This window comes from Coenobita brevimanus, unplaced genomic scaffold, assembly GCF_032717465.1.
Source record: "Coenobita brevimanus isolate Jiangsu-jjx unplaced genomic scaffold, ASM3271746v2 jjx.HiC_scaffold_1233, whole genome shotgun sequence".
In the NCBI taxonomy this organism is placed as follows: Eukaryota; Metazoa; Arthropoda; class Malacostraca; order Decapoda; family Coenobitidae; genus Coenobita; species Coenobita brevimanus.
In genome coordinates, this window is record NW_027642049.1 from 85,330 (window position 1) to 229,508 (window position 144,179).

The 144,179-nt window shown below is 41.5% G+C and overlaps 1 protein-coding gene, 1 non-coding gene and 1 pseudogene across 2 annotated transcripts; 2 read left to right on the top strand and 1 right to left on the bottom strand.

Annotated features, from left to right (window-relative positions):
* The first annotated feature begins 32,238 nt into the window (after nt 1–32,238).
* LOC145389548 (5S ribosomal RNA) lies at nt 32,239–32,357 on the top strand. Its single transcript, XR_013895484.1, has one exon. It is a non-coding gene; the product is annotated as a 5S ribosomal RNA (ribosomal RNA).
* A 3,249-nt stretch (nt 32,358–35,606) lies between these two features.
* On the top strand, nt 35,607–46,775 carry LOC145389546 (zinc finger MYM-type protein 1-like). Its single transcript, XM_080264814.1, has 3 exons — nt 35,607–35,661; nt 44,482–44,598; nt 44,665–46,775. The coding sequence occupies exons 1-3, from the start codon at nt 35,607–35,609 to the stop codon at nt 46,773–46,775; spliced, it is 2,283 nt and encodes a 760-aa protein (XP_080120940.1).
* Nucleotides 46,776–58,367: 11,592 nt separating this feature from the next.
* Nucleotides 58,368–94,037, bottom strand: LOC145389547 (small ribosomal subunit protein uS10m-like; annotated as a pseudogene).
* Nucleotides 94,038–144,179: the final 50,142 nt, after the last annotated feature.

A 144,179-nucleotide genomic window follows, 5' to 3' on the forward strand; every position in this document is an offset into this window, starting at 1 on the left:
CAGATTGGATTATAAATCTTTTCCTGATAAGTTACTTGTCCTGTTAATAAATCCCTATTAATTTTATTCAGTTTTAACTTCCATCCTACAAGACTAAGCAGCACCTGAGAATGTGTTCTTGTAGCTTTTTTATGGTACAGCTTATATTTAACATGAACCTACCTTACATTAACATTCTTCTTTACTTTACATACCATATGAAAAGGGTACAGGTATACCCAGTTTAACGACGCAATTGGTAAAGTAAAAACCCATCGTTAGGCGAGGTATTGTATCTTGGGGTAGATTTAACATGCAAAGTATTGGGATGCATTTTTGAGCCTTGGGTTTTCCCCGTAACCAAGTCCTAAACCCACACAAATGAGTCCAAAAACAAGTTTAAGGCCAATCTAAATGGCCTAACAGCTGTAAAAGAAGCTAACCCAAGCTTAAAGTCTGTAATAACTCACTAAAAACAAAAAATAAAATATGAAAATCATAAATAATAAGTCTGGAAAAAATCAAGCTTAGTAAACTGTACCCCAAAATGACAATGTTCACCCCACCTATGGCTAAAACACATTAATCTAAGTCTAAAAACAGTTTATAAATCAACCTAAACACACAACTTTAGTCTAAGATATCATCAAAATCAGTAAAGATAATCAAAACCTATCGCTAAACCAGGGTTTGGCCATCATTAGGCGGGATATGGTGGTATTTCTACCCCATCACTAAGCTGGCGTATGGCATCTAAGGGTATCGTGTATCGAGGTATACCTGTATAATTATATACAGTATATATATATATATATATATATATATATATATATATATATAGATAGGCAAGGTATGTGGAAGGTATTAAGAATATAAGAATATATGGAGTGGAGGGGAAATTGTTGAGTGCTGTGAAGAGTATGTACGAAGGAGCTAGGGCTACGGTGAGAGTGGATGATGAGCTGAGTGAGTTCTTTGATCTCAATGTAGGACTGAAACAGGGTTGTGTGATGTCTCTATGGCTGTTTAATATATATATGGATGGGGTTGTAAAGGAGGTGCAAGGTAGGGCAGTGGATGTGGGGGTGGCCCTAATGAATGAGGGTGAGAGTTGGAAGATTCCGGTGTTGCTGTTTGCTGATGATACAGTATTGTTGAGTGAAGATGAATGGGAGTTGCAAGGTTTGGTGAATGAATTTGGGACAGTGTGTAGGAGGAGGAAGCTGAAAGTTAATGTAAACAAAAGTAAAATTATGGTGTTTGAGAGGAATGAAGTCACAGAATGTACAGTGAGGTTGGATGGTGAGGATATGGAGAATGTGAGTGCATTCAAGTACTTGGGTAGTGTGATGAGTAAGGCTGGAACTTTGGGGGATGAAGTGTGTGACAGGGTACAGCAGGGAAGGAAGGTTGTTGGTTCACTGAAAGCAGTGATGAGAAATAGAGAGGTGAGTATAGAAGTTAAGAAGTCACTGCATGATAGTATTGTGATCCCTACCCTGATGTATGGAAGTGAGGCGTGGACCTTGCAAGAGGAGAACAAGTCAAGAGTGAGAGCAGTGGAAATGAGTTACTTGAGAGGGGCATGTGGAGTGACATGGAGGGACAGGTTGACGAATGAAGAAGTGAAGGAACGTTGTGGAGTACATGTGGATGTGGTTGAGAAGATTAGGAGAAATACACTGAGGTGGTTTGGACATGTGGAGAGAATGGAGAATGAACGTGTATGTAGGTGAGGTGGAGGGAGGCAGAGGTAGGGGTAGACCGAGGATGAGGTGGAGGGATGGAGTTGAGAGGTATATGATCAATCCTTTCACACCTGACATTCTCTACATGCTCTCCCTGAAACATGACACCCATGAAATCAACATTATTTTTTGTCAACATCTGATGTCACTACATCTCTTATGCAGCCACTTATCACAAAACACTGCACAAGATGGAGTTACTTCCCACAATCTTGTGGCATGCCACACATGGCCACACTTGCTATGTGTTGACAGTACCACCACCAGCCCTAGATATCTTTTGTTTAACCGCATTTACTCTCAAACTCTTGTTCCCCATTCTGTCTCTCCATTTCTTAACTCTTCCTCTGTCTCCTTTTCATTCTCTGCAATCAGCACCAAGTCATCAGCATACAATCTCTCCCATGAGTCCGTCTCTGAAGTCATGTGATAGAGTCTCAAGCCATCCATCCATCATCCAATCCTACGTTGCCCCACAAGGAGTGTAGGAGCCCCGGGCTAGGCAAGTTGGTCCTGACATTTAAGATGAGAGCACCATGACAAATAATACAGGGCTTAAGACTGACCCTTGACGGATGCAAACATTCACGGAAAGCTCATCACTCAAATTTCCATTCACTCTCACCTGGGTGCTAGCACCCACATACTTAGTCATAACCACTGTAACCACCCACTTCTCGATACCAAGCTTTCTCATTGCCAACTTCGCCACACCACCTCTCTAGGAACCATGTCAATGGCTTTCTCCAAATGAAGAAAAACAAGGTACTGTACAGCTCCCTCTCCTCTCCTCAATATTTTCCCTGAAGCTGCTGGACAATAAATATGGCATCAGTGGTCTCACTGCCTGGTACAAACTGAAGCTGCATCTCATCAATATTCACTCTTTCCCTAATCATACCTTTTAGGACTCTCTGAATTACCTTCATTATCTGGTCCAAAAGTTTTATCCATCCATCCATCATTCAATCGCATGTCGCCCCATGAGGAGCATAGGAACCTGGGGCTAGGCAAATTGGTCCTGACATTTAACCCGTTAACTGCTCTATACATCCTAAGTTGTTCCGAGTGCAATTGCTCAATACAGCCCTGGCTGCGCAGGTGAATTTCGAATATAGTGCCATGGTGACCAAGGCCGACCCATGCAAGCACGTCTGAGCCTTCAAAACTGAAATCAAAACCGAAAAAGAAAACGAAAACCATACATTCCAACAGGGAATCAGACACTTCAATGTTCATCCATGGCTTTACCAAGGTAAATATTGAGCTAATATTTCGTTACTATATACTTTGGCATGTGTTTTCTCAATTCCTAACACAAAACTTCGCCTTTGGGAAATTTCATTTTTACCCCTATGTCTGTGCACCACGGACACCTCCAAAAAACTGCCATGAGCAGTTAACGGGTTAAGATGAGAGTGACCAGCCTCACTCATCCCTACGTGGCATTACATGAACAATAAACCCTAACCACCCTTTGGTTATAAACCTACACACATTCAATCTGACTGGGGCACCTTAATTACCCACTAAACCACCAGATGCCATAATTTGGTTATATGATTACCACCCAACGTAGTAAATGGTTTCCTGGCGTACAGGAAACCATTTGGCTTGTCACTCAGTGTAGAGTCACCCAAAGGCAGAAGTAAGAGGAAAGAATGACAGAAGAGGAAGGAAAGAAGATAGAAAAGGGCAGACACCCAAAGCAGCACCACACTGACTGAGTGGATGGTATGCCTTTATAATTTCCATTTTCCCCTCACAGACATATACAATCACACTCTCCAGCCAGTCATCTGCAACAACACACTCATATATGATCATATTTATCAAATCAGCAACTAAACCCACTCCTATCTCTCCCGAGGTCTTCAGCGTTTCACCAGTCATCCCAGACATACCCGCCACCTTCCCCAACTGCATGCTGTGTATTGCCATGCTCACGGTAGCAGCAGCAATCAAAGACCAAGGACCAAACACTGGATCCACTGACTCCAACCCTTCCTTGTTGCAGTCAAACTCCTTCTTCAGCAACCAGTTATAAATACTCTCTCCAGGCATCTTTTTAATATCCTCACTGTCCACCACTACCTGTCCTTCATCATTCTTCACACACTGCCAACCTACGATATCCCTGTTTTCCCTCTTCATCTGATTTGCCACCTTAAATACCATATTCCTCCTTCCAACCCTGATTTGGTTATCCAGTAAAAGTCTCTGAGACTCAGAGTTTGCACTGTACACACCCCCTTTCTGGCCCAATGCTTGGCAGCCAAGTATTCCTCTCTGTTATCATCCCTTTTTCCATTCCTGGAAAAGTCTTCATTTCTCCTTAACTGCGGCTTGTACACCCTCGTCCCACCATCGTGTAACCCTGTATCTTGGTGAGCTCCTTGTCCATCCACACACCGAATCAGAAACTCTCAAGAGACTGTTCTTGAGAGCTCTATACTGCTAATTTACACTTCTGTCTACAGCTCTGTTTGGTCATCACTCATCTCGCTATAGGAGGCATCCCTTACTGTTATGCAGCCGAAGATCCTTTTCTTCACTATGTGCTCCTTTAATACCATGTCACATACCAGTAATTTGTGTTGCTGCACACACTCTTTGCTCCCTATAACTTTACCATCCTTCAATAACCTTCCATTAGCTCTCCTGACCAGAAAATAGCCAGTCTGGCTGCTACTACTGTTCCCAGACTCATAAGCAATCAGTCTACTCTCTTTTCCTAAAATGCATGTTGCACACAATCATGATTATTGCCTCCCAGAATTCCAATATTCTTTCCTCTTCCACATTCCTCGTATCTTATACACATCTCCCATGCACCCTGTCTTATCCTCGAGATGCTCTACCCACATGACCATATAAATCCACATCCACAGTACAACCTAATCATTCCCAGTACCATCAAGAACATGTACCAAATCATCCCAGAATCCACCCTCTTCTTCCTCATCCAAGCCAACCTGTGAAGTGTTTGCTAATTCTACCGTGATCAGGAGCTCTTCAAACAACATTTTCAATGCTATAATCACTCTTAACACATACATAAGCACACTCTACCCACTCCCCTTCTGGAGGCATGCCCACACCACCATATCTGTCCACACCTGCCTCCCAAAGTATCTTACACCTACCATCTTTCCCAAAATTCATCCTTGCTGACTCCCCCTATACCTAACCTCCTATACGCAGCATCAACCTGCCTTCTGTTTAGGGCCTGCACCACTTATCCCTTTCTACCCTTCAAGCTATAAACATTCCAAGATGCCCTTCTGAACTCCTTGGGTGATTTGGTGTCCTCAGGCTTGCTTTTTACAGTGCTTAGTTTCGAAGTCATGTCAGTAGTTAAAGGAGGAGACAGATCACAAGCCCCACCACACACAACCCCAGGTCCAAGCAGAGGATCAGGGATCCATAGCCCACCAGCCATGGCCAGTGGCTGTGACAGTGGCCTCGGGGACCCAGCCAGGACAGCTACAGGAATACCCTACAGGCACCCCTTGACACTAACTGCTCCGTCATTATACTTTCATTGATAAGGTAGCCTCCTGGGTGGCTACTTCCAGGTTTAAGCCCCTCTCTACTGAGCAGAAGCAGCAGCCTAGGAACCACAATGCTCGGTACCCTCTGGCGGGGCCAGATCAGAGCCCTATACCATCCCAGTCTCAAATGTGTGCTGACGAAGCCTGTGCTATGCCTCTCCCCTCAAGTCTGCCACTAGGTAATGGGAACAAAGTTTTCTGGTTGCATGCCCTTGCTGGTGTCAACCCCTGTGATGTAGTAGGGTATGGTGTGTAGTATGGAAAGTGTGTGTAGTGTAGCGTATAAGACAGTCAAAGAAAGTTTTTGCAATTAAAAACTCACCAGCACCCCCTCCTTCTCTTCATTCACCATCCGTTTTCTGGTACGGTTGAAGTTTTCAAACTGAAATATCCTGGCATAGTCTTCTGGAAGGTTCTCATCAGGGTTCCATGGGGAAGTGCGGAAGCTCTGGAGGCCACGAAACTTTTGAAGGCGAACCTGAGCCGGAATGGTTTTTGGTGTATCCATTTCATCAGGAAACATGGCATCCTCTCGAGCCACTGTGAATGTAATTGCTCATATTAGCAATGCCCCATGAAAATGAATGTTGTGTCCCAGTTTAGTATGAAGACTATAAATCTCTTGTAAAATATAAGGGCTTTGTCACACCTAATTATTGGCATTTTGCAAACCTAAAAACCTTCTGGCTTTTACTATACTCCATTTCACCGAGTTTGGCACCATCTCTGATACCTGAATGCCTGTAGTGTTCATGTAAATCCTCTGTACTAGGTAAACCTCTATGTATTACCTTGAGAACCAATATATAAAGGATATATAAAGGCAATACAAAAAGGTACATCCAGTACGGAGGACCTTTATCAGTGCTACAGGCGTTGACAACATCACTGATGGTGCCAGACTCGGTGAAATGAAGTACAATGTCGTTGTTGATGTAGTAATAACCTGGTAGTGACATATGTATTACTGTTGCTAAAAAGTAATGATCTACCCACAGATTTAGTGCTCTCTAGAAATTAGTACCATTTTAAAAATATTAATTTATGATTCAAATGCACTGGCCTATTGATATCTGTACTGTATTTACCTATTTACCTATTTGTAGTATACAGGAATTGAGCTAAGCTCGTGTTGTCCTGTCTCCATATCTACATTTATCCAATCTAGTTTTAAACACATGAATGTTTTTTGCCTGCACCACCTCCCCGTCTAAGTCATTCCAAATACTTATGCTTCTATTCGGGAAACTGAACCTTTTAAGATTATTAAGACATCTACTTTTCCTCAACTTGAAGTCATGACCTCTTGTTCTTCCATCATCCAACCCAAAAAGATCCTCTCTATCCACCCTTTCCAATTCTCTTACATTTCTAAATATCGTGATCAAGTCACCTCTTTCTTTTCTCTCACGCAGCGTTGGTAACTTCAGTTTTTCCAGTCTCTCCTCGTAAGTGAGTTCCCTTAAACATGGCATCATCCTTGTTGCCATCCGTTGAACCCTCTCTAGTTTACTAATATGCTTCTTCAAATGAGGTGACCATACCACAGCCGCATACTCTAGCCTTGGTCTTATCATGGTCACTATCAACTCCCTCAGCATTTCCTCGTCCACATAATTAAAAGCCACTCTCATATTGGTCAGTAATCCATAAGTTCCTCCAGTGATCTTGTTTATATGTTTTTCTAGTGACAAATCATCCTGAATAGTCACTCCCAAGTTTTTCTCATCTGTTCTCTTACAAATTATCTCACTGCCCATTTTATATGTCCAGTGTGGTCTTTTTTCACTCATTCCCATTTCTAATACATGACACTTCTTGGCAAGTCTGGCTCCAGCTGTGGAATTTGTCCAAGTCCTCTTGCAGTTTTTTACAACTATCAGTGCCTTTAATATGTTTCATGATTTTAGCATCATCTGCGAACATACTCATGTAACTATTTAAACACTCTGGTAAATCATTTACATAAATCAGAAACATTACTGGGGCTAAGATAGAGCCCTGGGGTACTCCATTAGTCACGTTTCTCCACTGTGAAGCCCTGTCGCTTATAACTGTTCTCATCTGCCTTCCTATCAAATAATCTTCCATCCACTTTAATAGTTTCCCATGCACCCCTCCAAAGGTCTTCAACTTCCACAGCAGTCTCCTATAGGGAACCCTGTCAAAAAGGTCAAGATAGACGCAATCTGCCCATCCCTCTCTCTCTTGTATGACATCTATTACCCTGCTGTAGAAACTTAATAGGTTAGTAACACATGATCGTCCTTCCCTAAAACCAAATTGTCTTGGTGCTATCACTTCATTTTCTTCTAAATACTTTATCCATCTTTTTCTAATAATTTTCTGGCAGATTTTACAAACAATACTAGTAAGTGATACAGGTCTATAACTGAGTGGATCTTTCCTATCTCCTCCCTTGAAGATTGGCACAATACTTGCTCTTTTCCAATCTTTAGGTAACTGTCCATTTTCCAGTGATGTCTTGATGACAAACAGGCCACACTAACTGGTCTGCACATTCCTTCAGGATCCATCCAGACACACCATCTGGTCCCATTGCTTTTCTTACATCCAAATCCCTCATCAACTGCAGCACCTCATTCACATCCACTGTAACTTCTGCCATTCCCGTCACCCTGGGTTCTATTTCAGGTTCCCTAAATTCCTCTTCCAGCACATAGACTGACTGCAGTTTGTTGTTCATTATTTCACACAATTCTTCTTCTCTTTCACAGGTTTCATCTCCATCCCTCAATCGTATTATACTGTCCTTAACTTTCATTTTACCATTCACAAACCTATAAAATAATTTTGGCTCCTTTTTACATTTAGTTACAATATCTTTTTCATATTTCCTTTCTTCTTCTCTCCGTACCCATATATATTCATTTCTTACCTGCTTGTACTCCTCCCAAGCCCTTTCACTATATTGTACCTTCTTTTCACTTTATTCTATGCTCTTTTTCTTGCTTCATGTGCCACTCTACATCTGTTGTTAAACCATTCTTTCTTCCTTTCCATAACTGCGGAAAATATTGGGACATTTACTAACTCCTGTTATATACACTTCTATCAGAAACTCATATTTCTCGTCAACATTTGTGATCATTAATCCAGTCTACATTTTGGAAAAAGTTCCTCAGGGAAGGAAAGTCTGCCTTCCCGTAATTGCATCTATTCTTCCTGTGTTTTTCATCCCTTTCTCCTTCCCTTACTCCCACCACTTCCATCTCAACAACCAGATGATCACTTTTACCAAAGGGGCATTGGTAGGTTATGTTCCTCACATCAGTTACCCTCGAGGACTCTGCCCCCTCCTCCCCAACTTCATTCTGATGATGAAGTTTTCAATCATGCTATCTGTGGACATATGAGGCCCCTAATAACATAGTGTACTGAGCGCCACTGCAAGCGAAACCAAGTTAAGTATACCAGTATGTAGCCCAAACCCTCTTTGATCTGGAAAGCAACCACGAGGTACAGAAAGCAAATGGCATTAGGGTCCTAATTCCCCTTCTGTAACACAGTCTCACTGCCCGCTTCACCTCAGTGGATTGACAAGCCTTCATGCTGGTCACAGAATGTACCAAGTGCCTCCCAGCAAGGTGTTGTCTGGTGTTATCAGATACAGTACTAGCATTATTTTATGCTCACAGTCATGCAGTTTTTTTTTATGGCATTATTAATTTTTGTACCTCATTCTAACATAATGGAATATTTTAGCATAAAATTGCATGATTTTAAGGGTAAGTTAGCCATAATGTACAGAAAATGGAAAAGGCAGAGAGCTCAGCAAGATATTGGCAACTGTGATCTGGGAATCTGTTGCCATGTGATGCAGTTTTTTGTTTACCAGCCGGCCTAGAACACTGCAAGGATTAACTGGCTATTTTCAGAGCTGTTTTGGTGTTTTTTCTCATTGTCTCGAGAACATGAGTGACTCTAGTAGTGAGCAAAAAGCTGCTGGTCCTTCTCATAACAGAAAAAGAGTGAGGAGGCCACAGATGTGGGCACAAAACATTAGTAAGAAGCTCAGGAACACTTCATGCTAAAAAAAAAAAAAAAAAAGCACTAAAAAATATTCACTAGTTCTAAAGTTACGGCATTTTGAAAGTAATGCAACTTTAACTGCGTTTTTCTCCATTTTCAACATGTGGCGTTCGGTACACTATGTTATTAGGGGCCTCATATGTCATAGGGCCATCCACCCCCCCCCCCATTTAGGTCCAGGACTCTGCAATGGTCTCCTCTTCTGACTCCTGCCTCCGATCCATTGACAGCACTTTCTTTCCAATCTATATAATATTACCTGCTGGATACTTCCCTCTCTGACATCTTAGACCAATTATGGCCACAGCTGAAAGACTATGGATGTTCTCCATGGCTGTCATCCCAATTAGTTTCACTGTTGCTCTCTGGAATGTTTCAAGCTTCCTACCTGCTAATATTGTTGTGATTAGTTCACCAGACCACTGCATGGATCTTGGCCACTTCTGACTAGCTGATGGCGTGCATTAAATGTGGACTTCCAAACTACCATAACATAGGGCCATGGTGTCTGTCAAATCTCTTCAAACCAACAAGACTGAATTTCTATGACTATAACAAAACACTCAACCATACTTTACAAGCAGTAAATTTCATGAAACCATTTACTACGCTGGGTGGTAACCATATAACCAAATTTTGGTGCCTGGTGGTTTAGTGGGTAATTATGCGCTCCAATTGGATTGAGCCGGTGAATGTTTATATCCAAGGGGTGGTTAGGGTTGACTGCTCATGTAATGCCACTCTGGAATGAGTGAGGCTGGTCACTCTCATCTTAAATGTCGGGACCAACTGCCTAGCCCCGGGCTCCTACGCTCCTCATGGGGCAATGTAGGACTGGATGATAGATAGACAGAAATTTCATGAAGGAAGATAAATACATTTTATGACTATGAGCAGTGCATCTGACAGAGGAAGTATGGATGCTAGTAGGGATGCACTGGAATGTCATTTTGCATGCATTTTGCCTAGAGAAAGGGGGAAGGGCACTGTTACATGAAAAAAAAGTTATGAGATATAGTGTATACATTTAAAGAAATCCAGAAGTCTTCATGCAGTTACTGACTCACCACCAGTGCTAATAACTGCCACTATGTTGTTGTTCTTGCTGCTCCAAGCTCATTTAAATATAAACCTGGTGGAATGCAGGCTGAAACTGTCCTTCTCCTTAAGTCCAACATCCTTCTTTTGGGGTATAACGGGGAAATTGGGGGATGACTTTTTACTGCTGCATGAAGGCATCTCTCTCCATTATCTCTCCACTGCCAAATGTCAGTTATGATAAATGGAGGCTCATGCCATGTTTGCCATTACTGTGCTGTTTGTACCAACTCTCTTTTGATTTTTCTTGTGCAATTCATGTATACAGTAGTGCAAAGATTGTGTGATTAGGTTCTGTACCTTCTTTACTTCATCAAAGAGCACCAGACCTAGCTATGGTATTTACAGTTACAAATAAGCTCCTCAAAATGTGGGTCCCCCAAAAAAACATCTATCAGCAGAGCATTTTCAGGCAACAGATTAAATAAAATGCTAACTTAGCTCCATATGTACCAACAATCACTTAGGTATTCTATCTTGATTACTGTAGATGATTTTCTTTGGTGTAGAAATGACAACTACCAATCAAAGGTAATTAAAACACATCTACTTGAACAAAGTTATGCTAAAAAGTAAGGGGGGGGGGTCAAGAATAATCCTATGGATATCCTGACACCTTAGTTTCATGTGGAAGGGTTCATGACACTAATCTCAAAGTATCTGGAGTCACTGGAGAAAGAACTTCATACTGTACCTTTTTCTTTTTCTTTTTTTTTTTAAGACATTTGAGACGCTAAGTTTATGACTAATGTTTGGGAGGGAATGGGATACTACCCTACCATCAGCAAATATCAGCAAGCTCATTTTCACCTTCCTGTCTCTGCTAAACAGAATTTTCCAAGATGGCAAGCACCGATCAAAGCAGAGCAATCATATCCACATGAAAGATCAACCCATATTGTACCCTTACTATGGCTCAGCCATTGATATTCTATCTATCTATCTATCTATAGCCCGACGCCCTAATCCCGCAAAGGGTGGCCGCAGACAAAACGCCTCCAAGTCACTCTGTCACCCACCATTTGACTCCCCTCCCCCCAACTCACCCCCCCTCCCTCATATACCTCTCAACTCCATCCCTCCACCTCATCCTCGGTCTACCTCTCCCTCTCCCTCCCTCCACCTCACCTACATACACCCTCTTAGTCAGTCTTTCATTCTCCATTCTCTCCACATGTCCAAACCACCTCAGTGTATTTCTCCTAATCTTTTCAACCACATCCACATCTACCCCACAACGTTCCTTCACTTCTTCATTCGTCAACCTGTCCCTCCACGTCACTCCACATGCTCCTCTCAAGTAACTCATTGATATTCAAGTTAGTAAAAAAAAAATACAATTTCTACCTTATGACTGACCACTTCAAGTTATGAGTTTTTTAAAATCTCACATCCAACACATTCATTCAGGCAACAATTTGTTGCTTTCTTCTTCAAAAGATGTTGATGACAGTCACAAAGTTATTGCATTTTGTCCACAGTGTCATAGAATGGAAAATGTTGGGAACAACTGCTATACAAGGGTTTTGCAATTAGGGCCTTATTCTAAATGGTTGTCATGATTCTGTAACATATTAATGATTAGCCATGATGATGACTGAAGCTGCCATGGCTCAGTGGGTTAGAGCGTTCTGAACGAAAAGTCAGAGATTCGAATCCACCCAAGGGTCACTGGTAGATGTCAGGAAGGGCATCCGGTCATACAGTGCTACACACTCCAAAAACCTAAGTCCCCTACCCAGGGGCAACACCTTAGCCCTTATTGACAAAAAGGGACACAGCGTAAAACTAAAAAAATCAATAAATCTATCTATCTATTGCTAGACGCCTCAATCCCGTTTGGGGTGGCCACAAACAAATCGCCTCCAAGTCGCCCTGTCCCCTGCCATTTCACTGCCCTGCTCCCAACTCACACCCCCCTCTCTCATATACCTCTCCACCCCATCCCTCCATCTCATCCTCGGCCTCCCCCTCCCTCTTCCCCCTCCACCTCACTCACATACACTCTCTTCGTCAGTCTTTCACCCTCCATCCTCTCCACATGGCCAAACCACCTCAGTGTGTTCCTCATAACGCTTCCTATCACATCCACATCCACACCACAACGCTCCTTTATATCCTCATTCGTCAGCCTGTCTCTCCATGTGACTCCACAGGCTCCTCTTAAATAACTCATTTCAACTGCTCTCACTCTTGACTTGTGTCCTTCCAACAACGTCCAAGCTTCACTTCCATACGTTAGAGTTGGTATCACAATACTGTCATGTAGTAACTTTTTCACTTCCATGCTCACTTCCCTGTTTCTTATCACTGCTTTCAAAGAACCAGCAACCTTTCTTACCTGCTGTACCCTTTCAAGCACTTCACCCTCCAAACCTCCATCCTTACTCATCACACTGCCCAAGTACAGGTAAGCCCTTAATTCACGCGAGGGTTAGGTTCCCAGACCCTTCGCGTATGTGGTAAATTCGCGTATATGTTCTGCCCTTGTGTGCACATAATTACGCATGTCTATTAAGTATATTACATCTGAATAATACTGTTTATGCACTACATACACCTTATAAACTAGCATAAAATATGAAAAACAACAAAAATGTAAGAAATTTAACACTGAAACCTGACAAGCACAGGCGTAGGTGGAGACACTTCAGCAGCCTGGTGCACAAGCCCTCACTGCCTCCCATATGCTACATTCTGCCTTCTTTATTGTATGAACAGTTGACTCATTCACCCCAAACATGCGGTTCCAAGACAATTCACAGGCGTAGGTGGAGACACTTTAGCAGTCTGGTGCACTAGCCCTCACTGTCTCCCTTATGCTGTTCTCCTTCTTTACTGTATGAACAGTTGACTCACCCCAAACATACGGTTCTGAGACATTTCACCATCAAGTCAATTCACCGTCAAAACATGGACAATTCCCCATCATTCTATTAATATACTTATTATTGATTAATTAATACTTTAATAACTAATTTTCAGGGGGATTTTATAACTCATATAAGTAAAAAACTAATGTACTGTACTTGCTAAATAAACTGGTATGTAAATAAATGACGGGGAATCGTCCTGATGGAGAATTGTCGCCGACATTCCTCCCTGAAGTTTGCCCAACACTTTAACTTTCTCTGTCAGCAACATCACTTTACTAGTCCGTTTTGGTGTGTTACCACATGCATCACTAGCACTATGCTTAGGCCCCATGTTGGCAGACAAGGCAAGCAATCACTGGAAGGCAGAAAAATAAGCCACAAATAACGATTGGCCAGTCATGCATGGTTCGACCGTCGGATTCAAACTGACTGTGGTGGGTGGTAGGTAGACCGACCTCCCACACACACACACACACACACACACACACATACACACACACACACACATACACACACACACACACATACACACACACACACACATACACACACACACACACATGTATGCACACGGGCAGCAGGTAGGCATTTTTATATTTTGTTTATTTCTCTTGTATATTAAAATTATTTATTTGAATACTATAATTTTGTTTTAATTATTGTACGAAAAATTCGTGGATAACCGAAATCGTGTGAAAAAAGTTCGCGTGAATTAAGGGCTTACCTGTATTTCATAAGTGGTACCTACGAAGCCAAACCATATCATTACATGAACTGTCTTCACTGATCCGAGACTTACCTCTTAACTTTTCCAAGGCATCCATCTCAGCCCCATAGTCCATTTTATCATCATAGTTAACTCCCTCGGCATCTGTCATTGTCATTGTCTAGTATTCCTCCTCATCTTCATCTTCCTCACAGGCATTTTGAGAACCATCTTGAGAGAGGATGTCAACAGCAGCCAATTCATTATCACCTTCCATGATGGCACTATCATCATCTCCATCACCCTCAATACTTTTCTCTTCTGTCAAGAAAAACATAGAATGAAAGCTATTAGTAATGGAATTTCAAATAATGCAGCTTAAAACAATGTATGCATCATCATCATCATCATCATCTAGACCTCCTTTCAGGCAGGTGAGGAGTAGTTGCATCCACATTACCAAAATTTGCCCAATTCAAAGGGCCACGCTTCCATTCACTCATCACTCAAGCCCACGGAATCCTGGCTCCATCTGATAGGCCACAAGGTTTCCACCACGTACTGTAGCTTCACATATACAGTACCTATCCGATCGAGTCAGTCCAAATGCTGTCACTTTAAAATGGGGTGCCAAATTCCTGTCCATACGCTTCTCTCCACAAAATTCATCCAGCCAGCTTGATCGCTTGTCAGTCCCTTAGTCATACCAAATTCCATACCTCTCTTCCTCCCATGCTCATTCACCATATCTCTCCACCTTCTTCTTGGCCTACTTCACCTCCTCCCTCCTTCATATTTGCTCAGATATTTTTTCAACACTCAATTGTCATCCATTCTCTCCACATGACCATACCATCTCAGTACACCTGTACACTCTCTTTGATTCTTGTGTCTACAGACTTCCTCACTCAGCATCTTTCATGAATAATATTATTCTGTATCCTATCCACTCTCTGTACTCCACATACATTCCTCTTCAGTCTCATCTCCACTGCACTTTTCATTATCATGCCACACCATAGTCTCACACACCCGTATGTTAAAGCTGGCACTAACACTCCTTCATGTAAGCCTACAAATTACTGTAACTGTGTTACAAGGAAGTCTTCATGTAACTGAACTTGCTAGAAGCTTAGACATTCTGAAATGATAATGGATATTATTAATATTCCATGCATGGCTTCACTGTACAAAAATGCATGCGAGCAGGTACAAATGCATGTAACTAGTTGTGCAGCACGACATGCTAAGGTGAAGCGGCTGGAGGTAAACAAAGCTTTTGAAACTTTGATGGTCAGCTGATAACTTAGTGAAAAGTGAAAATACTGATGTCCTGCCAACAAATTTTACTTCTCCTCTGACTGACAATGTGATGATCCATGATAATGATGCATTTGATGATGATGATGTGATGACAATGAGATGATGAGAGATGAAAAGATAATGCACTGGGATAGGATAATGTGTGAAAGGTTGATTTCGGAGAGAGTGCAGCAAAGTGTGCATGAGATACCTAGCAGCCAGAAGCAGAAACTTTTGTGGTGCAATATTTTAAATTCAATCAGCAGAAAGAATCCCATCCAGAAAAAAAAAGAAAGAAAGAAAAAAAAAAGCAATCAAATTCACAAACAAAATTCCTGAAAAAAATAAGGGATTAGTGTAGTTTTTCAAGTTCTTGTGTTTCCTCAACATCATTCCTCACTATCACACATATTACACTAGTTTACACTATCTTTTTCTTGGCTTCTGATGCCTGCTCTAACCCATAAACCCTTACGTGCAGCTGCTGTTGTGATCCCATGCTCAACTGAACATGAACCCAGTGAACTGCAGGCTAAGGTTGCCCTTCTAATGCAGTCTACCTTCCTACTGCTAGAGTTAGGATGGGAGATGAAAGATGTTTGTATACCTGGCCAACAGAGCCACCTGATTATATCAGTGCCATCTCATGAATGCATCCTTCTCCAGCGCCTATAATGTCTACGGTAAAGTCCTCATTATGTGCCTCGTCATTATGTGCCTCCCTTTTTTTTTTCTTTTTTTGCAATTAGGGAAAAAAATCATCATCATCTAATCCTGTGTTGCCCCGTGAGGAGCATAGGAGCTCGGGGCTAGGCAAGTTGGTCCTGACATTTAAAATGAGAGTGACCAGCCTCACTCATCCCTGAGTGGCATTACATGACCTATAAATCCCAACCACCCCTTGGATATATACCTGCCCAGGCTCAATCCGACTGGAGTGCCTTAATTACTCACTAAACCACCAGGCGTCATAATTTGGTTATGTGGTAACCACCCAGCGTAGTAAATGGTTTCCTGGTGTACAGGAAACCCTTGTCACTCAGTGCAGAGTCACCTGTAGACAGAAGGAAGAGGAAAGAATGAAGGAAAGAAAGACAGAAGGGGAAGGAAGGAAAGAAGGAAGGAAGAGAAGAATGGGCAGTGGGCCAAGAGCAGCACTACATCGGGGGCGGGAAGCCTATTAAAAGCACATTTGCTACCTATAAATCAGATTTACCACTTTCACCTAATGCACAGCTGTATGAAAAAAGTATTGATATTCTGTAACACACCACTGATATACTGTATACACTTCCATCATCCTTGTCAAGTCAAATTATATCTAAACAGTATTTGTGAAAATATTAAGAGGGTGCAGTATCTATAAACTGTTAACTGTATTTCTGATAACCAAGAGATGTGGCTATTCATAATATACTAAAGACTGACATAAATCAGTACCCATACAATGTATCAATAATACTATACACTACAGAAGTCAACACACCTCTCCAGTGAGAATATTATACCAGTCAACCCTTTTCAGTTGAGGGAGCTTAGACTTACCAGAGTGATTAATCAATAAATCATATTTCTGTGTCACCTTACCATCATCACTGTCAATAATCCATGCTGCCTGGTACTCTGAAGTGCCCCGAGGAACACGTTTGGTGCGGGTCTTGGCTGTGGCGAGAGCAGCTGCCATGACATCTTCAGCCTCAGCAATCTCATCATCACTTGGATAAGTTTGCTCTCTCTCCAATGGATTAACCTGACAAACAAAACAACTGTAGTATGAAACAGGGGCGCAGCCAGAAATATAATTTGGGGCGGGGGGCCACAATGACTAACCATGAGAAATATAAAAACACAATGCACTTCACACACAACGCACTGCACTGTACATATTCCGTAGTTAAGAGTTCCGCTAAGTTGCCTGTAGCTATTCATGCTGAAATATTTCACTGAGAAATATACTTTTTATAATCATGAAAGGCTTTGTCCACCTCTTGCATCGTAAAAGGTACAGTTCCTGCTAATAAGACAGGTCCACCAATGATTGATATACTGCTGAAAATCATCATCAGTATACATTGTATCATCACAAACTGGCCAGTTGCATTTCTCAGTTCCTCTCCTTTCCAAAAATTTCATTGTACAGCTCTTTTTCCCTACTTTTAACATTATACCAATATATTCTTTTTTGCCATAATTCATATCACAGTATTTTCTCTCTTTAGGCATGTATGCAACCTGAAAATGAGAAATATCTACTTGTTGACAACCAAAACCACCAAAAATACTGCAAACTACAAAATATAGTACTGTAGTATATAATGCATGAAAAATAGGTTTTTCCTTCTGAAAATCACAAATGAAATTGTTGTCCCAGCTCACCCTGGGTAAAAAAAAAAAAAAAAAAAATGGTGGGCGAGTCGGGACAACTGTCTATTAATCCTTCAGCTCTGCTCTGCTGTAAAAATGCATTTTCTGGAGAGAGAGAGAGAGAGAGAGAGAGAAAAAAAAAAAACAAAGATTTCACCCACCAAAAAGTAGACCTTTATCTCTAAAACTGACTGTAGGAGAGGAAAATTGGCAAAATATGTATTTTCAAACATGAAATTCTACAAAGGTCAAAATGCTACCCTTTCACATTTGCACACTTTTCATGCATTATTCATGGTTCTGTAGAAAACTAGTATTAACAACATTTGTAAAGCTGGGGCAGGGATGTTGAACGGGCACCATAAAATGGAAATGTCTTGGCATCTGGCATTGCAGTGCCCACTGTTCCAACTCATCCCGCGTCCTGAACTGTCCCAACTCACCACACTCAACGCTAATGTCTATGAAAATCCATCGTCTGTTAAATACTTCACTTAGTTCAGTGAGGATTAGTTTACTTCAGTGATGGTTGCCACACAAGGCACAGGTAGCTAAAGCCTGAAACATATCACACAAAAGATCTTAAATCAATCATTGGCTTCCACTTTCTGTGTGCACCTACACTTATATCCCATTGGAGCCCAGTGTCCTCAATATGGGACAGAACTGGGAATTTTCAAATGTTAAAAAAGTAGGGAACCCCCGGGTAGGGACCTATTAGCTTCGTGACTACGAGTCGACAGGCGGAGGGCAGTACGCTTAGTACCCTGTTTTAAAGGTTGTGTGGGTGTAATGCTGGAGTGATTTTCATTGCACCCTACACTGTTTTCAATTAATTACTGGTACTTCACTTGCTTATCCTTGACTGTTGTGTTAAGTTACCGGCATTGTGTGAAAATAAGGTATTGTATAGAATGCCCAGGTATTCGACAGCATGTCTAGCATTTTTTGGCAAGGTATGAAATAAGCTTATTTCATTCTGACTTCATACATTTTACCTAGGGATTTTATTAGAATGCTAGGTATTCTGTAGAATGTCTAGCATTTTTATGGCAAAGTATAATAAACAACAGGGGGTTAGGCTGGGATAATCTAGGTTAAGTTTAAGTTAGGTTAGGCTAGGTTAGGTTAGGCTAATTTAGAAGAGTGCTGTGTTAGGCATTTACCTAAATTAACCTAACCTAACCTACCTATATCGAATTTGAACGTAGCTTAGACTATCCCAGCCGAACCTAACCGCAGTCTAAATTAGCCTAACATACTGAAATAACTGATTTCACATTTGCCGGTTTGCTATAGTTTGGTCGTTCCTCACTTTGCCTAAAACAAACACGGTAATCTACAGAATACCAAGGAAATGTGTACAGGTGATTTTCTTAGACCTTGTCTTGAAATTTTAGCATTACATAGTTTACCTAGGCATTATATGTGACGGGTTTCCCCACATTGCCAGTAACATAAACACTCACTCTCGCCTCTCATCTCCAGCTGATTCTTAAAGCTCTGTCACTGCCCCAGTGTTTCTGTGTTCTGACGTCTGACTGGTCAGAAGAGTCTCAGCTGACGCACGAGATTTACCCCAAAACATTCACTACAGTTAAGGCTAGCCTTAGCTAAAGCCAATGCACGAAACTTAAGTCACCCTTCAGACAAGGCAAGGGGTCGTCGTGCATGGGCCTTAGAGGCAGCCGTAGGGCCGCCTTTAATATTTCATTTAAGGCCAGCCTTAAGGCTGCCATCCGACGGAGTTCTGTGCATCCCTGCCCTGTTCTGTAACCACTCTAGCTACTGCTTCCTCTTTTCCTTCACTGGTTTCTTAACCTTTTCATCCCACCATGCCGTACCTTTCATCTTTGTTGTTACTCTTGTCACACCATGTAGTGCCCGGAAATGATAATGAGTCGTATCCAGTTTATTTTACGACCAAAAGGTCGGCTAAGTGAGAGTGTGTGGCCAGGGTGTAGCTGTTTCCATGAGAACGTGATCAGAATGTAGATTAAGTTACCTATTTGCTAAGTCTTTTTTTTTTTCTACTGTAATTTATTAGTATTCAGTCTCTTTATAATAAAATCTCAAGTGGGAAGGAATATATTCCTACGGTCACACAATCTACCATCATGTACACATGCACAAGTGGTGTGAGACATGATGATTTTCATTGTTTTTTCGATGCAAGTGTACTGAGAGAGGTTGTGATGAATGATTATTGTAACTAGGGAATGTCATTTTTTGGGGGTAATCAATTGTAAGGGGAAAAGCATAACACTGAGTCTATCATGAGTCTATAGTAATGTCACTCTCATCTTAAATGCCAGGACCAACTTTCCTAGCCCCGGGCTCCTACGCTCCTCATGGGGCTATGTAGGATTAGATGTTGGATGGATGGATGTGAGCTGTCATCCCCCCCCCCCCTCTTTCCACCACGCACGATTGACGTGTTGGTCGCACACCGGCTGTGAGGCGTGGAAGATGGTCAGTGTGGTCATCTTTGTTTCACACAATGCCATCACAGCATTTCTCGCACTCTTGAACACGTAAACTACTTCCACCCTCTTGTTCTCCTCATTCACACCTCTCTCATTCCACATGGCCATGTGGTACATGCCTCATTAACATCATAAAAACAATTGACGGCAGCTAGCAGCTTACCGTCTACACCGTAAATGCGCAAAACCTTCCGCAACCCTTCTCTGTCTACTTTGTCGTATGCCTTTTCCAAATCCACAAATCACATAAACACCTTATAGTCATTCACACAAGCCTTCCCCACTATCTGTCTCACGGCAAAATATTTGATCCACGTATCCTCTGCCACTCCTAAAGCCACCTTTATCATCACTCACTAGTTCTGATATCTCTCTTTCTTTTTCTATTATAATTTTCATACATCTTCCCTTTCACACTCAATAAACTTACGCTACGATAATTCTTGCACTCACTTCGCTCACCTTTATTTCTGTACGGGGGTACAATCACAGCCTTTTTCCACTCTGCTGGCGGAGTTTCACTCATCCAAGCCTTCTTACATGTTTCCAACAAGCACTTCAATCTGCTCTCTCCATTACACTTAAATCATCTCTGCATACACCTCATCAACCCCAGCTGCTTTCCCATTTTTCAGCTGCTTCACAGCGTTTTTCAACTGTGCAAGAGTCACGTTTCCTGGTATTGTATTCCTTCTCTGCACGCCTCCAAAACCAATCATGTTTACAGCTGCTCTGCTCTCTCTTTTCCCATTCATCAGCTTTCAAAATATTCTTTTTATCTGGTCCTTACTTTATCTTTATAGGTTAATATTCTACCACTTACATCCTTCACACTTTCGCATTTCTCTCCGCTGTCACTTCTACATTTCCGCACCTCTTTCCAGAATAACGTCCAATTTTCAGAGTACGTAATTTGCATTCATTTTCTTCCTAGATCATCATTTACCTCCTCCTTCCTTTTCACTAGTCTCTTTACATGCTTCTTGCTCTCAAAATATTCCATTCTTATTTCAACAAAACCCCTGTTCTGTAACAACTCTAAGCACTTCTTCCTCTTTTCCTCCACTGCTCTCTTAACCTCTCCATCCCACCACGTCGTAACTTTCTTCTTTGCTGTTACTCTTGCCATGCCATACACCGCTTTAGCATCCCTAACTAAGCAATCCCTATATGCATTCCACACGCTGTCCAGATCCATTTCAATCCAATTCACTGATTCCAACTCCTCCCCTACCTTCGTCCTGTATTCATCTGCCATTTCTTTGATCCTCAGCTTCTCGACTTGCAGTCTTTCTCCCTGACTGCTCCTCTGTCTTCTGGTCCACCTCACTCCTCTCAGCTTGATCTTGCATACCAAAGTCATATGATCTGACAGATCTCTACATCACCCTCTAGCGGCCCTCATATCAGCAACCCTTCTCAGCATTGAGCATGTAATCAATTGGGCTCCTTTCAACACGATCCCCGTTCCCTATATACCATGTACAGTTTATTTATGTGCATCTTTGTGTTCGAAATATGAGTCACAAATGCACAACCTCCTTTCCTGACACACATCCTTCAGCCGCTTCCCAGTATCATTTTCTCCTGGTACTCTATTACAACCCATTATGTCATCCTCAGGACCAATGTCTACTCTTCCATTCATATCGCCCATTACAATCACTTTATAGCTCCCGGGCATTTCTTCCACTGCTTTATCCAGCTCATCCGAAAGCCTGTCTTTCTTCCTCTCATTCCTGTCAACACACGGTGCATACGCAACAATCACTGCCACTTTCACCTTCTCAAACTTGAACTTGACATTCATACATCTCGAGCTGACACAACTGTAATCTTTCATTCCACTCTGCCAAACCTGATTCATCAACAAAACAACTTCTTCCTTGCATCTTCCTCGCCCATTCATGCCAAAACATTTCACACCCTTCCACACCTCCACTTCACATCTTTTAATCTTTGTTTCACACAATGCCGTCACGACATATCTTGCACACTTGAACTTATTCACCACTTCCACCCTCTTGCCTTCCTCATTCACACCTCTCACATTCCATATGGCAATGTAAATCTGCTCATTTGGGTGGGCCCTGGGCAGGTATTGGGCCCTACGAAAAATTTGCCATGACTAAATGATTTTTAGATGGGGAATCTGGGGGACACTTAACCCGGCCATAAACCCCAGTTATGTGGTTAACACCCAGCGTAGTAAATGGATTCCTGGGTACAGAAAACCATTTGTCTTGTCACTCAGTTTCCTGTACCCTGGGAACCATTTACTAAGCTGGGTGGAAACCATATAACCAGGGTTTTTGGCCTGGTTAAATGTCCCCCAGATTCCCCAATTTAAAAATCAATTAGTCATGGCAAACGTTTTGGAGAGCCTTGGAGGGCCCAATACCTGCCCAGGGCCCCAACCAAATGGGCAGATTCACATGGTCATGTGCAATGCAAGAGGTGTGAATTAATGTCAAAAATTTTCACGTCTCCAGTAATGTACACCCTTACACTAGAGCACGTTCATCTCATGCCCCTAATTTTCACAATGCATACACTCCTTCAAACCAACTGCAACAAAGGATTTATAGGAACAACATGCTGAAGTGAGCTGTTTTCTTATAATCCAATAGGTTTGCATCCAGATGAGCCTGGGGCAACAACAGCAACAAAAACAGTAACATACCTCCTCCACAAATTCAACATGCTCTGCCATCATATGAGGCCTGTGATCACGAAAGAAGATTGGCCGTTGCCGCTGCTGTCCAATTTGTCGCAGAACTAGCAGTGCTTCCTGAGGCCGAGTGATGCTCATGACACGACCAGGCCCAGGAAATCGCACCTCTATCTCCCGCGCTAGTCGTTGCCTTCCCTGCTGCTGTCTCTAGAGGCCAAACAGTAAAAATTACAGTTTTCTACTTATTTATTCATTGCAGACATTGGCTGAAAATACACAGATCTTTTATCTACTATCCTAACCTAAGGGAGTCAACAGGTTACAATATTGCAATAAGGCATGAAAGGAAGATGTTCAATTGCAGTTTGTACTCTTTATATACTGCTTTATCTTTATATATGATTCTTGGCAATGATGTCCACTGCAAATTACAAAAGCACTGCCCATTAAAGCTCCAATGCAGCCTTTACAAACAATTTAATGTCCCACCAACCCCCCATTTAAAAAAACAGTTTTATAATCAAGTGGTCATAATATTTTGGCATATTTCTGATATATACTGAGGACTGACTGCATATGGATCATTTTGCTCTCTTAAGAGTATTGAAAACATTAAATGTCTACATCAATACACAAATATATACCTATGAAATACAAAAGGTAGTGCTGTAACTCCATATAAACACAAACAGTTTTCTACACTCAGTAACTAAAAGACTGTACCATGAAGTCTCCAGATACAGTAATAATATCACACCGGCAAACACATTAATATACTTCCAACTTCACAGTACTTTTAATACACAGGTATACAAAAAACATTCCCAAGCTTCAAAATGGTGTACAGAATGTCCTACTATCTGCCTTATCCACCAGTAGTACAGCAATTACTTGCTGATTCACATAAACACTACAGCAAAAGTTCTCATACCTTACTTCCTAGATTGCCAGGTCTAAATCCAACTGAAACGAAGGATGACAAGTCTCAACTGTTAAATTTTATTATATGTCCTTGATAGCATGTTAGACATTCCTGCTGTTGATTAATAACTACATCATAGAGGTAAAGCCAGGGCTCCAAGAGGTAAAGGGGCGAAACTGCCAAAGTGATGTTTTGAGTAAATTGCAATCAAAGTTTAGCTATCGGTACCACACAAAGTTTATGAGATGTCATGTACATGTTTATACTCATTATACTCAGAGTTTAGTGGATTTCAAATATCAGGAAAAAAATTAATGTTGTGTAGGCATTTTTTTTTTCATGATTTTGCATACCCCCATTTGCCTAATGGTAAGTAAATAATAAAAAAGATAAAAAAAACATTTGGACATCCTTACAATCTTCAGTGTATAACAGAACTACTGTATGAACCATTTCCTTCACAACTCAAAAACATATATATATTTTAATTTTTAAAATATTCTTGTATCCTGTATATGGTAAGCTGCTAGGTGCCGTCAAGAGTTTTTATGATGGTAATGAAACATGAGAAAGTTTTAATGGGCATCTAAGTGAATGGTTCACGATTGGTGTGGGCATGCGACAAGGTTGTGTGATGTCCCCATGGCTGTTCAATATATATATGGATGGGGTGATGTGAGATGTAAAAACACAAGTAATGGAGAGGGGGATGGCATTGGTAATGAATGGAATATCTCAAATTTGTTGTATGCTAATGATGCAGTACTGCTTGCAAATATCGAACAAGAACTTGGTAGACTAGTGTAGAGTTTTCTTGATGTCTGTGAGTGTCGTGCCTCGAGAGTAAACATAGAAAACAATAAAGTGATGGTTACTGAGAAAGTGATTCCTAGTGTGATGCTACAGTGACTGGAGAGAGACTGGAATTGGTGAGGGAGTTCAAATACCTGTGTACAGTGATAGAAAAGAGAAGAAAATGTGCAAGAACTGGAAAGTCGAGTGACACAAGGAACGAAAGTAGCTGGTGCAATGAAGGCCTTGATAAGAAACAGAGGCTTGAGTGTTGCAGCTGTGTGAGGCTTACATGAAGGAGTGTTAGTGCCAACTTTAACATATGGATGTGAGACTATGGTGTGGCATCAAAATGAAGTCATGAGTGACAGCAGTGGAGATAAACTGCTGCGGAATGTCTGTGGAGTACAGTGGGTGGACAGGATACGAAATAATGTGATTCGTGAAAAGGCGTGAGTGATGAAGTTGGTGGACACCAGAATTGAAGAGAGTGTACTGAGAAGGTATGGTCATGTGGAGAGAATGGATAACAACAGAGTGGTGAAAAAGGTAAATCTGAGTGAATTTGAAGGAGGGAGGAGGCGAGGTAGGCAAAGGAGAAGGTGGAGAGATATGGTGGATGAGTGTGTGAGGAAGAGAGGTTTGGAAGTCAGTGAGGCTAGGGAATTGATGAGAGATCGAGCTGGCTGGATGAATGTTATGAGGAGAAGTGCATGATCAGGAAATTTGGCACCCCTTTTAACGTGGCAGAGTCCGGATTGACTCAATCGGATACGTTTATGTGAAGCTACAGAACGTGGTGATGGTTTTTGGCAAATCCAATAGAGCCAAGATTCCGGGGGCATGAATGATGAGTGAATGGAAGCATGGCCCATTGGACTGGGCAAATTTGGGCTGTCTGGACATTGCTACTCCTCACCCTGCCCTTGGGTGGGAAAGAAGGTCCGGATGATGATGATGATCGTTTCGTTTTGTTTTGTTTTTAAAGGCTCCAACATGCTTGCATGCGTTGGCCTTGGTCACCTAATGGCGGTTCTCCATGCTGCATGATCCATTGCACCCTCCCTGTTCAGTCCCTTAACCCTGAGGTCACTCTTAATGACCTCGTCCCATGTCTTTCTCAGTCTACTCCTCGTAACCCCACCCCCAATATTAACACTTCTAACCTTCCTCACCCAATTATCATCCCCCATCCTCTTCACATGTCCCAATCATCTCAGTCTACCTCTCCTCATCACAACACCAATACACTCCAGTCCCATCCTACCTCTCAACTCTTCCATCGTAAACCCAGACCCCCCAGACCTTGAACGCAGGGACGCACTACACATCCACCTGATCACTGTCATTTCTGTACATCTGAGCCGGCGAATATCCTCCTCCTTCACTGTACTCTTCCCTACATTCACCTTTACTGTAGATTCCGTTTCTTACACACTCTCCCAAACTGATCCACCAAGCCTTGCAGCTCCCCTTCGTCTTCATTTAACAACACAGTATCATCTGCAAACAACAGTACAGGGAGTTTCCAAACGCTACACTCTCTCACCAGGGCCACTCCAACATCCACTACCCTACCTTGTACCTCTTTTATTACCCCATCCATGTACAGATTGAACAACCATGGAGACATGACACATCCCTGTTTCAATCCAATATTCAAAGAGAAAAATTCACTTAGTTCACCATCCACATGCACTGCAGCCTTAGCACCATCATACATACTCTTCACAGCATTCAACAACTTCCCATCTACTCCAAATATTCTTAATACTTTCCACAATCCTTGTCTATCCACCCTGTCATATGCTTTCTCCAAATCCATGAAAGCCGCATACAACTTCTTTCTCTTCTCTAGAAACTTTTCCACTAAAGATCTACGAATGAGTATCTGATCTACACAACCTCTTCCCTTCCTAAAGCCTCCCTGTTCTTCTCCAACTAATTTCTCTGTTCTTTCTCTAACTCTGTCAATAAGTATCCTACCATACACTTTTCCTATTATACTAAGAAGACAAATGCCCCTATGATTACCACACACTTCTTTTTCCCTTTTCCCTTTGTACAAGGGAATAATTATACCTGACTTCTAATCCTCCGGGACTCTACCTTCCTCCCAGGCCAATCTGCACATCTTCCACATCCATTCTACTACTATCTCTCCCCCATGCTTCAGCATTTCACCACACACTCCACCAATTCCTGGGGCTTTCCCCAATTTAACTTTCTTCATTGCTTCCACAACTTCTATCCTACTGATTTCTTCCTGTCTTCTCACCTCCCTCCTTTTCCCAGCCATTCCCCAGCCACTTATACTCGCATTACTTCCATCCTGTATGTTCAACAATTCCTTACAGTGTTCTCTCCATCTGCTCACTTTTTCTCCCTTCTCCACTAGTAATTTACCATTTTTATCTTTCACTCCCCTGCTAACCTCACTTCCACCCTGTCTTACTCTCTTCACCTCTTACCAGAAAATTTTCTTAACAGTCCCTCCACTTTACACTCAAATTCCTCATCCACTCTCTTCTTACTCTCTCTTACTAATCTTTTCACTTCTCTCTTTCTTTCTACATATAACTCTCTCTTCCGCCTCTCAACTTCTTCCACGCCCCTATTTCTCATCCATTCATTGTATCCTTTCTTCTTTTGTGCCACAGCCTGTCTCACCTCTTCAGTCCACCACACTGTTCCTTACACCCCCCTCCGTTTTCTCTTCCCAATTCATATATGCCCAATCGTTCTTCCACTTCTCTCTTATACTCTGTCTTTTTCTCGTCCTCTTGTAACCTTTCCACTCTCCTTGCAACTACTCCTTCCTCTCGTCTTTCCCTTCTTCTATTTCTCCATCTTACTTGGATCCTAATTCTGGCCACCAAGTAGTGGTCAGAAAGTCCACTCCCCCAACCTCTATAAGCTCTTGCATCCATTACACATCTTGGCATCCTTTCATCCACACACACATAATCAATCATTGCCTACCTTTCATGCAGTTCACCATATATATATATATATATATATATATATATATATATATATATGCTTCAATGAATGCCAGAAAGGTCTCCCTGGAGCTGAATAAAATTCCCTGGAGTAAGGCAGAATTATATACAACATTATATACTATACACTGACAGCAATAATATGATTCAAAAATGCATCACACTGAATGCAACGATTAAAGTGAACAACCCAGCACTTGATGCATCAGTGCCATGACCTGTGGTGTTTCACATATACTGTATAGCCTGTGGGATGGAGCTGAGAATTTCCCAGGACTCAATTATGACTACATAATAGCTATCTGAGTGAGGGAGAAATGGCATAGACTCAATTCTGTATGGAGGAAAAAGAAAGAAGAGTGAGTGAAGGAACAACACACAGAGGCAGTAAAGGCAATTGGACAAGACACCTGGAGGAGTAACAAGGAGTGTGAAAAAGCCAGGAGGAGTACCAAGCATCGGGAAAAAGTTACTCCAATGTACACCAATTTAGGACATACAACTTAGGGTTAAGGCAAAGCTTTCACAGCCCAGAACATTTAACCTTCAAACTGATGATGTATTTTGTATTGTTTTTGTGATGGACAGTAATGCAGCTTTTACCAACCCCATCACTGCTACACAACTACCCAAAGCTGCATGAAATTGTCCAATACTAACATACCCTGTAAAACACATATAACACTGGTTTCAAGGATTAATATTAAGATAGTGACCTGCTGCCTTGCCACAGTTTTACATGATGGAGAGAGAGAGAGAGAGAGAGAGAGAGAGAAGGGGCGAGGGGGGCCTGTCCCATTTCCACCTTCAGATCACAGGGGTGTGATATTCTGCAACCTTATTCTTGATCATTCAAGGGTAGGGAGACAGACCAATGTCCCTGGCAACATCTGTATAGAACTACCCCTTGACATCCATGAAGTCATGTGTCGATGTATGTTTCTTAGCAATGCGATACACTGCTATAATGATAAACAATAAGTCAGACACATATTTGGGATAACGACGGCAAAATGGTCACAAACTCGCCAGAACGATGACTCCCAGTAAGGTGACTGAGCCAAGATGGTTGCCCATTTGCTGTGGTCATCTGCCTTTCATTCAATTTTGTGTGTGTATGGCCAATGAAATGCCACTGCTATCACAATATAGCAGTGCAAGTAACAAATGGTGCAGTGTGCAATTTTAAACACTGTATACTATTTTTGTTTGACATACTGAAACTTGGGATTTGGAATCATGTGTGGCAACGACAACGCCACTGGTGGAAAGGGTGGTGCTACTCAGGGGTGCCAAGGGCAAACGGAATGTTTTTATAGATTTTTTATTTGACAGTCAAGGGCACCCTCCCTAACCACAATGAACCCATTCTATCGACCTTGGTACATGATAAATCGTTGTGATAGGTTTTCACCTGACATAATCCCATTGTACAGAGAGACATGAGTGTACAGGATTCAAACCTGCCTTTACAGCATCACTGTTACCCTGAACCAAGAACTCTACCACCAGATCATCAAGAGTCATACAAAAAGGAAAAGGTCATGTAACCAAGTTTAAGAGATAATGCCCACACACCATACAAACAGAGTATTATATGGTACCTTGAAGGAAGTACTGGACTGGTGTGATGTCAAGGTGGTTTGTGATGATGCAGTGTTGACGGCAGCAGTTTGATACTCTCATTCATGGCTCTTACACCTGGTAAATCCACACCAGTCACCTGGTGTCAACTGCCTCTAACCCAAACACGATTCTTCATCTCTTGTACCATGTCTGTCTTGGTCATCACATGGTCCTCTGTACTCATCTCCCTCACACTGAAAGAAAAGTGTACAATTATAACACTACACACCAACTTTTTCTCTTTTAGCACCAACAGGGTACTTAGCTATCAATTAAAATTCCTGTACAGAAAACTCCAAAACCATATAAACACAATTTTCAAATACATTTCAATTACTAGGGAACTGTGCAGCTGAAAACAAACTTCATTACTACCCTGATAATTCTCAGCTGATGAAAAGGTGAGGTAAACAACTCAGACCGCGATACAACCCCACCACACCAGAGGGGGGGGGGGTTGGCTGTCGACAGCCGTGGTTTAGGGGTTAATATCTGGGCCAAGTTAAGGTGAAATGATTATAGAAACAGGGTTACTGGATACAAGGCATGACATACCAGATTGTTTATGACATGAATGACGTGCAGTACATACACAATACAGTATCATCCTGCTGATATTGCTAATGATGTAATGATGTTTTAAGCCTAGGTTATGAGGTTAATGTGTGTGTGTGTGTGTGTGTGTGTGTGTGTGTGTGTGTGTGTGTGTGTATTTTTTTTTAATGCTTGGAAGAAGGAACTAAAGGCCAGGAGCCTGCAAACCGTAAAAAAAAAAAAAAGCGAGCCAAATTCAAGATCCGACCATTTCAAGATGCGTGGACACACTGCGTTTGAAAGACTAGAGATCATAGCTAGCAGGAAATACAGAGGGAGACAGTTCCAGAGTTGACCTGTTGCATGAGGGACTGGGAGTAACGGTTAACTCTTGCACCGTAAACAACTAATTAAAAAAAATCCTATCTACACTATAAATTATAACTAGGAATAAATTCCCATCTCTCCCTACAACTAAAAATAAATGAACAACAGAATATGATGCTAGTCATTCCATACCTTACTAGGTAAGACTGTACTGGAGGATTATGTACAGCCTTCACTAACCTCATACCAGGGGACTGATGCTGGAGTAGGGAACCTTCAAATGGTGGCACTGATGTAATGGGGTGGCTCAAATACCATGTTATACAAATATCTATCAGCTACTACCGTAAAAAAGGCAGCAGGACTCGCAAATAATTTATTGAAGTCCACCCTCTGTTGTGACTGAGATTTTAGGTTGACTTTGTTCAAATCCCACATCAGACCTATCCTGGAGTTTGCCTCCACTGTATGGAATACAGGCTACCATGGAGACCTGAGGCTCCTGGAGTCTGTACAGCGCAGATGGACTAAGCAAATCAATGGCCTGTCTGAACTCAGTTATGCTGACCGTCTGAAAACCTGGGTCTGTATTCTGTGAAAGGGAGACTGATCAGAGCTGACCTCATTAAATGCTGGAGAATCTTCCATCGCCAGTCCCCAGTTGCACCGCCAGAGCTTTTTTCTCTTCCTTCATTAACTCACACCAGGGGCCATAGATTCAAGGTGGCCAAGCCCCGCACTTCAGCCGAGTGTAGACACAGGTTTTTCAGTATCAGATGTATAGACCTCTGGAACTCTGTCAGATGATACTGTTCGTGCTGACTCAGTTGCATCATTTAAAAAGTCCCTCCACTCACAGCTAGGTCACATCTTGTTCGATTATATTGAATAACTACGAATCATAATTCGAAGTCCTTCAAGTAGTGCAACTACCGTGCCTATGCCACAAAACTCAGCCTACCTAACCTATTTAACAAAATGAATCTAACCTAATTTACCCTGATGGTCCTTTCTGACTCATCCGACATGCTATCGCAACCTAACCTAACCCAAGATCCTCGAAATTACAAATATTAATAGAAAATAGAAATATTAATTTGCACACGAAAACACACATACACTAAATGACAGCAAAAATCCACTTGGTATGTTAAGATCGCCCGTTAAAGACGCGAAAAAAAATAAATAAATACCTTGAATTATGAGCATCCCATTTCCGTATTTCGTCAATAATCTGTCTCTGAAATATTATGATAATTCGCTGCATATTACGTGGCTATCTTTTGATGCCCCTAATATATAATGGAAATGTTTTTACGGATAGTGTAAGCAAATTTAACTGTGCACATTTGTCACCTGGCCACACCTTACAGTTCCTGGGCCGACTACACACGGACGAATTTCCTCACATTATCTGTAAAATCATTTTCACTATACATCAGAAAAACCACAAGATACCTACCTAATAGGGAGTCAATCATCGCTATGTTTGTGACACAGATTATTAGCGATACATGGTAATTACACCGCACCTACTGTAATGAAGCCTACCTCCATCGTCAACAACCACCTGGTTCCAATAATGGTGCAACATTGCATATTACATACAAGCATTTCTTGTACCTGTAAGTTTAATTAAAACTTTGGCAAGAAGTTATATATATATTTTCTAATGCAATGATCTTTTCTACGGCTGTAAATACGTTCATTAACGGCCGAAATCTTCAAGTGTCTGTATGAGTCGAAGGATTTGCATTTGTCAGAGGAGTTATGGGCAGGCGGGAAACCTTTGAATTTTGGGAAAACTTGAATAATACAATACTCAGGCTCTACACTCCTCCCACAGTTCTTTGTGACTAGCACCAAATTCTGCAGATTAAGTTTTTGCTATAGTATTCAAGATGGCAATTTAACGCCTAGCTAAACTGGTTATACTTTAATGCAGCTAATGCCAAAATAATTCAGTTCCCATTAGGCCATAGGAACATAACTATTAACACAGGCCAATATGACAGATCATGAGAGGGTTAAGATGACTATTAACTATCTGACTTATGTAATACTTTTTTTTTATTTTAACCCTACTGAGCTATTGACTATATGAATTTACCTCTGTGCAGTCTATCAGTCAGCCCATCTGTCTGCCTATTAATCTATCTTTGTCTTTATAATGTGCCTGTCTATTTATATCAGGCGCCAACGGCCATACCACGTTGAGTACACCGCTTCCCGTTCGATCAGCGAAGTTAAGCAATGCTGGGTCTGGTTAGTACTTGGATGGGTGACCGCCTGGGAACACCAGATGCTGTTGGCATCCCTACGTCAAGTGGGGTTGGTGGAGGATTAGTGCCCCTCCCTGTAAAACAATTAACTCTCAGCCCTTGGCCACCCTGTCTGGGATACATGGCGTCTGGCAATGAATGAATGAATGAATGAACCTTAATGGAGGGATGGAGTGGTCTATGAGAGAGGGGGTGTGAGCTGGGAGCAGGGCAAGATGGCAGGGGACAAGGCAACATGAAGGCGATTTGTTTGTGGTCACCCCTTACAGGTTTAAGGTGTTTGGCAATAGATAGATAGATCGACCTTTATCAATGATGGGTTTGTTATGAACAAATCACCATGTCATCCTGTCCCCTGCCATCATGCTGCCCTCCCTCCACTACTTAAATTTCAACAACTCACCTCTCAATGACTCCCTTCATCCTTTCTCTTCACCAGTGGTCGGTTTACGCCTTAACAAAAAATTTCTAGGAGCAACCAGACAGATGACCGCTTTATGGCACTCACTGCATTCATGCCCTGATGAGCCTAGGGTTACAGCAAGTCTGGCACATACAACCTACAGTAGCTACCTACAAACCCTCAACCACTCATCTGTACTCAAGGTGCCACAGACTTCACAGTGAATTTTCCTTAATTATCATTCACATTATACTACAAACAGAAATTGTGTTATTAAAACTATATACAGTTTTTATTGTCAAGTAACCATAATTTGAAATGTCAAATGGACCCATCACCTGCAGACCAGCAATCGTCCCTGCAGGGCCATCCCTTTACTGGATGGATGTTGCATCTGTCGCCCCACACAGTTAGCAGTGGCACCTTATCAGGCTCCACATAACCTTGCCAGAGGGAGAAGCCTTCTTGTGGTGGCACTGATATAACAAGGCAGCTGTTCTACCCCTCACCTCCCTCCCTATCCCCTGAAAAATGGACTACAAGCAGGAAACATGTCATATGTGACATGTGATTCCACCCATTCCAAATCTATGCTGACAGCTGAAGTGATGTCCTGATATAAGCTTAGGATGTGATGATGTTTGGCAGTGGTGGTGTTAATGAGGGTGGTGCTGATGTTCATCAAGCACAGTACTAAATACTTGAAGTATGCTATGTCAAAAATACAGCAATATAGCTCAGTGATACATTCAAGTTCAATAACATTAAAAATTTACTATTCTTAATGATCTGTGTACACAGATGAATACGCAGGAGGCACAGACAGGACCAGATATGTGGAAAATGAACAAAATAATTAACTCTGGTATGAACACTGTTTACACCTCTGATATAACTTAGCTATTTGAGCACTTAATGTTTGTGTAATGTTAGCCACAACTCACTCCCTGTCCTCCAAAAGAGGTTAGTTTCAGCCTCCAGTCCATTGGGTTCATGTCCAAATGAGCTTAGGGGATGCACCAGCACTGTCTGGCAATTGCTTGGCAATATTAGTTGTCAGTGGGGAACCTTTCAAGGTCTGAGTTATGAAACTATCTTGAATTTACTCTTGAATCTTGAGGGACATCTTATGTATCTTACTTTGGCCCATGTCAAAACTTTTACTCACCACTGGGAACCTCCAGAGGTCTACAGGCTAATTTTTCACTGAAGTAAGCTTCAAATGTTGAATATTCCAGTGAAGATTATCATACTTCCATATTCTGATACTGTCAGCTGTGAGGGAGGTGAGAGAGAGAGGGAGACGACCAACAAAATAACATTAACACTGACCAACACAAGCCAAGTTCTTCTGAGTACACATCCCAGGCATGATGTGAACAATTCTGAGTGACCAATTTGTCCATCCATCCATCCATCATCCAATCCTATGTTGCCCCATGAGGAGCGTAGAAGCCCGGGGCTAGGCAGTTGGTCCTGACGTTTAAGATGAGACCAATTCGTATGGTAAAATATTCTGAACTCGTGCGGTGCAGACACACACACTAACCCTGTGCTTCATTACCTCTGCCAAAGAGGTTATATTTTTGGCTCTCTTTGTCTGTGTCTGTCTGTCTGTCTAACTGTTAGCAACATTATAGAAAAATGTGAATGGAACTGCACCAAATAATGATTACTGACTGAGGACCAGCAAAGGAACAAATGATTAAATTTTGGAAACAAACAGATCAAAGGTCAAGGTCAAAAAGGGTGGTGGTGCTACCTGGGCAGAAGTATGCACTCCCTGAGTGCTGTTGTTTCACCATGTCAATTACATACTTCAGGCAAGTGTGTCAGCGGCCTTATGTGTACAATCAACATGACGTTACCTAGGCCCATGTGGCTCATGATTTTGTAGACAGGTGAAGTGTATATGAGTGGTCCAGGTTGGTGGAGCCTATGGGTGTGTCTAGTGAGGGAGAGAGTGAGTTACCCGAGCACCACAGTGATACACCACACACCTGCCATACATAGACAAAAAAATCTGTGCTAGACTCTACCCCATAAAAAAACAAAAAAAGGATACTTTGGTATAACTCCACTTTTTAAAAGCTACAAATATTTTGGTACCCTTTGGCAATTTATACACAACTTGAGCATACTGTGAAAAATGATCTGGTGCTAAATAATTCTTTGCCAATGCTGCCAGAATATATCTTGATACATATTTTCACTGCTTGTTCTATCCCAAACATCTTTGCTTTCCCTGCCTTTCTCCTGCCCTACTCTACCCTAACCTACTCACCTTTTCATCGTGCAGTCCTGATGCAACCATATAGGCGTCTCCAATGATCTCCATCTTGTACACTTCGCAGAGTTCGATACGAGAGACGAACATCTTGTAAGGTGCATTGAGGAGCGAGATGACCTGTTGATATACAAGCAGGGAGAGAGTTGGTGTTGGTGTTGTTCATCAACCTGTCTGCCTGGCTGAGCTGGCAAGTGGTCTGGGAGAGTTTGTGAAAACTATGAGAAGGATTTAATTGATGTACTTTATTATCTTGTGGTAGGTGGTGGTGACCATCATCCACTCACTTGATGTAGTGCTGCCTACTTACTCCTTCACCTTTATCATTCTTTCTCTGTGTCTGCCTGCCTCACCTTCCCATTTCCCTCATTTTTCCTGTCATTTTTTATTCCTCCTCTTTCCTTAACAGAAGGCTTTACATTGCATGACAAGCCTAATGGCTGCCTGTAAGCCAGGAAACCACTTACAAAGCTGGGTGGTAACCATATAACCAACCCACACGTGTTACCTACGTGTCCACAAGTGGTTTGGCGGAGAGTTAGTGCACCTCCCCGTAAACAACTAACTCAAATAGCCACCCCTTACGGGATCATGGCGTCTGGCTTTAGGTGGATAGACAGTGATGCAGAAATGAACAGTATGCAATGTGAGCTGAAAGAGATGGTATCGTATCATGTTAATATCATCTAACTGGTTTTCTTTTATGTAGCTAATGTATTACGAGAGATGGCATTTGTGTTAAGACTGGTGAAGGAGAGTAAGAAGAAAGTGGATGAAGAGTTTGGGAGGAATCTGAGTGTGAAATGGAGGGAGAGTAAGAAATTGTTTTGAAAGGAGGTAAAGAAAGTAAGGCAGTGTGAAAGGGGAAACAGCAGGGGAGTGAAAGATAGGAATAATGGATTGTTGGTGGAGAAGAGAGAGAAATTGAGGAGATGGAAGGAGTACTTTGAGGAATTGTTGAATGTAGAAAGTGAGAGCAGTGTGAGTATAAGTGGTTGGAGAATGGCTGGGAGAAGAAGAGATGAGAAGAGGGAGGAAGATATCAGGAGGGCGGAAGAAGTGGAAGCGATGAAGATCAAATTGGGAAAGGCCCCAGGAATTGATGGAGTGTGTGGTGAAATGCTGAGGTGTGGGGATGAGATTGTTGTGGAGTGGATATGGAAGTTGTGTAGATTGGCTTGGGAAGAGGGAAGGGTTCCAGAGGACTGGAAATCAGGTATAATTGTTCCTTTATACAAAGGAAAAGGGGAGAGAGAAGTATGTGGTAACCATAGGGAAATTTGCCTTCTTAGTGTGACTGGTAAAATATATGGTAGAATACTCATTGACAGGGTTAGGCATATGACAGAGGAGCTAGTTGGAGAAGAAAAAGGGGGATTTAGGAAGGAAAAAGGGTGTGTAGATCAGATATTTGTTCTAAGATGTTTAGTGGAGAAGTATCTAGAGAAGGGAAAGAAAGTGTATGCTGCCTTCATGGACTTGGAGAAAGCTTATGACAGAATAGATAGGCAGGGTATGTGGAAGGTATTAAGAATATATGGAGTGGAGGGGAAACTGTTGAGTGCTGTGAAGAGTATGTACGAAGGAGCTAGGGCTATGGTGAGAGTGGATGGTGAGCTGAGTGAGTTCTTTGATCTCAATGTAGGACTGAAACAGGGTTGTGTGATGTCTCTATGGCTGTTTAATATATACATGGATGGGGTTGTAAAGGAGGTGCAAGGTAGGGCAGTGGATGTGGGGGTGGCTCTAATGAATGAGGGTGAGAGTTGGAAGATTCCGGTGTTGCTGTTTGCTGATGATACAGTATTGTTGAGTGAAGATGAATGGGAGTTGCAAGGTTTGGTGAATGAATTTGGGACAGTGTGTAGGAGGAGGAAGCTGAAAGTTAATGTAAACAAAAGTAAAATTATGGTTTTTGAGAGGAATGAAGTCACAGAATGTACAGTGAGGTTGGATGGTGAGGATATGGAGAATGTGAGTGCATTCAAGTACTTGGGTAGTGTGATGAGTAAGGCTGGAACTTTGGGGGATGAAGTGTGTGACAGGGTACAGCAAGGAAGGAAGGTTGTTGGTTCACTGAAAGCAGTGATGAGAAATAGAGAGGTGAGTATAGAAGTTAAGAAGTCACTGCATGATAGTATTGTGATCCCTACCCTGATGTATGGAAGTGAGGCGTGGACCTTGCAAGAGGGGAACAAGTCAAGAGTGAGAGCAGTGGAAATGAGTTACTTGAGAGGGGCATGTGGAGTGACGTGGAGGGACAGGTTGACGAATGAAGAAGTGAAGGAACGTTGTGGAGTACATGTGGATGTGGTTGAGAAGATTAGGAGAAATACACTGAGGTGGTTTGGACATGTGGAGAGAATGGAGAATGAACGTGTATGTAGGTGAGGTGGAGGGAGGCAGAGGTAGGAGTAGACCGAGGATGAGGTGGAGGGATGGAGTTGAGAGATATATGAGGGAGGGGGGGTGAGTTGGGGGGAAGGTAATCAAATGGTGGGTGACAGAGCGACTTGGAGGCGTTTTGTCTGCGGCCACCCTTTGCGGGATTAGGGCGTCGGGCTATAGATATATATATATATATATATATTTTTTTAATACAGATAACATATTCGGAGGGATAGTACTGTGTTAGTACAATCTATCAAGGTGTAATGTATGTAGATAGTCCTAATGTGTTAGAAGGTATGATACTTGTGTCAATCTGATCTTTGTAGTTTTATGTTGATACAGTAGCATGAGAAATGGCAGTTTTCATTATGGTATCCTCTATACACTTTCCCTGTGTGCAGATACTGTATTACTAGCTTGGTTTCATCTGAGAGAACTGGGGAACTGAGTCATCTACCTATCTATCTATTGCCAGACGCCTCAATCCCATTTGGGGTGGCCACAAACAAATAGCCTCCACCTCGCCTTGTCCCCCGCCACTTCACTGCCCTGCTCCCAACTCTCACCCCCCTCTCTTATATACCTCTCCACCCCATCCCTCCATCTCATCCTCAGCCTCCCCCTCCCTCTTCCTCCCTCCACCTCACTCACATACACTCTCTTCATCAGTCTTTCACCCTCCATCCTCTCCACATGGCCAAACCACCTCAATGTGTTCCTCATAACGCTTCCTATCACATCCACATCCACACTACAACGCTCCTTTATATCCTCATTCGTCAGCCTGTCTCTCCTTGTGACTCCACAGGGTCCTCTTAAATAACTCATTTCCACTGCTCTCACTCTTGACTTGTGTCCTTCCAACAACGTCCAAGCTTCACTTCCATACGTTGGCGTTGGTATCACAATACTGTCATGTAGTAACTTTTTCACTTCCATGCTCACTTCCCTGTTTCTTATCACTGCTTTCAAGGAACCAGCAACCTTTCTTCCCTGCTGTACCTTTTCAAGCACTTCATCCTCCAAACCTCCATCCTTACTCATCACACTACCCAAGTACCTAAACGTACTCACATTTTCCAATTCCTCACCATCCAACCTCGCTGTACATTCACTGACTTCACCTCTCTCAAAGACTATCACTTTACTCTTCCCTACATTCACCTTTAGATTCCGTTTCTTACACACTCTCCCAAACTCATCCACCAAGCCTTGCAGCTCCCCTTCGTCTTCACTCAACAACACAGTATCATCTGCAACCAACAGTACAGGGAGTTTCCAAACTCTATCCCCTCTCACCAGGGGCACTCCAACATCCACTACCTTACCTTGTACCTCTTTTATTTCCCCATCCATGTACAGATTGAACAACCATGGAGACATGACACATCCCTGTTTCAACCCATCCTTCAAAGAGATAAATTCACTTAGTTCACCATCCACACACACTGCAGCCTTAGCACCATCATACATACGCTTCACAGCATTCAACAACTTCCAATCTACTCCATATATTCTTAATACTTTCCACAATCCTTGTCTATCCACCCTGTCATATGCTTTCTCCAAATCCATGAAAGCCGCATACAACTTCTTTCCTTTCTCTAGAAACTTTTCCACTAAATATCTAAGAATGAGTCATGGCACCATTAAATTTAATGAGTCTTTTCTGTCCAACTCTAATGAAAGAATTAACAGATACTTCCAGTCCTTCATGAATGCAACAGGTCAACTCTGGAACTCTCTTCCTTTTCCTGTATTTCCTGCCAGTCTTTTCAGCACACTGTGTCTTGGTATCTCTAAAATCTAAATGAACAGATTTTGAATTAATCACTTCTTATTTTTTCCTGAAGGGAACAATTTTATAGGCTTTCAGCCTCTGCTTCCTTCTTCCCTGGCTAAACAAACAGAAGAAAAAAATAAAGAGAGGAAATGGAGGATAGACAACTTATTATTTTTTTTTTTTTCATGGCACCTTCAGAGTTCCACCACAGAGCAGCGTTGTTTCAATTTGTTTATACAGGCTCCAACATGCTTAATGTGTTGGCCTTTGTCACTTTATGGTTCTCCATCCTGCTTGATTTCTAACAGCCTCTGTTCAGTCCCTTATCCCTGGGGTCACAATGTATGACTTCATCCCACCGTTTCTTTTCTCTCTCTCTCTCTCTCTCTCTTTTTTTTTTTTTTTTTTTTTTTTTTCATCTCACAACTCTACACTGTGTGGTAATGTATGTGTTCAATATCTCTCTATCTGTTTATGTATTTATCTAAATGTACCTATATGTGCATGTAAATATGGTTGTATATGAATACATATGTATAAATGTGGCTCTGTGTATGTGAATTTCAATGTAACTATGCATATCAAAACATGACTATATGTATGTGCACATAAATGTGCCTGTATCTGTACGTATAGGTAAATGTGCCTATATGTGTATAAGTATGGTACGTAAATTTGGCTGTATGTGTACGTGTATGCAAATGTGCACGTATATGGACCTGTATGTGCATGTGTACATGCATATGCCTGCATGTGTATGTGTATGTAAATGTGCATGCATATACGAGGTCTATTCAGAGGGTATCTAACCTTAGACATGACAAGCTTAGAGCAAATCCTGTATAATACAGTTAGGTAAATTAGGCAGGTTAATACACACGCACACAAAATCATCAGGTGGCTACTTACTTGATAGTGGAAGCAGTTGACTGAGAAGTGGATGACCGTCAAAACTGGTATTTTCAACAACGGAGATTCCATGACCATGCAGCTTCCATAAGGCAGATTCAATGTCAGAACCTGAAGAATATATTATAAATTAACACTTTTCATCCAAGACCCTTGATTAATTCACTGACCCTCAGGTGATAACTATCTTTAGTTAGTATCATGTGATTTTATTCAATCCAAGCAAGGCCTCGTATGTTGAGAGTCGGGACTTATAATCGCCCCTCCAGTTTGAAATGCCTATTCTAAGCTGAGAATAAAATGGTTAGAAGATGTTAAGAATAAAATTAAAAAGACACTGGCAGGAATAAACTGAGCGAGATAAAGTGAACAGAAACATGTGATGGTAACACGATTAAAATCACCTTTGGGTAATCAGTCCGATCACCTGGCACTATCGTGCATAAATTAAGTCTATCATGCTGATAGGGGAAAAAAAAAAATTCCTGTAAGCTGAATATAACTGCTCTTTTTACAAGGAATAATGCTGCAGAGGGATGCCTTCATATGGTGTGGAACATGTATAGTTGGACAGCTCCCCTCCTGGGTCTACAAACACCCCTAATCCCCTCCCTATCCAACAAAGTGATGGTAAAATACATAAGCAATTTCAATCTTCAGTCCACCAGGTTCACACACATACACACGTTTTCGTTTTTAAAGGCTCCAACATGCTTGCATGTGTCGGCCTTGGTCACCTAATGGCGGCTCTCCACGCTGTACGATCCATTGCAGCCTCCCTGTTCAGTCCCTTAACCCTAAGGTCACACTTAATGACCTCGTCCCATGTCTTTCTCGGTCTACCCCTCATAACCCCACCCCCAATATTAACACTTCTCACCTTCCTCACCCAATTATCATCCCCCATCCTCTTCACATGTCCAAACCATCTCAGTCTACCTCTCCTCATCACAACACCAATACACTTCAGTCCCATCCTACCTCTCAACTCTTCCATTGTAAACCAAGCCCCTCCAGGCCTTGGAGGCAGGGACGCATTGCACATCCACCTAATCATTGTCATTTCTGTACGTCTGAGCCTGCGAATATCTTCCTCCTTCACTGCCATACAGCATTACACTCCTAACACATGCTGCATACAAAGACCCCTTAGCATGTAGGGAGAGCCCTCTCAATGTCAGGAGAGGCAAGAGCTCCCTGAACTTCTTCCAACCACTTCTCACCCTAGCCACAGAGCTACCTCCAGCACACAACATGTCTCCCAAATAACAAAACTCTTCCACACACTCAAGAGATTCACCAGCAAGTTCAATCCTTTCACGTCTGACAATCTCCACCTGCTCACCCCGGCACGCCGTACACATAAAATCAGCATTATCTCGTAGTCTACCTCTGATACCACTACATCTCTTATGCACCCATTTATCACACACACTGCACAAGATGGAATTGCTTCCCACGCCCTTGTGGCAAACTGCACATGGCCACTCTCCCTCGTCTTTGACAGAACCGCCACCAACCCTAGATATCATCACTTTTGTTTTATCTGCATTTACCCTTAAACCCTTTTGCCCCATACCATCTCTCCACTTCCTAAACCTTTCCTCCGCCTCCCTTTCATTCTCTGCAATCAAAACCAAATCATCAGCATACAACAACTCCCACGGGAGTCCGTTTCTAAAGTCACGTGAAATGGCTTCAAGTACCATGATAAACAACATGGGACTCAAGACTGACCCCTGATGCACACCAACATTCACAGAAAACTCATCACTCAAATCTCCATTCACTCTCACCTGGGTGTGAGCACCCACATACATGGCCATAACCACCCTAACCAGCCACTCCTCCAAGCCAAGCTTTCTCATTGCCCACTTCACCACCTCTGTAGGGACTCTGTCAAAGGCCTTTTCCAAATCAACAAAAACAAAATAAAGATCCCTTCTCTTACCAATACATTTTTCCTGAAGCTGTCAAACAATGAATATGGCATCAGTGGTCCCCCTACCTGGCATAAACCCAATCAATATTCACTCTCTCTAATCATACCTTCTAAAACTCTCACCATTACCTTCATTATCTGATCTAAAAGCTTTATACCTCTGTAATTTCCTCATTCCAGGGCATCACCCTTCCCTTTATACACATTTACAATTACACTCTTTAGCCAATCATCTGGGACAACACACTCATAAATAATCCTATTTATCAGGTCAGTGACTAAACTCACCCCTGTATCGCCTGAGGCCTTCAACATTTCGGCAGTCAACCCTGACACACCTGCTGCCTTCCCCACCTTCATCCTGCCTATTGCCTCACTCACAGTAGCAGCATCAATCAAAGGGCAAGGGCCAGACACTGGATCTGCTGGCTCCAAACCCTCTCTGTCCCAGTCAAACTCCTTCATTCAACAACCGGTTATAATGCTCTCTCCATGCATCTTTAATATCCTCACTGTTCAGCAGTACCCTTACTTCATCATTCTTCACACACTGCTCACCTATAATATCCCGATTATCCCTCTTCACCTGACCTGCCACCCTAAATATCATATTTTTCCTTTCCCCAAGATTTAGGTTATCAATTAAAAGTCTCTGTGACTCAGACTTTGCCCTGTACCCGGTATACCTCTCTTCTAGCCCTATGCTTGGCAGCCAAAAATTCCTCTTTGCTACCAACCTTCTTCCATTCCCGGAAAAGCCTTCTTTTCTCCTTAACTGAAGCTTCTACACCCTCGTCCCACCACCAAGTTACTTTATGTCTTGGTGGTCCTCTTGCCCAACCGCATGTTACATCAGTAACTCTCAAGAGATTGTTCTTGAGGGCTCTGTACTGTTCATTAACGCCTCTGTCTATAGCTCCCTGTTCAGCCACCACTCTCCTCAACTTGCTATAGAAGGCATCCCTTACTACTTGGTTTTTCAGCTTCCATATTTTCCTCCTAGGTACATAAGTCCCCTTTTTCATCAATCGTTCCTTAAGCACCATATCACAAATCAGTAGTTTGTGCTGCTGCACACACTCCTCACTTCCTATAACTTTAACATCCCTCACTAACCTCCTATCGGCCCTCCTAACCAGAAAATAATCTATCTGACTGCTATTTCCCCCAGACTCATACGTAATTAACCTACTGTCTCTTTTCCTAAAATACGTGTCGCACACAATCATGTCCGTTGCCTCCCCAAACTCGAGCATCCTTTCCCCTTCTGCATTCCTTATACCATATGCACATCCCTCTTGCACTCCTTCATAACCTTGTGCTCAGTGGCGGCGCCAAGGGGGGGCTTGCAATAATGAGCCAAGCCCCCCCATCAGCAATATTGCCAGATTCCAAAGGCGAATTTAGGCAGGACGTCCCTTATTTGAACTTTCAATTTTGTATTACTATTTACAAATAATACACAAAAGTTGACGAAACGAAGTGTTATAAGTTTAGGAAAAGATTCAAGACAATAGATTAAATCGTGATTATTATTTTTAGCTGTTAGCATTTAGCAGATTCTGAATTATAGTAATTTCACGGAAATTACGGAAAATTTATCAGTTGACTCAACTTCTAAGGAAAACTTCCAGCCTAGTTCTAATACTAAGGGTAACTTATGTTATAATATATTCTGTGAAATTCTTGTAATTCAGATGGTTAGTTTACATATCCTATAATGAAAATGATAAGTGAAAGTAAAATACAGCATTATTTTATTAAACTACATTAGCCATTCTTTTAGTGTATTACAACTGTACGATTATTATCTCGTCTTCAGAAATATAATTGAATGTCGATTATGTCATAATTCGAGGCAGGAAGTTAATAAATTTGAATATATTTGATTAAAATGAAGTAAAGGATTCACACTGCTATAGGGCCTACATGGTCCTAGGCTCCTAGCCTAGCCCAGCATTCACGAATCGAGTGCACGATGAGCCATTCCTGTTCGATTCCTGTCAGCTACCAGACCAGTCTACCACGCGACGCGGTTGTGTGTAGATCTCCGAGTCTGTTGGCTGTTAATTGCTTAGTGCAGTAGACACTGGATTACTGAGCAGCTGAGCTTATTAGTTGTGGTTTTCGTCTTGCACTGATTTACAGGTATGGTGTAAGTTGATTTTTTTCTACTTACAAATGCATATAGGCTACTATAAGATTATAAGAAGCTGTGGAAGGAAGAATAAAATAGTGTGAAAATATCTGGTCTGTTGTAATGCTAATATGCAGTTTTATGCTTCTGTGATCTGTGTGCTTGTTTATGCTGTTTTCCCTGTTTATGAAAGTAACTGATGGTGGTTTATCATATTTGATCACATAGGCCGGGTTGATCATGGAACGCTACCTGTTACCCAAGATTCCCAAGAAGAGGCCGTGAGATGATGATCCTCCTACAGACACACCTGCTGTTAATGAGGACCTGGACAGTGGTGATCGTGATTGTGAGTCTGCAGCCTTACTAGGTGAGGCTAGTGCAGAACCCCAGCCACAAGAGGGCACTTCTCACACCTATGGTGAGAAACTACTACCTGGACCCAAGGACCTGAGCCAGCTTCCAGATAGTGGTCCCACCTGACCAGACTTGAAGAGATACCCAGCCACAGAATACAGTGGCCAGTCAAGGTCATTCAACAAGAACTGGCGTGATCATCATTCGTGGCTGGAGTACTCCACGACCCTAGATGCTGCATTCTGCTTTGCATGTCGTCATTTCGGTCATGTACACTTAAGCAAATGTGAGAAGTCCTTCACCCATGACGGCTTTCGGAACTGGAAGAAGGCAACCTCATCTCTGAAGTCTCATGTTAATTCAGCAGGACACAAGTTTTCTATGCGAGCTTGGACAGAGTTAAAGATGCAGAAAGCAACAGGTTCTAGGATTCTACATGCTTTTACTACCAACCATGAAAAAACTGTAAAGGAAAACAGACATTACATTAGAGCAGTAATAGACGTACTGCTCTACACAGCCTGCCAAAATGTTGCCCAAAGAGGTCACAAGGAAGACACTGATTCTGGCAACAAAGGTAACTTCCTGGAACTGCTGGACCTGATTTCCAGGTATGATGACATTGTCAAAAAGAAACTGAGTGGTGGTCCTGGCAATGCTAAATATACGCACCACGATATCCAAAATGAACTGCTCGCCATCATAGCTTCAATAATCAGAGAGGACATCAGCAACGAGGTCCTAAGAGCAGAGCATTTTGCCCTAATGGTGGATGAGACCAAGGATGTCAGCAAACAAGAACAGCTGTCCATTGTGGTGACGTATCTCCACAAACAGAGCCTTCATGAGGTGTTCCTTGACTTCACAGCAGCCGAGGGTCTGGATGCAGACTCATTGCTCAACAAGATCTTGGAGACCCTGGCCAAATGTGGTACTGACCACAACGCCTGCATTGGCCAGTGCTACGATGGAGCTGCAGTCATGTCAGGGCACATCAGTGGTATACAGGAGAGGTTTAGGAGAAAGGTACCACAGGCTGTGTATGTCCACTGTTATGCTCACAGGCTCAACCTTGTGCTCGTTGATTGTGTACACAATATCCAGGCTGCAGCAGAGTTTTTTGTGGCTATACAGAGCTTGTACAAGTTCTTCTCTACGTCAGTAGTACATGAAGAATTTATAAAGGTGCAAAAAGAATTAAATCCCACAAGGCAGCATATAGAGTTGAAGCAACTGTCTGACACAAGATGGACCTCCCAACATACTGCTTGTCTGGCAGTGAAAAGAACCCTACCTGCCATAGTGACAACCTTGAAACGTCTCATGGAGGGAGACAATGCACACAGAGCCACTGAGGCAAAGGGCCTGTGCATCCTGCTAGATCAGCAATTTGTGACAATTCTGATGGCCATGGAAAAAGTGTTACTGATGACCAAACAACTGTCAAACCACCTCCAGTCACATGACCTTCAGCTGGCCTCTGCAGAGGACTTGATGCAGTCTGTCATGTCTGGACTGACAGAAATGAGGACTGAAGCTGCCTGGAAGGAGTTAGAGGAGGCTGCTGAGGATTTGTGCAAGGTAGTTGGGATACGCACTGAGACTGAGCGTCCAGGTAGACAACGATCTGCTCCCAGACACCTGGATGAATTCATCATAACATCCAGTACAGGTCAGAGGGATGGAGCTATACCAGATGCCAGGAGAAGGACCTTCTATGCCATCATAGATAGAATGCTCAATGAGCTGAGCAGGCGATTTTCATCTGATGCCTGTAATGTTCTGATGGGTGCTGCTGCCTTGAATCCTAAGCACATTACATTTCTGGACAAAAAAGCGCTGTCAGGAATGGCAGCCAGTTATGGAGTGGCAGAGGGTGATCTTGCAGTGGAGGTCCACCAATTGACAAGACTAATAGCTAGGAAGAGAGACAATGGCCTGGAAGTGTCCACACCACTTGAGCTCGCAGCCATGCTGGAGTCAAACAAGGACGCCTTTATAGATCTGTATAAACTTGTATGCATTGCAGTGACCCTCCCTGTCACCTCAGCTGCCTGTGAGAGGAGCTTCTCATGTCTGAAACTCCTCAAGACATACTTGAGGAACAGCAGTGGCAACAACCGCACCAGCAACCTTGCTGTAATATCAATTAATTCTAGGAGGGCCAAACAGCTGAACATTGATGCCATTATAGACACATTTGCTGCCAATCACCAGAACAGGCGCATAGTTTTAAAGTAACATGACAGTCGTTACACCTTGATTTAAAAATTCTTCTGATTCTTCAGATTGTATTAACTTCATAACATAGAATTTTTTTCTGTCATGTTAACTGCTTGCTTACACATGATGTCTAAATTAATTGAGTTAAACTTCAATCTTATGGAATAAACTGGAAATAATAAATGTTATTATGTTGCGTATACATTAATCTGAATTTCCTTGCTAGTTTTACGTCTTTCATTTGGCAGAATTTTTGATGAGATAAGAAATGTTATACATTAACACCGCAGTTTCAAAGAGTACAGGTGTCTAAAATGAACCTCAGTACATTCGGATATTATGAATATGTACATACCAATTTTCCATCAACACTTCAGTTTGATGACATTTTGTGAAGCCCCCCCACATTTTACCCCAGCCCCTCCTCAGCCCCCCAATGAAAATTTCCTGGCGCCGCCACTGCTTGTGCTGCTTCACCTACATGACCATTAAGGTCCCCTCCCACAACCACTATCTCATCATCCTGCATACCACCCACTACATGCATTAAATCATCCCAAAATCTATCTTTCTCTGCTTCATCCAATCCTGGCTGTGAAGCATATGCCGATATAATCACAGCTATCCTTCTACCGAACAGAATTTTCACTACCAATATCCTATCGCTTGCTCTCATAATTCATTAACATATTCCACCCATTTCTCCACAACCATCACACCAACACCTCCATATCCGTCTGTCCCCCCTTGCCAAAACAACTTATAGCAACAGTCCTTCCCAACAATCTCTCTGGCTAATAAAAAAAAATAAAAAAAAACTGGACCACCAAATTCATGTCCAGATGGGCCTAGAGCCAAAACATAACAATGCAGACACATTCAGACACTTACTAGAGAATGAAGGCAGAAGGTGGAGTTTTGTTCCACTTTTTTTCTCACTTCCTCTTCTCCTCTATGACAAAGTCCATGAATGACGGTCAAAACAGCTCCTGAAAAAATCATTTCAGTTATAGAACCTTGATTAAGCTGAATAAAAATATCTGATGGCAGCAAGAACATCATCATCTAGAGATAATGAGTTGAAGTCCACATGACTTCACAATAGGAAAAGCTTCCTTAATTGCTTTTTTTTTTTTTTTTTTTTTTTTTTCTGGAAGACAGCAGGAGGTGAAAGAAGAGGGACTGGGTGGGGTTAAACTGGGGAGGAGATGAGGTGAGAGGAGGTGTAATGGGAGTGGAGGGAAAAGGTGCAGTCAGACTGGGGAGGGAGATGTCACAATATAAAGAGATTTCACAAAATAAAAAGATGCCACAATGAATTGAGATGTTACAAAAATGAGAAGGGTCACACAAAGGTTTACGAGACTCCCTATCATCTTCTTACCATTATATTTCTCTGTCATGCTTACATTGCCCATACCAGTAAGGTTTAATTAATCTATCTATCTATTGCCAGACGCCTCAATCCCGTTTGGGGTGGCCACAAACAAATCGCCTCCAAGACGCCCAGTCCCCCGCCATTTCACTGCCCTGCTCCCAACTCACACCCCCTTCTCTCATATACCTCTCCACCCCATCCCTCCATCTCATCCTCGGCCTCCCCCTCCCTCTTCCCCCCTCCACCTCACTCACATACACTCTCTTCGTCAGTCTTTCACCCTCCATCCTCTCCACATGGCCAAACCACCTCAGTGTGTTCCTCATAACGCTCCCTATCACATTCACATCAACACCACAACGTTCCTTTATAACCTCATTCGTCAGCCTCTCTCTCTATGTGACTCCACAGGCTCCTCTTAAATAACTCATTTCCACTGCTCTCACTCTTGACTTGTGTCCTTCCAACAACGTCCAAGCTTCACTTCTGTACATTAGAGTTGGTATCACAATACTGTCATGTAGTAACTTTTTCACTTCCATGCTCACTTCCCTGTTTCTTATCACTGCTTTCAAAGAACCAGCAACCTTTCTTCCCTGCTGTACCCTTTCAAGCACTTCACCCTCCGAACCTCCATCCTTACTCATCACACTACCCAAGTACTTAAACGTACTCACATTTTCCAATTCCTCACCAACCAACCTCGCTGTACATTCACTGACTTCACCTCTCTCAAAGACCATCACTTTACTCTTCCCTACATTCACCTTCAGATTCCGTTTCTTCCACACTCTCCCAAACTCATCCACCAAGCCTTGCAGCTCCCCTTCGTCTTCACTCAACAACACAGCATCATCTGCAAACAACAGTACAGGGAGTTTCCAAACACTATCCTCTCTCACCAGGGCCACTCCAACATCCACTACCCTACCTTGTACCTCTTTTATTACCCCATCCATGTACAGATTGAACAACCATGGAGACATGACAAATCCCTGTTTCAACCCAACTTTCAAGGAGAAAAATTCACTTAGTTCACCATCCACACGCACTGCAGCCCTCGCACCATCGTACATACTCTTCACAGCATTCAACAACTTCCCATCTACTCCATATATTAACACTTTCCACAATCCTTGTCTATCCACCCTGTCATATGCTTTCTCCAAATCCATGAAAGCCGCATACAACTTCTTTCCCTTCTCTAGAAACTTTTCCACTAAAGATCTAAGAATGAATATCTGATCTACACAACCTCTTCCCTTCCTAAAGCCTCCCTGTTCTTCTCCAACTAATTTCTCTGTTCTTTCTCTAACTCTGTCAATAAGTATCCTACCATACACTTTTCCTATTATACTAAGAAGACAAATGCCCCTATGATTACCACACACTTCTTTTTCCCCTTTACCTTTGTACAAGGGAATAATTATACCTGACTTCCAATCCTCCGAGACCCTACCTTCCTCCCTGGCTAATCTGCACATCTTCCACATCCATTCTACTACTATCTCTCCCCCATGCTTCAGCATTTCACCACACACTCCATCAATTCCTGGAGCTTTCCCAGATTTAACTTTCTTCATTGCTTCCACAACTTCTATCCTACTGATTTCTTCCTGTCTTCTCACCTCCCTCCTTTTCCCAGCCATTCCCCAGCCACTTATACTCGCATTACTTCCATCCTCTACGTTCAACAATTCCTTAAAATGTTCTCTCCATCTGCTCACTTTTTCTCCCTTCTCCACTAGTAATCTACCATTTTTATCTTTCACTCCCCTGCTAACTTCACTTCCACCCTGTCTTACTCTTTTCACCTCTTTCCAGAACATTTTCTTACAGTCCCTCCACTTTACACTCAAATTCCTTCCACATTCCTCATCCACTCTCTTCTTACTCTCTCTTATCATTTGATAAATAATTTTTCATACAACTAATTAAGTGTGCACTAAGAATACAGATATCCAAATACAGCACTGTAAATCATGATGTGCACGCTTCAGCGTATCAGCATACTGAAACAATATACAAGAAAATTCACTCTGCCATTCTTCATACTGAACTGTACTTCTAAACATATGGTGCTTGGTTGGGAATTAATATTTGGACATTCTACTATTCATATTACTTATGAAGGTTTTGGTGAAGTTGATCGTTTTTCATTTTTGAAGGCTCCAACATGCTTGCATATGTTGGTCTTGGTCACCTAATGGCAGCTCTCCATGCTGCTCGATCTCTGGCAGCTTCCCTATTCAGTCCCTTAACCCTGAGGTCACACTCAATGTTAGCCACTATTAGAGGGATAAATATGAATATGAAAGTAAATACTGTACCAGTACTCTGATTCAAATGAGAAACAGCAGCGTGGAAAGCCGCCATTAGGTGACCAAGGCTGACACATGCAAGCATGTTGGAGCCTTTAAAAATGAAACGAAACGAAACGAAACAGTTGAAAGAATTATTTAGAAAAAATAATGGAAATTATTCTGTTGTTACTGCAATTTTCTGCAATCAAGAAATCCTTCCATTAATACTGAGAGGTGTTACTATATATTCTACTTTCATTACTACATTCTGATTATTCAAGGATATACAGTAATGCTGATTACATTGATACAGAATAACTCATACTTATATCTTATACTGTCACCTGAGAAATTCCTACAGTTCTGTCACTGACAGTTCTCAAACCCATATGTGAGACGTCCACTGCATTAGGAAAAAAAATGAAGTTGTTTACTGTCCTGTGTTGGTGATGATGGCAGCTCTTACATTTATGCTGTGCTTACTGTTTTAGTGTTAACAATAATACTCATTCACTACAATAACTGATGCATGTGATTTGATAACCACATTAAGTGTGACCTTAGGGTTAAGGGACTGAACAGGGAGGCTGCAATGGATCGTGCAGCGTGGAGAGCCGCCATTAGGTGACCAAGGCCGACACATGCAAGCATGTTGGAGCCTTTAAAAACGAAACGATTAACTGAGTTATCGGGTAAAAATACAATTCATTATCTGATAACTTATTCTGGACTTATAAATACACAGTACAGCAATGCTGTCTTTATAAATGTCACACATATCCTGTCTTTTCAGTGTCAGAGTTTATAATGTTCAGTAACTCTGACTTCATCATCCAAGGATACTTTCCATCATAATACTGTATTGTAAGCAATATGCAGAAACCATAACATAGCTGGTTCTCAAATACATCAATTATAAGTTACTATGTACAGAAGTAGAGAAGCAAGCCTTACATTCAGTATTAACACATTCCTGCACCCGGCCTGAGGTGATTCTAATCCTCCATCTCGCACCAGTGTTTTACTAATGAGCGTACCTCACTTCTTTTTTTTTTTTTTAAACAGATAATGGATGTAAAAATTACTGATGGAATAAGTCACGACGCTGGGAATTTTAACTTTACTGCCCCACCCTGCATACATTTTTTTCTTTTTTAACACCTTTCTAAAGCCCTGATTTTAAGCTGAATGCAAAGCAAGGAAAACTCACTTCTCTGGGAAGAAAGTATGGATGAGGAAAAAGAAACCTAAAGTAAATGAAGATAAACATAACTGTAAAGACACAGAATGCAGAGAAAAAAAATTACCATGCCATCCTGATCTTCTTTTGAAAGGAATCCAGACATGGAGGTGATATGTGAAAGGGGAAGGAGTGGAAACAGATTGTTCCAGTCAATCAAATGTGCTGGTCATGGAAGTGTGGGAATTTGTACGGAAAGGGGAAGGGGCTTGGAAATATCTTATTCAGCACAGTATTATTCTTTGTAATAAAACAAAAAGTACTGACTGCCTAATAACCTTTGTACAGTTCTCCTAGGCAGTGGAGGGGTGGCAAGCTTTGCAAATTTGTGGAGGATAAATCTTACTGAGGGGCTGGGTTGATGGGCAGTAAACACAGCAGGGAACAATGCCAGACAAAATCTTGGCTGCTGGCTTTATACTACCATTCTAAAACTGCTTTTGAGCCATTTTTCAAACTAATGTTTTTTGGGTGTGATATCACTGTTGCAAAAGTGGGGGTGAAAAAGTAAGATGCAGAGATGACATCATAGGTACAGGGAAGTGTATAACAATGCTTTTATCATTGTGAAAGTCTTGACCCTTCATCTGCTCATCCATAATAATTTCTTGAACATTCTGAAATTTATGACTGATAAATATATTGTTCTCTAAAGAAATATATATATATATATATATATATATATATATATATATATATATACCCCAAAGTTAGTTAACTCTATTACTACTAGGGGTTTCCAAGCAACAAAAATCTGGCATTAACCAGAATCAAATAACTATTGTAGATGTGGAAGGACTTGGGTTATTCGGTATGGTATCCTTAGTGATATACAGTAATGTCAGGATACTCTTGTGCCAGAGAAAACTTAAGCAATGAATCACCTTCCCTCCCTCTTGACAGGTTACAGTGCCGATAACCCTAATGCACTGCAGTTTGCATATTTCAATATTCCTTGTACTAGATCAGGTTTGGTTCACATTTAATTCAATAGTCAATATCTTATCAAAATCTACTGACATACAAAAAATTCATACAATTGGCAACATTTTGATTTACTCACCCACTGGACATAGCCGTTTTATTAACTTCCTAACATCTTTTCTGTATACAATTCATGAACTTATGTACAGATTCTCAAGCAGTACATTACAGTACTGTATACGGTTGGCAAATGCACCTCAGAGCTGCAGTGTTTAAAGGTAAAATTGCTAATTTTTTGCCAACCTTTATGGTAAGAACATTATTTTTTTGGTGTAGAGTCTCAAGACTGCTAGGAAATATTTATATTTTTGAGTGATGTAGATGGATTAGTCTGTGCTGACTTGCACTGTTATACAGTGTCTGTGCAGCAGTGATTGTACCAGTAAAGAAAATTATAGTACTGTAGAAGGGACATTCTTAGTTTCTAGATAATGTCAAGAGACTGTATTGTGTATGGAAGTGTGTATGAGTACTCACACAAAAAAGCAAAGCAACATTCCAGTGGTAAACACTAGAGCAATTTATGTTCCAAATGTAAATCATATTCTGTTCAATATTTTCCTTTCATATATTGTTCTAAACATTGTAACACAGACTTGTTTGGCTGTGAGTGTGTGTAGCCTATGCAGTGGCCATCCCTTGACAGTATACCACTATTAATTTTTAGTCTCCCTAGGCACAGGAATTAACACTCCTCAGATACCTTACACAGATTAACAGTAATGAAGGAAGAGGTGTTTGGTTCCAAGTGATAAGTTTGCCATGCTGAAGGAAACGAGACATTTAAAGACTGTAAGTGGTAGGGAGAACCCGTACTAATGGAAGCTTGTCTGTTAATATCGTTACCACAAGACAAAATGTAATGTTTCAATACCACAGCTGTGAAAAACCTTGGTAATATCTCATTTACAATAATTAGTGTTCAGTGGGCGAGGGGAAGTTTGGCGTACAAAGTAACCTGTACAGTATACCTGATACTGTAACAAAGCTGTTACAGTTATTAGGCAACTTATATACCATAAACTCTCCATTCACAAGGTCAGTAGTCAGATTCAACATTTTGATGTCTACCTGATCAATCAAACTCAGTGTGTGTGTGCGTGCATGCATGCATGTCTCTGTCTTTCGCTCTCTGTCTGTCTCACTTTAAATGTCTGAAGTGAGTCGTCTAGGCCTGGGTCCCTACACTCTGGCTGGGGCAATAAAGGATTAGATGATGGATGGATGAGTATACAATCTCTCTTTCAACCAAGATGAATGATTTAAGTAGGTACCACTGAGTTACATACCTCAGTTATTACTGCATGTTAGTCCCAGATCTTTCTAATCAAACACAGCAGCCAAAATCAGAGTTTATGGTCTGTTACCAATGTGCAGTTACACCACTTTGTACTAGGCATATAAGAGGCAAACTTCCCCTTTTAGAGCTGTGAGCAAGAAGATAATTATAAGCCTGTATATAAGACAGATATTTGTGCAAAAACTTCAAGTAGATTTTACCATCAAGTATCAAGAAAATTGTCTGACTTAATGATTGTGATGGAAATGTACAAAATTGTCAAGTATGTCTGTAGGTTATAGGAAAGCTTTTAGTGTCTGCCGTGCTTTTACAAACATGTGACAGTGCTCTAATCACGACAGAATTTTAATGTACAGTGTGTGGTTACTTGTAGTAGTTTATATTTCCTCTCTGTTTTAAGTCCCTACAATCACCAAACCAATGTTAACAGTAACCTTCCTAGTAATCTCAATTCCGTGCTGTATTTCTGTCATTTTGGAGATTTCATAATGCCTCTTTCTCAGCAAAATATTTTGCCTATTACATCTTATTTTCCTCTTGTAAGATGCTGTTATTGTGAATGCCTAATGCCAATCTGTCTGGCTAAGCAGACCCACTGACCACAGGTAAGCAACTGGTTCTATGGATCCGTCCTACAGGTACGGTATAGTACATACACTGTACAGAGAACTGGTACCCCTTATTGGTAAAAAGTGTTTCACCGGGATAGGACCAGGGTTGTTCTCAGGGCAAGGTGCAGGAAGCATGAGGAGGTTTGGCTCCTGAGTGGACAACTCAGCTGCTCCACCCAGGGTCACAATGCCACCACATGCAGGCTCCTCTTCAGCACCTGCTTTTGTAAATTACTGATGCAAACTAAGGCCATACTTGAAATAAAGAAATATTAAGGAGAAAGATAAGGTGTAATATGCATACCTTAATTGCAGAGAAAAATGTACTGTATTATGAAATCTCCAGAGCCATTCAAAATATGGCCCTTAGTGTAATGGTTATGTGTAATGATTTGTACAATATCCTGACCATTACCCCTGTACTGCACCAATACACCCACAACATTTGGGTTATGGAGGCACTTGTATCACACCTATCAACAGCCTTACCCTTCTCTACATACACACTTTTATACATCTTGGCAGTTCACATCACTACACATGCACACACACAAATGCTCATCACAACCATACACAATAGACCTGGCTCACTTACTTGTACATCCCCCTACCTTTACATAATACATCCCTCACTTCCTGGTACCTTTGTCGTAAATTGTTTCTGAAGCCCTATCCACTCGGTTATTGTCGGGTGTCAGTAACTGAACATAATGAGCCCATAATTAGCTAGTGAGCAATCATAACGAGTCCACACTAGAACATCTCGCTCATCCGCACATAACTTAGTGACAACAAAATTACTCTCTTGTGGCTCTATAAACAACAGGATGCTGTTGTGGGGTTCAAATAAATATGTCAATAAAAAATAAATCAATAAAAATCCCAATATCAAGAATGACACTGAGGTTGAAGTACGTCACCAATATGGAATGGAAGAAAAAGCAATTGGACCGGAGATGTGGAATTAGTGAGCTGATTAAAAAATAATAATAATAATATAATCAATCAATAAAGTGAGGTGGTAGGGCTACAGAGGTACATAGTATCTGGTACAAACACATAAATACACCAACCTATACAACCCATATCTAAATCACAACTTTTAACTCCCTCACTCCAATAATATTCATATTTTATTGTTGCTACCGTACTTTCAGAGATTTAAATTAAGTTTGGGTGAGACTTTTCACACTGGATGGGTTAAGTGGGGCTTGCAATAACCTTTTCAATATGAGAGGCCTTTCTTAATATGAATTTGGAAGTAGCAAGACTAATTTTAGCTAACTGATCATCACTGAGTTGTCTTTATCTGTGGCAGTGCGTATGCACCTCTAGATCCTACTAGATATTTTGAACTTTTCTACAAGTTAGCTAGTCAGATCACCAAATATTTTCATGACTCAGAGGCAAATATCTCTTGCCTCTTTCAGGTTTAGAATTTTGTAGAATCAACGGCATTTTTTTTTTTTTTTTAAATCGGTAAATTTTGCACTGTTCAACCAAAGTGAAAATTCAAACTGTCACTTTACCTAGTTCCAGACTGTGTTATTAGGGTAAAATATTTAAATTTTCTGTTGTGTGTTTTGTCTGATGTGAATGTACTCAGTGCAAGAAGACTACAGGTGTTGCTAAAAATAAGGCTTGTGGAATTTAAAGAATGGCATGCCAGTGTTTATAAGATTTAGAGCATACTGTGAGTTAACTGTACTCAACCATATTAATTTTAGGTCAAACAAAATGACTAACAGGACATGCTGCAGGTTGTACAAGAGTGACTACATTATTACTGTAAAGAAATTCAAAAGAGTTACCAGTACTGTACCGTGACTAATCCCTTCAGCCTAACAACTGCTCTGATATTTTACTTTTACTAACCTCCAGACCATTATATTTAATACAGAAGATATTTTTAAAACTTGGGGGGGTTCAATATCAGACAAATTACCTTCTTCTCAGCTAAAGATCCGCCCTATACTGAATAAAATTATCTGGTGGTGGTGTGCTTAGAATACCAAATGCTATCACGTTGAAGGGGTTAACTGATGAGAACCCACTTTACTGACTGGCAAAAGTATGCAGACCCAAGAGCCATTCTTTCTGCACACCCTCTACACACACTTTAGCTGGAGGGTAATAAAGGACAAGACCCTATACCTAATGCATACTTATCTAAAGTTAACACCACCAATGCAGATGGCTGTTATTTTACTCTTACTATCTCCAAGTGATTTTATTTAGCTCAGGAATGATGTTTCAACCTGGGGACACAGATATAGCCTACAATAACCCTATACGACTAAGGTTCTTAAGCTAAATGAAACTGTTCAGCAGCCACAATAATAAAACGTACATTGTTCCACCCTACCTCACCACATCCTAGGGTTGGAAAAGAGGTTTAGATGACGATGAGGATGAATTATTTAACCGAGTCCAACTGTGAAGTGTTTGGCAGCTCCTGGATATGTAAACAATCTCACACACTACTTAAGCAACAGAAAATTAATGAATATACCCCAAGCCATTTGTAACTCAGTGTACACCTTGCTCATACGTTACTCCTGAGAGGCGTAGTGTTGGTGCTGATACTGTCAATACCTGCAATGTATGGTGAGCAACTGTGCTGGTGTGTGTACGGTAGTGTATGGAAGGAGCGTACTTGGAATACCCTGATATAGTATTAATGATACTCCTGTAATATAAAAAAAATACTGGTGAAGCACTTAGAAATAACTGAGTATAAAACCAAACACAACATACTTAGTTTCTACTCAACTAGGTCAAATTTTTATAACTTATATTGTACTTATTTCTGCTTCCACATGTTTTTCCTGACTGTAAGTCTGTGTGTGCCAAAGACAAAATGCATAATAAAGGTCATTGTGACTACATGACTCTTTCTTATCCTATTTTTTTACAGGTAATGAGAGCACTATTTTACAGCATAACACTGGTTTGTATTTCATACATACATATTAAAATAATGTTTGCCACAGAGAGGTATGCAAACACAGAATCCATCCATCCATCATCCAATCCTACATTGCTCCATGAGGAGCGCAGGAGCCCGGGGCTAGGCAGAAAAGTTCTGGTAATCTGAAAATTTGTACTTATCAAGAAGTCATGATGGAAATGGCAAAGATGAAAAACATCACTGTTTAAAACAGCATTATTTTTCACGTCATTTGCTTAGTTCATATGATGCACGTTTTTATAATGGCATAGAGTACTTTATGTGTGTTCAACTTTTGTGATTATCTTTTTCAGTGACAAATATAAGGTACCATATCCAGTCTTTCCTTTACATGCAAAGCCCCACGTCCACTGCGAGGCTGGACTGCACTGAATTAGGTCTGGTTTACGGAAAACAAGTCTACAGTATTCATTACATGCCAATTCTCCCACCAGTTCTGAGGTTGGGCTATGTGGAATTTGTTTTGACTAGTGGGAAACAAATCTGTAGTGTCCTTCATTGATTTTCATGCTGCCTGATGTGAGCCAAGTCGAATGGGGCCCAGTAAATCTCACAACCACCTACACACACCTCTGCCCATAAATGCTCAAAAGCCTTTACTGCTTTTGCTGAGTACCAGTACTTCAGCACAAATTACATTATGTAATCTTGTACAATACAATCTACTAAATCCACAAAACTGTCTGAACATAGTGGTTACCAGTTAAGCAAAAGGGCAATGGCCAAAGTTGAAAGCATGACAGGATGAAGGACTAAAACAACAACAACTATATATACAATACTAACCTACTGATGAAGCAGTGATGATGCAGGCGTCTGATGATCAAACCGACACTTCTGATGATGGTTTGACATGTTGGGGAAGCTTCTGGAGTTCATGCTGTGGATGATACACTCATTAGCAAAGCAAAAACTATTCAATATTAGGCAATGTCAGCAATAAAAATAAATTACTTGACTGCAATCCAATACACTGATGTTAGTAACAAACCATACAAAGTATGGCTGTATGCACAAGTTAGAGTAAGCACTTCACTCATGCATTAGAAATGATTCTGCTAATTTAGTGCACTCTGGTATGTATTGTTTACTGGCTTCACTTCATAACTCTAAAGTTCATGACATGGCACCTGACGCTCCATAGCTATGCACTCCAATGCCCAGCAATTTCATTACCAAATAATATTTTCTTACACGACAGATGGGAGCACCCATCATCCACTCACTCAGTGAAGTACTGCCTTCGGGTCTCTCTACACTACGTGACAGGCCAAATGGTTTCTTGTGAACCAAGAAACCATTTACAATGTTGGGTTGGGTAGTGCCTCGCTATGCAGTCCCTTATCCCTGGGGTCACACTCAATTACCTCATCCCCGGTCTTTTTCGGTCTGCCTCTTACAACCCTACATCAGATGTTCACTCTTCTCACCTTCCCCACCCAACTGTCATTCTCCATCCACTCCCCATGCCCAAACCATCTCAATCCATCCCTCCTCATCACAACACCAATGCACTCCAGTCCCATCCTTCCTCTCAACTCTTCAATCATAATCCCCCCACAACTAGAAGAAAATGACAAATCCCATTTTGCCTTCATCTAAGTGTAGGGACCTGAGATTAGGCTACCATTAATTCAGACCAGAGCCCCTGGTGCCTCAACATGACAGAAAAACCCCTGACCATCTCCTGGACTTCAACCACAGCATATGCCACAATATGCTCTGACCAGGGCACTCTACTAATTGCACCACCAGATGTAATTTACTTGGACTTGGTAGGGGGGGGGGGGAATGGGGACTTACTGCATAATGATTCCTGACCTTCAGCTCAGATGCACAATGTTCACAACCACCCTGGCTTTCATTCATCAAACATTCAAATTTCAACAATACACTTAAATGGTTCTCACCCTGGTAACTTTCATAGCGACACCCTCTGGAAGATTACGCTGGATATACTCAAGGTAGGTGTAGCAGTAGACTGTGTGAGGCGCGGGAGTGATAAAGTGAGGAAATGGGTTCTGGCTTCATACTGCACTCGGTGTTTCTTGTGGATGTGCACCGACTTCAGTAATGTCCACCGTTTTATGTGCTTTGTGGGCCAAGCTCTGTGAAAGATATAAGCTTTTAGACTGATTTATATTTTTCTTTATTGGGCTATACAGTTACTTGTGGAAAGGCATACAGATATTTCTTAAACTATATTTCAGTTAAACAGGGAGGCTTGATCCTGCAGCTGGATACCTTCACATGGTGGAACTGACATAGCAAAAACTGCCTGGTTATTCAAACATTCTCAACTCCATCCCAATCCCCCTAAAAGAGGATGGTGAACTGTAAGAGAAATCCAGTTTCAATCTACAGTCCACCCAGATCACATTCAGATAAACCTGGGGTCACAAGTTCACAACAACAACAACAACAACACAGAGGATTCAACTTTTGTCTTATGGCTTACAGCCTTGGTGGGGAGAAGCTGAGTTTTCAAGTCTGTAATTACTGAAACTTTTTTTTTTTAACCTAGGGATAAAGGAGACTAAATGCCACCAATGAATTCCACATGTTTCACAAGAAGCTACCAAAAGAGGTGAGAGTAGGAGTTTGGAAGTACTGTGCCCTCTCTCCCTTTGTTCCCATGTAGAGATACGACACGCTTACCACCCAACACCTGTGCTTTGAACAACCTCATTCCTCTTATACCATGTAAGGGGAGAATGTACAACTGCAGATGAAATTACCACTTCACTCTTTCGTCAAACGGTTAGGTGACCCCACCATAACATTCTGAAACTTTGCTGGGCACCACAGATTGCACCACTGGGTTTTAAAACTCACTGTTCACTAACCTCATTATTTATCCTACTGATTTATAGTACTGAAATGTATCAATATTTATGCCTATAATTCTACCTCAAGATTTCTTTCTCCTTGGCACAAAACAGATGCAACAGCCTTCTTAAACATTTTCCCACCCTACGTGAATGCAAAAAAACTGCTCTAAAATGATGGTGATACTGCCACAATTACAATGCTACTGAATAAGGTAGGTATAAGACTAATCTACTGCCTATCTTTAGCTAACAACCTTTATCCACTACCCAGAAAATGTTACAAAGACAATGAAGGTGTGTAAAAATTAGTCACCAAGTCTCTACGATTACATATTTTTTGTATTACAGTATTTCTTCTGCCTAAAGACATTTACATTCAGCTACGGCAAGATTTAGGATGGGGGTTGGTAGAGATATGTTTACCATGTTGAATAAAACCATCTGAAGGTAACAAGAACAAACTATAAAAGGACAAAGCCATATGGAAAGGTTACGTATAAATGAGGCTTGGGGTGGAAGACAATGAAGTGGACTTATGATTAACAGGAAGGAATGAGCCTAAGTAAAAGAGGGTCACAGTGTCAAGACAATGGGGACATAAAGAGAGAGAAAGAGAGAGAGAGAGAGAGAGAGAATGTGTGTGTTTAGGGGCTCTGAGTTTTGCTTCCTCATTCTCCAGTGTTTCTTTGGATGTTATTCATGGAAGTTGGTATTTATCAACTTTTTATGTTCACCAAAGGATTGCTTAAAAAAAACTGCACTGATATTTTTGCAACTTAAGCACATATGACGTAGTTCATTTACATAATGTTTTTGACATATCAGATAGAGCCAGGATATCAGGGGCTTGAATGGTGAGCGAATCGAAGCGTGGCCCATTGGATCGGGCAAATTTGGCCTGTCTGGACGTTGTTACTGTGCACTCTGCCCTAGGGTGGGAAAGGAGGTCCGGATGATGATGATGACTGACCTTTTTTCCCACATGGCTAGGGTAAGGTATGATCCTTAACATAATGGATGGATGGAGAAGCTGCAATGAATTATAAATGATATGAAATTGGAGATGCTATGGAACACTTGGAATGAGGAGATGCCAAGAGAGGGGTGGAAAAGTAGTAAGACCAACCCTCCACCCACCTATGTCTCTGTTATGCAATCTTCTCCTCCCCCATCAGGAGCACAGGGGCCTGGGATGGGCTAATTAATTTAGATAATTAAAGCAAGAGTCATTATATCACTCACACTTGAATGGTATTCTGTATGCAATAAACCCCAACTACATCTCATATTTAAAGCCTGATGTGTCACATATGGTTAATAAGACAAAAAGTAGGTTGAACTAACATGTCCTGAACTGTACTTCCGAGGTGAGATGCAGCGGTGGAGAGGAAGGTGAGGTATGATGGTAGCACCGCTGGGTCATGTCCTCGGCACTCCACATCAATTACGCTATACAGACGGTCAGGCTCACCATCATCCACAACCTGCAATAATATCATTACCTATTAACACTTTCACTCCAGTGATGTACTTTATGTTTCTGCTAGCCCTAGATGATGTTATTTAGCCAAGGCAACACTTTTTCACAGTGGAAGGCAAACAACGTATACCTTCAGCCCTTTGCCAAAGGTTAAAATATGCTGCATTAATAAATTTGTCTAGTTTTAGCAAGAATACAATAAAAATGTCACCTGACCAAAGGTGTTAAGAGGAAAAGCTGGTACCGTAACTACTGATCAACATCTTTTTCTTGTCACACACCAGTACAGGGTAGTTACATAAGTCTTGTCATACACAGTCATTCATAATTAAACATGCCTGATATACTGTACAGCATATATACAAAAAATTGTATCCAACTGGAAAAATTAAGCCAAAAAACATAGTACAGTGCCATACTGTACACTTACAACTCAATGACATACATCTGCAAACTCTGGTTATATGCAGGATTGTCATTACTTACTTGATTAACTCTGTGATTTACAGAAATCTATCTATCTATCTATTGCCAGACGCCTCAATCCCGTTTAGGGTGGCCAAAAACAAATCGCCTCCAAGTTGCCCTGTCCCCCGCCATTTCAATGCCACGCTCTCAACTCACACCCCCTTCTCTCATAATTTCCCTGTTCTTTCTCTAACTCTGTCTATAAGTATCCTACCATACACTTTTCCTATTATACTAAGAAGACAAATGCCCCTATGATTACCACACACTTCTTTTTCCCCTTTTCCTTTGTACAAGGGAATAATTTTATGGTATAACTAACAGCTAAACAGAGCATCTTCACACTGCCTTGTATGCAAACAATATCCATATTAAAATTATAAAACATAAAAGAGAACATTAGGCTGACAGAGATGTCAAAAAGTCTCTTAAGCCCACAAGACTGTGGCCACAAGGGCAGTACTGTATTATCAGCTTGGGATGCCTTTTAGCACCTCTTCCTTACTAGTTCACTTTTGAAAAAAAGACATCAATATTCATGTTATGTAAGCAGTATACATCAATAATAAAGACATGAATGACATACTGTAACGGGGTGTATAAAAGCCTGCACTGCCTAGATGCAAAGAGGGGACCCTGTCTTTGGCTCAGTGGTAACGTGTGCGTGTATCAAGCACGAGGGTCTGAGATCGAATCTTGGTCAGACCAGTGATTAATTTGTTAAGTTTCAGTTTGGTTATTACAATCTATCTATCTATCTATCTATTGCCAGATGCCATAATCCTGTAAGGGGTGGCCATTTGACTCTGAGTTATTTGTTTTACAGGGAGGGGCACTAACCCTCCACCAACCCACTTGTTGACATGTAGGGAGCACGTATGGTTTGGTTATATGGTTACCACCCAGCATTGTAAATGGTTTCTTGGCTTACAGGAAACCATTTGGCTTGTCACTCAATGTAAAGCCACCTGTAATGGAAAGAAAAGCAATAAGAAGTGACAGGAAAGATGGGAGAAAGAGGAAGAGAGGAGGACAGGCACAGAAAAAGAATGATAAAGGCTAAGGAAGAAGTAGGCAGCACTACATCAAGTGACCACTGTATATTTGAGTGTACTGTGCAAATTAAATAAATGAGTATGAGTACCAGGAAGTCTCCTAAGCTGACGAGACCATAATCAAATGGCAATATTCATATGCTGTCTATCATACAGTACTGGAAGATGCTAAAGATATTGGAAGATGCTAAAGGTGATCAGAAAGAAATTATTATTCTCATATATTATTCTCTTTAGGGAGAAACATCAGCATCATCATCACCATTAAAATCACAATCATCATTACCATCTTCTTGGCCCTTTTTTCCACTTAAAGACAGGGTTATGTAGGATCCAGAAACAAGGAAATAATAAGTACAAAGGTGATAGAATTATGAACTTTTGTTATTCTTACTCAGTGCAACTTTGCTTATTCACTCTAACCAGGCCTATATGTATTCTGCCTATCTTATCTTGGCCTAAAACTGCCATCTCCATCTTGCATTTTGATCAGTATCATGAGATTAACAATTGAATATGGAGCAAGTCATAATAAAGTGCTATGGAAATGGTGTAGAACCATACTATTGCTGTTATAGAAAAATAAGCTGTAACAAGAGATTAACACTAGATTATGGTGCTAGTTACAAAGAAGTGCTATGGAAGGGCTGTACAACCTTAGTTATGTATACTGTCTTACTTTGCAATGAAGTGGAAAGAAGCTAAGTTATGGCAGACATACTGTAGACCAGCCTGTGCTTACCACAAGCTGGTTAGTGTCCTTCCTCACTTTGTCTTCCGACAGCTATGCATCAGTCATACAAGCTCCATTAAACACTGTGATAAATTACATATTTTCGTTAGAAAAATGTACATAATCATGGGCCCTAAGAAGATCAGTGAGTCAGCTGGAGCTAAAAGAAAAGCAGTGAGAACAGAAATGCCCCAACCCCAAGCATCTCCCCAGCCCCAAGCATCTCCTCATCCAAAGAGACAGAAAAGAGAAAAAACACCAGAAGGGCAGTTTCCTACAGTTTTCATGGAAGGTGACTCCCCTTCCAAAAACTAAAACCCCTCCTCCTCCTCTCCATATGCATCCACTTAAGCCATCAGCTCTCCTCAGGACTGGTAAGATGCAGTGAAATTTTTATGTATATAATCTACAGAGTATATGTCTTTATTTTAAAGGTTTTATGTACAGATTAATGCAAAATACATTGTTTCTTATGGAAAAAAATGATTCGGTTTTCAAACAATTCGCAACTCGTACAGCCTCCAGGAAAGAATTGTGTACGAATTCCGGGGTTCTACTGTATACAGGATGATGAAGATGGTATACAGTATATATATACTGTATACAGTGCTGCACACCCTCGATTTAATGAACTAACTGGTACCAGACCCCTGATGTTAAAGCCGATAGTTCATTAAAGCAAAACACCATGCTGTTCGGCAATTTCCCAGGTGTCATGGCTTTTACCGAACAAAGATCGTTAAATACAGATCATCGTTTTGCCGTAGTGTCGTACACAATCAGAGACAGCTAGGTCTGAATGGTCTATCTATCTATCTATTGCCAGACACCATAATCCTGTAAGGGGTGGCCATTTGACTTTGAGTTATTGGTTTTACGGGGAGGGGCACTAACCCTCCACCAACCCACTTGTTGACACGTAGGGAGAACGTATGGGTTGGTTATATGGTTGCCACCCAGTGTTGTAAATGGTTTCTTGGCTTACAGGAAACCATTTGGCTTGTCACTCAATGTAAAGCCACCTGTAAAGGAAAGAAGAGCAACAAGAAGTGACAGGAAAGATGGGAAATATAGGAAAATAGGAGGGCAGGCACAGAAAATGAATGATAATGGCTAAGGAAGAAGTAGGCAGCACTACATTCATGACGTCACATGATGGTGTGGTATTAAGAGCACACTGTGACTGCAAACCTGGTTAAGGTGAAGATTATTTTTGTTTGGATATTATTCATATCAAAACACAAACAATATTACAGTAAAAGTCCAATTCTTCAGCATCCAATTCCCCAGCAAATCTGACATTTCGGCAGTTTTGAGAAATAGTCCCATTTACGAAAATCTCTGATCGTTCGGCAGATTTTCCGATTTTTTTCGTCAGTCTTGAAATTCTCCATGAGGACCCTCTACTGCTGGGGACTTCTTCCAGCAGTAGCAGAGTCCAATCAACCCCTTCTATTGTACATATGTAATTAAGGAACCTACTATAAGTTTAGGTAAGTGCATGTGAACTTGTAGGCCTACTGTACCATTACATTTATATACAGTATGTTCACTAATTTCTTTATTTTTCATATTCATGTATAGTACTGTATTCATTACAGTATTGTACAGTATCAAACAGTATACAGTACTCTCTCCAAGCACATTTGTAATGATATGAGTGGTGATGATAGTGTTCACCGAAACATATAAGGTATTGAGTGGGTAGGGTTTTTGATAATTCGGCAATTTTGATTTTTCGGCACTAGCCTGGTCCCATAGATGCCGAAAAATAGGACTTCTACTGTATTATGTGGTTTCTATAGTTATTAGATAGTAGTTCAGTATTTGTTTTTATATTCATGATTCTTATCTTACAGTAGTTGGCATTTCTGAACACAAAATCCAATTCTCCATAACAGTTACACATCCTTCCCCTCAACTATCACCTTTTTGGGTGCACCACCACCTGTCCCACCCCTCCATTCATTCAACAATATTTACAAATGCTTCTGTCCCCCACCACAACAACTTTAGTTTCCTGCCAATAACCCGAACCCATGAATCGACAGTACCCATTCTACCCCATTTCAGCCAAATACTCATCCTACTGCACTCTTCCACCTTTTCTAATCTTTTTTACCTTTATTACTACCCATTCTACCTATTCTCCCACCACTACAAGCAGCCAACACCCTGCCACAGGTCTAAAAAATAAAAAATGCTTTTTCAAGCTCACCATTCCCACAACACACACACAATCGTAACCCCAACATAACCTTCTCTTCATCTACCATTCTTTTCCTTTCCTGGTACACTTTTTTCTGCACTACACTCCTATTCATTAATCCTACAGGACCTTCCACCCACCATAAATCCAGATCTTGAAAAACCCGAACCCAAAATCACCACACCTAACACCAAGCCAGCCACCTCACTTTTCCAATTACCTTATCCACCCATTCATTTCTCCCTTTTATTCCCATTCATCACCTTTTAGCACATTTCCCTACCTCTACATGCACCCATTTCTCCAGCTCACAGCCAGCCAAAAAATGCATTTCCAACTCACCACCCTACTTCCCAGCTCAATTTCCACTACTTCCACAAGCTCTCTCCCCTAAACTTCCACCTTACTGACTAAACCTTTTACCCCACTACCCTCCTATCCACCCACATTAATTCATAGATGCTTCCACTTCCTCCAAATACAATTTTAGTTCTTGCAAATCCAAACCAAATTACCTTAAACAGCATCCACCTGCCATCTCACTTTTTTTCACATTTAACACCTACCACCCACTTATTTCCTCTTTTTCATCCCTGTTATCACTTTTCACATGTCCACTCTACCCCAATACCCACCTCCTTTAACTTACAGGTGTCTGTACTTTCCCCCACCAACACTCCAGTTTAATAGGAAACACGAACCCGATTATCCACACACAGCTCCCACCCAGCAATCCCACTATTTCACTTATTCTACTGCATTCACCCATTCAGTTCCTCTTTTTACCCCCATTCATCATTTTTTAACACATTCCTCTCTCACTATAGGCCCCCATTATTCCCACAAGCTTTCTCTCCACAACTTCCACTTTATTGAGTGTACCTTCCACCATTCCACCCCAATCCACCTACTTCAATCTACAGATGCCTTCGTTTCACTCCATTACAACTTTAGTCTTTTGACAGACCTGAAACAGCAGTCTGATGGCACTTGTCCTCCCTCACTACTCCCAAAAATTAACTTTACACCACCTTTTCTTACTTCCCCACCTTCACACTCACACTACTACTTATTAACACGTTACCCTGCTCTATACTTTATTTTTTTTCCTCAATTATCACCAACCCCAGAAGCTCCCTCCCCTTAACTCCTACTTTTTTTACTACAGTCAAAATCTATCTTGCACAGAGATAATAATACTGGACTGTATTACCAGGGCCTGTGGCAAAGCAGACAAGGAAAACTTTGACGTCTGTGTTACTTTCTTCACTGATTGATCATACTATGTATAAAGATTTAATTACCTGTTATAAAGTGCTTCCTGCAGACCTTCCACATGTCAGGCTTTGAGGTCTTGGCACGAGCTATCCTTGCTAACCATAATTTTCTCCTTTCTGCAGTTAATTTCTTTCCTGCTTCTCCCTGACTTGGAATCTTCAGTACCATAAAAGGAGAGACTGGGGTGTTTATTGGACTTATTTCCACAGCCGACAAAGCAGCAAAAGTGTGGCATTGTTATTTGTTACGAGACAAGTACACACACCACGTATAAGTCTCCAGAATCTGAAAATATTCACCCACATACCAAACCAAAATAAATACACAGGAGCCTGGTGATCTTACACTTCCCCGCGCTAACCCACAATGCACCAGGATGTTGACGTCACAAATGTTTATGAGTCCGCGTTGTTGTACCTCCTACTTTGTGTGGGTTCCATATTTTCTTCATTTCCTTCCTCCCTCTTCTCTGGGCCTGTGTCTCTTCTTCCTCGATTACTCATTATCCTCTTGCATGCAGCTTGAGTCGGCACAGAAAATACAGGTGTAGCCACGAGCACATGATTGCAACCTCATCCTCGCCAGTAGTACTAAACGCCACCCGTCTGAGGGCTCACGAACGGGACGCTGTTGCAGTAAACCGCGGTCAGTTCAAATCGTTTCCTGATGGCCGTCGACTACACTCGTATTCCGAAGTGAAAGGGAATAATTCATAGGACTATAGTCATAAAGCGCAGCGAAAGGGTTATGTCAGATTAGTGTAGGTTCAGTTACGTTAGATTAGTGTGGGTTGTTAATGGTAGATTAGCGTAGATTGTTACATTAGATAAGAAAAATGCAAGCATTATCATCCTGAGAATTACGTTAGATTAAAGAAAAGAAAAGAAATGTAAGAATGATCATCTATTACCAATTTGGAAGTCCCTGGTCCTCCCTAAACTGGAGTACCCGTCTCAGCTGTGGTCTCCACACAAAATTGGTGAAATTCAGCAAGTGGACAGAGGGTCTTCACCAGAAAACTGAGACTCATCGGTCTAGATATACAGATGGCAGTTTTGGGCTGTTTAAAGTGAAATGAGTAAAGCAAACTTTGAGCTTTTGAAATCGGCGGGTTGGCGCCAAAATTCAGCAGGTGCGCGTGGATAAGAATGTTTTATCTTTTTATATTTTTTCTTTCACTGCAACCAAGGTTGGGAAATATTAAACTGGAAAAAATTGGACCAAACAAGTCTTTTTCGGTTAATAGTAAGTTGCTAATGGACATTTTATGAATGCCAAGCAGATCCCGACGCCATTTTGAGGGAAGAGGACAGCGTGGTAAGCATCCGACTTTAATTCACCTTCTTTTATTAGTCACAGTTAATTTGCAAGCATTACTTTATTTACTGATTTTAGGTAGGCTATTGGTGATCACTTGGAGGTGGGTATGGTAGGGAAATGGTTTAATGGTGACGCTTTTAGATAATTGATGACATTGGGGCTGGGGACGCCGAAGAATTGCCTTCGTAAGTATCCGTCCTAATTCAAGTTTTTGACTACTTATACATGTTTTGCCCCCTTTATTCCTGTTACTAGTTTTAGTAAAGGTAATGGAGATAACTTTGAATGAGGTATCATAAGGGTTATTGGTGTTTTGAGATGGTAAATGGTGATGGATGAACAGACGCCTAAGAGGCCAGCGTCTCAGGTGAACAGATGCCAAAGAGGCCGGCGTCCCACGTATTTGGCTTTGATTTCAACCATTTTCAACCAAGTTAGCTACATTATTGCACTTGTTAAATTTAGACAAGTTAATATTGTTTAGAGGTTAGAATGGTCAGGAAGTTTTATTGTTTTATGGTGTAAAATTGTTGACTGCTTTTCAGGTTACGTCCCCATCTGAAGGGAGAAACCTGTATTTCGTCCCGGCAAGGATGCTGCACCGCACCAGTTCCCTTCCTTCCCATATACAGGATACAGGTAATTGACTTACGTTTATCTACTTAGTATAATTAGATAACAGCCGTTTGCACTGATGGTGCAAAAGCAATGACAGGCCCAGTAAAAGGTGTTTTGGCTCTTATTAGAAACGTTGCTCCATCAGGCAGACACTTGATTTAATAGACGTGCACTTGCAGTAATGAAGATGCCATGCGAACTAAAGTTATGCTGGATGAGGTATTCAAGGTGGTAAATTTCATCAGAGCTAGACCACGAAATTCGCAGCTGCGTACGGCTCTGCTAGGAGATGGGGCCCAGTCATAGTGCTTAGTTACTGCACACGGAGGTGCGCTGGTTATCCCGCGGCAAAATTCTTTCACGTGTGTGTGATACGAAAGATGAGTGATCTTTCTTACAGGAAACAGCTTTTCTCTGTTAAATAGTGACGAAGTCTGGTCAGTGAAACGGCTATCTTACTGTACAGATGTTTTTAAAACTAAATGAACTGCACTTGTCATTGCAAGGCTCAGATGTGACATACTGAAGGTTCAGGACAAAATTGAATCTTCTCAAAGTAAACTTTTAGGTTGATTGTGCAAAGGCAAAACAAAGTGAATGTTTTCCAACTCTTCATCTGTTCCTGACTAAAAATTCCTTGCAGTTGGATGGAAGTTCAGGAGAATGCATTGTTCACCATTTAAGGCAATTAAGTAATACTTTGAGGGAATAATTTCTCAGGCAGGCAGACCCTCTGTCCATTTATGGATTCTGGTTCTGTAATAGGACAAACCCTGTCTGTGAAGGAAAATTAGCAGCTGATTTAAATTTTAATAGATCAAACGCTCAGAACAACATTTGATAAAGACTCGCTGCTTATCTTTTGGGCAAAGCTCTTGCACGAGTATCCTGATATTACAAAACGAGCAATGAAACATCTGATGCCATTTGCAACACCGTATAGGTGTGAAGCGGGTTTCTCACGCTATATTGCCACTAAAAACAAATACAGAAGTTGGAAGCAGAACCTGATAAAGCGCCTGCAACTAAGAAGCATCCTTTCAGATAGTCTTTGTCACCAAAAGCAAGCCCATACATCACACTGAAGACTGTAAGAATGACGAAGCTATGCAATGATTTTCAGTTGATTCACATCATTAAGTGTGTGTGTGTGTGTGTGTGTGTTTTCCCGCGCGCGCCAAGAAGCGACAGCGATTGTGTTTTCGCGCGCGCGCCAAGAAGTGATAGCGATTGTGTGTGTTTTCCCGCGCGCGCCAAGAAGCAACAGCGATTGAGAAGCGTTCCGGCAGATGTTAAAGTTTGGGAAACACTCTTAGATTTCAGTTAAGGAAATCTTCGTGTTTTTACGAGAATAAATGTAAGAAAGTGTAGATAATTATCCACCTATAAGTCTGTATATATTGACTTCTTGCGGGTAATTTATGTACAATAATATGCCTGCTAGTGTTAGATAAGCAAATGGAGATAACTAGGATATAAATGTTAAGGGAATTTTTATGTTTTAAGATGAAATTGTGTTACTGTGAGGTGATGAAAGTTATCTTGATATCCTGATCCATTTTTCTACCTTGTTACAGCCTCTTTATTCACCTTTTTCTGTTATTTATGTTAAATGTTATATAATAGGGATAAAGAGGATGAGAGTATGGTAAAGAAATTGGTGTTTTGTGATAAATTATTGACAGGAATAGATAGATTTTAAGTTTTTTCTAGTTGCAGCTATTTTATGAACACGTTCCTGTTTACTGGTAATTATAAGTAAGTGGAAATTAGGATTGATTGAGGATATAATTGGTGCTATTGTGAGGTGAAGTCTAAGAAAGTTGTTAAGTCCCCATCTCTAATTCCACCTTGTACCTACTTACTGGAGCTTGAGTATTCAGCTATTGTGAAATCAGTTAATGGAGGTAAGAAAGAGGTGAGTATGGTTAGGGTATTCAAGTGATTATACCTTTTTTACCATAACTTGGCCTAAATTGTCACATCTCCGCCTTGAATACTGGGTTTTAACGAGAGATTAACCCAAGAATACGGTGCCAGTCACGAAGAAGTGCTATGGAATGGATGTAGAGCCGTAGAATTGTCTTTTTCTATCATTAAGCTGTGTGAAATATGCTGCAAAGGACCAATATCTCAGCCAAGTTAGTGTAATAACTGTATAGTTATTTAGTGGTAGGTGGTGGCGACCATCATCCACTCACTTGATGTAATGCTGCCTACTTCTTCCTTAGCCTTTATCATTCTTTTTCTGTGCCTGCCTTCCTCTCTTCCTATTTCTCCCATCTTTCCTGTCACTACTTAATGCTTTTCTTTTCGTTACAGGTGGCTGTACATTGAGTGACAAGCCAAATGGTTTCCTGCAAGCCAAGAAACTATTTACAACACTGCACCGCCGGATTAAGGGGGGGGGGGCCTCCCACCAGAGCAACTTGTGTTTCATTTCATTTCGTGTTTATGCATAACATGTTACAGCATTGGATGAATAGTCCCTGTTCAGTATTTCCTAACTAAAAGTGTCCTATTTATATATTAGGATTTAGGTTACCAGTCTGTGGTGTATGCCACTGGGGGAGTTGGAAAGGGGGCCTCCCTTCCAAGCGGGCCCCGGGCCTCCCACATGTTTAATCCAGCCGTGCAATACTGGATGGTAACCATATAACCAAACCATACGTGCTCCCTACGTGTCAAGTGGGTTGGTGGAGGGTCAGTGCCCCTCCCTGTAAAACAAATAACTCAAGAGTCAAATGGCCACCCCGTACGGGATTATGGCGTCTGGCAATAGATAGATAGATAGGTTGATGAGTGGTTATATTGTGAGACCAGATGGACGTTGCCATAGCAAGTATTCTGAGATAACTTTGTTTTGTCCTCATCACAGGCTATTTACACAATTTATTATACTTATTAATGTTAGATAAGTTGGTGGAGGTAACTAAAATAAAAGTTTGGTTAAGGAATTTGCTGTTTTATATGATTAATGGCTCTCTGTTTTTGAGGATTTGTACCCAAATTTTTAGACAAGAAATTCCTGCTCTGATTTGCCCTTTTTACCACTTTAATTTACTCCCATTATTCTACTTACTAATCTATAAGTTAATAAGATAACTAGGATTTGTTCTTTAGGGGGGAAATATTGTTGTTTTTGGATAGTTAATAGTTCTCTGCTATTGATAGGAATTTTTGAAATGTTATCCTTTTCCAGTTACACTTTTTGTCTACTTGCAGCTGATTTTCTGACATTATCTTATTTATTGCCAGGCACCTTAATCCCGGAGGCGTAGAGGATGGGCACAGACACCTCCACGTCGCCCTGTCCTGTGCCATTTGGCTGTCCCCTCTCCAACTCATCCTCCGCTCACGTCGCCCTGTCCCTGCAATGTGCCTGCCCTCTCCTACATAGCTGCATCCCTCCAACTAGTTGTTAGCATTAAGTGTGCCAGTGCTAGTTGCTGATAATATATTGGTTGCAGGAGGTAAATAGGAGTAAGGCGGTGTTTAATGGTTATGTTTCGCGATCATGTAAAGAAAATATAATAATAAGTGACAAATGTTAACTTGCTCTAATTACTGGGGACACTTTCCGTTTGCAGCTAATCATCTTACATTGTTATGTACTCTTAACTTTGCCCAGTTTGTTGTCCTCTTGCATCCTATTAATTTCATGTAGCTTAGTGCCAGAATAGGACAGTACTACTGCTTTACATTCTTTCCAGCCTGATGAAGCTGATAATCTGGTAGGTCTGATGGTCCCCCCCTGGGATTTCAAACATAAAAGAAAATTAGAGAAGTAGCAGGTTCTAGTACAAAAAAATGATAACTATTTCCATTTTACACTGACTTGGCCCATAATTTCACAGCCTTGCATTGCTCTTCTTCATGACTAGCTCAAATAGTAGGGAAGAACCGCCCCCAGCATCAGTGTGTCCTACGTCCCATGTAATTGGTAGTGTATGTTAAATGATAAACAAGTGTCCGGTGGGCCCAGAGTCGTTCAGTTGGTCCACTTGGTTTGTCCCATTTAACAGGATATCTGGTATGTACAATGGTTTGTCCAGGGATCTCAAAGGGTCCATTAAATCCCATGTCTGGTGTAGCCAGGTACAGTACAGCGAGGGTTTAGTGTAGTATAAACAGCTTCAGTACATGTATGTGGGAGTTTAAACCTGGTATCTGGTCTAGTTAGTGGTAGGTGGTGGCGACCATCATCCACTCACTTGATGTAGTGCTGCCTATTTCTTCCTTAGCCTTTATCATTCTTTTTCTGTGCCTGCCCTCCTCTCTTCCTATTTCTCCCATCTTTCCTGTCACTACTTAATGCTTTTCTTTCCGTTACAGGTGGCTTTACATTGAGTGACAAGCCAAATGGTTTCCTGTTAGCCAAGAAACCATTTACAACGCTGGGTGGTAACCATATAACCAAACCATACGTGCTCCCTACCTGTCAAGTGGGTTGGTGGAGGGTTAGTGCCCCTCCCTGTAAAACAAATAACTCAGAGTCAAATGGCCACCCCGTACGGGATTATGGCGTCTGGCAATAGATAGATAGATAGATCTGGTCTAGTGGGGTTTGGGAAAGCGGGGGTTTACTCTTCTGAAAACAGCGTCAGTATATACTTGCCCCTACCCGACTAATTGTTGCCATCACTTACAGGTACATGATTACGTGTTGGAGTGTGTTATGCAGATGGGGGCAGAAGAACAGTGTGTTACGACAGTGCTACTCAGGAGATCGGCGTGTGTTATTAGTGTTATTCAGAGATCAGAATGTGTTACTAGCATGTTACTTGTACTGTACCTTACTGTGTTACTCAAAAGATCAATGTGTTAATATATACTGTTACTGAAAGGATCAGAACGTTTTACAGGTGTGTTACTGAAAAGACTGGGATGTGTCACTATGTTACTGAAAAGACTGGAATGTGTTGATGTGTTACTCAGTGATCGGAATGTGTTAATAATGTCACTCAAAGTAATATGTTAATAATTTGTTACTGAAAAGATCGGAAAATGTTAATAATGTGTTACTCAAAGATCAGAATGTGTTTTTAACGTATTCAAAAGATCAGAATGTGTTACTATATATACTCCATTTCACCAAGTTTGGCACCATGAGTGATGTCCTCAACACCTGTAGTACACACACACATTCAAACGTAGCCAGAGTTAATAAATCATGTGCACATGGTTATGTATGTACGTATGTATGCAGTGTCATGTGCACCAAATCCATTACTTTTGGTTACTTATGGAGACTCATTACCTTTGGTTACGTATGTATGTAAATATGTATGTAGTCATGTGTACATAATGATCCATTTCCTTTGATTATGTGTATATGTATGTATATATGTAGTCATGTGTACATAATGATCCATTACCTTTGGTCATGTACCGGTATGTATGATGTATACATGTATATACGCACATACGTATTTTAGTGTCATGTGTACATATTTATCCACTGACTTTGGTGGTTATGTATGTATGTAGGTAGGGTCATGTGTACATAACGATCCATTACCTTTGGTTACGTATGTATGTACAAATGTATGTAGTGTCATGTGCACATAATGAGCCATTAACTTGGGTTACGTATGCATGTATGTATATGTATGTATGTAGTGTGGTTACGTATGCATGTATGTATATGTATGTATGTAATGTGGTTACGTATGCATGTATGTATATGTATGTATGTAGTGTGGTTACGTATGCATGTATGTATATGTATGTATGTAGTGTAGTTACGTATGCATGTATGTATATGTATGTATGTAGTGTAGTTACGTATGCATGTATGTATATGTATGTATGTAGTGTGGTTACGTATGCATGTATGTATATGTATGTAGTGTGGTTACGTATGCATGTATGTATATGTATGTATGTAGTGTAGTTACGTATGCATGTATGTATATGTATGTATGTAGTGTAGTTACGTATGCATGTATGTATATGTATGTATGTAGTGTAGTTACGTATGCATGTATGTATATGTATGTATGTAGTGTGGTTACGTATGTATATGTAGGTATGTAGTGTGGTTACGTATGTATATGTAGGTATGTAGTGTGGTTACGTATGTATATGTAGGTATGTAGTGTGGTTACGTATGTATATGTAGGTATGTAGTGTGGTTACGTATGTATATGTAGGTATGTAGTGTGGTTACGTATGTATATGTACTGTAGGTATGTAGTGTGGTTACGTATGTATATGTACTGTAGGTATGTAGTGTGGTTACGTATGTATATGTACTGTAGGTATGTAGTGTGGTTACGTATGTATATGTACTGTAGGTATGTAGTGTGGTTACGTATGTATATGTACTGTAGGTATGTAGTGTGGTTACGTATGTATATGTAGGTATGTAGTGTGGTTACGTATGTATATGTAGGTATGTAGTGTGGTTACGTATGTATATGTAGGTATGTAGTGTGGTTACGTATGTATATGTAGGTATGTAGTGTGGTTACGTATGTATATGTAGGTATGTAGTGTGGTTACGTATGTATATGTAGGTATGTAGTGTGGTTACGTATGTATATGTAGGTATGTAGTGTGGTTACGTATGTATATGTAGGTATGTAGTGTGGTTACGTATGTATATGTAGGTATGTAGTGTGGTTACGTATGTATATGTATGTATGTAGTGTAGTTACGTATGCATGTATGTATATGTATGTATGTAGTGTAGTTACGTATGCATGTATGTATATGTATGTATGTAGTGTGGTTACGTATGCATGTATGTATATGTATGTATGTAGTGTGGTTACGTATGCATGTATGTATGTAGTGTGGTTACGTATGCATGTATGTATATGTATGTATGTAGTGTGGTTACGTATGCATGTATGTATATGTATGTATGTAGTGTGGTTACGTATGCATGTATGTATATGTATGTATGTAGTGTGGTTACGTATGCATGTATGTATATGTATGTATGTAGTGTAGTTACGTATGCATGTATGTATATGTATGTATGTAGTGTGGTTACGTATGCATGTATGTATATGTATGTATGTAGTGTGGTTACGTATGCATGTATGTATATGTATGTATGTATGTAGTGTGGTTACGTATGCATGTATGTATATGTATGTATGTAGTGTGGTTACGTATGCATGTATGTATATGTATGTATGTAGTGTCACGTGTGCATAATGTTCAGTTAACTGGTTATGTATGTATGTATGTTTGTCACCAAGGCCGACACATGCAAGCATGTTGGAGCCTTTAAACAACGACAACGTACAACTGCGGACAGATGACTGGAGGCCACCCGCTCCATCACCTCGTCGTGCTGTGGTGCACATCTCACTGACAACTGAGTAGCGTCGTGGCTCTGCACTCAGGGGTCCAGCGTGCTACCGTTTCGAAACAGCTCATTACGTGTCTGACTCAGGCTGGCTTACTCTCGTCTGAATGTAGTAATTCTTAAAAACTATACAAACTGTGTTATGAAATAATATGAAATATTTGTTGTCATGCTTCATTTAAATAACTTTTTACGGTTAATTATGTGTGTAATGGGCGTCAAGAACTGGCCAATGGAGTGGCTTGTTATCGTCGTGCCACAGTGAGCTATTACTGAGTTCATTAGTCATTCCTGATGTCTAATTTGCGCATATTGCTTGTACTTATCTAAAGTGACAAATATAAGGTTATAAGGTTATCGCCCTTATCAGCTTAATGGCTTATGTGCACATGACACTACATACATATACAGTATACATTCATTCGTAACCAAAGGTAATGGATCGTTATGTACAATGACTACCTACATACATACTTACATACATACATACGTGGCCAAAGGTAATGGATCACTAAGTGTACATGACTACATACATATTTACATACATATGTACGTAACCAAAGGTCATATGCACATGACATAAGTAACCCAAAGTAATGGATTATGTGCACATGACACTGCATACGTACATACATACCTAACCAGGGGTAATGGATCGTTATACACTACTTAGATACATACAGACGTAACCAGTCAGTGGATCATTATGTGCGGTTCGTACATACATACATAAAGTTATTGGATCATATGCACATGACTACATATAAATACGTACATGCATATATAGAGACAACCGAAGTCAGTGGATCATTATGTGCACATGACACATATAGATAGATACACACGTAAGCAATGGATCATTATGTGCACATGACTACGTACATGCATACATAGGTATACACGTAACCATAGGTAATGGATCATGTGCACATGACATACATACATACATAGGCTAACCAGAGTTAACCCTAGGGAAGAAAATTATACCAAAAATACAAGACTACATTTTATCAGTACAAATTAAACCATATGGAAATGTAAATATAAGACATCCTTGATATATTTACCAATAAATAGTAAAGAAATGGTGCCATTAGTACTATTTTGGACTAAATTCTAAACAGGAACTATAACAGATTAGTGGAATGTGAGTCATTTGTATTGCATTATGAATTAGGGGCAACAAGGCCCCAATTAACCCTTGTTGAACAATCATGGAATGTCTTAGCATGGCTGTCCAGCGAACGCAGCCGTCTACCCTGAGTGAATGATAGTTGGCATTTATTGTACGTGCGTTTTCAGGTTTATGCTAATGATACATATATATGTTATGTACTGTAATGCATTTTGTATGTGAATTTATTGATACATGTGTATTGTGTCATTACAACATGTACACTCGCTCCTGAGAGTATCGGTGCAGAATATGGGTTAAATATTACGACACACTGAACAAAGGAAACTGGAAATTGCGATTCTGTCCTCTCACACGCAGGCATCTCTGACGATAGATAACTGCTATATCAGATACCTCTTATGTCCTTCATAATGAGTAGGCAATGGCCGTAAATGTTATAATATATACAGGTCTTAACGGGCTATCACTGCCACATGGTCGAATCATTCCCGATGACATCGGACCCACAGTGCACCGATACACTCTGCAGCGAGTACACATAATATATATATGTATATTTTTCTATTTTCTTATCGGTAAAACTACATACACATTCATAGATACATGATTACATACATGCATACATTCTTGCATACATACATATATACGTAACCACAACAAAGAGACACCATACCCTCAAACAACAAGCACTCTCATCAATCACTTTTCACAAGTCAGCCATCTAAACCACCATCCCAAAGACCGGCGTATCATCCGACGTAAGCGACAGTTCCCCACAAACTCAGACTACGCACCTTTCACTTATAACCAGACGAAGCACGTCATTAACAACCTCAAGCACTCATCTGCCGGTGGACCAGACAACATAAGCAACATTCACCTTAAACACCTATGACCACAAGGCATACAAGCACTCGCCAACATATCAAACAACAGCTACTCACACAACATAATACCCAACATCTTGAAGCATGGCAATATCATCACTAACCCTAAACCCAGCAAAGACTCCACGTTACCCTCGTCACATCGCCCCATCACACTCCTCTGCACCCCTTCTTAAGTCACTGAACGACTGATAGTACAACAAGTCACACCTTACATTCCCCTAGCCCAGTCACATCATGGCTTTAGGCCACTACACTCCACAAACACCCTTCTTACAGACCTTACACAGAGAGTTTTCGATGGCATGAATTCAGCTAGGCCACCACACAGAACAATCCTAATCACACTAGACATTAGCAGAGCTTTTGATGCCATCCCCCGCCACAACCTCACAAACAAAATACTCAAACATGCACAATAAGAAAACGATGGCTGGCAAACTACTTAGCAGGCAGATGTGCACACGTAACATTTGCCGGTCAGTCTTCTGACCCCTACACTCTTTAACCTATACATACACGACGTACCCGCACCCTACACACCACAGATACACATAGCTTGCTATGCAGATGATATAACACGTACGCACCAAAACGCAAACACAGCTGCACACATCATTCAACCTTACCTCAACACTGCACGAATGGTTCACCACAAACAGGCTCAAACTAGCCCCAGCCAAATCTACAGTGACTCTTCTCACAAACTGGACAGCAGAACATTCACATCCCACACCTCACCACAAACAACACTCCCCTACCACACACACACAAAATCCTTGGTGTAAAGCCGGGTACACACGCGAACAGAACATCGTAACTTAACCCCGTCGTGTAACAAAAACGCCTATGTGGACGGGACCTCGTAACGTCACTGGTAACAACCGAGCGAACATATATGTTATGCGTTGAGCTTCGCTACCGATCCACCAATTGTCGGTTTTTGCGCGTCGCATCAAACGATGTTACAGGGTGAGGTTACGCAATGTGTGGACGGGACGTGTGTCCGACACCTATCAACTGGGTACAGCCGCTACGCCGAGTCTGCTCAGTAATCAGTATGAGGCTGGTCCCTAAACAAAAATATATATAACAGGTTTTTAGAGTAATGTACCACTGTGACTGCCCCCATTTTCTTTCCTTTCTCCTCTTCACTGTATGATAATGTATATAAATATACGCGGCAGCTGCGACAGGTAAACTTGCCATTGTGAGAACAACCTCCAACACGGACTGACTCCCACTGTTAGAGGTGGGACGCATGACAGCTAATGACGCGACGAGGTTCGGTTACGAACTCATCATTTCCACACCTTGTTACCCCTATCTTCGTTGCCCAACACGGCCTTGTTACGATACGGTGTTCTGTTCGCGTGTGTGTACCCGGCTTAACATACAGTACATCAGTGTCATTTAAACAACACATCACAAACATTAAAGTAACACCAAGACTCAGTGCCTGGAGGTCACTTGCCCATACAACATTCGGACACAACAAAGAAACCATCACCACAGTATACAAACAATACATACGTACAGTGATGAATTATGCAAGCCCTGCCTGGGCTTCTAACCTCACCAAAACACACTACAACACTCTACAGACCATACAGAACAAGGCCCTAAAAATACTCACACGCTGCACAGCTACCACACCCACAGCCTGGCACTGCTGAGCCACTCACGGACATTGAGGGGACTGGCACCGCCTCTTGTGGTATCACACTAACATTAGGAGGTGCCTTTTGCGGCGTCACTATAACACGAGTCAGATATACCTGTATCTCCCACATTTTCAGTACATTGTATCACAGTCTCCGGTTCTTCACCATCCGTGTCAATATCGTGGCTATCTAGGGGTTCCATTATAATTTCCTAAGGGAAAATGGTACTATTGACCATATCCTCCAACTGCTGGTCAGTCAACGCCCGTGGTCTTGAGCGTGACATAATGACTTATCGTGACTGGTGTAAAAATAGAAAACAAAACACACGCAAATTAGCCACACACACTGTTAGATGTTACGACTAGTAATATCAAACCATATTTCAGCTCTAGACACTCACTGATGTTCAGTAGATTAGCGCACAAGCGTAGGTAATGACTGTCAAAATATTTGTGACAGACAAGGTCTCCTTCACTATCGGTAACCATGTTTCCAAATGGTACCACTGCTACTTGCCACGACGTAAATTTACGGAGGATGTGGGGATCACGTGTACTCCCTCGCATCTGATCCAGGACTGCTGGTCCTGCATGCCATTGTTGCTATGAATGCTTCAATTGTCGTGTTATTGGCGGAAGTTCAAAGCCCCGAATCACTGTGGTATCAATTGGATCCAGAGTACTTGTCATTCGATCGTTATGTGCATATGACAACACACATACATTCATAGATACATGATTACGTACATGCATACATTCTTGCATACATACATATATACGTAACCCAAGGTAAGGGATGATGTGCACATGACACATACATACAGACATAACCAAAGGTAAGGGATCATTGTGTACGCATGACATACATACATTACTAAAATTAATGGATCGTATGCACATGACACATACATACATGTGTAACCAATGTTGATGGATTGGTATGTGCACATGGCATACAATTATACATACGGTACATAAATAACCAGAGTTATTGGATCATGTGCACGTAACACTATATACATACATACAGACGTAGAGTTAATGGATCATTATGTGCACATGCCATGGATACATGTGTACTTCACACCAGAAATTCAAGGCCTCATCAAACAACGGGACACACTACGACACTCCCCAACACTCCATACACAAGACACCGTACAACAAATACAAATGCAAGACCTCAACACTCAAATAAACAATAAAATATCAGAACAGCAAGCACAAAACTGGAAAAATTACCTCCAAACACTTGACCGCAAAACATCAGCAAAGTCGACGAAACACTAAACAGCATCACACTTTCCAACAGCAACACCACACAATCACACGCTGTCATCACAACAAAGAGACACCATACCCTCAAAGAACAAGCACTGTCATCAATCACTTTTCACAAGTCAGCCATCTAAACCACCATTCCAAAGACCGGCGTATCATCCGACGTAAGCGACAGTTCCCCACAAACTCAGACTACGCACCTTTCACTTATAACCAGACGAAGCACGTCATTAACAACCTCAAGCACTCATCTGCCGGTGGACCAGACAACATAAGCAACATTCACCTTAAACACCTATGACCACAAGGCATACAAGCACTCACCAACATATCAAACAACAGCTACTCATACAACATAATACCCAACATCTTGAAGCATGGCAATATCATCACTAACCCTAAACCCAACAAAGACCCTACGTTACCCTCGTCACATCGCCCCATCACACTCCTCTGCACCCCTTCTTAAGTCACTGAACGACTGACACTACAACTAGTCACACCTCACATTCCCCTAGCCCAGTCACATCATGGCTTTAGGCCACTACACTCCACAAACACCCTTCTTACAGACCTTACACAGAGAGTTTTCGATGGCATGAATTCAGCTAGGCCACCACACAGAACAATCCTAATCACACTAGACATTAGCAAAGCTTTTGATGCCATCCCCGCCACAGCCTCACAAACAAAATACTCAAACATGCACAATAAGAAAACGATGGCTGGCAAACTACTTAGCAGGCAGATGTGCACACGTAACATTTGCCGGTCAGTCTTCTGACCCGTACACTCTTTAAGCTATACATACACGACGTACCCACACCCCACGCACCACAGATACACATAGCTTGCTATGCAGATGATATAACAATACGCACCAAAACGCAAACACAGCTGCACACATCATTCAACCTTACCTCAACACACTACACGAATGGTTCACCACAAACAGGCTCAAACTAGCCCCAGCCAAATCTACAGTGACGCTTCTCTCAAACTGGACAGCATAACATTCACATGCCACACCTCACCATAAACAACACTCCCCTACCACACACACACAAAAAAAAAATCCTTGGTGTAAAGCGGGTACACACACGCGAACAGAACATCGTAACGTAACCCCGTCGTGTAACAAAAACGCCTGTGTGAACGGGACCTCGTAACGTCACTGGTGACACCCGAGCGAACATATATGTTATGCGTTGAGCTTCGCTGCCGATCCACCAATTGTCGGTTTTTGCGCGTCGCATCAAACGATGTTACAGGGTGAGGTTACGCAATGTGTGGACGGGACGTGTGTCCGACACCTATCAACTGGGTACAGCCGCTACGCCGAGTCTGCTCAGTAATCAGTATGAGGCTGGTCCCTAAACAAAAATATATATAACACAGGTTTTTAGAGTAATGTACCACTGTGACTGCCCCCATTTTCTTTCCTTTCTCCTCTTCACTGTATGATAATGTATATAAATATACGCGGCAGCTGCGACAGGTAAACTTGCCATTGTGAGAACAACCTCCAACACGGACTGACTCCGACTGTTAGAGGTGGGACGCATGACAGCTAATGACGCGACGAGGTTCGGTTACGAACTCATCATTTCCACACCTTGTTACCCCTATCTTCGTTGCCCAACACGGCCTTGTTACGATACGGTGTTCTGTTCGCGTGTGTGTACCCGGCTTAACATACAGTACATCAGTGTCATTTAAACAACACATCACAAACATTAAAGTAACACCAAGACTCAGTGCCTGGAGGTCACTTGCCCATACAACATTCGGACACAACAAAGAAACCATCACCACAGTATACAAACAATACATACGTACAGTGATGAATTATGCAAGCCCTGCCTGGGCTTCTAACCTCACCAAAACACACTACAACACTCTACAGACCATACAGAACAAGGCCCTAAAAATACTCACACGCTGCACAGCTACCACACCCACAGCCTGGCACTGCTGAGCCACTCACGGACATTGAGGGGACTGGCACCGCCTCTTGTGGTATCACACTAACATTAGGAGGTGCCTTTTGTGGCGTCACTATAACACGAGTCAGATATACCTGTATCTCCCACATCTTCAGTACATTGTATCACAGTCTCCGGTTCTTCACCATCCGTGTCAATATCGTGGCTATCTAGGGGTTCCATTATAATTTCCTAAGGGAAAATGGTACTATTGACCATATCCTCCAACTGCTGGTCAGTCAACGCCCGTGGTCTTGAGCGTGACATAATGACTTATCGTGACTGGTGTAAAAATAGAAAACAAAACACACACAAATTAGCCACACACACTGTTAGATGTTACGACTAGTAATATCAAACCATATTTCAGCTCTAGACACTCACTGATGTTCAGTAGATTAGCACACAAGCGTAGGTAATGACTGTCAAAATATTTGTGACAGACAAGGTCTCCTTCACTATCGGTAACCATGTTTCCAAATGGTACCACTGCTACTTGCCACGACGTAAATTTACGGAGGATGTGGGGATCACGTGTACTCCCTCGCATCTGATCAACGACTGCTGGTCCTGCATGCCAGTGTCGCTATGAATGCTTCAATTAACGTGTTATTGGCGGAAGTTCAAAGCCCCGAATCACTGTGGTATCAATTGGATGCAGAGTTACTTGTCATTCGATCGTTATGTGCATATGACAACACACATACATTCATAGATACATGATTACATACATGCATACATTTTTGCATACATACATATATACGTAACCCAAGGTAAGGGATGATGTGCACATGACACATACATACAGACATAACCAAAGGTAAGGGATCATTGTGTACACATGACATACATTCATTACTAAAATTAATGGATCGTATGCACATGACACATACATACATGTGTAACCAATGTTGATGGATTGGTATGTGCACATAACACTATATACCTATACATACATATAGATGTAGAGTTAATGGATCATTATGTGCACATGCCATGGATACATGTGTACGCAAGAACTCAACACTCAAATAAACAATAAAATATCAGAACAGCAAGCACTAAACTGGAAAAATTACCTCCAAACACTTGACCGCAAAACATCAGCAAAGTCTACGAAACACTAAACAGCATCACACTTTCCAACAGCAACACCACACAATCACACGCTGTCATCACAACAAAGAGACACCATACCCTCAAACAACAAGCACTGTCATCAATCACTTTTCACAAGTCAGCCATCTAAACCACCGTCCCAAAGACCGACGTATCATCCGACGTAAGCGACAGTTCCCCACAAACTCAGACTACGCACCTTTCACTTATAACCAGACGAAGCACGTCACTAACAACCTCAAGCACTCATCTGCCGGTGGACCAGACAACATAAGCAACATTCACCTTAAACACCTATGACCACAAGGCATACAAGCACTCGCCAACATATCAAACAACAGCTACTCACAACATAATACCCAACATCTTGAACCATGGCAATATCATCACTAACCCTAAACCCAACAAAGACCCTACGTTACCCTCGTCACATCGCCCCATCACACTCCTCTGCACCCCTTCTTTAGTCACTGAACGACTGATAGTACAACAAGTCACACCTCACATTCCATTAGCCCAGTCACATCATGGCTTTAGGCCACTACACTCCACAAACACCCTTCTTACAGACCTGAAATTCAACCTTACCTCAGCACACTACACGAATGGTTCACCACAAACAGGCTCAAACTAGCCCCAGGCAAATCTACAGTGACTCTTCTCACAAACTGCACAGCAGAACTGTCACATCCCACACCTCACCATAAACAACACTCCCCTACCACACACACACACACACACAAAATCCTTGGTGTAAAGCGGGTACTCACACGCGAACAGAACATCGTAACTTAACCCCGTCGTGTAACAAAAACGCCTATGTGGACGGGACCTCGTAACGTCACTGGTAACACCCGAGCGAACATATATGTTATGCGTTGAGCTTCGCTGCCGATCCACCAATTGTCGGTTTTTGCGCGTCGCATCAAAGGATGTTACAGGGTGAGGTTACGCAATGTGGGGACGGGACGTGTGTCCGCCACCTATCAACTGGGTACAGCCGCTACACCGAGTCTGCTCAGTAATCAGTATGAGGCTGGTCCCTAAACATAAAAATATATAACACAGGTTTTTAGAGTAATGTACCACTGTGACTGCCCCCATTTTCTTTCCTTTCTCCCCTTCACTGTATGATACTGTATATAAATATACGCGGCAGCTGCGACAGGTAAACTTGCCATTGTGTGAACAACCTCCAACACGGACTGACTCCGACTGTTTGAGGTGGGACGCATGACAGTTCGCGACGCGACGAGGTTCGGTTACAGACTCATCATTTCCACTCCTTGTTACCCGTATATTCGTCGCCCAACACGGCATTGTTACGATACGGTGTTCTGTTCGCGTGTGTGTACCCGGCTTAACATACAGTACATCAATGTCATTTAAACAACACATCACAAACATTAAAATAACACTAAGACTCAATGCCTCGAGGTCACTTGCCCATACAACATTCGGACACAACAAAGAAACCATCACCACAGTATACAAACAATACATACGTACAGTGATGAATTATGCAAGCCCTGCCTGGGCTTCTAACCTCACCAAAACACACTACAACACTCTACAGACCATACAGAACAAGGCCCTAAAAATACTCACACGCTGCACGGCTACCACACCCACAGCCTGGCACTGCTGAGCCACTCACGGACATTGAGGGGACTGGCACTGCCTCTTGTGGTATCACACTAACATTAGGAGGTGCCTTTTGTGGCGTCACTATAACACGAGTCAGACGTACTTGTATCTCCCACATCTTCAGTACATTGTATCACAGTCTCCGGTTCTTCACCATCCGTGTCAATATCGTGGCTATCTAGGGGTTCCATTATAATTTCCTAAGGGAAAATGGTACTATTGACCATATCCTCCAACTGCTGGTCAGTCAACGCCCGTGGTCTTGAGCGTGACATAATGACTTATCATGACTGGTGTAAAAATAGAAAACAAAACACACACAAATTAGCCACACACACTGTTAGATGTTACGACTAGTAATATCAAACCATATTTCAGCTCTAGACACTCACTGATGTTCACTAGATTAGCGCACAAGCGTAGGTAATGACTGTCAAAATATTTGTGACAGACAAGGTCTCCTTCACTATCGGTAACCATGTTTCCAAATGGTACCACTGCTACTTGCCACGACGTAAATTTACGGAGGATGTGGGGATCACGTGTACTCCCTCGCATCTGATCCACGACTGCTGGTCCTGCATGCCAGTGTTGCTATGATTGCTTCAATTAACGTGTAATTGGCGGAAGTTCAAAGCCCCGAATCACTGTGGTATCAATTGGATGCAGAGTTACTTGTCATTCGATCGTTATGTGCATATGACAACACACATACATTCATAGATACATGATTACATACATGCATACATTCTTGCATACATACATATATACGTAACCAAAGGTAAGGGTCATGTGCACATGACACATACATACAGACATAACCAAAGGTAAGGGATCATTGTGTACACATGACATACATACATTACTAAAATTAATGGATCGTATGCACATGACACATACATGTGTAACCAATGTTGATGGATTGGTATGTGCACATAACACTATATACTTATACATACATATAGATGTAGAGTTAATGGATCATTATGTGCACATGCCATGGATACATGTGTACGCAAGAACTCAACACTCAAATAAACAATAAAATATCAGAACAGCAAGCACTAAACTAAAAATTACCTCCAAACACTTGACCGCAAAACATCAGCAAAGTCTACGAAACACTAAACAGCATCACACTTTCCAACAGCAACACCACACAATCACACGCTGTCATCACAACAAAGAGACACCATACCCTCAAACAACAAGCACTGTCATCAATCACTTTTCACAAGGCAGCCATCTAAACCACCATCCCAAAGACCGGCGTATCATCCGACGTAAGCGACAGTTCCCCACAAACTCAAACTACGCACCTTTCACTTATAACCAGACGAAGCACGTCATTAACAACCTCAAGCACTCATCTGCCGGTGGACCAGACAACATAAGCAACATTCTCCTTAAACACCTATGACCACAAGGCATACAAGCACTCGCCAACATATCAAACAACAGCTACTCATACAACATAATACCCAACATCTTGAAGCATGGCAATATCATCACTAACCCTAAACCCAACAAAGACCCCACGTTACCCTCGTCACATCGCCCCATCACACTCCTCTGCACCCCTTCTTAAGTCACTGAACGACTGACACTACAACAAGTCACACCTCACATTCCCCTAGCCCAGTCACATCATGGCTTTAGGCCACTACACTCCACAAACACCCTTCTTACAGACCTTACACAGAGAGTTTTCGATGGCATGAATTCAGCTAGGCCACCACACAGAACAAGCCTAATCTCACTAGACATTAGCAAAGCTTTTGATGCCATCCCCCGCCACAACCTCACAAACAAAATACTCAAACATGCACAGTAAGAAAACGATGGCTGGCAAACTACTTAGCAGGCAGATGTGCACACGTAACATTTGCCGGTCAGTCTTCTGACCCGTACACTCTTTAACCTATACATGCACGGCGTACCCACACCCCACACACCACAGATACAAATAGCATGCTATGCAGATGATATAACAATACGCACCAAAACGCAAACACAGCTGCACACATCTTTCAACCTTACCTCAACACTACACGAATGGTTCACCACAAACAGGCTCAAACTAGCCCCAGCCAAATCTACAGTGACGCTTCTCACAAACTGGACAACAGAACAGTCACATGCCACACCTCACCATAAACAACACTCCCCTACCACACACACACACACAAAATCCTTGGTGTAAAGCGGGTACACACACGCGAACAGAACATCGTAACGTAACCCCGTCGTGTAACAAAAACGCCTATGTGGACGGGACCTCGTAACGTCACTGGTAACACCCGAGCGAACATATGTTATGCGTTGAGCTTCGTTGCCGATACACCAATTGTCGGTTTTTGCGCGTCGCATCAAAGGATGTTGCAGGGTGAGGTTATGCAATGTGTGGACAGGACGTGTGTCCGACACCTATCAACTGGGTACAGCCGCTACGCCGAGTCTGCTCAGTAATCAGTATGAGGCTGGTCCCTAAACAAAAATATATGACACAGGTTTTTAGAGTAATGTACCACTGTGACTGCCCCCATTTTCTTTCCTTTCTCCTCTTCACTGTATGATAATGTATATAAATATACGCGGCAGCTGCGACAGGTAAACTTGCCATTGTGTGAACAACCTCCAAACACGGACTGACTCCGACTGTTAGAGGTGGGACGCATGACAGTTCGCGACTCGACGAGGTTCGGTTACGGACTCATCATTTCCACACCTTGTTCCCCGAATCTTCGTCGCTCAACACGGCCTTGTTACGATACGGTGTTCTGTTCGCGTGTGTGTACCCGGCTTAACATACAATACATCAATGTCATTTAAACAACACATCACAAACATTAAAGGACTTTGGTTTCTTGATGCCTCGAGGTCACTTGCCCATACAACATTCGGACACAACAAAGAAACCACCACCACAGTATACAAACAATACATACGTACAGTGATGAATTATGCAAGCCCTGCCTGGGCTTCTAACCTCACCAAAACACACTACAACACTCTACAGACCATACAGAACAAGGCCCTAAAAATAATCACATGCTGCACAGCTACCACACCCACAGACCACCTACATCAAGAAACCAAAGTCCTCAAAGTCAAGGATCACCTGGACAGAGGCACCCAGTTTCTTGCTGCAGTCTCCACAAACCTACAACATCCACTACAGTACATGGCAGCACATCCAACCACACCAAGGAACATCAAAACTACACCCAGCACACGATACCATACACAAATACTGTCATCTCTCCCCTCTCGCCCACCGCAAACCAGCTTCCAGAAGCATATCCACACTCATATCACTCGCCGCTCCATTCAGTCTCTTAAAGACAATACACAGCTGCATGCACGGGCTCCTGACATCCACCCTTCTGAATCCTATCTTCCTCGTGAGGACATGGTCCACCTGGCCAGGCTGAGATGTGGGCACCATCCAGCCCTCTTAAACTACCATAAGGGGCTGGATGACTCCGTCGCTGATGCCTGTCCAGGATGCAACACAGCACCCCATACTATTAAGCACATTATGGAAGACTGCATTGCATACAATCACCTACGCCAACAACACAACATACACTCTTGGAGAGCTCTGTGGGAAAGCCCGGTCTCGGCCATGGCCTTCCTAAGGGACTCGGGGGGCTGTTCGGCCAGACTGCCTCGGGAACAACAACTACTACAATTGTGTACTTAATGGATGATGTGCACATGACATACATACGTAACAAGTTAATTGATCATTATGTGCACATGACGTACATACACATGCATATGCACATGGATCATTATGTGTACATGAATATGTGCACGACACACACACATCCACTCACACAAACACCGATATTACGCAAGTATTGTATGGAAGGGGGTATGAAAAACCGTATACTTTTTTGTATGAAGGCTTTCACCTATTTGTTCCTATTGAACGCCGTTGTTTTTAGCATATTTATTGCTTGGATTCGATAGGTAATGCCTTAATCTGTTGGGTATTTCATTTTGAGACGAATATATTATATATTTACGTCACAAATTCATGTTTTTGTTCCAATATTTTTCCCATTTGTGCCTATTGAACCCAATTGGTGTTGGCATATTTATTAATTGGGTTCGATAGGTAATGCATAGATCTACTACCTGTTTCATTTTGAGACGAATCTGTAAGATATTTACGTCAAAAAATCATTTTTAACCAAAATTGCCTATTACCTATTTCCCCTTGAGAGGTAGGTTGATGAAACCTTGCTCAGTCGATCGGGAAGGAAAAAGTAGGTCCAGGTTATAAAAAGGGGCGACCTATTCGCTCCATTTTGCTCTAAAATGCACCGTTTTCGAGATATGGCCGATTTTCTGTTTTTTGCCTCAAAATCGGCCTCCAAACCGCTGATTTTCACCACGATTTTGTGCAAGGTGACCGTCATCCTCCTCTCTTTTTCCCTCACCTCGTCCTCCGTATCATTCCTTCTCCCCAAGTCCCCATCCTACGTCTCCTGCTCCTCTTTTTCTTCCCCCCCACCTCCTTCCTTTCCTCCTCCAACCCCTTCTCATCCCCCCTTCCCTCCCCCTCCTTTCCTTTCATTTCCCCTTCCCTCCTCCTCCTCCTCCTCCTCCCCTCTCCCTCCCCTCCTCCTACCCCCTCCCCCTTCTCCCCTCTCCCACCTCCGTTCCTCTCCCCTTCCCCTCCGCTCTTCTCTCCCTCTTCCATTCCCCCCTTCCCCTCCCTCCTCCTCCTCTTCTCATCCCCCCTTTCCTCCCCCTCCGCTCCTCATTCCCCCTCCCCCTCCCCTCCTTTCCCCTCTTCCTTCCCCTCCGCACTTCTCTCCCCCCTCCATTCCACCTCCCCTCCTCCTTCCCCTTCTCATCCCCCCCTTTCCTCCCCCTCCGCTCCTCATTCCCCCTCCCCCTCTTCCTTCCCCTCCGCATTTCTCTCCCCCCTCCATTCCCCCCTCCCCTCCTTCCCCTTCTCATCCCCCCTTCCCTCCCCCTCCCCTCCTTCCCCTTTTCATCCCCCCTCCCCTCCTTCCCCTTCTCATCCCCCCTTCCTTCCCCCTCCTCATCCCCCCTTCCCTCCCCCTCCCCTCCTTCCCCTTCTCATCCCCCCTTCCCTCCCCCTCCTCTCCTTCCCCTTCTCATCCCCCTTCCCTCCCCCTCCTCTCCTTCCCCTTCTCATCCCACATTCCCTCCCCCTCCCCTCCTTCCCCTTCTCATCCCCCTTCCCTCCCCCTCCCTCCTTCCCCTTCTCATCCCCCTTCCCTCCCCTCCTCTCCTTCCCCTTCTCATCCCCCCTCCCCCTCCCTCTCCCTCCCCTTCTTATTCCCCCTTCCCTCCCCCTCCTCTCCTTCCCCTTCTCATCCCCCCTTCCCTCCCCCTCCTCTCCTTCCCCTTCTCATCCCCCTTCCCTCCCCCTCCCTCCTCCCTCCCCTTCCCCCTTCTCATCCCCCTTCCCTCCCCCTCCTCTCCTTCCCCTTCTCATCCCCCTTCCCTCCCCCTCCTCTCCTTCCCCTTCTCATCCCCCTTCCCTCCCCCTCCTCCTTCCCCTTCTCATCCCCCTTCCCTCCCCCTCCTCTCCTTCCCTCCTTCTCATCCCCCCTTCCCTCCCCTCCCTCCTCCTTCCCCTCCCCCTTCCCCCTCCTCCATTCCCCCTCCCCTCCTTCCCTCCTCCTCCTCCCTTCTTATCCCCCCCTTCCTCCCTCCCTCCTCCCCTCCTTTCCCCCCTCCGCACTTCTCCTCCCCCCGCCCTCCCTCCCCTTCTCATCCCCCTTCCCTCCCCCTCCCCTCCTTCCCCTTCTCATCCCCCCTTCCCACCCCCTCCCCTCCTTAGCCTTCTCATACCCCCTTCCCTCCCCCTCCTTCCTCCTCTTCTCCTCCTCCCCATCTTATACCCCCTTTCCCTCCCCCTCCCCTCTTTCCCCTTCTCTCCCCCTCCCCTCCTTCCCCTTCTCATCCCCCTTCCCTCCCCCTCCCCTCCTTCCCCTTCTCATCTCCCCTCCCCTCCTTCCCCTTCTCATCCCCCCTTCCCTCCTTCCCCTTCTCATCCCCCCTTCCCTCCCCCTCCCCTCCTTCCCCTTCTCATCCCCCCTTCCCTCCCCCTCCCCTCCTTCCCCTTCTCATCCCCCCTTCCCTCCCCCTCCTCTCCTTCCCCTTCTCATCCCCCCTTCCCTTCCCCTCCTCTCCTTCCCCTTCTCATCCCCCCTTCCCTCCCCCTCCCCTCCTTCCCCTTCTCATCCCCCCTTCCCTCCCCCTCCTCTCCTTCCCCTTCTCATCTCCCCTTCCCTCCCCCTCCCCTCCTTCCCCTTCTCATCCCCCTTCCCTCCCCCTCCCCTCCTTCCCCTTCTCATCCCCCCTTCCCTCCCCCTCCTCTCCTTCCCCTTCCCATCCCCCCTTCCCTCCCCCTCCCCTCCTTCCCCTTCTCATCCCCCCTTCCCTCCCCCTCCTCTCCTTCCCCTTCTCATCCCCCCTTCCCTCCCCCTCCCCTCTCCTCTCCCTCCCCTCCTTCCCTCTCCCACCTCCGCTCCTCTCCCCTTCCCCTCCGTTCTTCTCTCCCTCCTCCATTCCCCCCTCCCCCTCCTTCCTCCCCTTGTCATCCCCCTCCTCCTCCGCTCCTCATTCCCCCTCCCCTCCGCACTTCTCTCCCCCTTCCCCTTCTTCCCCCTCCTCTCCTCATTCCCCCTCTTCCTTCTCCGCACTTCTCTCCCCCCTCCCCTCTTTTCTCCTCTTCCTTCCCCTCCGCACTTCTCTCCCCCCTCCCTTCTTCCTTCCCCTTCTCATCCCCCCTTCCCTCCCTTTCTCATGAAGTAACATGTTGGCTATACACCAGTACTTAGGACACAGAAAAACCATTTTGTATGCATCAATTTATTTTGTACTTTTGTCAGTTACAATTTAACAATATACTCTTCATCTTAACCTGGCCGAAAAGGTAAGTAGCACTGAATATGGCTGCTTATAAAAATTCTCATAAACACCGAACTCAATATATATTACCAGTTCAGACGGGGGGGGGGGGATAGAGACAGGCAGAGGAAGTGGGTGAGAGGGGGGGGGACAAAGAAAGGGAGCCAGATGGAGTGGGAAAGAGGAGAGAGGCAGTGGAAGGAAAATGGTATCAGCCAACAGGTCCCCTGGACCATCCTTTATCTCATCTCAGCCAACAACTGGGGGGCGCGGTAGCACAGTGGTAGCGCGTTGGACTTGTAATCTGGGGATTGCAAGTTCGAGCTTCGCCCGGGCTGCCGCGCCGGGAGGGGTAGCTCCCGCCTGTAACCCTAGCGGGGCTATATAGTCCAATACAGGGCTTAGCTCGGGGGAACTCCATTTTCTCCCATTTCATCTCGGCCAACATCTCCTGAATCCTCGATCTCATCTCAGCCAACAGGTCACCTAGGCCGTTTTCGATCTGATTTCAGCCAGCATATTACCTGGGCTGACAGTCTGATCTCGTCCATTACGCATCCTGAGCCGTTTTTGATCATCCATTGGTTCCCTGGGCTGTCTTTGATCTGATCTAAGCCAACAAGTTACCTGGGCAGTCTAGTCTGATCTTGTCCAATAGGTGTCCTGGGCTGTCTTCAATCTGATCTTGGGCAACATGTCAACTGGGCCACCGCTCCTTGATCAGATCTCGGGCACCAGTTGATAATCAACAAGGTCTCCTCCGAGCTAAAGCATCTCAATAATTGAGGGAACTGGCGTAAGTGCTTCAGCATTCCGCCGAGCGGCACCCTGAGACACAAAGGTCGGATACAGAGTGGTCATCTGGACAACGCCGAGAGGCCCATTGATGTCCTATTCCCTTGTCCCTCTTCCCAGACCCCTTATTCAGTACCTCATGTGTATGTGTGTGCCCTCTGGTGCTCGGCAGTGGAAGGAGACGGGCAGGGGAGGAAGAGGGAGAGACATAGGAAGAGGGTGAGAAAGAGAAAGGGAGGAAGAGGTGGGGGGGAGGAAGTGGAGAGAGAGAGAGAGAGGGAGATGGAAAACAGAAAGAGAGGCAGGAAGAGTGGAGAGAGAGAGAGAGAGAGGAAGGGGTGAGATGGAGAAGGGGAGAAAAGGAGGCAGATGAGGCGAGAGAGAGAGGGGGGGGGACAGGAGGGGGAGAAGGGAGGGGCAGTGAGGGAGAAGGATGGGCAGTGAGAGCAGGGGACAGTGAGTGAGAGAGGTGGGACTGAGTGAGATGGGAGGGTAGTATGAAAGATAGGCAAGAGGGGGGGAGGCAGTGATAGAGGCAGTAAAAGACTGGGGGGAGCAGCGAGGAGGTGATAAGAGAAAGAAGTGGGGGTTCAGTAAGTAGAGGAGGGGGCAGCAAAAGAGAGAGAGAGAGGGGGGGGGACAGTAAGCGAAAGGAGTTTAGTGAGAGGCAGTATGAGAAAGAGAGGACAGTAAGAGACAAGGGAGTTTAGTGAGCGGAAGTATGAGAGACAATAGTAAAACAGTGAAGGGAGTTTAGTGAGAGGCAGTACGAGAAAGAGGGGATAGTGAGGGAGTGAAAGGATAGTGAGAGGCAGTACGAGAAAGAGAGGATAGTGAGAGGCAGTACGAGAAAGAGAGGATAGTGAGAGTGAGAAGGGAGTTTAGTGAGAGGCAGTTCGAGAAAGAGAGGATAGTAAGAGAAGGGAGTTTTGTGAGAGGCAGTACAAGGAAGAGGGTTAGTTGGAGAGAAGGGAGTTTGGTGAGAGGCAGTTCGAGAAAGAGAGGATAGTAAGAGAGGAGTTTAGTGAGAGGCAGTACAAGAAAGAGGGTTAGTTGGAGAGAAGGGAGTTTAGTGAGAGGCAGTACGAGAAAGGGGGTGGGGTTCAATAAAAGTGAGTGGGGGTAGTAAGAGAGAAAGGAAGTAAGAGATAGAGAGTGGGGCAGCAAAAGGGAAAGTGGGGGATTGCAAAAGGGAAAGGGGCGGTTGCTAGAAGAGGAGGAGGCAGAAGAACGATAGGAACCTAGTGCCAAAATCCAGCACAAAGCCGGATCATCGGCTACAAATTGTGTACGTTAGGTGGGCCGGAAGAAATGGATCAATGGAAGGAGTATATCATATCACAGATGGGGCTATTGAAATAAGGAACAGAATTAGATGTCGGAAAGAAGACCAACAGAGGTAAGGAAGGACAGGATATTATGGAGGGAAAAATACGAGGACTCTCGGAGAAAGTCTGCAAGAACGGGAGGACGTTGGAGGCGAGACAAAAATGGAAATGCAACACGTCGCTGTAGTGTGTAGAGTGGACAATCAAGGAGAATATGGCGTACAGAAAGAATGGTATTGCAACGAGTACAAAAGGGAGGGCGACCACCAGACATCAAATAAGAGTGGGTAAGTCGAGTATGACCAATTCTAAGGCGAGCTAAAGCCGTCTCCCACCTCCTATTACGGTGGCAAAGGGTCGACCATGGAGAAATAAACGGTTAAACAACACGTAGTTTGTTATTAGTGACAAGACAGCCACCGGTGCTGAAGGAAGGATGACAGAGCAGGAAGAAGGTCAGAGACTGGAGTGAGGAAGGAAGGAGAGACATCCCTGGTAACTCCCATACGAGCCAACTGATCAGCACGTTCATTGCCCACGACACCCACATGTCCCGGGACCCAACAGAACTGGACTCTTTTACGACGAGAGGAGATACAGAACAACCATTCCAAGATACGAAGAACTAGAGGCTGAGACGCAAAAGGTGACTGAAGAAGGGTTAGAGCACTATATGAATCAGAGAATATCACAAATGAGGAGGAGGAGGCACGACAAATATACCGTAACGCAAACAAGAGGGCATATAACTCTGCTGTTAGAACACCTGCATAGGTAGGAAGGCTAAAATGATAAAGTGTCAGGAAAGAGTATCGCGAATCCAATGCCAGCAGGAGTTTTTGAACCATCAGTGTATATAGGGACAGCAGAGGAATGTTGGGAGAGAAGGTCTGAAAACCGAGAACGGAGAATGAATGGAGGAGAATTGGACTTGGAATAAGGGAAAATGGAAGGAGGGGGCAGAGAAAGAGGAAATAAGAGGGGGGAAAGAGTAGTAAGATGGGAGGGGAGAGAGAGAGAGAGAGAAAAATAGAGTTCACTACTTCCACTACAGTAATTTCGACTTACCTTCATAACAGAAAAATACAGGTCATGGTAGATGGTATTCTCAGTTTCACATATAAATATTGACTTACCTCATGTATCAGGCTTGGCGCAAACCCTCTTTCTCATTCATATTAATGACCTATCTGTCATGCACAACCCAATACATTCTTATGCTGATGACTCGACCCGTCACAGTTCTTTCACATTTATTACCTCCTTTACACAATTTGATATAAACTCTCAAATAAACACAGCAATTTCTCAGAACCATGACCTTTTTTAAAATTAATGGGGGAAAAAGAAAAATCTGGTTTCATTTAATGCTCAGAAAACTAAGTACATTAATTTCTCCAACAGAAAGAATCCCTCAGACTCTCTCATAATTTTAAATGATGTCAATATTCCCATATCCACTACAATTGATATCCTAGGTGTTACTCTAAACCCCAATCTAAGCTGGACAGCTTATGTTAAATCCCTTGCAAAGGGTGCTTCTACGTACAGAGTACGTGAGTTCTTCACTGACGAGCAGATGGCCACAATATACTAAAGTCATGTGCGTTCTCAGATCAAATACTGTTCACCACTGTGCAGTGGATGTGGAGCGGTTGCCTCGAGGCAGTTGGACAAAATTCAAAATAATCCCATTAGATTAATCAATAATCCTGCCATAACACACACATACAAATTCACATGACATATACTAATGCTCATTTGTTGTAATAGAAACATAAATATCCCCCAGAAATGTCACTGATATTGCATCCATGTCCACAAACTTGTAACTCTGATTAGTGATTGCACACAAATTGTAGGGAAACATGAGTATAGCATCCATCATCCAATCCTACGTTGCCCCATGAGCAGCGTAGGAGCCTGGGGCTAGGCATGTTGGTCCTGACATTTAAGATGAGAGTGTAGCAACCCTAAATAATAAACATGTCAACAAGCAGTATTTGTATCAAAACACTGTAAAAGGCAAATTTTCCTCTCACTTCCAAGCTTCCACTGATAGCAGATTGGCAAAGCTTGGAACCTTGGATGACCGAGAATGGATCTAAACTGCCCAGGCTTGTGTAACAGGACCTACCTATATATATTTTGAACAATTTTGTTAATAAATTACATCAATGAAGGATGACACTATCAAGGTCAAGTGGCAGAGCAGCAGAGTAAGTGTATATACTCAGGACAAAGCACCTGTATGCTGGTCTGTCTGGCACATCTGACATACAGTAAACTCTCAATTTTGTGGATCACTGACGGCAAAACCCTGTACACTGTTTGTAAAATATGGCCTCATACCTATGACACCAATTACAAAAGTTCATACAAATACTGTATATCTCACTAACATAAATATAAACGCATTCATAATAATCAAGAAAGCTAAAGAAAAACAAAGCCTTAAAATTATCATGTGCATAAAAGAATGCATAAATCTCCCCCACACACCAGGCTTTACCACGAACAGTGACGTCATCCAATATTCTGGTGTCTAACTATAAAAATATAATGATAATAATCCATCCATCCATCATCCAGTCCTATACTGCCCCATGAGGAGCGTAGGAGCCCTATGATTCTATGCAAGTTGCTTCACTAAGAGTCTGGGTCCTGCTAAGCCTCACATGGTTCTGAATCTAGTGCTTCTGTACTCTAGTTTATTCTTGATGCTGCCAAACTATTTCACCCAGTCTAGGAAATGCATCGTGCTAAAAGCAATTTATTAAGGCTATATGTGTAACCCATCCAGTTGATAAGAGACAGCAAATAAACGAAAATGTCCAAGACTTCAGTTAGTTTTATCCTGTACAGTATACCATTACCGTCATCCACTCCCTTGATGATGTACTGCATTCAGGTAACTCTGCACTGAGTGCCAAGCCGTGGTTGCTGGCAGGATAACTAGACCTATCATGCAGGATGATTTGAAATGCTGCTAATTCTATCTACTATTTAGAAGTTTGAATACTGCAGAGGGAGAACATACAGGTCATTGATTACAGTAATTGGCAATATTATCCTATAATCCTCACAGTCTTCTCTTAAATACTTCATTCATTATCCCAGCATTTCAAATGCAGATTAAAACAGCATAAAATACACTAGTACAATTCTGCCTGAGATGTTCATAAACACAAACAAGCCCAGCTGTTATATTACTGGCCTTCATTACGAAAAGATATAAACAATCATATAGACAGAAGCGAATCATGTGCAAAACACAAAGGATACCCAATCACACCTGCACCGATGGGTAATTACCCTGTACCACATCAACCATGGGACGTTGTCACTGTTGATTTACTCAAGATGCCATTATCATACAATAATAACCTATACCTATTAGTAGCAACGGATCATTTTTCCCGTTATGTCATTTTAGCTCCAATTAAAGATAAGACAGCAGAGACAGTAGCAAAGGCATTAACAGATAATGTAATATGTCGCTTTACTACCCCAAAGGTACTAATAAGTGATAATGGAGGAGAATTTCTGAGATCTTACAAGAAATATGTAAACAATACAACATCAAAAAGGTTAACATTTTAGCCTATCACCCCTCATCTAATGGGTTAGTAGAGAGACAAAACAAAAAGTATTAGATGTGCTAAGACACATTCTCAGTGAAAATTATGCAAGCTGGGATGATTGGATTCCCAGAGTAGAAGCCTCAATTAATGGATCTATAAATAAATTCATAGGTGACACACCACATTTCATTATATATGGGACAGATAAAAAACTACCAAATACACCCCTTCCCCTCTAAAAATAACAACACTTTGGTCATCATCAACATCAACACAGACATTGAACTCATCATGGTCTCCAAGAGACGGAACACTGTCACTTTCGCAAGTGAATCAACGATTGAACGAAAGTGCCGCACATCCTTACATGCTGTTCATCTTTGTCCTGCGTACATTTTCACGTTTCAGCCTACTGATACAGTCCCTTGTGAAATGGCTATCATCAGAAATAACAATATTCATAATCATTGCAACTTCACTTTTGCTCCAGATAAGCTTGTACACCATCAACGCATCAGACACTCACAGTTTATTTCACTCATAACACATCAGTTTACATAGTCTGTCCAGATATACCACCATCTCATACATCAGCCTCACTTACTTATTATATTGTCTCTGTAAGACATACCCTGTTCAACTTAGATTTTCTCTGAAGATAATAAATTAAGATCAACTCACTGTATTCATCTTTAATTCCTACTACAAGAATCAAGAGTGACAAGTGCAGAGTCACCCACAGACAGAAGGAAGAGGAAAGAATGAAGGAAAGAATTGCAAAAGAGGAAGGAAGAAAATCAGAAAGGAAGAGAGGAAAGGGCAAGCATCTGAAAGCACTACATCAAGTAAGTGGATGGTGACCACCCCCACCTACCACAATAATAATAATGAAGTCATCCAATCCTGTGTTGCCCCATGAGGAGCATAAGAGCCCAGGGCTAGGCAAGTTGGTGCTGACATTTAAGATGAAAGTGAGTCAATAATAATAATAATCATAATAATAATAAAATAATAAACCATAAAGTATATTTATTAATATTTAACAAATGATAATGAATTCCACACTAACCATGTGTGTACATTACTGAAGGTAAACAGGTCATCCCTCTGGTCAGTGAAATGGGACATACTTCAATAACTTATTTAGTCTTCATAGAGATCAAATATATTAAACCTATGTACTTAGAAACCTGACTGAGCTTTAAAAACTAGGGAAATGTCTAAACTGGCAATGCTGAGTGAATACCAGCTGTTGGTTTATAGTTGGCTGGTTCTGGTGCTTGATTTACTTTTCCAACTACACAAAACATCAGCAGTATCAAGGACCAACCACAGTATGGGATTCCTTGTCAGGAAGCATGGAAGTGTTTTATCTGAAATCACATGACCTGACTGGTATACGAAACACTGGCACAGTATAACACCTCACATATGGCTCTGTATGGCCAGCACCAGTCACCCAGGGTCAGTAACTGGTGCCACTGTGACTCCAAGGGTGACAATGGTCGTCACTCAGCCACAACAATACTTTTCAACTCCTTCTGCTACCATCAGCAGGACAAAAGGATGAAGGGGCAGGTAACCATCCACTGCTGATGCTGGCACACCACTGCAAGAGATGAGTTCAGTTAGTGATGCAACAGCTGCACAATATATACTGCTACTATAGTAAAACCTCAATACATCAAACTGAGGGAATATCCAGTCAGATTAATACAAATGTAAATGTTCACAACCTTTCACACTACAATACTAAATATCTGTAGATATACTGGACCACAGTCCACTACAAAATGAAAAAGTTTTGAGTAAGCATGTGTGTGCGAGAACTATTAATATATATATACAGCACAGCATAAAACACTACACAATGCTGGAAAGAACAATGCAGAAGAGTGTACAGAGCAAGCTATGTATACTAAAGTGGTTAAAAATAACAGTGAAACATCAATTACTCCACAATTTACTGCAGTGGACTAAACATGACAATGCAATAGGGTAAAAAGAACAATCTAATACATCAAAGGTCAATACAGTGCCGGTGAGAGTTTACTGTGCTGTGCTCTCTTGAATAATTACCACAGATTTAAAATATGACCACAACAAAGGCAGCACTGTACAAGATTACAGTACTGTACTGATACAAAATTGGCTAACATGCAAATGGAAAAGTAAAATATAAGAATTTTTATCAAAATATATATATATACTCTTCAATGAATCCCAGAAAGGTCTCCCTGATGCCAAATAAAATTCCCTGGAGTTAGGCAGAATTATATATAACATTATATACACTGACAGCAAGAATATGATACGAAAAGCATCACACTGAATGCAACAATTAAAGTGATCAACCTGGCACTTCAAGCATCAGTGCCATGACCTGTGGTTTTTCACATACAGTATACTGTATAGCCTGTGGGATGGAGCTAAGAATTTCCCAGGACTCAATTATGACTACAAAATAGCACCCTGAGTAAGGAGAAATGGCAGACTCAATTCTGTATGATGGAAAGACAAAGAATTTTGCCATGTGATTGATCCATCAGAACACAACCCCGTCATAAGTTGAGGACTATCTGTATTTAAACTGGCAGCAACAGATAAATAAACATTAAAGTAAATACACAGGTAAACTTATGTTGGTCAACAAGCTGGCTGGTAACTATATAAGTTACCAGTATCACAATTACCAACACCATCACAATTACAACCATCATGAACAACCTTTACAACTACCAGCACCATCACAAACAGCCTTTACAACTGCCAACACCATCACATTTAACAGGATCACAACTATCATCATCACCACCACCAATACCTCCACTAAAATTATCAACATCACAACTACCACGGCCAGCACAACTAATTACTATCATCACCAATTATGAGGGAGACCAATTCCTGGCATAAGGTTATCAGTAACTGTCAGTCCATTAATAACAAATGAATCCATCATAATACACCAATACCGAAATTATCAAAATCAGGCCAACAATCACCACCCAAACTATCCCACACATTTCCTGTGACAGCGTGGACAGCCGCCACTGGCTGACCAACGCTGACACGTGCAAGTAGGTTGACGCCTTGATAACAATGAACGAACAAACGTGTATGCTGTACTGAACAACGGTAATATCCCCACTCCTTGTCAAGATATAATCTACGATATTTGTGTGTGTGACACTGACCTATATCCCTCATACACACAAACCTACAGTATATACCTGATACACACACACCTATATCCCTGGCACACAGCATTTACCCTACCCTGACAAAGATCTGTAACCCTTTTCATCTTAGTTGATGGCAAAGTGTCTTCAAACAGGAGGGAAGATTTGACTAACAACCAAGGAGACTACTTCCTAACTAAATAACTAAGACTCATCATATTTCATGCAACCACAACCTGGTAAACAAGTTGTGGGAGTGGCCCAGTTCTGTCAGATAACAACAAACCACTAGAGTATAACAGGACTGATGATCAGGTGCCAGGCACACAAACCCTAACCATCATTCAAATTAATTTCTTCTGCCATCACACCACCACCATCTTAACATATTATATATAACACCACCACCACTATCAAAACATCATTGAATGGGCCTGGTACAAACCATTAACAATGTCTAGAATAAACCATTAGTAATATCTGGTATAAGTCATAAGCAATGCCTGATATAAACCATTAACACTGCCTGATATAAAGCATTAATAATGTGTGGTATTTTGTTAACAAATAGTACACAAACAAGGAACCTGCCTTACTGTAGCAGCAGCACATCAAACACCAGTCCATCAGATTATTATTTGTTACTGATGTGCAATGTAAAGAGCCACAGCAACACTGCAATGGCATAAAAGCTGCACACATCTTGTTGCCATCATGAAGCCAGGATGATGAGTTGAGGTGACTCCACTGCTGATGATGGACAACACTGCACTGCAAGATATTACTAGTTAATGATGCAACACTTCTATTATTACCACCAGTCATAAAGTCCACCTTCATTATAAATCTCTCAAAGTTCATTAAAAAAATATCTACATAAAAGTTCCACTGTCACCCAATAAAGCTGATTTGACAGTTTCCTCCAGTTTACATTATATTGTTGTTTTGTACTCAGTGTGTGGTACTGGGGGTGCTTTTTTGTGGAGGCACTGTTATTTCCCTCACCCTCCTCCCTGTCCCTTGAAAACTGGCTAGTGGGCTGCAGGAAAAAGACAAGTTCAGCCTGCAGTCCACCAGGTTCACATCCAGATACGGCCAGAATCACATCATCATCAAATCCTGTGTTGCCCCATGAGGAGCATAGAAGCCCAGGGCTAGGCAAGTTGGTCCTGACATTTAAGATGAGAGTGACCAGCCTTACTCATCCCTGAGTGGCATTACGTGGGCAATAAACCCCAACCACCCCTTGGATATAAACCTACACAGAATCAATCCCATTGGAGTGCCATAATTACCCACTAAACCACCAAGTGCCATAATCTGGTTATATGGTCATCACCCAGCATGGTAAATGGTTTCCAGGTGTACAGGAAATCATTTGGGTTGTCACTCAGTGTAGAGTCACACACATACAGAAGAAAAAATGAAGGAAAGACTTAGAAAAGAGGAAGGAAGAAAAGAAGAAAGGAAGGGGCAGGTATCAGAGAACACTACATCGAGTGAGTGGATGGGGAGCACCCCCACCTACCACAATAATTATATATACTGGAAAAAAAAAGTATGCTTATTAATATTCTCAACATAAATGATTATGAACTGCACATTAATTGTATGTGCACATTACTGAAGATAAACAGGTTATCCTTGTGGCCAGTGAAATGGACAATACTTCCATAGCTTATTTAGTCTTCACAGAGATCAAATATATTAAACCCCTGTACTCAGAACCCTAACTGAGCTTTAAAAACTAACTGGGGAAATGTCTAGACTGCCTGGTTAATGCTGAGTGAATACCAGATGTGGCATGTAATTAGCTGGTTTTGGTGTTTGGTTGACCTTTCCAGCCACAGAAAACATCAGCAGTACCAAGGGCCAACCACAGTATGGGATTCCTTGTGAGGAAGCATGGAAGTGATATATTTCGTTTTCGTTTTTAAAGGCTCCAACATGCTTGCATGTGTCGGCCTTGGTCACCTAATGGCGGCTCTCCACGCTGCACAATCCATTGCAGCCTCCCTGTTCAGTCCCTTAACCCTAAGGTCACACTTAATGACCTCGTCCCATGTTTTTCTCGATCTACCCCTCATAACCCCACCCCCAATATTAACACTTCTCACCTTCCTCACCCAATTATCATCCCCCATCCTCTCCACATGTCCAAACCACCTCAATCTACCTCTCCTCATCACAACACTAATACACTCCAGTCCCATCCTACCTCTCAACTCTTCCATCGTAAACCCAGCCCCTCCAGGCCTTGGACGCAGGGACGCACTGCATATCCACCTAATCATTGTCATTTCTGTACGTCTGAGCTGGCGAATATCTTCCTCCTTCACTGCCCAGGTCTCACTACCATACAGCATTACACTCCTAACACATGCTGCATACAAAGACCCCTTAGCACATAGGGAGAGCCCTCTCAATGTCAGGAGAGGCAAGAGCTCCCTGAACTTCTTCCAACCACTTCTCACCCTAGTCATAGAGCTACCTCCAGCCCCACCTCCAGCACACATGTCTCCTAAATAACAAAACTCTTTCACACACTCAAGAGATTCACCAGCAAGTTCAATCCTTTCACGTCTGACAATCTCCACCTGCTCACCCCGGCACGCCGTGCACATAAAATCAGCATTATCTCGCAGTCTACCTCTGATACCACTACATCTCTTATGCACCCATTTATCACAAACACCGCACATGATGGAATTACTTCCCATGCCCTTGTGGCAAACTGCACATGGCCACTCTCCCTCGTCTTTGACAGAACCGCCACCAACCCTAGATATCATCACTTTTATTTTATCTGCATTTACCCTTAAACCCTTGTGCCCCATACCATCTCTCCACTTCCTAAACCTTTCCTCCGCCTCCCTTTTGTTCTCTGCAATCAACACCAAATCATCAGCATACAACAACTCCCACGGGAGTCCGTTTCTAAAGTCACGTGAAAGGGCTTCAAGTACTACGATAAACAACATGGGACTCAAGACTGACCCCTGATGCACACCAACATTCACAGAATCTGAAATGATATGACTTGACTGCTGTATGAAACATTGGTACAAATTACTGGTACAGTATAGAGTAACTCACCTCTGAAGTTGCAGTGAATATCTCCTTTAGTAAAACAACATCCTTCATATTTCATTCTTGGTACAGCCATATGATTCTGCTGTGGCATACAGGACCCCTCACACAGTACAGATGTTATGGCACAGTGTGGCCAGCACCAGTCAGTCAACAGTGCATAGACTGCTACTGCAACACGTTACTACATCAAGTCACATACACTCAGATATTCACAACTTCTCAGTACACAAGATATACTGAACCAGTCCTGCGTAACCATCTGATGATACACCACTCACACTCAAGTTACAAGTGCAACACCGTATTCCACTCTACTACTGCATATGGACTACATACAAACTAGAGTTACTGTGCTGCTCTCTTGAATAATTACCACAGATTTAAATATGACCACAACAAAGGCAGTACTCTCACTACATTAACAGTATAAATAAATATATGAATTTTTAGTTATATATATATAATATTAAAATTAATAACAATATATATAAGTCTTCAATGTTCTTATTCCAGAATTATAAACATTATTACACTGACAAAGAATTAGGAATGCAACATTAAAGTGAAATCATCCATGACCTGTGGTTTTTCACATATATACATACATGGATTAAGAATTTCAGGACAATTATGACTACATAGCACCCTGATACAGACTCAATTCTGTATGATGGAAAGACTGACTTATATCATTACAGTTGGCAACATAATTATTGACAATGAAGTCATTGATGTATTTCTAGTCATATTTATATAATGATGAACCATAAGTCAGACACTGTATAAAAAATGGTACAAATCAAACGATGATCTCTCCAACACATTTGTAATCTGTCTTGGTCATCACATGGTTACTCACACTGAAAGAGGGTTATCATTTTGATACTTAGCACAATTGATCACCTATGAAAACAAACATTACTACTGTCAGCTGATGAAAATGATTAACACACACAAGTCTCAGGAATGAGTTTCAAAATAGTAACTTAATTATATACTGTACTTAAAAAGACACTGAAGATACCAACTGATATACAGAATAAGACAGCAAATACATTCTGTTCATTATAGGAACAGAAACTTGAGTCACAAAATCACAGAACAGACTACAGATACACCAGTTCAGGTTTATACAATCCTTTATTAAGCAATTGGACAAAGATAGCACAATACACAGAAAATGGTACATATGCAGCTAGTAAATGAAGAATTTTTATTTCTCAAATATAACTTCAAACCTGCCCTAGTGGCACAGTGTGGCTAACCCAAAACAGGACATGACAACGTTAAAGAAATTTTATATGATACTACATACTGCAAATAATACAGTAAACAATCTCTGACGATCACCCATGTGAATCATTCTTCACTGTCACCCACTCACGTGGTTTCATATTTGTAGTCCATTCTAAGTTGTCATGGATCTAAGTCAACCCAGCCATACAACTGGTAAACATACTCATTCAGCACTGTAAAACAGTTACGTGGTCTCAGTCAAAGACGGCATAAGAACTTACTGGCCAGGATTGTTTCAAACAGGCACCATCTCACTGAATATATACTGTATAATGCAGTCACACACACTGACTTCATGAGTAAGTAAATTAATAACTAGTCATTTAACACATTATTCGTCAGTGGAATATCTACATGTTGCTTTTCATCTAGTGAAACAAACACAGTATTATATAACAATATTGGTAAAACACATTCTATAGTACAAACACTTCTATCACTGTTAAATTGCATATACAGCACTAGTTCACTGTCACAATGATCGAATACGTTTTAGTATATATGAAGCAAAGTCACATAGTTTATGACAGTAACTAAAATTCTCATGTACAGAAAACTCCACACATATACACAATCAAACAATAAATTAAGTCAACAACTTTTACCCCTGATAGTAAATAAAAGAAAGACACAAATACATAAGATTAAAAGGTACTTTGAAATTATATCCACTTAAAAAGTACAGGGGTGATTGTGATGGAGACTAACGTAAAGGAAAGATTAACAGCGTATGCAGAAGGATGTTGTAAGGAAGAAGTCAGGTCAAGTATGTTGGAGCTCTCCAAGGCAGTCAGGGATACAGGTAGGTGCAGTACAACTGCTCTTGGTCATTAAGGATAGAAAAGATAAACCAGGTGGATCAGTGAAGGGAGAGGAGAGCCAAAGATGGTGAACACTACCTAGAATGGAGATTTCAGAGAAAGGACAAGTGAAAAGATAAGAGATAGTCAAGAATTTTTCATAGCTACAATACATTAAATCTAAAAACAGTTTATAAATCTGAATATTTTAGACAATCATAAAAAAAAAATTAATATATATATATACTGACAATGAATAAACAAAGAACCCACTAGACCAACAGTTGTGCAGTGAAAAACGGTGTGTTGTGTTAAGGTTTTGAGAGAAATCAGTGGAAAAATTTGTATTTTGGAAATTTTGAAAAGAATGGGAAAAGTTATGCAACACAAAATTAAATGGAGCATTATTTGGACTAAAGTGAACACTGAAGAGAACGGACTTCTCTGATGTTCAGTGCAAGACTCATGCAGTGTCGGTGTTTACTGTCAAAGAATGTTACCAGACTTGCTGTAAGTACCAGAATGATACTGTACTCACCAGAATGTTTCATACTGTACTGATACCTCATGTGTGCAGTAAATGCTGAGTATTATACCAGAATGAATGTATATTCTAAACCCTCATGTGTTTTGCATTTATTTCAGTCATATTAATTGAAAATATGCATTTTTGTATAGTTTTTATTATATACTGGGAATACTATAAAAACCAGAATGACCTAATTATCAGCCATATATGAACATATATATATAAAAACCATTGTCTGTTTCATATGTATTGGTATTTCAATAGTCACATCTAGATTATATACTGTATTAACAAAACATTGTACTACTGATTCACAGCGACCAGGTGCATTTTGTGTTTAACACTTAGCCAACTGAAAATAAAGTCTGTGCTGTATATACTTCCAATTTAATCCACTCACTGCCAATAAACACAGCATTTTACCCATTCAGGTGCATTATAGTGTGACTCATACTAGCCTAAACAATACACACATAAAATTAACAGGATGTACCACTATCTAAAATCGACGTTTCTCAATCAAACAGTGAAAGAAGGCAAGAGGTTGTGATCAAAGATTTAACTGAAAGGTCAGCGTATAGAAGGAGGTGTAAGGAAGAAGGAGGATTGCTGAGATCTAAAGGAGAAAGGCAGGATACAGAAAACAGTACAACTGGTTGTAAGATCATTAAGAAGAAATATGTCTTGTTCAGGTGGATCAGTGAAAAAAAGATGGTGGTGAAGAAAAACCTAGAATGGAGATTTCAGAGAAACGTGAAAAGAATGTGTTCCATAGAGAAGATAGTGGAAGAATTTATAAATACAAAAATTAAAAAAAGTTTATAAAAACCTGAATAACACAATGAAAACATAAAATTAGATTATATATATATACTCTGACAGTGAAAAACAGCAAGAACTGTAGACCACAGAGGATGAGTAATGCAGTATAAGCTTGTACAGGAGAGAAAAGACTCAGTGGAAACTAAATTAAGAAAGACTTTGTTTTGGCTTTGGAACTTTTGAAAAGAATGGGAAAAGTTAATGTGCAACACAAAATTAAAATGGAGCATTATTTGGACTAAAGTGAACACTGTGAAGAGAAGGCATTCTGTGTGTTATTGAAAAGTGTTTAGGAAGAGTACTGCAAGTTCAGGAAATTACTGGAGAAGAATTCATCGAGGTGGCCAGGACTTGAAGTAGCAGAAGATACTGTACTTTCCATACTATACTTAAGAATGTTTCATACTGTACTTTTCCATACTATACACAATGTGCAGTAGGAATGTGTTTTCTGAGGTAAACTAATCCAGTAAATGTATGAACATATTCTAAACCCTCATTTATGTTTCATTATTTCAGTATTTCATGTCTCCATGTGTTATTGTTATCTAAAGTACAATAGGAGTATGTGTTTTAGAATATTTAAATATTACACTGTCTAACCTGTGTTTGATTTGAAAAAGAAAACCAATAATGTAAAGAGTAAATGTTTATAAATATGTTACTGTATAAAATTAAAATAGTCGTTATATTTAGGTATATCTTAGGTTCAGCCAGGATTGGCCATATAAAACTATAATATGGTCTCACTACATGTACCAAACATCTGAAGACTTACATTTCTGTCATCAGTAATGAGCTTGCAACTACCAAGACATTCTGGTCAATCATCTAACAGGATTTCTGAAAATATAAATCAAAAATAATAGTAAAAAGACTGAGGATCCTTACACAAAATAACCTTTAATCCCTCCACAAAATTGACTAATGTGACAGTGCATTTTTACTACAAACTTAGGGAAACATTAAAAATTCTAACCTATTTCTACTTTACAATTTAGGATGTATTATATATATCACCAAGCCTCTAAATCTTACGTAACATTGGCAAGTACCTAAACGTAACCTAACCTTTCGATGTCAACAGTACCAGGGTTCATTTCCATAGGCCTTCATTATTAGCACCATATTTTACTGATCATGATCCTCAACATTCAAGATGGAGAGATGGCAAGTTTACAATCAATCAATCATTGGCATTTCGATGCATAGGGCCTCGATGAACCACCACATCCTATCTTGTGCTAACTCCTCAAGATCTCCCCAACACTCATCTCAGCTTCCCGTCTCATTCCACGTCCTGACTTCCTCTACCTCTCCAAGTGCCACCCACCCTGGTGTTTACTATTCCCTGTCTCCTATACACATGTCCTAGCCACTTCCATCGTGAGAACCTAACATATTCCTCCTCCCGTTATTTCTCTAATTCTACTATTTGGTATCCTTTCCACCACTTAACTCCTAATATTCTTCTAAGTGCTTTTTTTCAAACACCAAGAATTTATTTTCCATAGTCACTGTGCTGTACCAAGACTCGTGTCCATAAATTAAGATACTACCTTATATTTGATTTTTGTATGCACAGAATTGTTATTATTCCAAATATTTTTAAGCATTCCCATTGCCTGATTAGCCTTCTTTTTCAAAGTTCAAAGAACCATCCTTGGCTAAATAAGTACCTAAATCCTATCAACTTGCTTTACATCTGTGCATTTTCCATATTCATATTGATTATTTCAGTTCAAAATAACTTCACTCCAAAAGTCCAACACTCTCTGCATCTCTTCTGGCCCATCACAAATCAAAACTATATCATCTGCATTCCAAGTTTCCTGTTTTCCCCAAAGTATCACAGTTTCTGTTCCAACGCATTTCATAATGTAATCAATGACCAATATATGTACGATAGAACACCACCTTGAATTCACTTGACTTCAAACGAATCACTCAGACAATCAACCAGTCAAAACCTCATGCATGTTCATAATGACTCACAAACCCTCTATTCCATAATGTCTCATGATCTCCATCTTCCAAACAATGCCTTTCAAATCAACAAAACAAAGACTTAATACTCTCATTTCAACTTGCTGCATCAAATGCCTAACTATAAGATCTGATATCCTTCTAACCAGCCTGTCATCCCTACCCTCAACGGCTCCAACCTATTTAACAACATTTTCCAAGACGAAGAGATTCCTACATTCTCCTTAACTTTAACAATTACACATTCTTCCAAACTGATGGTAGTAACGTCACCATATCTTGAATAGCTTGGTCAAGATCAACTATCCCCCTCCACCATTTCCATGGTGCCTTATTAACTGTTTTACTGCTTTCCCACTGTGCAAGCCTCAACTCTCCTGTTCTATATTTAAATCTTCCTGAGCATTTTTTCTGGTGGTCTATCAACTGTGTCTATTCTCCAAGTAAGGATTCCCATCATTGAGGTTTATATTCCAGTGCCATTTAAGAGTAAAAACCCCCTTCTAACTGTATTATATTACACAATGTGTATCCAAGCTTTGTAACAAAACATTAAGAAGACTTACCATAACTGATTTTTCATCAGTTTTCCACATGGAGCAGAGCAGCCAGCACACGAGGCAAAGCAGACCCTTTCCAAAGGCAGGACCAACAACTGAAAATAAAGTCTGTGCTGTATACATTATTAACTAACTCTAATCTCAAAGAATAAACCCCCATTTTCACTTGCAGTTCCTGGTAAAGTTTTTCTTGCTAATAAGGACTCCAGATGCTGGAGTGAATTTCCTCAAAATTGACTCAGGTGCATTTACTACATTAAAATTCACCCTATTTCTACTGTACAAATGTCTTAAATACACCTCTAAATCTCCCTTCTAACATTGGCACAACCTATGTCAACAGTTTCCTTCCATAGGCCTTCATTATTAGCACATTTTTAAGATCATGATCTCAACATTCAAGATGGAGAGATGGCTTTACGCCTAGAGCATAGCTGATGTCTAATGGGTTACGGCACTGCAGTAGGATGAGGCCAGTGAGAGCTATAGAGAGACAGTTGAGGTTTATCCAGTGCCATTTAAGAGTAAATGAGTCTGGTCATCCTTTAACCTCTCTGTGGCAGGGAACATAAATGGTACACAATGTATCCTGCATGTCCAGCTTTGTAACAAAACATTAAGAAGACTTACCATACTGATTTTGTCATCAGGTGCCTGGCTTCACCACAGAGCAAGGCAAGCACGACTGTGTCAGCATCTTCTCCAAAGGCAGGACCAACAACTGAAAATAAAGTCTGTGCTGTATACATTATCATATTAAAATAACCTTCAACTCTAATCCACTCATTTCGCCACCCCTCTCAGTGGATTCAGGTGAGTACAGGACTATTTTCAAAACTTAGGGAAACATTAAAATTCACCCTATTTCTACTGTACACTTAGGATGTCTTAAATATATGTTTAGTAACATTCAAAAAACGTAACCTAACCTTTCGATTTAGCCTAGATATATAAACTGAGCATAGATGATGTCTAATGGGTTACGGCACTGCAGTAGGATTATATATCTGAGAGACAGTTGAGGTTTACTTATTCCAGTGCCATTTAAGAGTAAATGAGTCTGGTCATCCTTGCCCTAACCTCTCTGTGGCAGGGAACATAAATATACGGTACACAATGTGTATCCTGCATGTCCAGCTTTGTAACAAAACATTAAGAAGACTTACCATAACTGATTTTGTCATCAGGTGCCTGGCTTCAGGATGAAGAGCAGCCAGCACAGTACGAGGCAAAGCAGGAAGCAGACGATTCTGGGTGTCAAAAGCATCTTCTCCAAAGGCAGGACCAACAACTGAAAATAAAGTCTGTGCTGTATACATTATCATATTAAAATAACCTTCAACTCTAATCCACTCATTAAGCAATTCTGCCAGTGATAAAACCCTCCTACTTCAGTGGATCCTTTCTCACCCAGTCTTCAGGTGCAGTTCCTGGTAAAGAGACCTTTGGGCCTGCTTAAGGACTCCAGAAAGTAATTTTCCTGCAAAATTGACTAAGTGACGGTGCATTTTTACTACAAAACTTAGGAAACATTAAAAATTCACCCCTATTTCTACTGTACACTTTAGGATGTCTTTTATATCTCACCTAGCCTCTAAATCTCCACAACTTCTACGTAACATTGGCAAGTACCTAAACGTAACCTAACCTTTCGATGTCAACAGTACCAGGGTTCAACATCCTTTCCATAGGCCTTCATTATTAGCACCATATTTTACGATCATGATCCTCAACATTCAAGATGGAGAGATGGCCAGTTTACCTAGATAAAATAAACTGAGCATAGCTGATGTCTAATGGCCAGACAGTGAGAGCTTATATCTGAGAGAAATATCTCCATTGGTACAGAATGTATCCTGCATGTCCAGCTTATTTCAAGTGTTGGTGGCAAGGCTGGACTGCAGTGCCATCAAATTCTATGCCTGCCACCCTCACAACAACAATTAAAGACTGAGGATCACTTAAGAAGTTAACCTACTGCTTCTTCAACAACAAGGTTCACATGTAAAGCCTGTATCCAAAGCAACAACCACCATATTACTGACTAAGGTCACCTTAAAACCAAACAAAACTAACTGATAGCACAAATACACTAAAAATAATATCATTGCATACAAAACTGTAGGTACTTTGTGTAAATCTGAGCCAAGCTTAGGTGGAAGAACTACAAGAAGACAAACTAACACGATTAAGATTTCTGTACTGCCCATTGGAGTGACTTAAAGGTGAAAAGTACTGCACTGTTCATTAATATCTGGGCCAAGTTAAGGTGAAATGACTATAGAAACAGGGTTACTGGATACAAGGCATGAAGTACCGATTGTTCATGACATGAATGCAGTACATACACAATACAGTATCTTCCTGCTGATATTGCTAATGAATAATGATTTAGCAGGTTATTGTTTGTGTATTTTTTTATGCTGGGAAGAAGGAACAAAAGACCAGGAGCCTGCAAACTGTTCCTTCATAACAAAGCCAAATTAAGATCTGATCATTTCAAGATGCTTGGAACACTGCATTTGAACTAGAGATCGTAGCTAGCAGGAAATATAGAGGGAGGCAGTTCCAGAGTTGACCTGTTGTATGTGGACTAGTAACACTTTGTGCACACCACTATAAATTATAAGCCTAAAGATAAATGATAAATATTCAGTCCACTAGCAGCCTTCACTAGGGGACTGATGCTGGAGTAGAACATTTGCTTCTACAGAACTACACTAGGGAAACATTAAAAATTCACCCCTATTTCTACTGTACACTTTAGGATGTCTTAAATATATCACCAAGCCTCTAAATCTCCCGAACTTCTACGTAACATTGGCAAGTACCTAAACGTAACCTAACCTTTCGATGTCAACAGTACCAGGGTTCAACATCCTTTCCATAGGCCTTCATTATTAGCACCATATTTTGCTGATCATAATCCTCAACATTCAAGATGGAGAGATGGCCATTAAAATAAACTGAGCATAGCTGATGTCTAATGGGTTACGGCACTGCAGTAGGATGAGGCCAGTGAGAGCTTATATCTGAGAGACAGTTGGATTTATTCCCGTGCCATTTCAGAGTAAATGAGTCTGGTCATCCTTGCCCTAACCTCTCTGTGGCAGGGAACATAAATATACAGTACACAATGTGTATCCTGCCTGTCCAGCTTTGTAACAAAACATTAAGAAGACTACCATTTTGTCATCAGGTGCTCACGATGGAGCAGAGCAGCAACAGCAGGAAGCAGACGATTCTGGGTGTCAAAATCTTCTCCAAAGGCAGGACCAACAACTGAAAATAAAGTCTGTGCTGTATACATTATCATAACTCTCCACTCCAATTCTGCCAGTGATAAACCCTCCTACTTCAGTGGATCCTCTCACCAGTCTTCAGGTGCAGTTCCTTTGGCCCCTCTTTGGGAATTTCCCTACAAAATTGACTAAGTGATGGTGCATTTTTACTACAAAACTTAGGGAAACATTAAAAATTCACCCCTATTTCTACTGTACACTTTAGGATGTCTTAAATATATCACCAAGCCTCTAAATCTCCACAAACTTCTACGTAACATTGGCAAGTACCTAAACGTAACCTAACCTTTCGATGTCAACAGTACCAGGGTTCAACATCCTTTCCATAGGCCTTCATTATTAGCACCATATTTTAGTGATCATGATCCTCAACATTCAAGATGGAGAGATGGCAAGTTAGATAAAATAAACTGAGCATAGCTGATACTGCAGTAGGATGAGGCAGAGAGAGACAGTTGAGGTTTACTTATTCCAGTGCCATTTAAGAGTAAATGAGTCTGGTCATCCTTGCCCTAACCTCTCTGTGGCAGGGAACATATATAGTACACAATGTGTATCCTGCATGTCCAGCTTATTTCAAGTGTTGGTGGCAAGGCTGGACTGCAGTGCCATCAAATAAACTCCTATTTTTATGCCTGCCACCCTCACAACAACAATTAAAGACTGAGGATCACTTAAGAAGTTAACCTACTGCTTCTTCCAAACAACAGAGTAGTATCAAGGTCACATGTAAAGCCTGTATCATCAAATCAAAGCAACAACCACCACTTCACTGACAAAGGTCACCTCAAAATCAAACCAAAATAACTGATAGCACAAATAAACTAAAAATAATATCACTGAATACAAAACTGTAGCTACTTTGTGTAAATCTGAGCCAAGCTTAGGTGGAAGAACTACAAGAAGACAAACTAACACGATTATTAAAGAGGAGATAACATTTCTGTACTGCCCTTGTAAATCTGAGTCACGTAAAAGCCAAAGGACCATGGAAAGTGACTAATAAAGGTGAAAAAGTACTGCACTGTTCATTAATATCTGGGCCAAGTTAAGGTGAAATGACTATAGAAACAGGGTTACTGGATACAAGGCATGAAGTACCCGATTGTTCATGACATGAATGATATACAGTACATACACAATACAGTATCTTCCTGCTGATATTGCTAATGATGTCATGATGTTTTAAGCCTAGGTTAGGTTAATTTGTGTGTGTGTGTGTGTGTATATTTTTTTTTTTATGCTAGGAAGAAGGAACAAAAGGCCAGGAGCCTGCAAACTGTTCCTTCTATATAAAATAAAAAGCCAAATTAAAGATCTGATCATTTCAAGATGCTTGGACACACTGCATTTGAAAGACTAGAGATCGTAGCTAGCAGGAAATATAGAGGGAGGCAGTTCCAGAGTTGACCTGTTGTATGTGGGACTGGGAGTAACAGTTGCTTTGTGCACAATTTAAAAATCCTATCTACACAATAAATTATAACTAGGAATTCCCATCTCTCCCTACAACTAAAGATAAATGAACAACAGAATATGATGCTAGTCATTCCATACCTTACTAGGTAAGACTGTACTGGAGGATTATGTACAGCCTTCACTAACCTCATACCAGGGGACTGATGCTGGAGTAGGGAACCTTCAAATGGTGCCACTTGCTTCTACAGGGGAAGAGACCATGTTTGTTTACATTTCGCCACGGCCGGCTTAGTGACGTCATTAACCAGTCTCCACATTATGATAATTCTCTGCTTATTACGTGTCTATCTTTTGATGCCTTTGATATATAATGAGTGTTTCTAGTGTGAGGAAATTCAACGGTGTGCATTTGTCCCGCGGCTTACCTGGGCCCACACTTCACACGGAGGAATTTCCTCACATTATCCGTAAAAACACTTTCTTTATACATCACAAAAACCACAAGATACCTACGCAATAGGGAGTGAATCATCACTATGTTTCTGACACACATTATTGGCGATATACGGTAAATTACACTGCGTCTAACCTCCGCCAACCAAGCTAGGTTCCAATATGTTGCAACAGTGCACATTATATTACATACAAGCATTTCTTGTACCTGTAAGTTAAAATACACTTTTCCTAAATTACCTAAATATATTTTCTAATGCAATGAGCTTTTCTACGGCAGTAAATACGTTCATTAACTGCCGAAATCTCCAAGTGTCTGTATGTGTCGAAGGATTTGCAGTACACAGATGATTTATGGTTTAATGGAAACCTTCTAATTTTGTGAAAACTTTAAGGGTCGTTTCTTTTACTAATAATATCGCCTAAATTTAAAAAGTTTAAGCTAGAAATAAGGCTGTCTATTTAAAGGGTTAATGGACATGATGATATCCTGCAGTATGAGATTACCTAAATAAATATGGTGAAAGTTGTGTAGATCATATTTTTAGATCTCTAGTGGAAAAGTTTCTATAGAAGGGAAGAAGTTGTACCTCAATTAAATATGTATATATATACAGTATACACCATCTTCTTCATCCAACTTACATTGCCCCATGAAGCACATCCCTACCCTGAGTATTATTGCTCACATAATAATACTCAGGGATGAGTGAGGCTGGTCTTTCTCATTTTAAATGTCAGGACCAACTTGCCTAACCCTGGGCTCCAATGCTTCTCATGGGGCAATGTAGGATTGGATGATGAAGAAGGTGGTGTATACTGTATATATATACCTATTTAATTGAGGTACAACTTCTTCCCCTTCTATAGAAACTTTTCCACTAGAGATCTAAGAATGAATATCTCTGATCTACACAACTTTCACCATATTTATTTAGGTAAAATATCTCATACTGCAGGATTTCATCATCTCCATTAACCCTTTAAATAGACAGCCTTATTTCTAGCTTAATCTTTCTACATTTAGGCGATATTATTAGGCAAAGAAACGACCCTTCAAGTTTTCCCAAAATTCGAAGGTTTCCCGCCTAAACCATAAATCATCTGTGTACTGCAAATCCTTCGACACATACAGACACTTGGAGATTTCGGCAGTTAATGAACGTATTTACTGCCGTAGAAAAGCTCATTGCATTAGAAAATATATTTAGGTAATTTAGGAAAAGTGTATTTTAACTTACAGGTACAAGAAATGCTTGTATGTAATATATTATGAACTGTTGCAACATATTGGAACCTAGCTTGGTTGACGGCGGAGGTTAGACGCATGGCGGTTGGTGCTGTGTAATTTACCGTATATCGCCAATAATCTGTGTCAGAAACATAGTGATGATTCACTCCCTATTGCGTAGGTATCTTGTGGTTTTTGTGATGTATAAAGAAAGTGTTTTTACGGATAATGTGAGGAAATTCCTCCGTGTGAAGTGTGGGCCAAGGTAAGCCGCGGCCAGGTGACAAATGCACACCGTTGAATTTCCTCACACTAGCCGTAAAAACACTCATTATATATCAAGGGCATCAAAAGATAGCCACGTAATATGCATAGAATTATCATAATGTGCCAGAGACTGGTTAGAGATGGTATGCAATGACGTCACTAAGCCGGCCGTGGCGAAATGTAAACAAACATGGTCTCTTCCCCTGTAGAAGCAAGTGGCACCATTTGAAGGTTCCCTACTCCAGCATCAGTCCCCTGGTATGAGGTTAGTGAAGGCTGTACATAATCCTCCAGTACAGTCTTACCTAGTAAGGTATGGAATGACTAGCATCATATTCTGTTGTTCATTTATCTTTAGTTGTAGGGAGAGATGGGAATTCCTAGTTATAATTTATAGTGTAGATAGGATTTTTTTAAATTGTGCACAAAGCAAGAGTTAACTGTTACTAAAAGTCCCACATACAACAGGTCAGCTCTGGAACTCTCTCAATATTTCCTGCTAGCTACGATCTCTAGTCTTCCAAATGCAGTGTGTCCAAGCATCTTGAAATGATCAGATCTTTGTTTTTTTTTTATATATAGAAGGAACAGTTTGCAGGCTCCTGGCCTTTTGTTCCTTCTTCCTAGCATAAAAAAAAAAAATACACACACACACACACACACACACACACACAAATTACCCTAATAACCTAGGCTTAAAACATCATGACATCATTAGCAATATCAGCAGGAAGATACTGTATTGTGTATGTACTGTATATCATTCATGTCATGAACAATCGGGTACTTCATGCCTTGTATCCAGTACCCCTGTTTCTATAGTCATTTCACCTTAACTTGGCCCAGATATTAATGAACAGTGCAGTACTTTTTCACCTTTATTAGTCACTTTCCATGGTCCTTTGGCTTTTACTTGACTCAGATTTACAAGGGCAGTACAGAAATGTTATCTCCTCTTTAATAATCGTGTTAGTTTGTCTTCTTGTAGTTCTTCCACCTAAGCTTGGCTCAGATTTACACAAAGTAGCTGCAGTTTTGTATTCAATGATATTATTTTTAGTTTATTTGTGCTATCAGTTATTTTTGTTTGATTTTGAGGAGACCTTTGTCAGTGAAGTGGTGGTTGTTGCTTTGATTTGTTGATACAGGCTTTACATGTGACCTTGATACTACTCTGTTGTTTGGAAGAAGCAGTAGGTTAACTTCTTAAGTGATCCTCAGTCTTTATTTGTTGTTGTGAGGGTGCCAGGCATTAAGATAAGGGGTTTATATTATGGCACTGCAGTCCAGCCTTGCCACCAACACTTGAAATAAGCTGGACATGCAGGATACACATTGTGTACCGTATATTTATGTTCCCTGCCACAGAGAGGTTAGGGCAAGGATGATCAGACTCATTTACTCTTAAATGGCACTGGAATAAGTAAACCTTAACTGTCTCTCAGATATAAGCTCTCACTGGCCTCATCCTACTGCAGTGCTGTAACCCATTAGACATCAGCTATGCTCAGTTTATTTAATCTAGGCGTAAATTGGCCATCTCTCCATCTTCAATGTTGAGGATCATGATCGTAAAATATGGTGCTAATAATGAAGGCCTATGGAAAGGATGTTGAACCCTGGTACTGTTGACATCGAAAGGTTAGGTTACGTTTAGGTACTTGCCAATGTTACGTAGAAGTTTGGGGAGATTTAGAGGCTTGGTGATATATTTAAGACATCCTAAAGTGTACAGTAGAAATAGGGGTGAATTTTTAATGTTTCCCTAAGTTTTGTAGTAAAAATGCACCATCACTTAGTCAATTTTGTGGGGGGAAATTCACTCCAGTGTACTTTCTGGAGTCCTTATTAGCAGCAGGGCCCAAAGGTCTCTTTACCAGGAACTGCACCTGAAGACTGGGTGAGAAAGGATCCACTGAAGTAGGAGGGTTTTATCACTGGCAGAATTGCTTAATGAGTGGATTAGAGTTGGAAGGTTATTTTAATATGATAATGTATACAGCACAGACTTTATTTTCAGTTGTTGGTCCTGCCTTTGGAGAAGATAATTTTGACACCCAGAATCGTCTGCTTCCTGCTTTGCCTCGTACTGTGCTGGCTGCTCTGCTCCATCGTGAAGCCAGGCACCTGATGACAAAATCAGTTATGGTAAGTCTTCTTAATGTTTTGTTACAAAGCTGGACATGCAGGATACACATTGTGTACTGTATATTTATGTTCCCTGCCACAGAGAGGTTAGGGCAAGGATGACCAAACTCATTTGCTCTTAAATGGCACTGGAATAAGTAATCCTCAACTGTCTCTTAGATATAAGCTCTCACTGGCCTCATCCTACTGCAGTGCTGTAACACATTAGGCATCAGCTATGCTCATTTAATTTTATCTAGGCATAAACTTGCCATCTCTCCATCTTGAATGTTGAGGATTGTGATCAGTAAAATATGGTGCTAATAATGAAGGCCTATGGAAAGGATGTTGAACCCTGGTACTGTTGACATCGAAAGGTTAGGTTACGTTTAGGTACTTGCCAATGTTACGTAGAAGTTTGGGGAGATTTAGAGGCTTGGTGATATATTTAAGACATCCTAAAGTGTACCGTAGAAATAGGGGTGAATTTTTAATGTTTCCCTAAGTTTTGTAGTAAAAATGCACCGTCACTTAGTCAATTTTGCGGGGAAATATTCTCTCCCCCTGTAGAAGCAAGTGGCACAATTTGAAGGTTCCCTACTCCAGCATCAGTCCCCTGGTATGAGGTTAGTGAAGGCTGTACATAATCCTCCAGTACAGTCTTACCTAGTAAGGTATGGAATGACTAGCATCATATTCTGTTGTTCATTTATCTTTAGTTGTAGAGAGAGATGGGAATTCCTAGTTATAATTTATAGTGTAGATAGGGTTTTTTTTAATTGTGCACAAAGCAAGAGTTAACTGTTACTCCCAGTCCCACATACAACAGGTCAACTCTGGAACTGCCTCCCTCTATATTTCCTGCTAGCTACGATCTCTAGTCTTTCAAATGCAGTGTGTCCAAGCATCTTGAAATGATCAGATCTTTAATTTGGCTTTTTATTTTATATAGAAGGAACAGTTTGCAGGCTCCTAGCCTTTTGTTCCTTCTTCCTAGCATAAAAAAAATATATATACACACACAGACACACAAATTACCCTAATAATCTAGGCTTAGAACATCATGACATCATTAGCAATATCAGCAGGAAGATACTGTATTGTGTATGTACTGTATATCATTCATGTCATGAACAATCGGGTACTTCATGCCTTGTATCCAGTAACCCTGTTTCTATAGTCATTTCACCTTAACTTGGCCCAGATATTAATGAACAGTGCAGTACTTTTTCACCTTTATTAGTCACTTTCCATGGTCCTTTGGCTTTTACGTGACTCAGATTTACAAGGGCAGTACAGAAATGTTATCTCCTCTTTAATAATCGTGTTAGTTTGTCTTCTTGTAGTTCTTCCACCTAAGCTTGGCTCAGATTTACACAAAGTAGCTACAGTTTTGTATTCAATGATATTATTTTTAGTTTATTTGTGCTATCAGTTATTTTGGTTTGATTTTGAGATGACCTTTGTCAGTGAAGTGGTGGTTGTGGCTTTGATTTGATGATACAGGCTTTACATGTGACCTTGATACTACTCTGTTGTTTGGAAGAAGCAGTAGGTTAACTTCTTAAGTGATCCTCAGTCTTTAATTGTTGTTGTGAGGGTGGCAGGCATAAAAATAGGAGTTTATTTGATGGCACTGCAGTCCAGCCTTGCCACCAACACTTGAAATAAGCTGGACATGCAGGATACACATTGTGTACTGTATATTTATGTTCCCTGCCACAGAGAGGTTAGGGCAAGGATGACCAGACTCATTTACTCTTAAATGGCACTGGAATTAAGTAAACCTCAACTGTCTCTCAGATATAAGCTCTCACTGGCCTCATCCTACTGCAGTGCCGTAACCCATTAGACATCAGCTATGCTCATTTAATTTTCTCTAGGCATAAACGTGCCATCTTTCCATCTTGAATGTTGAGGATCATGATCAGTAAAATATGGTGCTAATAATGAAGGCCTATGGAAAGGATGTTGAACCCTGGTACTGTTGACATCGAAAGGTTAGGTTACGTTTAGGTACTTGCCAATGTTACGTAGAAGTTTGGGGAGATTTAGAGGCTTGGTGATATATTTAAGACATCCTAAAGTGTACAGTAGAAATAGGGGTGAATTTTTAATGTTTCCCTAAGTTTTGTAGTAAAAATGCAACGTCACTTAGTCAATTTTGCGGGGGGAAATTCACTCCAGCGTACTTTCTGGAGTCCTTATTAGCACCAGGGCCCAAAGGTCTCTTTACCAGGAACTGCACCTGAAGACTGGGTGAGAAAGGATCCACTGAAGTAGGAGGGTTTTATCACTGGCAGAATTGCTTAATGAGTGGATTAGAGTTGAAGGTTATTTTAATATGATAATGTATACAGCACAGACTTTATTTTCAGTTGTTGGTCCTGCCTTTGGAGAAGATAATTTTGACACCCAGAATCGTCTGCTTCCTGCTTTGCCTCGTACTCTGCTGGCTGCTTTGCTCCATCGTGAAGCCAGGCACCTGATGACAAAATCAGTTATGGTAAGTCTTCTTAATGTTTTGTTACAAAGCTGGACATGCAGGATACACATTGTGTACCGTATATTTATGTTCCCTGCCACAGAGAGGTTAGGGCAAGGATGACCAGACTCATTTACTCTTAAATGGCACTGGAATAAGTAAACCTCAACTGTCTCTCAGATATAAGCTCTCACTGGCCTCATCCTACTGCAGTGCCGTAACCCATTAGACATCAGCTATGCTCAGTTTATTTTATCTAGGCGTAAACTTGCCATCTCTCCATCTTGAATGTTGAGGATCATGATCGTAAAATATGGTGCTAATAATGAAGGCCTATGGAAAGGATGTTGAACCCTGGTACTGTTGACATCGAAAGGTTAGGTTACGTTTAGGTACTTGCCAATGTTACGTAGAAGTTTGGGGAGATTTAGAGGCTTGGTGATATATTTAAGACATCCTAAAGTGTACAGTAGAAATAGGGGTGAATTTTTAATGTTTCCCTAAGTTTTGTAGTAAAAATGCACCGTCACTTAGTCAATTTTGTGGGGGGAAATTCACTCCAGCGTACTTTCTGGAGTCCTTATTAGCACCAGGGCCCAAAGGTCTCTTTACCAGGAACTGCACCTGAAGACTGGGTGAGAAAGGATCCACTGAAGTAGGAGGGTTTTATCACTGGCAGAATTGCTTAATGAGTGGATTAGAGTTGGAAGGTTATTTTAATATGATAATGTATACAGCACAGACTTTATTTTCAGTTGTTGGTCCTGCCTTTGGAGAAGATGATTTTGACACCCAGAATCGTCTGCTTCCTGCTTTGCCTCATACTGTGCTGGCTGCTCTGCTCCATCGTGAAGCCAGGCACCTGATGACAAAATCAGTTATGGTAAGTCTTCTTAATGTTTTGTTACAAAGCTGGACATGCAGGATACACATTGTGTACCGTATATTTATGTTCCCTGCCACAGAGAGGTTAGGGCAAGGATGATCAGACTCATTTACTCTTAAATGGCACTGGAATAAGTAAACCTCAACTGTCTCTCAGATATAAGCTCTCACTGGCCTCATCCTACTGCAGTGCTGTAACCCATTAGACATCAGCTATGCTCAGTTTATTTTATCTAGGCGTAAACTGGCCATCTCTGCATCTTGAATGTTGAGGATCATGATCAGTAAAATATGGTGCTAATAATGAAGGCCTATGGAAAGGATGTTGAACCCTGGTACTGTTGACATCGAAAGGTTAGGTTACGTTTATGGGTCTGGTTAGTACTTGGATGGGTGACCGCCTGGGAACACCAGATGCTGTTGGCATAATGTTCTCCCTACGTGTTGAGTGCGGTTGGTGGAGGATTAGTGCCCCTCCCTGTAAAACAATTAACTCTGAGCCCTTGGCCACCCCGTTCGGGATACATTGGGTCTGGCAATGAATGAATGGATGAATGAATGAAAACGTTTAGGTACTTGCCAATGTTACGTAGAAGTTTGGGGAGATTTAGAGGCTTGGTGATATATTTAAGACATCCTAAAGTGTACAGTAGAAATAGGGGTGAATTTTTAATGTTTCCCTAAGTTTGGTAGTAAAAATGCACCGTCACTTAGTCAATTTTGTGGGGGGAAATTCACTCCAGCGTACTTTCTGGAGTCCTTATTAGCACCAGGGCCCAAAGGTCTCTTTACCAGGAACTGCACCTGAAGACTGGGTGAGAAAGGATCCACTGAAGTAGGAGGGTTTTATCACTGGCAGAATTGCTTAATGAGTGGATTAGAGTTGGAAGGTTATTTTAATATGATAATGTATACAGCACAGACTTTATTTCTTCTGCTAGTTGTTGGTCCTGCCTTTGGAGAAGATAATATATGGTAGTGACCATCCCAGAATCGTGTGCTTCCTGCTTTTACTGGCTGCTCTGCTCCATCGGAAGCCAGGCACCTGATGACAAAATCAGATTAGAATGGTAAGTCTTCTTAATGTTTTGTTACAAAGCTGGACATGCAGGATACACATTGTGTACTGTATATTTATGATTCCCTGCCACAGGAGAGGTTAGGGCAAGGAAATTGACCAGACTCAAATGATGGCACTGGAATAAGAAAACCTAGACTGACTCGCAGATATAAGCTCACACTGGCCAAATCCTACTGCAGTGCCATAAACCATTAGACATCATCTATGCTCAGTTTATTTTATCTAGGCGTAAACTTGCATTTTGAGACAGTTCTTAATAGACCAATACCACCAGAAGAGGATATACCGTCTGCTCAGGAAGATTTAAATATAGAAACAGGAGAGTTGAGGCTTGCAGAAGTGGAGAAAGCAGTAAAACAGTTAAAGAATAATAAGGCACCAGGGGGAGGATGGTTTATTTCCGGAAATGTTTAAAGTGGAGGGGGATAGATTAATAATGATCTTGACCAAGCTATTCAATAAGATATGGGTGACGGGGTTACTACCATCAGTTTGGAAGAATGGTGTAATTGTTAAAGTTCCGAAGAAGGGAGACCTGAGTGAATGTGGTAATTGGAGGGGAATCTCTTTGTCACCGATAGCTTTGAAAGTTTTCAGTAGAGTGTTGTTAAATAGGTTGGAGCCAGTGGTTGAGGGTATTCTGAGGGATGAACAGGCTGGTTTTAGAAAGGGACGTGGTTGCAATGATCAGATCTTTATAGTTAGGCATTTGATGCAGCAAGTTAATGAAATGAGAGTACCGTTAAGTCTTTGTTTTGTTGATTTTGAAAGGGCTTTTGATAGTGTTTCGAGAGAGACTATGGGGAAGATCATGAGACATTATGGAATACCAGAGGAGTTTGTGAGGGTCATTATGAACATGCATGAGGACACATTTTGTAAAGTGATGGTTGATGGTTGTCTGAGTGATTCGTTTGAAGTCAAGTCCGGAGTAATTCAAGGTGGTGTTCTATCGCCTTTACTATTTATATTGGTCATTGATTACATTATGAAATGCATTGGAACAGAAACTGGTGCAGGTATACTTTGGGGAGAGAACAGGAAACTTTTGGATTTAGATTATGCAGATGATATAGTTTTGATTTGTGATGGGCCAGAAGAGATGCAGAGAGTGTTGGACTGTTTGGTGAGTGAAGGTCGCAAGGTGGGTTTGGTTATTAATTGTGGAAAAACTGAAATAATCAATATGAATATGGAAAATGCGCAGGAATGTGTAATTGGAGGTATGGTTGTAAAGCAAGTTGATAGGTTTAAATATTTAGGTACTTATTTAGCCAAGGATGGTTCTTTGAACTTTGAATTCGAGGAAAGGTTAAAGAAGGCTAATCAGGCAATGGGAATGCTTAAAAATATTTGGAATAATAACAATTTTTCTGTGCATACAAAAATCAAACTTTAGAAGGTAATGGTTAGGAGTAGGTTAGGAGTATCTTAATTTATGGACACGAGTCTTGGTACAGCACAGTGACTATGGAAAATAAATTCTTGGTGTTTGAAAAAAAAGCACTTAGAAGAATATTAGGAGTTAAGTGGTGGGAAAGGATACCAAATAGTAGAATTAGAGAAATAACGGGAGTGCAGCCGGTCGATGAATATGTTAGGTTCTCACGATGGAAGTGGCTAGGACATGTGTATAGGAGACAGGGAATAGTACGAGGTACACCAGGGTGGGTGGCACTTGGTAGGAGAGGTAGAGGAAGGCCAAAAGAGACGTGGGTGAGGACAATGAGACGGGAAGCTGGAGATGAGTGTTGGGGAGATCTTGAGGAGTTAGCACAAGATAGGATGTGGTGGTGTGAGTTCATCGAGGCCCTATGCATCCCCGAGGGTGCCACAGGAAATGATTGATTGATTGATTGTAAACTTGCCATCTCTCCATCTTGAATGTTGAGGATCATGATCAGTAAAATATGGTGCTAATAATGAAGGCCTATGGAAAGGATGTTGAACCCTGGTACTGTTGACATCGAAAGGTTAGGTTACGTTTAGGTACTTGCCAATGTTACGTAGAAGTTTGGGGAGATTTAGAGGCTTGGTGATATATTTAAGACATCCTAAAGTGTACAGTAGAAATAGGGGTGAATTTTTAATGTTTCCCTAAGTTTTGTAGTAAAAATGCACCGTCACTTAGTCAATTTTGCGGGGGGAAATTCACTCCAGTGTACTTTCTGGAGTCCTTATTAGCACCAGGGCCCAAAGGTCTCTTTACCAGGAACTGCACCTGAAGACTGGGTGAGAAAGGATCCACTGAAGTAGGAGGGTTTTATCACTGGCAGAATTGCTTAATGAGTGGATTAGAGTTGAAGGTTATTTTAATATGATAATGTATACAGCACAGACTTTATTTTCAGTTGTTGGTCCTGCCTTTGGAGAAGATGCTTTTGACACCCAGAATCGTCTGCTTCCTGCTTTGCCTCGTACTGTGCTGGCTGCTCTGCTCCAGCCTGAAGCCAGGCACCTGATGACAAAATCAGTTACGGTAAGTCTTCTTAATGTTTTGTTACATGTAGCCAGCAGACCATATTACAGTAATACTCCAATATATAATACCCCTAGATGTGACACCCCCTGGCTTAACCATTGGGGTAGAAATACCACCATACCCCACCTAACGATGGCCAAACACCGGTTTAACAATGGCTTTTATATATATTTATACAGTAATCACTCCAATATCCGACGTAATAGAGCCATTGGTAGGTCCGATTATTGGTTTTGTCCGGATATTGGGCCCCAGGTTATGGACTTGTACTTATGGACCCTAATTCAGAGAAACACCTATACAACTCCCTCTGGACATGCATAGCACCTATTTAACACCCAAATCACACCAATAAGGCACATAAATGACTGAAATAAATGCAAAAGAAACATAAAATGAGGGTTTAGAAGTATGTTCATACATTAATAAACATTCTGGTACTTATGGACCCTAACCTAGCCTACCTCAGAAAAACACATTCCTACTGCACATGCATGAGGTAAGTATAGTATGGAAAAAAGTACAGTATGAAACATTCTGGTAAGTATAGTATGGAAAAAAGTACAGTATGAAACATTCTGGCTACTTACAGCAAGTCCCTGGCCACCTCGATGAATAACCGCCTCCTCTCGGACTCTGACAGTAAGAACGATTTCCTGAAACACTTGCAGTACACTCTTCCTGAAGTCTTGCACTGAACTTAGTCAATAACACACAGAACTCCGTTCTCTTCACAGTGTTCACTTTAGTCCAAATAATGCTCCATTTTAATTTTGTGTTGCACATTAACTTTTCCCATTCTTTTCAAAATTTCCAAAGCCAAAACAAAGAAGTCTATTTATGTTAAATTTAGTTTCCACTGAGTCTTTTCTCTCAACTTGAAAACCTTAACACAACACACTGTTTTTTTCACTGCACAACACTCAAAATTCCCGTGTGGTCTAGTGGAGAAGTTCTTGCTGTTTGTTCACTGTCAGAGTATATATATATATAATTTTTTTTTTAATGATTGTCTAAAATTGTGTATTCAGGTTGATTTATAAACTGTTTTTAGATTTAATGTACTGTAGCTATGAAAAAATCTTCGACTATCTTCTACGATGGAACACATTCTCTTCACTTGTCCTTTCTCTGAAATCTCCATTCTAGGTTTTAGTGTTCACCACCATCTTTGGCTCTCCTCTCCCTTTCACTGATCCACCTGGTGAACAAGCCTACATCTTTTCTATCCTTAATGACCAAGAGCAGTTTGTACTGCACCCTACCTGTATCCCTGACTGCCTTGGAGAGCTCCAACATACTTGACCTGACTTCTTCCTTACAACATCCTTCTGCATACGCTGTTAATCTTTCCTTTACGTTAGGCTTCTCCGATCACAACCTCATTACCTTGACCTGTACTATCGTTCCGATACGGCCTGTGGATCCCTCAAAGAAATGTCGATTTTGTGATAGTGGTACATCCTATAGCAGGGGTTCTCAACCTTTTTAATCTTATGTACCCCTTGAAGTCTTTCAGTATTGGTCACGTACCCCTTACCCACAATGCAGCATCAGGAAGGGTAAAAAGAAATGCATGGTTTATTGACTTAGTTTATTAAGTTTAAATTGTGTTATATATGTGGAGCAGACAAACTTTTCAATTAATGTGAGTATGTCACTATGAGGTAGTGTTGATAGGAACTAGTTACTGTCATAGGGAAACACTATGTGACTGGCTGCTAGCATGCAATACATTTACTAAAACAGAACTATAACAGACAGTTTTCGATCATTGTGACAGTGAACTAGTGCTGCTTGCAGCTAGTTGCAACTTGTAACTAGTAACAGTGATAGGTAAGTCACTGTGTGTGTGAATAGCATAAAAATAATAATAAAACAGTACTAAATCAGACACATTTTTCCAATAACTGTGACTGTGAGGTAGTGGTGCTATATACAGCTTATAACTAGTTACTCATGGGGAAATTACTGTGTGCGTGACTAGCGTCACTAGCATGAAAAAAGTAACAAAATAGAATTAAGGCTTTGTGTTCCACTGACTGCGAACTAATGCTGATTGTTAAGCCTCGCAACTAGTTATTAGTAACTAGTTACTTACTCATAGGGAAGTCAGTGTGTGTGACTGCATTAAAATACAAGTATATACTAATTCAGTGAGATGGTTGGGCCTGTTTCTTTGCTGCCAACAAGTCAATCCACGGCACAGTCTTTGAGAGAGCCACTCTTATGCCGTCTTTGACTGCAAGACGTGAACGTAACTTGTTTTTAATCAAGCACAGTGCTGAGAATCCCTGCTCACAGCGGTATGTAGAAGGAAACCATTACCAGTTATTATGGCTGCAGTGCAGGCACATGACTTCGTAGCCGCAAGCAAAATCCATGACAACTTAAACGAGGAAAAAAATCAGACTACAAATACACTGGAAACCTGAGGGTGAGGGTAGTGAGGGAAGAGTGGTGAGTGGGTGACAGTGAGAGGCGAACAGTGCGTCTCACTTTGGTACCTGCTCGGTACGCGTGAGGAGTTACGTGATCGATAGAAAACGAGCAAGGGTGACTACTGTATTATGGGTTTGCAAGGTTGTGTGGCAAGTGTAGTCCAAGAGAGCTTTCTCTCAAATGACATAACTCCAAGAGTTTCCTTGTTAACGTTGTCACTTAGTGTCCTGGTTCTAGTGGAGGACACATCTAGCCTAGCACATGTAGGCCACTTTCTACAAACAGGTTTGAAGTTATTCAAAACCGAAGTATTTTGAGAAACCTGTCACGTACCCCCAAAATTCCTCTCACGTACCCCTGGGGGTACGCGTACCCCAGGTTGAGAACCCCTGTCCTATAGTTACCATTTTCTGTTGTATTGTGCTACTCTTTGGTAACCAATAGAAATTGCTTAATAAAGTTTCATTGGTTGCTATAAACCTGAACTGAATGTATCTGTAGTCTGTAATTCTGGTGTCAGTTGATGTCGTTTACAGTATCTTTTTAAATATAAAGTGACTCAAGTTTCATTTGTTCCTATAAACATGAACGGAATGTATTTGCTGTCTCTTATTCTGTTATATCAGTTGGTATCACTTTACAGTGTCTTTTTAAGTACAGTATATAATAAAGTTACTATTTTGAAACTCATTCCTGACTTATCATGGAGCACTTGTGTGTTGTTAACCTCACCTTTTCATCAGCTGAGAATTATCAGGGTAGTAATGAAGTTTGTTTTCAGCTGCACAGTTCCCTAGTAATTGAAATGTATTTGAAAATTGTGTTTATATGGTTTTGGAGTTGTCTGTACAGGAATTTTAATTGATAGCTAAGTACCCTGTTGGTGCTAAAAGAGAAAAAGTTGGTGTAGTGTCATAATTGTACACTTTTCTTTCAGTGTGAGGGAGATGAGTACAGAGGACCATGTGATGACCAAGACAGACATGTTGGTACAAGAGATGAAGAATCGTGTTTGGGTTAGAGGCAGTTGACACCAGGATAATGGAGTCATCGTTCTGGTGAGTTTGTGACCATTTTGCCGTCGTTATCCCAAATATGTGTCTGACTTATTGTTCATCATGATAGCAATGTATCGCATTGCTAAGAAACATACATCGACACATGACTTCATGGGTGTCAAGGGGTAGTTCTATACAGATGTTGCCAGGGACATTGGTCCCTTGAATGATCAAGAATAAGGTTGCAGAATTTCTTTCCATCATACAGAATTGAGTCTGCCATTTCTCCTTACTCAGGGTGCTATTTTGTAGTCATAATTGAGTCCTGGGAAATTCTTAGCTCCATCCCACAGGCTATACAGTATACTGTATGTGAAAAACCACAGGTCATGGCACTGATGCTTGAAGTGCCAGGTTGTTCACTTTAATTGTTGCATTCAGTGTGATGCTTTTCGTATCATATTCTTGCTGTCAGTGTATATAATGTTATATATAATTCTGCCTAACTCCAGGGAATTTTATTTGGCATCAGGGAGACCTTTCTGGGATTCATTGAAGAATATATATATATATTTTAATAAAAATTCTTATATTTTACTTTTCCATTTGCATGTTAGCCAATTTGGTATCAGTACAGTACTGTAATCTTGTACAGTGCTGCCTTTGTTGTGGTCATATTTTAAATCTGTGGTAATTATTCAAGAGAGCACAGCACAGTAAACTCTCACCGGCACTGTATTGACCTTTGCTGTATTCGATTGTCCATTTACCCTGTTGCACTGTGTCATATATTGTCCACTGCAGTAAATTGTGGAATAATGGATGCTTCACTATTGTTTTTGACCACTTAAGTATATATAGCTTGCTCTTTGCACTCTTGTGCTTGTTTCCAGCATTGTGTAGTGTTTTATGCTATGCTGTATGTATATTAAGAGTTCTCAAACCCACATGCTTACACTGAATTCATCATTTGTACCAGACTGTGGTTCAGTATACAGTAGAAGTCCTATTTTTCGGCATCTATGGGACCAGGCTAGTGCCGAAAAATCAAAATTGCCGAATTATCAAAAACCCTACCCACTCAATACCTTATATGTTTCGGTGAACACTATCATCACTACTCATATCATTACAAATGTGCTTGGAGAGAGTACTGTATACTGTTTGATACTGTACAATACTGTAATGAATACAGTACTATACATGAATATGAAAAATAAAGAAATTAGTGAACATACTGTATATAAATGTAATGGTACAGTAGGCCTACAAGTTCACATGCACTTACCTAAACTTATAGTAGGTTCCTTAATTACATATGTACAATAGAAGGGGTTGATTGGACTCTGCTACTGCTGGAAGAAGTCCCCAGCAGTAGAAGGTCCTGCAACAGGCTCTAAGGACTCATGGAGAATTTCAAGACTGACGAAAAAAATCGGAAAATCTGCCGAATGATCAGAGATTTTCATAAATGGGACTATTTCTCAAAACTGCCGAAATATCAGATTTGCCGGGGAATTGGAGGCCAAAGAATTGGACTTTTACTGTATCTACAACTTTTAATATTGTACTGTGAAAGTTTGTGAAAATCTGTTTATATGTGTATTAATCTGACTGGGTGTTCCTTCCTTTAGTTTGATGTAGTAACGTGTTGCTGTAGTAGCAGTATATACTATGCAGCTGTTGCACCACTAACTGAACTCCTCTCCTTCAGTGGTGTGCCAATATCAACAGTAGATGGTTACCTGCCCCTTCAACCCTCTTGTCCTGCTGATGGCAGCAGGTGGTAATGTTGACAAGTAATGTTGTGGCTGACTGACTTGACCATTGTCATCCTTGGAGTCACAATGGCACCAGTTACTGACCCTGGCTGACTGGTGCTGGCCACACTGTGCCATAACATCTGTACTGTGTGAGGGGTCCTGTATGCCACAGCAGAATCATATGGCTGTACCAAGAATGAAATATGAAGGATGTTGTTTTACTAAAGGAGATATTCACTGCAACTTCAGAGGTGAGTTACTCTATTTATACTGTACCAGTAATTTGTACCAGTGTTTCATACAGCAGTCAAGTCATATAATTTCAGATTCTGTGAATGTTGGTGTGCATCAGGGGTCAGTCTTGAGTCCCATGTTGTTTATCGTAGTACTTGAAGCCCTTTCACGTGACTTTAGAAACGGACTCCCGTGGGAGTTGTTGTATGCTGATGATTTGGTGTTGATTGCAGAGAACGAAAGGGAGGCGGAGGAAAGGTTTAGGAAGTGGAGAGATGGTATGGGGCAAAAGGGTTTAAAGGTAAATGCAGATAAAACAAAAGTGATGATATCTAGGGTTGGTGGCGGTACTGTCAAAGACGAGGGAGAGTGGCCATGTGCAGTTTGCCACAAGGGCGTGGGAAGTAATTCCATCTTGTGCGGTGTGTGTGAAAAATGGGTGCATAAGAGATGTAGTGGTATCAGAGGTAGACTGCGAGATAATGCTGATTTTATGTGTACGGCGTGCCGGGGTGAGCAGGTGGAGATTGTCAGACGTGAAAGGATTGAACTTGCTGGTGAATCTCTTGAGTGTGTGGAAGAGTTTTGTTATTTAGGAGACATGTTGTGTGCTGGAGGTGGGGCTGGAGGTAGCTCTGTGGCTAGGGTGAGAAGTGGTTGGAAGAAGTTCAGGGAGCTGTTGCCTCTCCTGACGTTGAGAGGGCTCTCCCTATGTGCTAAGGGGTCTTTGTATGCAGCATGTGTTAGGAGTGTAATGCTGTATGGTAGTGAGACCTGGGCAGTGAAGGAGGAAGATATTCGCCAGCTCAGACGTACAGAAATGACAATGATTAGGTGGATATGCAGTGCGTCCCTGCGTCCAAGGCCTGGAGGGGCTGGGTTTACGATGGAAGAGTTGAGAGGTAGGATGGGACTGGAGTGTATTAGTGTTGTGATGAGGAGAGGTAGATTGAGGTGGTTTGGACATGTGGAGAGGATGGGGGATGATAATTGGGTGAGGAAGGTGAGAAGTGTTAATATTGGGGGTGGGGTTATGAGGGGTAGATCGAGAAAAACATGGGACGAGGTCATTAAGTGTGACCTTAGGGTTAAGGGACTGAACAGGGAGGCTGCAATGGATCGTGCAGCGTGGAGAGCCGCCATTAGGTGACCAAGGCCGACACATGCAAGCATGTTGGAGCCTTTAAAAACGAAAACGAAATATATCACTTCCATGCTTCCTCACAAGGAATCCCATACTGTGGTTGGCCCTTGGTACTGCTGATGTTTTCTGTGGCTGGAAAGGTCAACCAAACACCAAAACCAGCTAATTACATGCCACATCTGGTATTCACTCAGCATTAACCAGGCAGTCTAGACATTTCCCCAGTTAGTTTTTTAAAGCTCAGTCAGGGTTCTGAGGACATGGGTTTAATATATTTGATCTCTGTGAAGACTAAATAAGCTATGGAAGTATTGTCCATTTCACTGGCCACAAGGATAACCTGTTTATCTTCAGTAATGTGCACATACAATTAATGTGCAGTTCATAATCATTTATGTTGAGAAAAATAATAAGCATACTTTGTTTTTATTTATTTATTTTTTATCAATATATATAATTATTGTGGTAGGTGGGGGTGCTCCCCATCCACTCACTCGATGTAGTGTTCTCTGATACCTGCCTCTTCCTTTCTTCTTTTCTTCCTTCCTCTTTTCTAAGTCTTTCCTTCATTTTTTCTTCTGTATGTGTGTGACTCTACACTGAGTGACAACCCAAATGATTTCCTGTACACCTGGAAACCATTTACCATGCTGGGTGATGACCATATAACCAGATTATGGCATCTGGTGGTTTAGTGGTGCACTCCAATGGGATTGATTCTGTGTAGGTTTATATCCAAGGGGTGGTTGGGGTTTATTGCCCACGTAATGCCACTCAGGGATGAGTGAGGCTGGTCACTCTCGTCTTAAATGTCAGGACCAACTTGCCTAGCCCTGGGCTTCTATGCTCCTCATGGGGCAACACAGGATTTGATGATGATGTGATTCTGGCCGTATCTGGATGTGAACCTGGTGGACTGCAGGCTGAACTTGTCTTTTTCCTGCAGCCCACTAGCCAGTTTTCAAGGGACAGGGAGGAGGGTGAGGGAAATAACAGTGCCTCCACAAGAAAGCACCCCCAGTACCACACACTGAGTACAAAACAACAATATAATGTAAACTGGAGGAAACTGTCAAATCAGCTTTATTGGGTGACAGTGGAACTTTTATGTAGATATTTTTGTTATGAACTTTGAGAGATTTATAATGAAGGTGGACTTTATGACTGGTGGTAATAATAGAAGTGTTGCATCATTAACTAGTAATATCTTGCAGTGCAGTGTTGTCCATCAGCAGCAGTGGAGTCACCTCAACTCATCATCCTGGCTTCATGATGGCAACAAGATGTGTGCAGCTTTTATGCCATTGCAGTGTTGCTGTGGCTCTTCACATTGCACATCAGTAACAAATAATAATCTGATGGACTGGTGTTTGATGTGCTGCTGCTGCAGTAAGGCAGGTTCCTTGTTTGTGTACTATTTGTAAACAAAATACCACACATTATTAATGCTTTATATCAGGCAGTGTTAATGGAAAATGTGAGTACGTTTAAGTACTTGGGCAGTGTGATGAGTAAGGATGGAGGTTGGAGGGTGAAGTGCTTGAAAGGGTACAGCAGGGAAGAAAGGTTGCTGGTTCTTTGAAAGCAGTGATAAGAAACAGGGAAGTGAGCATGGAAGTGAAAAAGTTACTACATGACAGTATTGTGATACCAACTCTAACGTACGGAAGTGAAGCTTTGACGTTGTTGGAAGGACACAAGTCAAGAGTGAGAGCCGTGGAAATGAGTTATTTAAGAGGAGCCTGTGGAGTCACATGGAGAGACAGGCTGACGAATGAGGATATAAAGGAGCGTTGTGGTGTTGATGTGGATGTGATAGGAAGCGTTATGAGGAACACACTGAGGTGGTTTGGCCATGTGGAGAGGATGGAGGGTGAAAGACTGACGAAGAGAGTGTATGTGAGTGAGGTGGAGGGGGAAAGAGGGAGGGGGAGGCCGAGGATGAGATGGAGAGATGGGGTGGAGAGGTATATGAGAGAGGGGGGTGTGAGTTGGGAGCAGGGGAGTGAAATGGCGGGGGACAGGGCGACTTGGAGGCGATTTGTTTGTGGCCACCCCAAACGGGATTGAGGCGTCTGGCAATAGATAGATAGATAGTTAATGGTTTATATCAGGCATTGCTTATGACTTATACCAGATATTACTAATGGTTTAATCTGGACATTGTTAATGGTTTGTACCAGGCCCATTCAATGATGTTTTGATAGTGGTGGTGGTGTTATATATATAATATGTTAAGATGGTGGTGGTGTGATGGCAGAAGAAATTAATTTGAATGATGGTTAGGGTTTGTGTGCCTGGCACCTGATCATCAGTCCTGTTATACTCTAGTGGTTTGTTGTTATCTGACAGAGCTGGGCCACTCCCACAACTTGTTTACCAGGTTGTGGTTGCATGAAATATGATGAGTCTTAGTTATTTAGTTAGGAAGTAGTCTCCTTGGTTGTTAGTCAAATCTTCCCTCCTGTTTGAAGACACTTTGCCATCAACTAAGATGAAAAGGGTTACAGATCTTTGTCAGGGTAGGGTAAATGCTGTGTGCCAGGGATATAGGTGTGTGTGTATCAGGTATATACTGTAGGTTTGTGTGTATGAGGGATATAGGTCAGTGTCACACACACAAATATCGTAGATTATATCTTGACAAGGAGTGGGGATATTACCGTTGTTCAGTACAGCATACACGTTTGTTCGTTCATTGTTATCAAGGCGTCAACCTACTTGCACGTGTCAGCGTTGGTCAGCCAGTGGCGGCTGTCCACGCTGTCACAGGAAATGTGTGGGATAGTTTGGGTGGTGATTGTTGGCCTGATTTTGATAATTTCTGTAGTGGTGTATTATGATGGGTTCATTTGTTATTAATGGACCGACAGTTACTGATAACCTTATGCCAGGAATTGGTCTCCCTCATAATTGGTGATGATAGTAATTAGTTGTGCTGGCCGTGGTAGTTGTGATGTTGATAATTTTAGTGGAGGTATTGGTGGTGGTGATGATGATAGTTGTGATCCTGTTAAATGTGATGGTGTTGGCAGTTGTAAAGGCTGTTTGTGATGGTGCTGGTAGTTGTAAAGGTTGTTCATGATGGTTGTAATTGTGATGGTGTTGGTAATTGTCATACTGTTAACTGGCGTTGGTAGTGGTGATATTGGTACCCACTATTCACCCACCTGCCCATTCACCAAATCATGCAACTGTCTTTATCTGATTACCTTTTTATCAATTTACCCACCTATTTACCTGCTTACCTTTACAGGTTTACCCACCTGTATACTTATCAGTTTACCCACCTGCATATTTACCTGTATACTTATCAGTTTACCCACATACATATTTACCTGTATACTTATCAGTTTACCCACATACATATTTACCAGGTAACTTTGTTGGTTTACACACCTACATATTTACTTGTACTCTCATCAGTTAACCTACCTCCATATGTACCTACTTATATAGTTACCAGCCAGCTTGTTGACCAACATAAGTTTACCTGTGTATTTACTTTAATGTTTATTTATCTGTTGCTGCCAGTTTAAATACAGATAGTCCTCAACTTATGACGGGGTTGTGTTCTGATGGATCAATCACATGGCAAAATTCTTTGTCTTTCCATCATACAGAATTGAGTCTGCCATTTCTCCTTACTCAGGGTGCTATTTTGTAGTCATAATTGAGTCCTGGGAAATTCTTAGCTCCATCCCACAGGCTATACAGTATACTGTATGTGAAAAACCACAGGTCATGGCACTGATGCTTGAAGTGCCAGGTTGTTCACTTTAATTGTTGCATTCAGTGTGATGCTTTTCGTATCATATTCTTGCTGTCAGTGTATATAATGTTATATATAATTCTGCCTAACTCCAGGGAATTTTATTTGGCATCAGGGAGACCTTTCTGGGATTCATTGAAGAGTATATATATATATTTTGATAAAAATTCTTATATTTTACTTTTCCATTTGCATGTTAGCCAATTTTGTATCAGTACAGTACTGTAATCTTGTACAGTGCTGCCTTTGTTGTGGTCATATTTTAAATCTGTGGTAATTATTCAAGAGAGCACAGCACAGTAAACTCTCACCGGCACTGTATTGACCTTTGATGTATTAGATTGTTCTTTTTACCCTATTGCATTGTCATGTTTAGTCCACTGCAGTAAATTGTGGAGTAATTGATGTTTCACTGTTATTTTTAACCACTTTAGTATACATAGCTTGCTCTGTACACTCTTCTGCATTGTTCTTTCCAGCATTGTGTAGTGTTTTATGCTGTGCTGTATATATATATTAATAGTTCTCGCACACACATGCTTACTCAAAACTTTTTCATTTTGTAGTGGACTGTGGTCCAGTATATCTACAGATATTTAGTCTTGTAGTGTGAAAGGTTCTGAACATTTACATTTGTATTAATCTGACTGGATATTCCCTCAGTTTGATGTATTGAGGTTTTACTATAGTAGCAGTATATATTGTGCAGCTGTTGCATCACTAACTGAACTCATCTCTTGCAGTGGTGTGCCAGCATCAACAGTGGATGGTTACCTGCCCCTTCATCCTTTTGTCCTGCTGATGGTAGCAGAAGGTGTATGTTGAAAAGTATTGTTGTGGCTGAGTGACGACCATTGTCACCCTTGGAGTCACAGTGGCACCAGTTACTGACCCTGGGTGACTGGTGCTGGCCATACAGAGCCATATGTGAGGTGTTATACTGTGCCAGTGTTTCGTATACCAGTCAGGTCATGTGATTTCAGATAAAACACTTCCATGCTTCCTGACAAGGAATCCCATACTGTGGTTGGTCCTTGATACTGCTGATGTTTTGTGTAGTTGGAAAAGTAAATCAAGCACCAGAACCAGCCAACTATAAACCAACAGCTGGTATTCACTCAGCATTGCCAGTTTAGACATTTCCCTAGTTTTTAAAGCTCAGTCAGGTTTCTAAGTACATAGGTTTAATATATTTGATCTCTATGAAGACTAAATAAGTTATTGAAGTATGTCCCATTTCACTGACCAGAGGGATGACCTGTTTACCTTCGGTAATGTACACACATGGTTAGTGTGGAATTCATTATCATTTGTTAAATATTAATAAATATACTTTATGGTTTATTATTTTATTATTATTATGATTATTATTATTATTGACTCACTTTCATCTTAAATGTCAGCACCAACTTGCCTAGCCCTGGGCTCTTATGCTCCTCATGGGGCAACACAGGATTGGATGATTTCATTATTATTATTGTGGTAGGTGGGGGTGCTCACCATCCACTTACTTGATGTAGTGCTTTCAGATGCTTGCCCTTTCCTCTCTTCCTTTCTGATTTTCTTCCTTCCTCTTTTGCAATTCTTTCCTTCATTCTTTCCTCTTCCTTCTGTCTGTGGGTGACTCTGCACTTGTCACTCTTGATTCTTGTAGTAGGAATTAAAGATGAATACAGTGAGTTGATCTTAATTTATTATCTTCAGAGAAAATCTAAGTTGAACAGGGTATGTCTTACAGAGACAATATAATAAGTAAGTGAGGCTGATGTATGAGATGGTGGTATATCTGGACAGACTATGTAAACTGATGTGTTATGAGTGAAATAAACTGTGAGTGTCTGATGCGTTGATGGTGTACAAGCTTATCTGGAGCAAAAGTGAAGTTGCAATGATTATGAATATTGTTATTTCTGATGATAGCCATTTCACAAGGGACTGTATCAGTAGGCTGAAACGTGAAAATGTACGCAGGACAAAGATGAACAGCATGTAAGGATGTGCGGCACTTTCGTTCAATCGTTGATTCACTTGCGAAAGTGACAGTGTTCCGTCTCTTGGAGACCATGATGAGTTCAATGTCTGTGTTGATGTTGATGATGACCAAAGTGTTGTTATTTTTAGAGGGGAAGGGGTGTATTTGGTAGTTTTTTATCTGTCCCATATATAATGAAATGTGGTGTGTCACCTATGAATTTATTTATAGATCCATTAATTGAGGCTTCTACTCTGGGAATCCAATCATCCCAGCTTGCATAATTTTCACTGAGAATGTGTCTTAGCACATCTAATACTTTTTGTTTTGTCTCTCTACTAACCCATTAGATGAGGGGTGATAGGCTAAAATGTTAACCTTTTTGATGTTGTATTGTTTACATATTTCTTGTAAGATCTCAGAAATTCTCCTCCATTATCACTTATTAGTACCTTTGGGGTAGTAAAGCGACATATTACATTATCTGTTAATGCCTTTGCTACTGTCTCTGCTGTCTTATCTTTAATTGGAGCTAAAATGACATAACGGGAAAAATGATCCGTTGCTACTAATAGGTATAGGTTATTATTGTATGATAATGGCATCTTGAGTAAATCAACAGTGACAACGTCCCATGGTTGATGTGGTACAGGGTAATTACCCATCGGTGCAGGTGTGATTGGGTATCCTTTGTGTTTTGCACATGATTCGCTTCTGTCTATATGATTGTTTATATCTTTTCGTAATGAAGGCCAGTAATATAACAGCTGGGCTTGTTTGTGTTTATGAACATCTCAGGCAGAATTGTACTAGTGTATTTTATGCTGTTTTAATCTGCATTTGAAATGCTGGGATAATGAATGAAGTATTTAAGAGAAGACTGTGAGGATTATAGGATAATATTGCCAATTACTGTAGTATAAATCTCTGTATGTTCTCCCTCTGCAGTATTCAAACTTCTAAATAGTAGATAGAATTAGCAGCATTTCAAATCATCCTGCATGATAGGTCTAGTTATCCTGCCAGCAACCACGGCTTGGCACTCAGTGCAGAGTTACCTGAATGCAGTACATCATCAAGGGAGTGGATGACGGTAATGGTATACTGTACAGGATAAAACTAACTGAAGTCTTGGACATTTTCGTTTATTTGCTGTCTCTTATCAACTGGATGGGTTACACATATAGCCTTAATAAATTGCTTTTAGCACGATGCATTTCCTAGACTGGGTGAAATAGTTTGGCAGCATCAAGAATAAACTAGAGTACAGAAGCACTAGATTCAGAACCATGTGAGGCTTAGCAGGACCCAGACTCTTAGTGAAGCAACTTGCATAGAATCATAGGGCTCCTACGCTCCTCATGGGGCAGTATAGGACTGGATAATGGATGGATGGATTATTATCATTATATTTTTATAGTTAGACACCAGAATATTGGATGACGTCACTGTTCGTGGTAAAGCCTGGTGTGTGGGGGAGATTTATGCATTCTTTTATGCACATGATAATTTTAAGGCTTTGTTTTTCTTTAGCTTTCTTGATTATTATGAATGCGTTTATATTTATGTTAGTGAGATATACAGTATTTGTATGAACTTTTGTAATTGGTGTCATAGGTATGAGGCCATATTTTACAAACAGTGTACAGGGTTTTGCCGTCAGTGATCCACAAAATTGAGAGTTTACTGTATGTCAGATGTGGCAGACTGACCAGCATACAGGTGCTTTGTCCTGAGTATATACACTTACCCTGCTGCTCTGCCACTTGACCTTGATAGTGTCATCCTTCATTGATGTAATTTATTAACAAAATTGTTCAAAATATATATAGGTAGGTCCTGTTACACAAGCCTGGGCAGTTTAGATCCATTCTCGGTCATCCAAGGTTCCAAGCTTTGCCAATCTGCTATCAGTGGAAGCTTGGAAGTGAGAGGAAAATTTGCCTTTTACAGTGTTTTGATACAAATACTGCTTGTTGACATGTTTATTATTTAGGGTTGCTACACTCTCATCTTAAATGTCAGGACCAACATGCCTAGCCCCAGGCTCCTACGCTGCTCATGGGGCAACGTAGGATTGGATGATGGATGCTATACTCATGTTTCCCTACAATTTGTGTGCAATCACTAATCAGAGTTACAAGTTTGTGGACATGGATGCAATATCAGTGACATTTCTGGGGGATATTTATGTTTCTATTACAACAAATGAGCATTAGTATATGTCATGTGAATTTGTATGTGTGTGTTATGGCAGGATTATTGATTAATCTAATGGGATTATTTTGAATTTTGTCCAACTGCCTCGAGGCAACCGCTCCACATCCACTGCACAGTGGTGAACAGTATTTGATCTGAGAACGCACATGACTTTAGTATATTGTGGCCATCTGCTCGTCAGTGAAGAACTCACGTACTCTGTACGTAGAAGCACCCTTTGCAAGGGATTTAACATAAGCTGTCCAGCTTAGATTGGGGTTTAGAGTAACACCTAGGATATCAATTGTAGTGGATATGGGAATATTGACATCATTTAAAATTATGAGAGAGTCCGAGGGATTCTTTCTGTTGGGGAAATTAATGTACTTAGTTTTCTGAGCATTAAATGAAACCAGATTTTTCTTTTTCCCCCATTAATTTTTAAAAAAGGTCATGGTTCTGAGAAATTGCTGTGTTTATTTGAGTTTATAATATCAAATTGTGTAAAGGAGGTAATAAATGTGAAAGAACTGTGACGGGTCGAGTCATCAGCATAAGAATGTATTGGGTTGTGCATGACAGATAGGTCATTAATATGAATGAGAAAGAGGGTTTTGCGCCAAGCCTGATACATGAGGTAAGTCAATATTTATATGTGAAACTGAGAATACCATCTACCATGACCTGTATTTTTCTGTTATGAAGGTAAGTCGATATTACTGTAGTGGAAGCAGTGAACTCTATTTCTTCTCTCTCTCTCTCTCCCCTCCCATCTTACTACTCTTTCCCCCCTCTTATTTCCTCTTTCTCTGCCCCCTCCTTCCATTTTCCCTTATTCCAAGTCCAATTCTCCTCCATTCATTCTCCGTTCTCGGTTTTCAGACCTTCTCTCCCAACATTCCTCTGCTGTCCCTATATACACTGATGGTTCAAAAACTCCTGCTGGCATTGGATTCGCGATACTCTTTCCTGACACTTTATCATTTTAGCCTTCCTACCTATGCAGGTGTTCTAACAGCAGAGTTATATGCCCTCTTGTTTGCGTTACGGTATATTTGTCGTGCCTCCTCCTCCTCATTTGTGATATTCTCTGATTCATATAGTGCTCTAACCCTTCTTCAGTCACCTTTTGCGTCTCACCCTCTAGTTCTTCGTATCTTGGAATGGTTGTTCCGTATCTCCTCTCGTCGTAGAAGAGTCCAGTTCTGTTGGGTCCCGGGACATGTGGGTGTCGTGGGCAATGAACGTGCTGATCAGTTGGCTCGTATGGGAGTTACCAGGGATGTCTCTCCTTCCTTCCTCACTCCAGTCTCTGACCTTCTTCCTGCTCTGTCATCCTTCCTTCAGCACCGGTGGCTGTCTTGTCACTAATAACAAACTACGTGTTGTTTAACCGTTTATTTCTCCATGGTTGACCCTTTGCCACCGTAATAGGAGGTGGGAGACGGCTTTAGCTCGCCTTAGAATTGGTCATACTCGACTTACCCACTCTTATTTGATGTCTGGTGGTCGCCCTCCCTTTTGTACTCGTTGCAATACCATTCTTTCTGTACGCCATATTCTCCTTGATTGTCCACTCTACACACTACAGCGACGTGTTGCATTTCCATTTTTGTCTCGCCTCCAACGTCCTCCCGTTCTTGCAGACTTTCTCCGAGAGTCCTCGTATTTTTCCCTCCATAATATCCTGTCCTTCCTTACCTCTGTTGGTCTTCTTTCCGACATCTAATTCTGTTCCTTATTTCAATAGCCCCATCTGTGATATGATATACTCCTTCCATTGATCCATTTCTTCCGGCCCACCTAACGTACACAATTTGTAGCCGATGATCCGGCTTTGTGCTGGATTTTGGCACTAGGTTCCTATCGTTCTTCTGCCTCCTCCTCTTCTAGCAACCGCCCCTTTCCCTTTTGCAATCGCCTCCTCTCCCTTTTGCTGCCCCCCTCTCTATCTCTTACTTCCTTTCTCTCTTACTACCCCCACTCACTTTTATTGAACCCCACCCCCTTTCTCGTACTGCCTCTCACTAAACTCCCTTCTCTCCAACTAACCCTCTTTCTTGTACTGCCTCTCACTAAACTCCTCTCTTACTATCCTCTCTTTCTCGAACTGCCTCTCACCAAACTCCCTTCTCTCCAACTAACCCTCTTCCTTGTACTGCCTCTCACAAAACTCCCTTCTCTTACTATCCTCTCTTTCTCGAACTGCCTCTCACTAAACTCCCTTCTCACTCTCACTATCCTCTCTTTCTCGTACTGCCTCTCACTATCCTCTCTTTCTCGTACTGCCTCTCACTATCCTTTCACTCCCTCACTATCCCCTCTTTCTCGTACTGCCTCTCACTAAACTCCCTTCACTGTCTTACTATTGTCTCTCATACTTCCGCTCACTAAACTCCCTTGTCTCTTACTGTCCTCTCTTTCTCATACTGCCTCTCACTAAACTCCTTTCGCTTACTGTC

What these genes read in the sequence shown, in the direction of transcription:
- LOC145389546 (XM_080264814.1), top strand. Translation starts at nt 35,607, where the DNA reads ATGGCGTCTGGCTTTAGGTGGATAGACAGTGATGCAGAAATGAACAGT. An exon ending in AGAAATGAACAGTATGCAAT is followed by an intron (nt 35,662 to 44,481) that starts GTGAGCTGAAAG and finishes ATCCTCCTACAG; the next exon opens with ACACACCTGCTGTTAATGAG. An exon ending in GGGCACTTCTCACACCTATG is followed by an intron (nt 44,599 to 44,664) that starts GTGAGAAACTAC and finishes CCACCTGACCAG; the next exon opens with ACTTGAAGAGATACCCAGCC.